The sequence below is a fragment of the Dromiciops gliroides genome, chromosome 3, assembly GCF_019393635.1.
Source record: "Dromiciops gliroides isolate mDroGli1 chromosome 3, mDroGli1.pri, whole genome shotgun sequence".
NCBI lineage: Eukaryota > Metazoa > Chordata > Mammalia > Microbiotheria > Microbiotheriidae > Dromiciops > Dromiciops gliroides.
In genome coordinates this window covers 50,987,611-51,131,789 of record NC_057863.1, presented here as the reverse complement: position 1 = coordinate 51,131,789, position 144,179 = coordinate 50,987,611, and the positions used below count along the sequence as shown (strand labels likewise).

The 144,179-nt window shown below is 37.0% G+C and overlaps 1 protein-coding gene across 1 annotated transcript; it reads right to left on the bottom strand.

Annotated features, from left to right (window-relative positions):
• Window positions 1-42,838: 42,838 nt before the first annotated feature.
• PLOD2 (procollagen-lysine,2-oxoglutarate 5-dioxygenase 2) lies at window positions 42,839-140,278 on the bottom strand. Its single transcript, XM_043994910.1, has 20 exons — window positions 140,117-140,278; window positions 111,365-111,456; window positions 107,980-108,116; window positions 89,327-89,490; window positions 85,425-85,537; window positions 83,220-83,283; window positions 82,518-82,615; window positions 73,560-73,661; window positions 69,008-69,133; window positions 67,389-67,510; window positions 67,024-67,128; window positions 62,417-62,542; window positions 55,296-55,437; window positions 52,383-52,445; window positions 49,554-49,667; window positions 46,118-46,183; window positions 44,726-44,830; window positions 43,508-43,654; window positions 43,279-43,404; window positions 42,839-43,101 (listed from the first exon to the last, which is right to left on the bottom strand). Exons 1-20 carry the CDS (start codon window positions 140,223-140,225, stop codon window positions 42,946-42,948), a joined length of 2,277 nt encoding a protein of 758 aa, XP_043850845.1. The 5' UTR covers window positions 140,226-140,278; the 3' UTR covers window positions 42,839-42,945.
• Between the last annotated feature and the right edge of the window lie 3,901 nt (window positions 140,279-144,179).

The following is a 144,179-nucleotide window of genomic DNA, read 5'->3' as shown; positions in this document are numbered from 1 at the left end:
TATTTCATCTTACAAAAGAAAAATATGAGCTTTAAAAGCAACACAGCATTGAGTGCTAGACTTTGAGTCCAACTCCCATTCTGAAACTTATTAGCTATGTGGCTCTGTGCAAATCACTTAACCTGAGCCTCAGTTTTCTTATCTGTAAAATGGAGACATTACCTCCTAACATATCTGCCTTATAGGGTTATTGTAAGGCTCAAAAGGAATAACATATGTAAAATTCTACATAAATGGCATAAAAGTCAAATGGCAAATTAGTTTAAGGGGAGGGATTAAAACCCAAGGTTTCCTTTATTCCATCTAAGAATTCTCTTCACAACACCATGCTAATGGAAGTACCTTTATTTCATCAACAAATTATATTATCAGTCTCCTTCAGGCTCTGTAACATCAACCACCTTTTACTTTGATATTATTAGGGCATCAGAAAGAGGAAATTAGACATGTTTCACATTTTATTTCATAGAACACAAAAGTGATATTGTTGCTCATAGACAGGGCTCAGTGAGATGTTTTTAGGCCAAAATAATCTATACTGACTATATACATGGCCTAATTTCCCCAGATAACTGCTCAACTCTTGCCTTTACTTAATATGTGTGGCCTAAATTCTGATTTAATTCAATAACATGTCCCAGGGGCCTGAAAGAATTATACCCACTGAACCAATTACTAATTCCAGGAGAATTCTTATGCCTATAATCTTTGAATAAGCAGATAAAACTAAGAACCATTGTGGTTTGTCTCTTATTTCATACATGAAGGTCACATGCTTAATTAAATTTCTACTCCTGAACTTGGTATGGAGGTAACTCTAGTTTCTCAAAGGCTTTGCCTAGGCAACACAAACTCAAAAAGGCCTTTTTAAGCTGACAAGGGTCCAATGGTAAAAACAAATGATAGGCCCAAAGATGTTTATACTAGAACAATCTTGGCTACGTTTGGTGAGTTTTATTACCAAAACGTTGACTATTGGGTAGTAAATCTTCCTTCTGTCCAGAGAAACTCATAAAGACGATCTACTAAGCTGGAGAAGGATAGAGATTCAAGTAAATATAAAGTGCATTTAACTTGAAGTTAAATATGTGAGTTATGTCACAGAACTGAAACTTTAGGGAGGTACTTAGTGGTCTGTTTTATTAGTGGTCGTTTCAGAAGCTGCTCTCGCTAACTTCTTAGGAATATTGAAAAAATTTACCAGAAAGAGTTGAAAGTCTTCTGCTTACTGAACACTGAGCCAAAACACACAGATAGCCATCTACTATATGAGTGCTAATTCAACTGGGCAGCACTCTCAAAATACGCCAATGCCATCAAAATAGGATGCAGTTAAATGCCTGAAATGTGTTTTTAAACATGAGCATTATCCATAATTACCCATATTAAAATGTCAACATGCTCTCTTCTAGCAGACTTAACATCATTCAATGCCATTCTGGTGTGAAATTGGCTTCTCTGATGGAAAACATCTCTGAATATGCTCCTTGCCTTAAGGATTGGTACAGAATTCTAAGAAATAAGAGTAAAAATGGCATAGAAATTGACAGTAATGTAGGTAAGGCCATGTGAATACATGATGTCTATATTGATATATACATATTAAGGTTGATAACCGCTATAAAATCCTCATGTGTTTAATATAGTTTATATCTACATTGGATTAAATAGGGTAAAATTATTCCTTCTAAAATTGTCAATCTATCAATAAGATTTTATTAAACGATTTACTTTGTGCCTGGCCCTGTACTAAGTAATGAAGATGCAAAGAAAAAGAAAAACACAAAATATATTACATTTGTAAAACATTATATATTTAGCCTGAAGGGTCCCTCAATGTGATCTCCTTTTTAGCTACATCCATGTCCATGGTACCGTTGGAGTAATTGCTTATATCAATCCATAGCTTAAATGTCCCTACTTCTTTTTCTTTACCAGACATGACTATAAATTCCAAGCAAACATTTCCAATGAAATGGAATGTGGGGGGGGGGGGAGGAATCAGGGAATGGAGTAATCTGTTTTAAAGGATCTTAGCAGCCATTCATCAATGAGGAATGCCACTTCCATTTGTGTCTCCCTCTGTATCCCCAACAGAAAACAGGCCACAATTTAGTGAACATTAGGCTTCTCAGCATATCTTGAAGACGATCACGTCAGTTTCCCCGGCACTAGAACTAGATGGTCATGTACATTAATTTTGCAAGGCAACCCTCCTCCAATGACTCATCATGTCACAGGAAGCTCTGGGCTCTCAGATGCTAGGACAGGGAAGCCAAAGCAATCATAGATCCTACATCCCCACTTGGAAAGTAAAAGGCCTGCAACAAACCATATGTTTCCTGTCTTCAGCTGAGCCTTGTTAAGTTTATAGAGGCACTTTACCAACTGGTCACTGGCTGACTGATCATTTTTGTAGTAATGGCAGGTCTTGCTGACCATCTCCCATGTTGTAAAAGGGCTGTAATCTACGTATGGAGAAAGAGGATCTACTCTTTGATTGCAGTATGATCTCAAAGCAGAATCATAGAATCCCGGAACTTGAGATTCAAAGAAACCTTAACCATCCAGTCCACACCATACACAAAAGCAATAAAAGGCTATTTTAAAGCTGTATTAGGCATTGATAGACATGACCACAGAATACAAGTTATAATACAGATCATAAATAGAATGTAAACCAACAGTCGGAACTATCATCTTTGGCCATACTGATCTCCAAGTATCTTTCTTTTCTTTTTTTTTTTCTTTTTTTTTTCTTTTTTTTTTAGTGAGGCAATTGGGGTTAAGTGACTTGCCCAGGGTCACACAGCTAGGAAGTATTAAGTGTCTGAGGTCAGATTTGAACTCAGGTACTCCTGACTCCAGGGCCGGTGCTCTATCCACTGCACCATCTAGCTGCCCCTCCAAGTATCTTTCAATGAGTCAAAAAGCATTTATTAAGTGCTCACCATATGCCAGTGGAAGATACAAAGAAAAGGAAAAAAATATTTTCTACTTTCAAGAATCTTCCCTTCTGTGGGAGAGACAACATGCTAATAACTATGTACATACAAGATAAATACAAAATAAATTGGGGATAATCTCAGAAGGAAGACGCTAAAGTTAAGGAGCACCGAGAAAGGCTTTTTGCAGAATTTGGGGATTTATCTGGAACTTGAAGGAACTCAGAGAAGCCAATAGATGCAGATAAGAAGGGATAGCATTCTCTATTGGATCTTAGAGTATGTTGAGGGAGTAAAGTAGCAGAAGACTAGAAAAGAGGAAAGAGACCAAGTTATGAAGAATTTTAAAGAACAAACAAGTTTTTATATTTGATTCTAGAGGTAAAAGAAGCCAATGTACTTTATTGGGTGGAGGTAGGGGGATGGTACAGAATGACATGGTCATACCTATGCTTTAGGAAGATGAATTTAATAACTGCTTGGAGAATAGACTGGAATCAGGAGATGCTTCAGTCTGAGAGACCCACCGGGAGACTATTGCAATAGTCTAGGTGTAAGGTGAAAGGCCTGCATCAGAGTGGTGGCAGTGTCTAAGCTGAGAACGAGTCATATACAAGATCTGCTATTAAGGTAGAAATTATAATAAGGCAACTTGTTGGATATGGGGGTGAAAGGTGAGGTTTCTGGTGAATTCAACACTTAGAGGGAAGTTAGGAAAATATAATGAGTTTCTTATGGACATGTTTAGGTTAACATTACTTCAGGATATCCAGTTCAAGAGGTCTAATTGGCAGTTAGAAATCGGAGACTTGTGGTAAGGAGAGAAGTTAGAACTAGAAAAATAAATCTGAGATTCATAACACATAGGGGACTTTGAAAATTTTAAAGCACTATGTAAAGGCTAGCTATTGCTATTGTTATCTGCATAGGAATCATAATTGAATCCATAAGAGCTGATGAGATCACCAAATGGGTCTAATTTGCCCTCTCCTTCAAAACTGCAAGAGCAATGATATGTCTATGCATATGTGTATATGTAAGTGTGGGTGTATTTTTTACTTCCCACACTGAACCCTATATCTGATATAATATATGCAATCCAAGCAAGTGGCAATGCAGTCAACTAGAACTTATCCCAGTCCTGATATCCTTCCCTGGTGAAAGCCAATACCTAATACAGTGCTTACATATAAAATGGGGACACAAGATTAAAAATGTCCAAGTCCTTCGGCAGTCTAAAAAAGACCATATTTTATAAATATTATGTAAAATAGTCACATTCACTGCATCTATATATTACATTTACAAACTTCAAATGTTCTGTTTCAGACCAGAAAATTAAGGGAAGTTTATTGTGCTTTAATATATTTATTTACACATTTTATCACTGCTTTGTATACATTTTCTCTTTGTGACCATTACAGAATGAAATGTTTAACCTCAAAAAGAGGTAAAGTTGATTGATGTTGGTTAAAGTGAGCTTCAGAAAAAAAAAATTAGTGATCCAATATCTCCATGAGAAAGAGCTAGATTCTTTTGAAAAGCTATGATCTACAAATTAGAAAAGAACCTGCAATATATAGCTGAGAAAGAAGAACTAGTTTCTTGACTTTACACAAATCATTTATTTTCTCTGGCCTCAGTATCTTTATCTATTTGTTTGTTTTGGGGGGTTTTTTGTTTGTTTGTTTGGCAGGGCAATGAGGGTTATGTGACTTACCCAGGGTCACACAAGCTAGTAAGTGTCAAGTCTCTGAGGCCAGATTTGAATTCGGGTCCTCCTGAATCCATGGCCAGTGCTTTATCCACTGTCCCACCTGGCTGCCCCCAGTATCTCTATCTATTAAGTGGAAGGTTAGAATAGAAGGTTTTTGAATTTCCTATCTAGCTCTAAGATTCTATAGTTCTTTGATTGTACATTGCCTTTTGATTAGAAGTGAGGGAAAATAGCAAAGAAAGGATGTGGGTTGGAGTATGGGAGGTGGTATGGGAGTGAAGGTGCAGTGAAATTAGTTCTCCTATTTTACTACTTGATCTAGTACCTGTTCAATAACACCAAGTCTCTTTTGTGCACTCAAGGTAGTAAAAAAATCATTGAAATGCTATTGTTATTGCAAAGAAGGAACTGGACAGTCCTCAGTACATGTGCAGCGGGATCTGTCAAACCACATTGGGCATCTGGTAAGACTGAGTCTAGAAATGCATGAGGAGGTGAAAGAGAGGAGCTGTGGACTAAAGTCAAAATGTAGTTATTCCCTGTTTCCTGATGATGAAGAAAAAAAGAAAGCTTTTTCAATTAGCTATTGAACTTTAACTGAGAACATTTGTAGGAGTTTCCAACAGAGAAACTTGACCTTTTTCGATGGAAAGCAAGGCAAAAAAAGCCTCAAGCTGGGAAAATGGAAGTGCCAGCAGCCAACCATTTTCCTGTCTCAGGCCAATATGCAGCCTTGAACACAAGGCACTGCTGTTTCTTCTGTCCCTATTTTTTCCCTTATTTCTTACTCTTTTTTGTGAGGCAATTGGGGACTTGCCCAGGGTCACACAGCTAGTAAGTGTTAAGTGTCTGAGGCTGGATTTGAACTCAGGTCCTCCTGAATCCAGGGCCAGTGCTCTCTCCACTGTGCCACCTAGCTGCCCCTATTTCTTACTCTCAGGTGAATAATTATTAGAGATCAAGTAGACCAGACTATAACCTTGTGGGCTATAGAAAGTTGGAAGAGCCACCAAAGGTCAAGCAGCTTTCTTGCAAGTCTTGGAAGGATCCATTCCTCAAAGACAATCTACTTGACCCAGCTTTATCAGTGAATCAACCAAGCAGTGAAGAAACCATGTTTTCCAAGCAAGGGAGCAATTTGAAAATCAATAGATATGTTACGTACAGCAATGAACTTAGTGGTTCTTAGTGTGAAGAATGTTTGTAGTACCCATATTAGGTTTGAGCCTACTCTCCCCAGGGACATAAGTGATAGAAAGGAGAATCTGCCTCCCAGTTTGGGGGGGGAGGCAGGAAATGTTTGTACTTCTGTTCTTGCAATATTGTCTAAGAAAATATGGTAAGTAAAAAAGCTAATTAATGTTAATTGTTTAATGAATTCAAAGAGATATCAACTGGTTAAATGATGCAGGGAAGATACTAACCAGCAGTGACAAATTATATTTGGGTAATACTCAATAGTAACTGATATTTGGTGGGACACCCTAGAAGGAGGCTTGAGCCAATACTATGAGTAGAACCCCATAGTCCTTCAAAAGAACCCCTATAATCCTAGAGGGGAAATGGAATAGTAGCCTTGCTCTAAACATCCATTCCACCGGTTCTAATATTGATTGGGAGAGTAGTTCCAGAGCTTTGCTATGCTATAATACACACAATTTTTTAACAGGCCCAGGGTGAATGAGGAAATCAGGAAATTTCAGTGAAAATAGTTTCCATCCATTGAATCTTCTCCTCTTTCATCTCAAATATAAATACCAAGTTCCTCCTCCTCTCTTTCATCTCTTTCCATCTTTATTCAAAAGCAGGCTCTCTTTCTTTTTCTTCCATTAACACTGTTCTCCTTTTGTTTCTATTTCCTTTGTCTTTTTTTTTTTACTTAAAAAAAACACCCTTAAATCAGAGCTGGCACTAAACCACTGAGTCCTCTCATTATGGGGTATCTTTAAAATGCTCATTTATGCAGTCTTTGGCTTTGTCTCTGTGTAGGAACATCATCAGCCTGTCCAAAATGAGCAGTCAGCATTCATCTGGCAGTTTTACTAGCATGATATGATGACAGTGAACCAGCCCCAGGCTGGAACTGGTGAATTAGAAACACTTAGTCAAATAAAGGTCTCCATAGACATGCCAACAATACCCATTAAAAAGATTAAATTAGGGGTCAAAATGACATATTTGCTGTGGTTTTAGGATTATCAAATAACTCCAAGACTCAGTATCTCAAGTTCTGGAGATTTTTAAGTAAACATCTAAAAAGCAAAATAAATAACAGAGTGGCTAGGAAGTAAAAATCATTTTTCATCTAAGGATAAAATTAATAATCAAAATAGACAAAATTATCCAAAAGAATTTGAGAGGAAAAAAACTCCCTCACCTTACAATTAAATTTATAGAGTGTTTATTTAATCTCTACTATGTGCCAGGTACTATACTTGGTACTAGAGACAAAAAACAAAAGGAAAGGAGGAAGGGGAGACATATTTTAAGTGCCTACTATGTGCCAAGCACTGGAATAGAAGCTTTACAAATAACCAACCAATAAATATTTCTTAAGCACCTACATGCAGGCACTATGCTAAGTCCTGAGGGATATTATCTTATTTGATGCTCACAACAATCCTAAAAGCCCATATGACTGGATTTTATAGTTGAGGAAACTGAAGCAGGCAGAGATTTAAGTGACTTGTCTAGGGTAACACAGCTAGGAGGTATCTGAGGCTCAAGCCTTTGAACTTTGAACTCAGAGCTTTTGTGCTCCAGGTCCAGCACTCTATCTACTGATCCACCTTACTGCTTCTCATGATGACAATAATAAAAATAAATAATAATGATAACTACCGTTTGTATGATAATACTTCAGGGTTTCAAAACTCTTTAGAAAGTGTTATCTCATTTGATCTTTGTCACTAGCCTGGGAGGTAGGTGCTTTTATTACCTTTGTGTTACAGATGAGCAAAATGAGGCACATAAAGAGATTACATTCTTGCCCTTAAAGACCACACAGGCACCATCATGTCATAGACAGGGGGCCAGTCCTTTTCAAAAGTAAAGGCCTCAGCTATCCAGGGAGTGGAGTGGGGCAATCTATCTATAGGTGGGAACTCACCACACTTGTGCAGCTCTCTCTACATATATTTACACTGTATTTTGTATGTACTTCTTATTTCCTCCAATAGCATATAAGATTCTTGAGGGAAAGGAAGTTTGCCTTTTTTCTTGTATTCTCAGTGCCTGACATCGACAAATATTCATTCAATATCTTCTACGGGCCAAGTTTGCCCTGGATGCTTGGAAAAGGAAATTAATTACAATCTATAAGGGAAATAACATGCAAACCTGAAAAGAGAACAATACAATACACATATGGCAGCATTTGTCTGTAATCCCTGTTACCAGGAAGGCTGAAGGTAGTGGACTGCTTAAGTTCAGGAGTTCTGTGTTAATAGGCTAAGCCAACTGAATGTCTATACAAAGTCTGCCACCAATATCATGAGTCCCCGGAAATATGGAGAGGGGGCACCAGGCTGCCTAAGGATGATTGAACTGACCCTGTGTAGAAACATAGCATGTCGGGGCAGCTAGGTGGTGCAGTGGATAGAGCACTGGCCCTGGAGTCAGAAGGACCTGAGTTCAAATCAGGCCTCAGACACTTAACATTTACTAGCTGTGTGACCTTAGGCAAGTCACTTAACCCCAACTGCCTCACTAAAAAAAAAAAAAAAAATTAAAAAAAAAAAAAAGAAGAAAGATAGCATGTCAAAACCCCTGTGATGATCATTAATGGGATTAGGCATACAGATGACCACTATACTTCTAGTCTAGGTGAGATAGGGAGACCCAGTCTCCAAAAAGAGAGAGGTAAAAGGGGAGAAATAGAGGGACAGATATAGCAAATTAAATGGTTCAAGACTCTTATTAGTCAGCTGGTTCCTTTTATGAAATGATCTCTGGAATATTATCTACTTGTCCCATCAAACATTCATTCTGACTTTGGTAACCTTGACCATTATGACCACCTTTGACACATATAATCATATATGTAAATATTGTAACCCATAAAACATATATGATTATATATAAATACCACAATGTACATATATAACATGTAATTATCTATCATAACACATACACACATATACAACATGCATACATATTTTCTCTTTTATGTGTAAGTCTGGCCTTCAGTCCCCAAATGATCAAGGTCCAACCACTGAGAAGGCTTCACCAAGGAGATGGGATTAAAACTATAACTCACAGTCATAAAAATGGACATAAAAAACCTGGAGAACACATTTGTGTCTTTTTTTTCCATTTGTCAAGAAACTGTGTGCACAGAATGAATAGCAACCTCTCCCTTTATTTTCAAGTATTCAAGTTAAGTATAAAAAAAAAAATAAGTGTAAGGGATAGGACCAGCAAGTTGAAGAGGAGCGGGAGGAAATTCAATTCATTGCTGAAATCACAACAGCTCCAACCATGGAGGACAAAAGAGATCCCTGATGCTTCACAAATTAAGCCTCCATGACCTAACGTGAAGTCATTTGGAATACAGACTGACGCGCAATTAAATAACTACAGTCCGTAATATGTTTTAATTAGTTCATTTGTTTCAATTCATTAATTGTTAAATTAATAAGTTCTATACTCTCTTTGGCAAAGCTGAGGGATTTACTCATAGCTCAAGATTGCCCTCCTATGGACTAAAAGGTAAGCAAGCCTATTAGAGGGATTTCGCTTGGCAAGAGGAATATCATAAGGTTCATGCTACCTGTACTGAAGGCAAAATCACCTTTTTCTAGGGTTTGTAACGTCTCTAAGGTTTACTTCCCCCTCCAACTTAGTGATTGACCTTGGACAGAGTTCTGGGAGCCTGCATAATATATTATGGGAAATCACTCTTTGGAATGGCAAGGGACAAATTATTAGAGACAAATGATAAGCTCCTTGCTAATTATCTTTGAGGTTGGTCAATAGTTATAGAAAAATCATTGAGTTATTCTTAAGGACAAGCCAGTGAGAGGGACAGTAGTGGCAAATAATAGGTCAAACATGAGTTTGGCTAATTAAAGACAAACTAAACACCTTATGGGAGAGAGAAACAGAGACCAAGAGAGACCAAGATACAAAGTAAGAGGAGAGAGAGAGAGAGAGAGAGAGAGAGAGAGAGAGAGAGAGAGAGAGAGAGAGAGAGAGAGAGAGAGAGAGAGAGCGAGCGCTTTATTTTGGCACCAATAATGTTAAAATTAAGATCAGGAAATTATTAAATCAGTATAGAAAAATGTTAGTTCCACTAAAATGAAAGTTCCTTAATGTCAAGGAACCTGGCCATTTCTTCAAAAGGCCTAACACTGTACCTCACAAATGATTAATGTATATACTCAAATACTTACATTGAACTATAATCCAGTCAATATGGTTATGACTTCTCATAATGCAGATCACAACTTGTTCACACTTTACTGTCCCATCCTGTCCTGTTCTGTGCTCTGCTTTACTGGGACTTCTCATAAATGTGACACAGGGAAACCACCCAACATACTATCAAAAAGACATCAGTGAGAGCAATGGTATTGTAAGACTGCTCACCATTTACTCCCCTCTCTCATCATGTGACCAACACATTTTATTTTTGCTGGAATATGCTAGACAAAAAGGCAAAGTAATTCAACTTAAACTTTAAATAGGATATACTACAAAACTAAGCGTGCTCAGTTTTTCCCCACAAAGCAGTGATTTGCTCCAGTATCTCTGACAAGAAAACCCCAAATGGGGTCATGAAGAGTTGAGTAGGACTGAAAAAGACTGAACAACAACAACATGTACTTACAAAGAAAACCCAACATAAAACAGATGCTCAATTAGTTAATATTTAAGACTGGTTTTAGGAAAGAAAGGGCAATAAGAGAAATATATTCATGAGCTACCACAAAGGAATATTCTATTTGGGTGGAGAATGTGTCACAGCCAGTCAGTCATAACAGTTGACATCATGACCCAAATATCTATCCCAAGTTTCCAAGTCCATTGTTGGGAAAAGGCCATTTTTTTTGTTGTTTTTCAAGCTTAAACTAAAATTGTATAAAAATAAGAGAAAGTTTCATATAGTGTGTGTGGCCCAGATATATAGTTGCCACCCAAGTAGCCCTCTAAGACTCAGTCAAGGTTTTAGGGACTGAATGCCTACTGAGAAAACAAGGGGAAAATCATAAGAATGGAGCTTCTAGTCAGGTTCTACCCATTCCTCAGTGTTTATTTGTAGAGTATTAATAGAAACCTGGAAACCTTCCAAGAATGCTATATCTATACATAAACATATTAACAGTTGTTTTGCTTGATGAGAGTTGATTATTCATGTAGTTCTAGTGTGCTTGGGAAATACAAAGAAGACAAAAGAAGACTTGTGGAAATCAGTTCTCTCTTCATAGGAAGAATATGAGTGACCTTCTGATATCAATATGGAGAAGAAGGGGTAGAGAAATAGCACAGACCAAGCTAGAAGACATTTTGTTTTGTGATTCTGGGATAGTTAATTTCTTTCTCTTGACTCCATTCTCCTACTCTGAGGGGAAAGTGCCACTTTCTTGACCCATGTTTTCCACCACCCCCCTACAACAACTTGATGTGGTAGTTCCTCCATAAGTATCGAATGAGATCACATATGGAAAGTTCTTTGTAAAACTTATGATACTTTGTAAATACTGTCAATTATTGTTAGTACTTTTTTGAGTAACTATAAAGTAGCTCCAAACAGATTCTCAGGAGCCTTAGAAACAAATGGGGAGGAACTGGGATATTTCCTCATGTTTCTTACACATAGTAGGTCTACTCATTTACTCTAGACTCCCAGGATACTAGGATTTGGAAGAACTTGACTGCATCCTGGTATTCATGATAGAGACACTAGGAGATGAGAGGGGCAAGTGCTATTCCTGCCCCTTGTGAGAAATTGCCACAGGCTGGCAAGAAGTAGAGGCCTTTTTGTCTGGCAGTAGAGCCGAATCTCCTGCCAAGAGAGGGTACTCAGGAGAATTCTCTCTGCTCCATGAAGACAAGGCCCATCACAGAAGCGCCCACTCTGACAAAGGAATCAGCATCTAAACTGCCTGCTAGGGACTGTGGAAAGCTATGGGAAGAGCAACAACAGGGAAAGATGCTGACTCTGCCTATGCAGACTGCCAAAAAAGCAACCACATGCCAAGGGAACTATGACAAGCAGTGCTTGCCAGAAGCCCTACCAGTTGCATTACTGTAAATGACTCAAACTATATAGATCTCTGGGAAGTGTTGCTTCTTGGTAAACTGTATGATTTTCCATAAGCTATCTTCAATTTGTTTTCTTCTACCTGTATTTTTTTCTGTTGTTCTTCTTATTTGAAGTGTGTGAAGTGTGTGAATTGTGTTCTTTGCAAGGAGAAGTGGCAACAACACAGAAATTCATTCATAGTATGAGGTTCCCAGATTATCTGCATGGGGGCAATGAGACAGAAAAGTGAGTAGTTCCTCCAAAGTGTAGTCATGCTCTTCACTGTCGCAGGAGAGCCTCTGTCATAAGGGTTATATCCTTATTGCATAGTCACGTGTAATTTATCAATCTGTGTTGATATGTTCCCACCTCCCCCTGCCTTAAAGCAAACTCTTTAAAAGAAAGAGCAAGGTCTAATATGAGTTTTTCAGGTGCTTTTCATGCAATTGGTGATCTTCCTTTGCTTTTGAAGAGGGCCAATAGCATCATGTGGTGATGCCTTGACTCCTGGGTTAATTGGTTTTAAGTGAGACAGTTGCACAAAGTCATCAGTCTCACTCTCTCTTTCAGAGCCATCGAAGTCCACTAGCAAATTCAGGGCAGTTAGAATAGGAAAGAAAAAAGTTAACCTGGTAAAAATAGTTGTACTCAATTTCTCTGAGAAGCATCTGACATCTAAAATATAAAAGGTTTTGATACAAGAATAAGAGTCATTCCTAAATGGACAAATGATTGAAGAACACCAAGTTTTTAAAAGAAGAAATACAGTCTATCAACAACTACATTTTTAATAAAATGCTCCAAATCACTAATACCAAAAATGCAAATAGAAAAAGAAAACTTTGAGTTTCTAGTTCACATCAATCAGATTTGCACAATAGAGGGAAAATGGTGATTGTTGTAAAGGCTTGGGGATGAGAAATGCAGTAACATAGTCTTAGTAAAACTATGAATTGATCCATGCATTCTAGATAGCAAATTAGAACTGTACTCAAAAAATTTACTCAACAGTCCACTCTGCTTGAAAGAAGTCAAGGAAAGAGAAGCTACATGTGCAAAAACATTTGTAGCAGCATTTTTTTGTAACAAAGAACTGGAATAAAGTAGATGGTCAACAATTAAGAAAATCCTTGTTATCCTGCCATAAAAATTATGAATATGATGGATTCAGAGACACCCAAGGACATTTGTTTGATGTAAAGGGAATTGAGCAGATCCAGGAGAATGATTGTATAGGAAAATTCTTCAGAGTTCTGATTATAGCGAAGGTCAACCATAATGTCAGTAGAACAATGAAGAAGCATTTCTTCCCACCTCTTGGCAGAGAACAGATGAGCTAGACATACTGAAAGACATGTGCATTGATGGAAATAGGCAAAGTGTTGAGTTTGCTTGGCTGTACTACTAGATAGAAGGGAATGCTTCTATTTGGGGAGTTGAGAAATGAGAATGATGGGGGGAAAGAGCATCAGAATTTTTACAAACACACAGAGAGAGAGCAGCAGGAAGTTCAGAAGGAGACAAATAGAAACAGTGAAATTTTAGAGATCAATGTATACTTTGAAATTATGTAACACAAGGTGAGGATTTTATATGAATTCCTCTTTTCTATTCTTTGTTTATTGAAATGTTCAATTAAAAAAAGACAATTTGAAAAAAAAATTAGATAGGGACCCTCAACTTGGAGAACATTTTGAAAAACATACTTGATGAGTTAGGATGACAGAATAATTATAAGAAAGAATCAGTGGGAAAAAATTAAATTAAATTTTATTTTAAAAAGAAAGAATCAGTAGGATCATTGAACAGACGCATGACCTAAGAGGTCTTTCAAGGCGAATATATTTGTTATTTTCTTAGTATCAAGGGACCCTTCTATCTTTTATTAAACTTTCACTTTCATTGTCCGCAGCAGCTGAAATTTAAACGATCACTAATCAAGATTCACACATCACCCTTTCATCTTATTTCTTTGACTAATTCACTTTGTTGTTTGTTGTTGTTGATGGTGGTGGTGGTGGTTTTATAAACACACACTGGAATTTATGAATTCCTTCACAGCCTGGTTCTATTTGTGTCCTTTTGTATATCTAATTCCCCTGTATAAGCAAAAGTATTTGAAATCTTCCATACCTCAATTACTCTTTTCCCCAACCAGGGACTTTTCCTGTCTCTTTCAGGTAGTCCCCACTCACTCACTGACACAGATATGCCTAATGGAGACATTGTTTTAACAGTATCGTCCCTACTTCCAGTAACTGGGCTTTGAGAAGGCCCAGCTAACAATGATAATGAGATCCTAGGCTGCATAATGACAGGTATAGTTTCCAGTAATAAGGACAAACAGCCTTAGTGTACCCTAACCCCATCAGACAGTAGCCTGGGCACTATGCTCTTATCTGGGCACCAGAGCTTAGGAAGAATGTTGATAAACTGGAAACCATTCAGAGAAGGGAAACCAGGTTGGAAAAGAGTATCACAACCATGCCATATTCTAATTGTCTGAAGGAATTGAGAGATTTATCCTGGAAAAAGGAAAGATGTAAGGGAAATAATACCTGCTTAAAGTCTGCAATGTACTCCATCTACATCTGCATGATTTAAATTAGGGTCTTTCTTCAAGTCATGGCTCAGATATGCCTCTTCCATGATGTTTTTCATATCCTCTCAGAAAAAAAAAAGAGTTCTTTCTCTTACTTCAAATTTCTAACCTCCTTCACATTTATAATACATATCCCTTCTGCATATACTTATCCCTTCTATTATATTGTAAATGTCATGAGAGAAGGGAATGTTTTGCTTTTTTACCTTTGTATTCTAAACCCATAGTGTAAGTCCTTTTCACAGAGTAAGTACTTAACTAATATTTGAGTAATTCAACTAGTTGATTTGGTGCTCTGATGGTTTGGGATTAGATCATTTCTAAGGTTCCTTTTAATTTTAACGTTCTACAATCCTATACACCTCTAAGGCTGGGGCATATTGTTGTATTCTGGTTTCTAATTCAGTCTACTATCTACTTTTGTTTTATGGGTGAGCTCAGCCTATTCAAATTCACAGTTATGATTACTGTGTTTCCCTTTACCCTACCCTATTCTCTTCTTCTTCTTCTTCTTCTTCTTCTTCTTCTTCTTCTTCTTCTTCTTCTTCTTCTTCTTCTTCTTCTTCTTCCTCCTCCTCCTCCTCCTCCTCCTCCTCCCTCTCCTTCCTCTTCCTCCTCCTCCTCTTCTTCTTCTTTTTTGTTTTGTTTTGGTTTTGTGGGGCAATGGGGGTCAAGTGACTTGCCCAGGGTCACACAGCTAGTAAATGTCAAGTGTCTGAGGCCAGATTTGAACTCAGGTACTCCTGAATCCAGGGCTGGTGCTTTATCCACTGCGCCATCTAGCTGCCCCCCCCCCTCCTCCTCCTCCTCCTCCTCCTCCTCTTCTTCTTCTTCTTCTTCTTCTTCTTCTTCTTCTTCTTCTTCTTCTTCTTCTTCTTCTCTCTTCCCGTCACCCATCTGACTGCTCCTCAGTTTCTTTTGCTATATTATCATCAATGGATCCCAAAAGCTGTATTCTGGGTCATCTTTTCTTTTTTCTCTGTAATTTTTCACTTGATAACCTCATCATTTTCTGTCTATTCAATTTTCACATCTATACAGATGATTTCAAAATCTATATATTCAGCTCCAGTCCCTCTCCTGAGTTTCAGTCCCACATCATCAATTGTCTATTGTAAATTTTGAGCTAGATGTTCAACCTCAATGTCCAAAATAGAACTCATCTCTCCCTCAAAACTCTCTCCTCTTCCAAAATTCCACATTACTGTTAAGGGTATCAGCATCCTCCCAGTCACCCAGATTCAATTACTCTTCTCTCCCCAACATTTCCAAAACCCTAATGCGAGCCCTCATTACTTCACATTTGTACTGCTTGAAATAGACTACTGGTTTGTATCCCCACCTCAACTGTCTCTCCCCCACCCCATTCCCCTGCAGGTGATCTTCAAAAGAGCTATTCATTGGGGACAGTTAGGTGGCAAAGTGGATAAAGCACTGGCCCTGGATTCAGGACCACCTGAGTTCAAATCCAGCCTCAGACACTTGACACTTATTAGCTGTGTGACCCTGGGCAAGTCCTCATTGACCCACAAAAAAGAGCTGTTAGTGATTTTTCTAAACCACAAGTCAACCCATATTTTGCCCTGTTCAACCAACATTAACACCACACTATTAATTCTAGGATCAAATATAAAGTCCTCTGTTTGACATCTAAAGCTCTCTATAACCTTGCTCTAACATACCCTTCTCTTCCAAAACTCACTTTTCTCTCTCCTCCCTTCCTTCCTCCCTTCCTTCCTTCCTTCCTTCCTTCCTTCCTTCCTTCCTTCCTTCCTTCCTTCCTTTCTTTCTATTATTCCTTCTTCCTATGTCCCTCTCTCTCTGTCTCTCCTCTCCCCCTCCATTTGTCTATCTATCATCTATCTACCTATCCATCCATCCATCCATCCATTTTTATTTTTTTATTAATGAGACCTGGGAAAGACCTTATCTCAAAAAGGCCAAGGTCTCCTATCGTATCCCTCCCATTTTCAGTCATGCTGTTGTACATCTTTACACTGGACCCAGATGGCTCTAGAGTAGACAGCAAGGCTGATGACTTTGCATAGCCATCCTTCACTTAAATATAATTCACTGAAAGTCATAATATCACTTCTTGATATCATAGCTGTCTTCAAGAATGAATGACAAATAACAACCAAGGGTCTATGAGTAATAGCTTCCCCACTGGGAACCTAACTGGCAAGCTCCAGTTGGGCAAAGCAGATCCCTCTCCCTTGTTTCTCTCTCTCTCCTCCACCCCCTTCCCCTATCCCTTTTCCTTTTCTCCTTCTTCTATCCATATAGGGAATTATACCCTTACCTGTGGGTGCTCTTCCCAAAGGAATATAAGTTTTGATTGCTTAAACTTCACAAGATGACTTGGGGTTTACAAAAGCACTCTCTCATAGATTTGGCTCACGATAAGTCCCAGCCCAAGCCTGATTGGACACTGTTTGGCCTCTTAAGAGCTCAGAGTAAATGCAAATAGCAATTACTTCTGGACAGAAGCCCTGAGTGCCTTCCCCTCCCAGACTTTTCCTTCTTCTCTTCATTTCTTTCTTTCTTTCTTTCTTTCTTTCTTTCTTTCTTTCTTTCTTTCTTTCTTTCTTTCTTTCTTTCTTTCTTTCTTTCTTTCTTTCTTTCTTTCTTTCTCTTTCTCTTTCTTTTTCCCCTCCTTCCTTCTTTCCTTCCTTTATTCCTTTATTACTGAGGCATGTGGAAGACCTTAGCTTGAAAAGACCAAGGTCTCCCACTTCATCAAGGGCCATTTCCAGTCTATCTGCTGCATATCCTGCCACTGGATCCAGATGGCTCTGGAGGTTGGTGACCTTACATAGCCCTCCCTCATTTAAATCCAATTCACTGCAAGTCATGATTATCACCTCCTGAGGTCATGTTCCTCTTCCAGAATGAAGGAAAAACAACAACATATCTTTCTGTTCTCCTTACCCATTACAATCCTCCACACTCTCTACAATCTAATAATAATATGAAGCACCCTGCCTTCCATGTCTTCACCCTCAAAATGGCTCTCCCCCAAGCCTGGAATTTTCTCCTTCCTTACCTCCACCTTCTGGAATTCCTGGTTTCCTTTAAGACTCATCTCATGCTTAAGTACCATAGCTTTCCCTCTCCTTGCTGTTCATATCTTCCCTGCCAAAGTAAGCCATCATTTTAATCTTTTCATATATTTTACATATATCTTCCTCCATTAAAATGCATACTCTTTAAGATGAGGGACAGTTTTGTTTTTTTGTCGTTTTATCTCCAGCAATTAGCATAGTGCCTATATTAGGTACTTAATAAATGTTTGTTGATTGATAGATTTTATGGTGAGCTTTCTGGGTACTAGAGTTTAAATCTGGATTCACTGAACTGTCTCCCACTCTCTGAAGATAGGAGAGTAAGTTAGATCTCTAGGGCCTTCACCTACTCTCAAATAGTTGAGTTTGTTATTGATTTTTAAGATCTATATCAGAGCTAGTTGATGAAAGCTTTAAAATTTTCTATGGTTTCTGGGAAATAAAAACATCCATGGAATATTGTTCTAAGTGAAGGGATTTAACCCCTCATTTTAAAATCGATTCTCCCTTTATTTCAAATCAGCAGTACAAGGAGAGGCAGCAGTGGGCAGATTGATGAATTTGTGGGCAGGAAGACCTAGCTCATATCCAGCCTCTGATACTAGCTCTGCAACCATGCCCCGTTGTTCAGTTGTTTCAGTAGTGTATGATTCCTCATAACCCCATTTGGGGTTTTCTTAACAAATATACTAAAATAGTTTGCCATTTCTGTCTCCATCTCATTTTATAAATGAGGAAATTGAGGCAAACAGGGTTAAGTGATGTTCCCAGGGTCACACAGGTAGTAAGAGTGTGAGGCCTAATTTGAGCTTGTGAAAATGAGTCGTCCTGATTCTAAGTCCAGTTCCCTATCCTCTGTGACACCTGGCTTCCCATAGCCAACTTATTTAATTTCTCTGAACTTTAGATAACTTTCTAAGACTTCTCATAAGTCATAGATGCACTGAGATCTGCATTGAAGGACTACAGATGATTAATGTTATTTCAAGTCACATCATGTTTATTTAACATGGAAAATATCAAGCTAAGTTGCAATTTTCCGCACCATTGGCAATTCATACAATTCTTGATTAGTATTATGATCTTTTTAAATATACATTATGAAAACCAGGTAACCTCAAGTAAGTCCTGTCATTTGAATGACCTCACTCTTCCAGGATCACATTTTCATATTTGAACAGGGAATCAAGAGATTTGAATTTTGATTCTGGCACTAATTAGCCACAGTTTGGCTATGTGAGCTTAGGGCAAGATATCTGACCTTTTTAGACCTTTTTCTCCTCAACTATAAAACAAACAGGTTAGATTCAATCATCCCTCTGGTACAGAATGTTAGAGGACCTACTTCAGATGGTTCTGGCTTAAACTAAAAGTAAATTTATATATTAAAAAAATCTTTTCCCACTGCTTTCCTTAGCAAAGACTTTAAGAATCTCTAACTTTTATTGCCTCTCTTAAAAAATTTTGCTTTCTGAGAAATTCTATATTACATTTTGAACCTTTTAAAATAGAAAACCTAACTTTTTCCAGAAGATTTAAAGTACTTTCAGACCAAACACATTATCACTCATGTCTATTCCCTGGAAAATAAAGGTTTCCAGACTCAGTAAAAAAAAAAAAAATTTAGCACAGAATAGGGTCTTTCAGAGACCACAGACATCTCCAGTAAATATCAACCTGAGGCATTTCAGTTGCTCAGTTATCTTTGAGTTTTACTCAAACTATGGTACTATTAACTGACATTTAGAAGACTTTCTATTATTGTGGGCAAGCTAGAATTACAGTGTGCATGCTAGATTTGGCCTGTTCGATAAATGGCTCCTTTGCCCCTACAAAAATGAACAGATTTTTTTAAAAAAAGACTTCTGTTATGGCCCAATTTCAAAGCACAACTTTCAGAAAATTTGGCCTTTTGTTTTTCTATGATAATCATTTACACATATACCCATTTCCCATTTACACATTCTATCTATGGAACCTTCCCTTATAACAAAGAAAATAACTAACACTAGTTAAGCAAAACAAATGAACACATGAATCATCCCTTTCTGTCTAACAGTATATGCAATATTCCACATCTGTCCAACAAGAGGAGGAAGGTGCATTTCTTCATCTCTTCTTTGGGGCCAAGCTTCTTCATTAAAATTACAAAGCTGAAGTTAGTTCAAGTCAGCAATCATTTATTAAGTAACTGCTACTTGCCAGGCACTGTTAGCCCAGTGCTGATAATACAAAGAAAAGGGGGTAATATTAGTTCTAGTCCTCAAGGGGCTCAACATTTCAATAGGGAGGGTACTATGAAAACAACTATGTGAACTGAACTATATACAGAATAAATAGGAAAGAACCAAAAATAAAGCACTAGAAATTAAGGGAAATGATGAAAAGCTTCTTGTATAAAGAGGAATTTTAGCTGATACTTTAAGGAGGGAAAGGGGTGGCAACGAAAAAGGAGAGTTTTCCAGGCATGGAGGACAGTCAATGAATATAAAGAGGAGATGGCATGTCTTATGCAGGGAAGAGTAAGGAGACCACAGTCAATGGTTCAAAAAAGTATGTAGTAGGAAGTGAGGGATAAGGAGACTGGAAAGATATGGTGAGTTGTGTTATATATGCCTTTAAATGACAGAGGATTTTATATTTGACCCTCAAGGTAATAGGGGGCCACGAGAGTTAATTGATATGGTCTCATTTGCCGATTTTCTGAATCAAGGATGGACTGGCATGGTAAGAGACTTGAGGAAGGGAGACCAACCAGTAATCTATCTCTAGTTCAGGCATGAGATGATAAAGGTGTTTATGAAGGTGATAGTAGGATGTGAGGAGAGAAAAGGGCACATACATGTGATGTTATGAGGGTAGATATGATAAGACTTGGAAACTAGCTGGATATGAGGGATAAGAAAGAGCGAGTCATTGAGGATGACACCTAAGTTGCAAAGCTGTGACTGAGACAATGATAGTGATCTCAACAGTAATAGGGAAGTAAAGAAAATGTGAGGACCCTAAGGAAATGATAATGAGTTCAGTTTTAGACTGAACATTGAGTTTAAGATGTCTATTGGCATCCAGTTTTATAGACAGTTGGGGATGGGGGACTGAAGGTCAGGAGAGGGCTTTGGGCTGGATAAATAGATCTGAGAACCATCTGCATAGAGATAATCATTGAACCCATGTGAGCTGATAACATCACCAAATGAAATAATACAGAGAGAGAAGAAAAGAAAGTCCAGGAGAATTAGGGGAAACTCATGCTTCGTGGAAATGGTTTGGATAAAGATTCCACAAAGGAAATGAAGGACTATTCAAATATATAACAGGAGACAACAAAAACCCTAGAGAGAATATCAAAGAGAAGAGAGTGATCTGCAGAGAGGTGAAGAAGGATGAGACTTGAGAAAGGGTCATTACATTTGACAAATAAGAGATCACAGTAACTTTAGCGGGATCAGTGTCAGTTGAATTATAAGGTCAGAAGTCAGTCAGCCTGCAGTGAGTTAAGAAGAGAGATGAACTTAAGATTTCTCAAGGACAATTTAATTATATGGAAGCATGTAAAAGGTTCTAGAATTACAACATACTGAATAGATTTCAATTTTGTTATCTCTTAGGGTCTCTCATTACTTTAAGAAAATTAGTTTCTTTTCAGATTTCTTATTTATTTTAAAACAAGTACATGGCTTTAAGGGTTTTTCAATCAATCTATAAACATTTATTAAGCACCACTATGTGCCAGCCACTGATACTATGGCTTACAATCCCTTTACATGTTGCCTTATTTGATCTTCACAACAACTTTGAGTAGATGCTATACTATCCCCATTTTATAGACTGGAAAACTGAGATTAAGAGAAAGTAAATTACTTGCCTAGAGACACAATGCAAGTAAGTATCTGAGGCAAGATTTAAACTCAGCTTTTTCTGACTGCAAGCCCTTCGTTCTATGAACTGTACCATCAAACTACGTAAGACAGGTTAACAATTTGTCATCAAAGCAAGGAAGGAACATCTAGTTCTTACATGATCTTCTCTAACCATGCAAATCAATTTTTATTAAAGAAAATTTATTGATAACTGCAAAGAAAAGGAAGGATGAAAGTATGAATTTTTTAAAGCTTCTATCACATTTTCCTCTTAGAAAACAGACATTTTTATCTGTAATATAACTAAAATAATAGTCCTACAATTTCTAGGATCATAGGTATAGAGCTGGAAACGACATTAAACTTCACATAGTCCATCACATTTGTTTAATAGATGACAAAATGGAGGGATAGGGTAAGTGGCTTTTTCAACATCATCCAGATATTTAATAGCAGAGCATAAATTTGAATCCAACTCTTCTGACTGCTGATCCAACAGTCTTACTATAGTAACATACTCAATTGAGAGGGAGGACTAAGAAGAATTCCCTGGACCTCAAGACTCATATTTCATTGCATTTCACTTGAAGCCTGGAAACTGAACCTCATGTGTATAAAAATATTTCACCCCTCTGGCATCAGAATAAATAGTTGTAGGCTTGTGTATAGCTGTCATTGTTGCACTGGTAATTAAAAAGGGAAATAAAGATTCAGTATGTTTTACTATCTGAGCTCTGGCACAACTTACAATACTGTTATTGTATATTAAAGATACCTTTGGGAAGCATTCCCTCAAAAGAACTTGTAAAGTACAGGACTGTTCTTCATTCAGCTTAAAGGGTTAGCACTGGAGAAAATCAATTGGCAGACCTATGAAAGACTCTTGTTTCCTCTTGAATCTAACTCAATACATTTGGCAAGAAGCCCTTTCGGAGATTAGCTCACAGTAACTTTAAGAAAACTAGTCCCTGTCATGAGGAAAAATGGTGGACCCAATCACCCCTTGAGGCACAAACAGTTGGAGAGACAGGAGACCCTTAAAGGACACAGCAGCTGAGTAAGGCTTGGCAAGTTTCCAAGAGGCACAGGCAACAAGGGAAAGTGATCCAGATTTTGGTAAAGCTTGTGCAAAGGCTCATAGGCAGGAGATATAGGGGAAAAAGCAGAAATCCAATTTGGTTGGAACCTAAAATACGTAAAAGGGAAGGTGGGGTGGTGCTTCTGTGCAATCATCCTGGATATATAGGCTGGAGCCAGGAGAATTGCTTTCAATGCCCAACCAAAGAGTTTGTAGTTTATCTTATAAGCATTGGGGTGCCACTGAAAGTCAATTAGAATAGTACAAGCTACTATTTTACATTATAAGTACTCGGTTTTTCAACAGAACAAATATTTGTTAAACTACATGCAAAGTATTGTGCTTGATACTGAAGCTCCAGAAATAATGAAATAGTCCTTGCTTTTCCATAACGCAAACCTAATTTTGCCTCTACATCTACCACTGTTCCTAGCCCTTTTTTTCTTACACTAAGCAGAATAAGTGGAATCTCTCTTTCACACACCAACCCTTGAAAGATTTGAAGACATCAATGATATCTTTGAGTTTGCTCCAGGATAAATCTCCAGTTCCTCAACTTGATCTTCATATGTCATACTCAGAATGATCATTCCAGTCCTGGAAAATCACTAGCTAATAAATATCCTCTCTAAAATTTAGGATTCCAAACTGAAGACAATACCTTATATGGAGTTTTCCTAGAGCAGTATACAGAAAACTCAGAAATTTATTATATTCTTAGTCCTGGATCCTATACTTCTTAGGGATCATTTTGATCATTGTATTTGGATGCCAAGTGCTATCACAGTGCCCAACACATAATAGATGTTTAATCAATTCTTGATGATTGATTGATTTTATTGTAGTCTGAGATTACATTAGCTGTCTCAGATGCTTTATTACACCATCCAGGCAGAAAAAAAATTCAGTAGATTGCTAGTAATGGGAGTTTTGATTTTAGGATCAAGATTAAAACCAAATACACTGGGGGCAGCTATGTGGCGCAGTGGATAAAGCACTGGTCCCTGGATTCAGGAGGACCTGAGTTCAAATCCGGCCTCAGACACTTGACACTTACTAGCTGTATGACCCTGGACAAGTCACCTAACCCCCATTGCCCCGCAAAAAAAAAAAAAATGAAAGAAAGAAAGAAAAGAAAACCAAATACTCAGGCTTTCAAACTCCAAACCATATCAAGCACCTGAAATTAGTAAACATAAATTGGATAATTTAAATTTTAAAATTTCTTTGAAATTGAGCTTATTCTATAAGTCTTTCCAAATGCAGATGTTTGGATCAGCTAGCAGAAGAAGAGGAAAAAAAGAAGAAAAATTGTAATATTAATATAATGATAATTTTAATCAGAATGTCACCTTATAATTTTAAAAGTATTTTCACAGCTTTTATATAATTTCATATCCAGAGATAACACTATGATTTTTCCCACAAAAAATTGACTAGTTTCACAATTCTTCAAGTAGCATAGCAAAGCAATGTTAAATGAACGTATTCGATGAAATTAGAAATACATCAGTTTTATCTACAAATATGGAGGATAATTAAATAAATCTATGTTGTCTAAATGCAATTATTCTAAAAAGAAAAATGTTAAATTCAATTCAAAACAACATTTTTTAACTCATTAGGTCTTTAGACTTCTCAGGAAGTTAGGTAGCATAGCAGGTAGGGTATCTGAGTGAGTCAGGAGAACCTGTATTGAAATTCTGCCTTAGCTACTTACTATTGTTGTAACCCTGGGCAAAAAGCTTAGCCTTTCTCAGCTTCAGTTTCTTCATTTATAAAAAAAAGTGATTATAATAGCACTTATCTCATAGGGTTGTTGAGAATAAAATGAAATAACACATAAAGCACTTTAAAAAAAATAAAAGCAGTGCTATGTAAATGCTAGCTTGTATAATTGTCTCTGTGCCAAAGATAATCATCACTTCGTTCTAAGTAAGGTATTAAAAACTTTTTACTGAATAATTCATGACTAATTGTGGAATTCATTGGTCACCACTAAATATTACTTGTATGGATCTATCATTAAACCTAAATTTTAAAGGAAGGTGATCAGTTCTTTAAGAGATGAAAAGGAAGCCTTCACACTAATAGATGCCATATAGGGAAATCATTTAGACCAATCTAAAAGCCTGAACACTAATCTCAGCTCTTCTTTTATATCATGATTGTGTAAAATTGAGAGATGCTTAGTGGATAGGTTGTGATGTGGGACTTGAATTACTCTGTTGAAAGGAAACCTAGTACCATGAAAAGAACAATGGGAAGCAGGAGACATGGGTTTTGGTCTCAATTCTGTCACTAATTAGGTGTGGGATTTGGAGCAGGGTATTTCATTTCTGGGCCTCCTTTTCCCTATCTTTAAAATGGGAGGAGGGAATTATTGATGTCTAGCTGGGCTAGGGGTGACTTCTAAATTTCTATAAATCCAGTTTTAAAGAGTTAGTTTCCTTTGTAGAAATCAGGAAATCATACTCATTTGACCTGTCTCAAAAGATGGAAGCCTCGAATTCTACCAATGCAAACAAATGATAATGAAAAAAGTCTAGGAAAAAATAAAGTGCTTACAGAAGGAGAAAGATCAATAATCATTGAAAAACAATGAAAAGTGAAACAAGTAGGAAACAGAAATAGAGAAAAAGGGCTAGGGGGAAAGAAAAGAGTTAGAGAATGAAAGAAGACGTAGCAAAATGATCGGAATAAAAAGGAAGTAATTACCCATATAAAGGGTGTCTCTAAAAAATGTCCCAAAAGAGAAGGAGCTCATCAATATAGGAGCTTAGATTGACATAAGAAGACTTTAAGAGAGGAAAAGAAATTTTGAGTGAAAATAGTTAATAAGAAGTGGTTTAAACAATTAAAAAGTTTTCTACATCAGAAAAGATCAAGTGACAATAGAAATGTAGTAGCTGATTAAAAGCATAGTAACAAAAGCACATAGTGGTCAGAAGACAGAAGTGGTTATGCTAAAGAAAGGAAGATAACTTGAATATTTGGGAATTGGGATCTTAGAAAATTCTGCAAAGGGAGAAGAACATTCCAAGTAGTTGTGCCTAAGGCAAGAAAATTTCATAAAAAGAAAGACTAATACTGGTCTCTGCTGGTTTGTTCATCATAATCAAAATGCCTTGGGTGAGAAGTAGGAGCTGTCCAAAGAGACCCTCTGTTGTCTTGATTGACAATGGAAAAGGCTCCTGGAAATGAAAGAAAAATTGTTTTTCAGTGCATCAGGACATCGATAATCACAGGTAATGTAGGAGTTGTAGGTCCTTAGGCTAGCAGTTGCATACATTACTATAACTCACTGAGTCCTATGGGATAATAAAATCAAAGTTTTACAGCTGAAAGGGCCCTTGAGTTCACCTAGTTCAGCATAGCTCATCTGCAAAATAAGTTAAATATAGTCCAAGAATCCCCTAAACTAAATGATTGAAACTGGTCAAAAATGTCTCCAAAATGAATCTTAACTTTCCAGTGTCCTAACTAGCTGTCATTTTTGTCGTTTTTTTTTTTTCCCAATTCAGCCATAGAAGCCATTAAAACATGTCTAAACTCTTTGTCAAAAGAGAGAGGGTGAGATAATGACTCTCTGGTGTTATTCCTAGTTATGTAGAAAATAGAGCCCAAGGCTAAAAAAAAAAGTAAAGCCTCTACCTTAACAATGAGCAGAGGGAAAAAACAAAGGATGATAGAAATTCTGGTGGCCATTTTTCAGGATAGGAGGAGATGGGGAATTTGCAGCAAAGTGGATCCCAGAATAATTCTCACTAAGTATCTTACCTTGACCCCTAATCAATTGATTACTGGATGGTAAGCAATAAAAGAGCTAATCAGGATGACTTATTTACAGCTATCCAAATGGTCAATATTTATGGTACCACAAAATTTATTCTATTCATTTCCTATTGCAAGATGACCAATCATTTGACCAAGATCTTGCATTTGGAATACCAATAGTTAAGTTACATGAGTCATTGACAAAAATGACGAAACCCCATGCTAAATGCAATACTCTTTACTAAAGACTTCACCATGGAGATTCCAGTGGAAATTCTGCAGTGTAGAACATGTCAGTGAGTGGCTCAATGAAATAACATCTTTACTTATGATACGATACAGCAGCATACTTAGTTTGCTTTTCTAGTATAACACAGCAGTGATTCATTTCAGATGTTTCATCTTGAAAACTGCATGGTTAAAACAATCTTTCCAGTACTTCTACCTCCAACAAATTAAAAAAAAACCTGAAAGTAGAATTTAAAACATAAAACTGCTTGTTCTTTGGTTTTTACTTAAAACCAAATGTTTCTTGGTCAATAAAACTGAGATCCAACTGGCAAAGAATTGATATATATTTGGAGAGATTACATCTGCAATTCCAACATGAGGAAGACACTTTCTTAAATTCCTTCCTCGAGCTCTATAATAAATTTTGTTATTAATTATCTCTTTTAGTTCCTAGAATACTTTCTTTTTCTTACATAGAAATTGATGAAAATTTACCATAAATCCAGGACAGCTAGTTAGATCAGTGGATAAAGCACTGGCCCTGGATTCAGGAGGACCTGAGTTCAAATCCAGGCTCAGACATTTCACACTTAATAGCTGTGTGACCCTGGACAAGTTACTTAGCCCTCACTGCCCCACAAAAAAATTACCATAAATAGTTCTGTAATAGAAATATTAAGATTCATTTATTTTTATCATTTTTTAACCTTCCAAATTTTACAAATGCTTCTCTAGAAAGTTGGACTATGAAAACTGTACCTATTATGACATTGTAGAGGATGATACTCTCCAAAGTCCATTTGGAATTTCTAGGATTTCTTTCAAAAATACTTTTTTGGGTCTTTGATCTATAGACAGCTACACACATATATGTGTATACACAAAAACACACAACATATATGTGTCTACACAAAACCACACAACATACGTGTATACACAAAAACACACAACATATATGTGTATACATTTCCTTGATTCCACTATACTTATCATGTTATATAGTAATTATTTATAATATAACATTTTAGTTTATTATATAACTATACATTATGTGAATATATAATATATATAAAATGAACATGTGAATGCACCTATAAATGTGCATGTATGTATGTACATGTGTTTATTTATTTGTATAAATATATACATGTGTATTATATATATGTATCCTTAAGCAACTATTTATATGGAGGTAGTTTTTAGTAATAGGAGGCAATCTACTTGTACTCATCCTTTTCTCATTGCTTTATACGTGAACAAAACTTTTGATTATTTGGAGATTATGGTACTCTTAGATCCACAACTGTACAATATCACCAAGAGAACTGTCCCTAGAATATTGTGTGTGTGTTTTGGGGAACAACTTGGGATCATAGAAAGTATTATAAAATGTCCCAAATGCATTCTCTCTTCTTCCTAATCAATTATGTCTCTATTTCAGTGTCTATTTTCAGTGTCATCCTAGATAGATTTGCTGACTACTAATTCAATAAACTGTTCATCAATTTTCATATCCAAAGATTAGGCATGCCTCATCTGTTTAGTTTTTCCTGTGTGAACAGCTTAATTGATTTCTTTTTATTTATAATGGATATCTTTTGGGAATCCTTCTGTTGTCCTGTGGAATCAAACCAATGTTGGCCACAAAAGAGTACCACCTGGAGCACTTCAAAATCCTGAGAAAGGCCTTCAACCATTTTGGACCTACTCTGAGATATCCTTCATGACTGTGACAAGCATATTTTGCAAACATACATCTCCCTTTTTAATTCCTTGTTTGATCTTAATAGTAAAAGTGTTGCAAAGAAAATGGTCATCAAAGAGACACAAAATTCCAATGTAGAATCAAATCCTTCATTTAGCTTTTTTTTAAAAAAAATGCAGAAATATAGGCTGAGGGAGAACTGACATAATGCCGTATTTTATGGGCAAACAAAAGTTGGTATTTGCCATCGAATTATGTGGCTCAAACAGACATAGCGGTCTAAGCAGATGAGTCATCCTCATGCTCAGAAGGTAGCACATTTGTGGGATAAAATATAGACCATCAAATCTACCCATACAAAAATATTATCATTATGTATTTTATTTAGGCTTATAACCAGAAAATAGCAACCTATCTTTCATGGAACGGGAATGTTTCCTTCATCCAATAAGTGTATTGATCCACCAAAGAACAATAAGCTTTGTGGTATAATGGATAGAGGACTAACTTTGAAGTCAGAAATCTTAAAGTTCAATTTTTCCTCTAGCACATACTAGTTGTATAGCCTTAGGCAAGACATTTAAACTCTCAATGCCTTTATGATGTTCTCTGGGAGTTACATATAAATTATTGACCTACATCAGTGGAGGGCTTCTGCTCTGCAGCCTCCATACATGGAAAAAATCACACTCCCAAACAAATTAAAAAGAAAAAAACAAAGACATGTTCTATCTCTTTGTTGAGTATATGGTCTGGTAAAAATGGCTTTATATGATTTGCTGAAAATCTTTATATCAGAGGAGTGTAAAGCCCTCAAAACTAAATGCTGAAAAGTTAGACCAAGTTTGGCCACAAAGAAGAGCTTTGGGAAGATATTTCTCCTGACTTCTTTGCAGAGGTGGGAATCAGGTGAATAGAGTTCAGGAAAAAGAAAAAAAAAACTAAAGTAAAAAGAATACTTTCCTGAAACATCTATTCAACTGACTTCTAACACTGTATAAAAAGAGACTTTTAAAAAATATGTGGGTTAGTTTTGCTGAACTTATTATTGTCCTCTTTTTTTATTTTTTATGATAAAGGAAAGCTCTTTGGAAGGTAAAGATCAGGAAGGATACATCAGGAAAGGCAGGTTATGTAAAATTTATTTTATATTTTCTATGTAAAATTAATATTTTGAAAAAGAAAGTCTTCTTGTAATTTTTCAAACAGAGAAGTTAGAACTATTGAATGACTGGGCAAGTCATATTACTTCTTTAGAATTTTGTCCATTTCTTAAGTTGTAAAATGAATTGAACTCAGTGAACATTAAGATGCCTCTGACACACCAGTATTCCTTAACCATGAGATAAAAGTATGTGTAAAAAAAATTTGGGGCAGCTAGGTGGCACAGTGGATAGAGCACCAGCCCTGGATTCAGAAGGACCTGAGTTAAAATCCGGCCTCAGATACTTACTAGCTGTGTGACCCTGGGCAAGTCACTTAAGCCCAATTGCCTCACCACAAAAAAAAAAACAAGAAACAAAAAACAAAAAACAAAACCAAAAAAAAATTCTTGAAATGTGAAAACATTGAGATTTGATTCAATTTAAATACTGAAGGTGTAGCTCTACTCCATTATAGTCAAACCACAGAACTGTAGATACTATTCCACTTTGTTTCAGATATAAACTGCCTCATTCCACTTAAGTCCATTTTATGGATTCATAATCTCCAGATAAGAATGCATCTAAATTCATTTTATCTCAAAATAGCATGCTATTATTTTAAATCAAACATGATCAACAATGAAATTATTTCAACCTCTTGTAGATGAGGGTAGGCAAAATTATCCTACAGATGGTAGAGTTCTGAAGCCAATGTATTACACCATGCAAGAAGTCACATTTAGCTATTTTGTTCTAAGCCTATATGGGAATAAAAATTTAGGGGAATGGTAGAGTAAATATTTGTGGGACACAAAATGTTGAAGGAAAATCATCTCAAATATTGTGCTAACCCCAAAGTTCAAAATCCTAACAACTAAAATTTCTCCAAATCGGTATCCACAACCTTTTCCAGAAATAGCAATTGGGGGAGGGGATAGCTGTGTCCTATATGTAAATTCAATCTTCATAGGTAACTGAAGAATGTCAGGTCAGCATGGCACTGAACTTGAAATCAAGAAGACCTGAGTTCAAGTACAGTCCACTGCCAAAGAAATGCTAGGATAGAACACTTCCTAGCGAGCTTGTAATTATAGAAAGCTCTAAGTGTGTGCAGAAGAACATTTACTAGCCATATGACCCTGTGTTACCTTTGGAACCTCTCTGAGCCCCAGTTTCCCCATCTTAAAGATGGGTGTAATAATAGGACCCATCTAACAAGGTTGATCAAATGAGATAATGTTTGTAAAGTGTTTCACACACTCTCAAGTTATGTAAATATATCATGTTGCTATGTAAATGTGTGCATTCTTATTATTGTTATGGAATATAGCCAGTTAGTTACAACTCCTGAATCTTATTACTCTGCCATTTGCATGGCTTTTACTTCAACAATGTGGACTGACTCCATCATTACAAAAATTAAGGTTCTACCCTGTCCAATAATATCTTAAACTTTCTTTCCTCTCCAAGTAGGAAGGGAAGGGGTTGGCAATAAAGATTAATTGCTTACTATATGTCAGGCACTGAGCTGGGCACTTAACAATATCATCACATTTGATCCTCACAACAAGCTTGTGATGACATTTATGATTTGGGAAGCTGAGGAGCCAGAGATTAAATGATCCACCTTGGTCACACAGCTTGTGTCTGATGCTGGATTTAAACTTGGGCCTTCCTGACTCCAGGCCCAGAATTCTACTTACTGTGCCATCTAGCTGTTTCAGATTAAATGAGACCCTTCTCTTTTACAATTAAAAGCTATTTCCTGGTATTTTGAGTTTTCTGAAGTCCATTCATGCCAATTTCAGATTAACTTTTCTTCTTGACTTCTTCATAATAAGGTACCTTCCACACACAGTTGGGGTCATGCATAATTAAAAACTCTAAGTCAGATGCTCCAGCTGAGGGTTTCTCCGACACTTGACAATGGAACCCAGTATCTGGTTCCCGGCTTACTCAAATATCAGTGAGGGAGCCAGGAAGCTTGCACACCATAGTCATGGAAACATTCAGGGAAAAAAACACAACCCAAAAACAAGAAATTTGATGTTTTCAAATGTATCATTGTCTCATGTTTCCTTTTCAACCTGATGCATGATAACTGCTTGAAGCAAGTAGGGGTTGGGGGACAGAGAGAAAATAAATTGGAAATATTCTTGTAGGGAAAAGACATCAAACAATCGGTATGCACTTTATTAAGGTTCTTTTTAAAGCCAAGCAATGCCAGATTCAGTGAGGGACTGGAAGGTTAAATAACGAAGTCTAGACCATAAGAGCAACTGGTGATGATTCTGGTAACTCTTAATGTTAGCCCACTGCCCCAGATGGCTGGGCTCCTTGCTGGTGTCTTGGAATCGCACCACATAGCTCTGGGCCTCCTTTTTTCAGGTTATAGTCCCATAATTTATATATAAACACTATACTTTTCCCATAGTACCCCCCACTCCCTCAACTAATTGTGTCCACAGTATAGATGCTTTACTTTTTTGCTTCTCCTTAGGAAAGACTTTGCTTTGAAAATTACCAAAAAACAACTTGAACTTATAATCGTATACAATAGTCCATCCTAATGGGGATGAGCATGGGCCTGGACATTCCTCTCATTTATACCAGTACTCAGATGTTAACTCTCATATCCTTCTAACCCAGACTCAAGTTGGACACCATAGTAGAAAAAGCAGAGGACTTGGAATCAGGAATGATAATACCTAGCATTTTTATGGTGCTGGACAAATAAAACAAAAACAAAAACAAAAACAAAACAAAACAAAACAAAAGAATCAAGTCCTAGATGCCAGACATTGCATTAAATACTGAATATGTGTGTGTGTGTGTGTGTGTGTGTGTGTGTGTGTGTGTATGTATTCTTTCCCTCAAGGAGTTTAAATTCTAGTGAGAGAGACAGCATAAATTTAGAGCAAATAGGTATCTGCAAGATATCTACAGAATACACAGGAGTTGTTAGAGATGACACAAGCATCTAGGTTCCTTTTGAAAAGCCTCTTCCACAATTGAAGGAAGCCAGAAATTACAAGAGACATAGGTGAGGAAGTGCATTCCAGGCAAAGGGGATAGATAGCTAGTGCAAAGGCATGTAGGTAACAGATGGACTATTATGGGAATCTGCCCCAGAACCATCTAGGAATCAGGGAAGCCAGTTGCAGAACAAAGATTGCTCCCAGAAAATAGACAGCCCATATATGACTCACATTTCCATAGTACTTTAAATTGTACAAACTACTTTTTTGACAACAACCTCATGAGTTAGACAGTGATACCATCATTAATTCTTACCAATCAGGAAACTGAGGCCCAGAGAGATAAAGCCTTGCTCACAATCATATAGATAATAAGAATCAGAGCCAGGAATCAAATCTTGGTATGAGAATCTTTACAATAAAGAGAAAACACTGCACGTGGAGTCAGGAGAGTTAAGTTTTAAGCTTGATTTTGACACTTCTTAGCCATGCACCCTTGGCCAAGCCCCTTAATTTCTCTAGCACCCTCATGCCTGGGGTTATTATGGGCAAAGTGCTTTGTAAACCATCAATTATTATTGTGATTGTTATCTGTTTTCATTCATGACTTCCAGATACTTTGACAGAACCAGCCTTGTTATTGTGGCCCCAATATACATATCTCAATATCTCTCTCTCTCTCTCTCTCACACACACACACACACACACACACACACACACATTGTAAAGAATTAATTGTTATTTGAGGTTTTTATGCCTCTGCGCGTCCTTGCCTAAGGCTCTGCAAACTGCACGGTGCTCCACCCACTGGTTGTAGCCATTGCCAGAGCTCTGGCACCTCACGTCATCACCACTCACAGAAGCCTACATGGCCTGGCAAAATTATAATGATTGTAAGCCTAGTGAGGGCACTCATGTGACTGTCAGAACGGCCATCCCATTGGCTGGGGCTGTGTGGGGTGTTTCTAGGTTTGTGGGAGGAGAATTGGGCATTCTAGGTGGAAGCTGGAAAGCCACAGGCGTTCTGCTGTGTATTCTCAGCTGATTCCTGGGCGGTGGTATTTTTTCAGGTATTATAATTTCCCTTTCCCCGTTTTATTTCCTTTCCCTTGATCCTACTGATCCTGTTTGTGTTTGTTTTTTTTTTTTTTAAGTTCGTTCTTGTTAAAATAAATCTTGTTCTGTGTTGAGAGAGGCTGCCCGTCTCCTTCCTTGCCCCAATATTGCGGCGAGCCGTTTAGCTAGCACTCCCCAATTAAAAATTGGTCCCCACAACACACACATACACATTCTAAATCCCTAGAATCCATGACTGAGATCTCTTCATTTCCCTCTCTCACATTAAATTAAATCAGTGAGGATTTTCGCTGATATGAAGGATGAATACGAAAAGCATGGCCTGGTCTTGTATGAAACATGAAAGGAAGGCTAAAGTTCAAAAAGATAGATGGAAAGCTAAGCTGTATTTTACGGAAAAGAGAATGATCCAAGAAAGGAGACAACCGAACAGGGCGAATGAGATGCTTGGTGTGACGGGGGAGGTTGGCAGGCTTAACGCATGTGAACAGCTTGATTCAGGCAGCCAGATTAAGTTAACATATGCATCGCTGGGTTCTGCCTCTTGGGAAAGCCCTTGATAAACTGGGTGAGGGGAGGTTATTCAGGAGATGGTAAGAAGCCTGGAGTTCATGCCATCCTAATTAGCCTGGAGAAGACTAGGAAACTGGGGTTAGAACAGCAGTAATCATATACTTGAGAGGTTTCATGGAAGAAGGATCAGACTTACTCTGTTTGATCACAGGGATGGAACCAAGACAGGAATGGAAATCACAGAAGCAAATTTAGATATAACACATGCATAATTAAGGTCATCTCAAAGTAGAATGGGCTGCCTCAAGAAGCAGTAGATTCTCCCTCACCGGAGGTCTTTAGAACAAAGGCTGCATGACTACTGGGCAAATGGGGGTCAATGGAATTCTTCTCCCCATTATAGGTTGACTTGGATCATTTCTAAATCCCCTTACAACTCATATTCTTTCTAGAATTCTCCAAATTTAAAAAAATGTGAATGGTTTACCCAGCTTCAAGCTAATATACAGGGAAGCTAGGTGGCACAGTAGATAGAGAGCAGGGCTTAGAGTCAGGAAGACCTAAACTCTAATCTGGCCTCAGATATTTATTAGTTGTATGATTTGGGGCGATTCACTTTAACCCTGTTTGCCTCAGTTTCCTCATCTGTAAAAATGAACTGGATAAGGAAATGACAAACCACTAAAGTATCTTTGTCAAGAAAACCCCAAGTGGGGGCAGCTAGGTGGTGCAGTGGATAGAGACTGGCCCTGGATTCAGGAGGACCTGAGTTCAAATCCAGTCTCAGACACTTGACACTTACTAGCTGTGTGACCCTGGGCAAGTCACTTAATCTTCATTGCCCTGCAAAAACAAACAACCATGTATGCATATATATGTACAATGCATATACAACACAGAGAAACAAAATATTTGGGGGGGGCAGTTAAGTGGCACAGTGGATAAAGAACTGGCATTGGATTCAGGAGGACCTGAGTTCAAATCCAGCCCCAGACACTTGACAATTACTAGCTGTGTGACCCTGGGCAAGTCACTTAACCCTCGGGGAGGGGAGGGGAGGGGAGGGAGGGAAGAAGGGAGGAAGGGAGGAAGGGAGGAAGGAAGGAAGGAAGGAAGGAAGGAAGGAAGGAAGGAAGGAAGGAAGGAAGGAAGGAAGGAAGGAAGAAAGAAAGAAAGAAAGAAAGAAAGAAAGAAAGAAAGAAAGAAAGAAAGAAAGAAAGAAAGAAAGAAAGAAAGAAAGAAAGAAAGAAAGGAACAAGAAAAAAACCAACAAAACCCCAAGTGGGATCACAGTGTCAGACATGACTAAACAATAAGCTACTATACATAGAACTCCAAAACCCGCACTGATGGAGTAAGCAGTTTCCTTTTTGGACTTTAATCATATCAGGAGTACTTTTATTATCCCTTCAATATTATGGTACAGAGAGTAGTTCATTTCTTAAAATCTTAAAATGTAATCCACAGACCACTGTAGTCCCTAGATCCTTTCAGGGGGAACCTAAGTCAAAAGTAGTTTTATAATAATACTAAGACATTGTTTGCCTATTTAAATAACTCTCCTTTTTCCAGTTTCATTTCTGTGTGAGGCTGGATTTGTTTTTCATATACTTCTACCAAAGCAATATATCTCAATAAATTGAATGCAGAAGCAGATAAGAGAATCCAATTGCCTTAAATTAAGCCAGGCAAAAAACTTGAAAAAATATGTAAAATAATGCCATTCTTCTCACTGATTTGTTTTAGAAAAGTTATTTTTCACAAAATGTTATTTATGTTAATATGTAATAGATTTGTTAAAATTTTAGTTTTAATTCTATTAAATGTCAATAGAGCTATTAAATGTTGATAGAGATAACCCACGGATATATTGATAGATAACCCACAGAAACAAAAGTTCTTTGGGGCAGGTGGAGTCCTCAATGATTTTTAAGCATGTAAAGAGGTCTACAAAATTTGAAAATCACTATTGCAATAGAAAGAACATGGGAAAACTGGGCCAAAGACCTTGGTTTTGAATGCTAGCTCTGCTACTTACAATTAGTATGAGCTTGGACACACACACACACACACACACACACACACACACACACACACACACACACACAGGTTATTTCACCTCTGGGGCTCAGTTTCCTTGTATGTAAAATTTCTAAACTGTCTCCCCAGCTCTAAAATCTCTGAAATCCTTTTAGACAAATTAATCACTGTATTAACTGTAACAGGACCCTATTCCTTGTGCCATTATCTTGTATGCATATATTTATTTGCATGTTGACCATCTCATTTGTGGGGACCAATTTTTAATTGGGGAGTGCTAGCTAAGAGGCTCGCTGCAATATTGGGGCAAGGAAGGAGACCGGCAGCCTCCTTCAAAACATAACAGGATTTATTTTAACAAGAACAAACTTAAAAACACACACACACACACACAAACAGGATCAGTAGGATCAAGGGAAAGGAAATAAAATGGGGAAAGGGAAATGATACAACCTGAGAAAATACCATCGCCCAGGAATCAGATGAGAATATGCAGCAGAACGCCTGTCCCTTCCAGCTTCCACCTAGAATGCCCAATTCTCCTCCCCCAATCCCAGAAAACCCCACACTGCCCCAGCCAATGGTATGGCTGCTCTGACAGTCACATGACTGCCCTCACTAGGCTTCCAATTATTATAATTTTGCCAGGCCCATGTAGGCTTCTGTGAGTGGTGATGATTTGAGGTGCCAGAGCCCTGGCAACTGCTACAACCAGTGGGTGGAGCACTGTGGGGTTTGCGGAGCCCCAGGCCAGTGCACATGCACCAAGGCATAAAAACCTCAATTAACAATTAATTCTTTACACATTAGAATGTGAGCTTCTCGAGGACAGCATCTGTGGATTTGCCTATTTCCCTAAAGTTTAACACACTCCTTGACACAGAGCAGTAATAAATACTTGACATACTACTTCCTTGAAAACAGATTTTCAGCTGTTTTTATCTATTCATAATCAAGATTAAAAGGACAGGGGCAGCTAGGTGGCTCAGTGGATAAAGCATCAGCCCTGAATTCAAGAGGACCTGAGTTCAAATCTGGCCTCAGACAACTGACATTTACTAGCTCTGTGACCCTGGGCAAGTCATTTAACCCTCATTGCCAAAACAAAAGAAAAAAAAAGATTAAAAGGACAACGTTATTAAACTATTAATATTTTATTGTTAATAAAAGATCCAATGGTAAATCAAGTTTTCTCTTCCATGTCTCATTAGAGTACTACTTGATTGCTTAAAATTCAGATATGCCTGCCTAATAACAAGAAGGGTCATGGGGTTAAAAATGTCAGCACAATTTTAATACACACACACACACACACACACACACGAATGCTACATAAGCCACTTGATGCCATAGGAAGGAAAAATAATTTATTTAAAATCCAGTTTGTGTAATCACCAAGTTCTATTTTTTATGTTTGCAAACAGAAAGCACTTTATAAACATTAAAGCACTACATACATATATTTATTATTTTTCTTAACCTATATAGTTCTTAATTCAGAGCAAGTTAAGTTTATTATAACTCAGACTTTCTTTATCTAATTTAGAGCCTTCTTACAGCCTCATATGTAGGGGGGAAAAAGTCCTAGACTACCTCAGAGCATTGTGATGCACCTATAATGCTATTTCTTTAGTAATGCTCCAACTGTATTATCTTAAATTCCTGAGTTCCTAAAATATCACCATCTCAAGTTTCTACAAATCACTGTTAGTTTTTAAAAGGTAGCTTAAAATAGGCATCATTGAATATTGTGGGGTCAAATGGGGATCTCTGTAACCTACAGCTTGTGTTTTTTTTCTTTATTTATTCTTCTGCTCTTAAATATATATTATATATATGTGTGTGTGTATATATATATATGCATATATATATATATATATTTAATTTGAGTAATACTTGGGAGTTACAGCATTAATTTCCAAATTTCACTTGGAAAATTTATTCTTCAAAAAGTCAAATATTTGTAAATCTGGATTTTTGAAACACCATTAGCTCTTTCACACTGATCTACCATGCAGATTCAAAAGATAAATATGGATTTTCATGCTTTTCATCCAAAGCAGATTACTACATCAAAGTGATAATCTTTCAAAAGGAACACACACACACACACACACACACACACACACACACACACACACACACACCAAAAGACTTGCATCCGCTATGCAAAGAACAACAAAAACAACAAAAATCTCTTGAAAAAAAGTTTACCACTAATTCATTTGAATAAATCATATTTGATATGCAAATTAAATTTAATACTTTAAATCTTCAAAAATTCACCAAGGAACATTTTCTAAATGTATAAAGCAATAAAAAGATTCAAAGGAGACAATCTGATACAGTGGATGGACATTGAATTTGAATCAGATTTAGACAGAATAGACCTTAGAGGTAATCTAGTCTAACACACTCAACCCCTTTTATATATGGGGAAACTGAGGCCCAGAGACGTTAAGTTGCTTGCCCAATATTACAAAACTAGTATTTTAAACAGGATTTGTATCCAGATCTTCTTTACTCCAAGTCCAGCACTGTACAGCAATATTAATAGACATCAAAGGATGTACCAATATTTTTTTTGCAAACAATAGTGTTACTTTAATATGTTTTAAGAAAAGCAATTTCCCCACCATTTCTGCCCTTCTTTTTTTTCTTTTTTTTAAATTAATAAAGTATTTTATTTTTTTCCGTTACATGTAAAGATAGTTCTCAACTTTTGTTTATACAAGCTTTACAATTTCAGATTTTTCTCCCTCCCTCCCCTCCCTTCCCCCTCCCCTAGACAGCAGGTAATCTGATATAGGTTTTATATATATATATATATATATACACACATACATATAATAACATTAATCCTATTTCTGCATTAGTCATGTTATAAGAGAAAAAATCAGAGCAATGATGAAAAACCTCAAAATAGAAAAAAACAATAGCATCAAAAACAAAAGAAATAGTATGGTTCATTCAGCATCTATACTCCGCAGTTCTTTTTTTTTTTTTCCCCTTGGATTTGGAGATCCTCTTCCATCACGAGTTCCCTGGAACTCTTCTGTGCCATTGCATTGGTGAGAAGAATATAGTCCATCACAGTAGATCAACACTCAATGTTGATGATACTGTGTACAATGTTCTTCTGGTTCTGCTCATCTCACTCATCATCAGCTCACACAAGACCCTACAGGTTTCTCTGAACTCCTCCTGCTCATCATTTCTTACAGCACAATAGTATTCCATTGTATTCATATACCACAACTTGTCCAGCCATTCCCCAGTTGATGGGCACCCCCTCAACTTCCAATTCCTTGCCACCACGTAAAGAGCAGCTATAAATTTTTTTGTACATGTGGGTCCCTTTCCCCTTTCCATGATTTCTTTGGGAAAAAGACCCAAAAGTGATATTGCTGGGTCAACGGGTATGCACAGCTTTATCACCCTTTGGGCATAATTCCAAATTGCTCTCCAGAATGGTTGGATCAGTTCACAGCTCCACCAACAATGGATTAGTGTTCCAATTTTCCCACAGCTTCTCCAACATTTATTATTTTCCTTTTTTGTCATTTTAGCCAATCTGATAAGTGTCAGGTGGTACCTCAGAGTTGTTTTTATTTGCATCTCTTTAACGTACCAATATTTTTAACTGTGTGATGCTGTTTCAGATTAAATCCTAGTTCTGCCACTTATGAGTTATATGATCTTGAGCAACTCAACCTCTATAGGTCTTCATGTAGTCATTTTTAAAATAAAGGGATTACACTAGATGGCCTCTAAGATCCCTTTTCAAATCTATATCTATGACACAAACATGTACGATGGATTTTGTTGTTTTGAAATTAAATTAATGATATGCTCTCCTCATAATGGCTATTTGTGACCATAGTTTTTCTTCAGATTTTAGTCCATCAATATTTATCTGTCCTGAATACCTCATTTTTTTTCTCCCTTCCCCAACTTTGCAATGACTATTTCCTTTAAGAAAAAAAATAATTTGTCTAGAAGCAGACATGTGTACCATGTTACCCTAATGGACCACAGTGAGAAGGAAACACACACACACACACACACACACACACACACACACCGCTCTGAACTGGTTAACAAAGGCTGCTTTCATAAAGTCTTTAAGGCTTTCTTAACTTTCCAACCTGGCCAACATCCTTTCAAAAGGAGTCATTAGCTGACTGAATCTTAAGTGTGTTGAGAATGTCTCTGTGAATAGACTTTCCTTCAGCTTGGAGAATCCTGACTAAACCAAGCTTCTTACAAAACTTTCAACAGGTTCCAGAAATTTCATACAAAGAGGAGCTTCATAGCTTAAAAGAAAGAAAAAGAAAATGGACTTCTACATGAGGTAGGCAGGAAGCCAGGACTAATGGTAACAGCTTATATTTACCTGATGCCTTACAGTTAGACATTTTCACATATTTCATCTGACAGGTTATATGGTATAGTATCCACATAGTGTCCTGAAAAAGATACAGGATTTGCGACTCAAGAAACCTGGGTTCAAATCCTGACTCTTCAATTCCTGAGTTATATGACTTTGAGCAGGGTATTTCCCTCTAATCTGCATTTTCTTCGTGTATAAAGACGATGTGGCGGGACTAGATGACCCCTAACATCCCTTCCAATTCTAAATCCTATGATATTCCAAGAAATTTATGAACTAGTACAGATATTTATTTTTTAAACATATGATAAAACAGATTGGGCCAAAGCCAGGAATAGAACTTGGTTCTTCTGACAAGTCTACAGCTGAAAGAGAGAAACAGAGACAGAGACACAGAGAGAAAGAAATATGTTTTGTGGCCAATCCAAGGCAGAGTTTTGGAAAAGGGATTATAGCACAGGGCATAGTACATGTTTAATAAATTCTAGTTGATTTATTGATTGATCTAAAGTTGCTACACATCTGCTCCAAAGTGTTCATTTTTCTTCCTGGTAAAGTATCATTGCCACCATGGCTAGATAGAATGTTCACAGATGAAAATGAATGTAGGAATGGAGCAATGGAGGGGCAGGGGAGGAAAAGAAACTCTTACTACTTGATCTACAATGTACAATCATATATATGCTTTGGGTGAAGCAATGTGTCTTCAATAATGTCAAGAAGTACAAATTTCAGTATTTCACTATAATGACTTTTAAAAGTGAATATGAAAATGACAAAAAAAGATATACATGTAAGAATGACTACTTCCAAATGACCCAATGATATCATGCTCATTCATAAAATGGATAGGATTCAATTATGAATTAGACTTGGGAATTCAAGTCTCATCTCTCCTATTTACTTCTTACAAAAATGGCTGGGCAAGTTACCAATTCCCATCTTGCCTTCAATTTTGTCATTGGTAAAATGGGTAGGATTATGCTGGGTGATCATGAAGGTTCCATATGAATTAAACTCTCTAGAAATTATATGAACATTTTTTTTCTCCTGATGAACATATTTGCTTGTGTTTTAATAGCACTAAATAGAAAATAAAATATAATAATATAAAATAAAAAGTTGTAAATATGCTGAATGAAAAACTTAAAAATCATGAAGAAGTAATACACTTACCTTTCTGTGCCACTGTGCATAAGTAACAGTAGATTTTCTTTCTTCTTTCATTCTTTTCTTTGATTACTGTGTGTCTGTGTATGTGTATATATGTATGTATGAAACATACAAACAAATTCAGAAGGGAAAAACTTTAATAGCATAATTTTTTTAAAAGCACCCACATTTTTCTCTTTATTTGTCACAATTTTCTAACACACGGTGTTAGAAGAATGGTCTTTGGCACCACGACTTAAAAGTTCTTTTTTGTTGTTGTTTTTCAAGTTTAACCTTTAAATTACAAACAGTAGCTACAGTAAGAATTCTTAAACCTCATTCATGAAACTAGATGGAAAAAAATTAAGACAACACACTCATTTTGAAGAACCCAACACCTTCTCCCACCCAAAATAAAGAGGGGTAAGGAGAAAGTAGAAAAGAGAGAATAGAGGAATGGAAAATAGAGGCAAAAAAAAAAAAAACCCTAAGGAACCAAGTGCGGGAGGGGTAGAAAGACACACACACAAAAGATAAGGATAAAGGGAAAGAAGGTGGACTCAAGGACTTCATTTTCCTGATATAAAATTCAAGTACTTGAAACAAGAAATGTTATTTACAAACTTTACCTATAGTCTGAATGAAATTTTTCTACTTTTTATTATTATTATTATCGTTATTACTATTTTCTGGCTTTTCAAAAATAACATTTGGACTGAAGGGCACTTGGTGATCATAAGAAACTCAGTTCAATTTCAAGAGGACACACACTCAATGATCTAAACTTGAGGTAACAGGAATGCTTTGTACTTCTCTTCTTCAGGTCATTTAAACAGTAATCTTCTAAGAGCTTAATTAGAAAGAAGACGGCTTCTGAATTTTAAGGCATCTGGTAAAGATAGGTCTACCAGAATTCAGCACCACAGTGGGTTCCTGGACCTCTTGGGCTTTAAATATTGCTTGCCTATTATATGCACTTAGACTGTTTCCCCCAAACAGAATTAAATAATTCTTCTGGAACTGTTTTTCTAAATAAGAAAACAAACATTTTAAACTTCAAATTTCACTTGTACAATGGTATCAAAATAATTTAGTATTAAAATGACCAATTCAAAGTTAATTATTTCATCCTCTCCAACAGCAGCATAGGAACGTTTTTTTTTTTCCTTTTTTCTCTTTCAACCTGTGACCCACGGCTCAAAGCAGACATCTGAATGTAAGTATGGATAATTAAAAGAAAAGCATTTTTTTCCAAATGTTTTGTCCCAAGTGAAGCTGCTTTGCTTATTTAAATAATTCTCTTTTCTTCTCACTTAAAACTTGAAACGAAACCTTTTTTCTTTTCTTTCTTTTTTTTTTTTTTGTAGAACATCCATCCAAAAATAAAAGGTAACTTGATTTGATGGGAGCAAAATAATTTATGGATCAATAAACGAAACTGCAATATATCTTGTTCCATTTACAACAGGAAGTCCTTCGTGCAAATGAGTAAGTCTTCCAGGATGCATGAAGCTCCAGCCTTTTCTGGGTGACTCAATAGAGCAATTGTACCTTAGAAATTTGCAACCACCTCCCTAAGAAGAAAAAAACAGGGAGCTATTTCAGTGAATTCATTTTATGTTTTAAGGAGTACTATAATTTCGATCATGTTGTCTGAGTAAGAAAACTATTTTGGAAAATGAAGGGAAAGGTTTTGGGGAAGGCGGGCATTTTTCTATTTTAAAAATAAAATAACTAAGTTTCTAAATTACCTGAAAGTCTTCTCCCACATTGTTGAGAGCAATATTGATTGTAAAAGTAGAGGAATCATGATGGGGCCTGAGGGATCGCTGTCGGTCGGGAGAATATTTAACGACAAAATTCAGCAATGCAAATCCCTGAAACAACCGAATAAGCCCGAAAAATCTATGTCAATATCTGTGTTAACTCATGTCCACTATAGAAAAGTCAGTATCAGGGCTGGAAGAGGGACTTAAATACCTTTGTATAGTAGCCAGCAAAGACTTTCAGTGTAACAGGCGCAATAAATTCTCTGATAAAATGAAGCCATTCATTCTCCAATCCAATTTGCTTCATGTGGATATCATCAGTTGGGACATTTTCATAACCACCTGATATACGGCTATCCTAATAACAACACCATCACCATCAACATAAAGTTTGGCCTCTGTACCACTCACATTTCAATTTTCTTCTGAGTTTCCCAACAACAAAATTGTAAGGGGTAGTGAAAGAACCAGCTGTTCAGTAATGACCTGCCATCTGCCCTGAAATTACAACCTCAAAATAGGTTAGCTAACAAGTGGATTCCATAGTTACCCAAATGATCTAGCCCAAATAACATAGAATAATCTACAATTTCTTTAAAAATCTACATGAGGGGGGGTCATTAAAAAGTAATGAGAAGCATTTTGTTTCAGATGGCTTTTCTAGTTTGTTACTGCAAAGTTACTTTCTATATAGCTTGCCTTGCATTATTTATGGAGAAAGCATCAGTATTTTGGATTATCTGCCATAGGTAGACTTTCCCTACAGTCTCCGTCAAGGCCAATAATCTATCCCACTGAGTTCTTTTAAAAACTTGGAATTACAGAGAGCAAAGAAATGCCTGAATTGATGGGCTCTACCTCTTCTTTGCAGTCAGTGCTGGTGAAGACTCTGGAGCCCAAAGAATAATTATGATGTCTCATATTTATAATGTACTCTAAAGTTTCTAAGGCCCTTTAAATGCATCATCCTCTTCTATCATCATAAACAACCCCATGAGTTAGGTGTTTTTTTTTTTGAATCACCATATTACAGAGAAGGAAACTGAGATAGAGAGAAATTAAGTTCCTTGCTCATGATCACATAGCTAATAACATGCCTGAGATGGGATTCAAACTCAGGTCTTAATGACACCAAGTCTAGTACTCTCTCCACTACTCCAAGCTGCCTTTCATTAAAAAAAAAAAAAAGTAATTTGCCAAAATCACATAGCTAGTTAGTGATAGAGTGAGCCTAGATCTTCTGGCTGACTTCTAGTGAAATACTTTTCTCTTTATACTATGAAATAACTGAAATATTCAATATCTTTGATCTGGCCTTACACAAATTGAGACTCATATCTGACTTCCTCATCTGCTACTGCTTGTAACAACTGGTTCCTTTATTCACATGCATCAGATGATGTATTTTATATTAAAAGTTGCAACATACATGGTGCTTTCCCCCAGACCATTTTCCATAGTGTTCCATTTCTTCCACCAATTCATCACAGGCTTTTTCAGAAAATATGGGGAACCAAAAGACATCTGGGCAAGGCTATCAATGGAAAATAATCATCGACATTAGTGGAGTTTTCATATGGTTAGAAGGTTTTTAACTATTAATTGAAAATTCAAAAGTTAAAAGGATATGAGAATATATAAGCATCTACTTCTACTGTAATACAAAACACATTAAAATCCTTTTTTCCCAAAAAAATTATTGATAGTGTTAAAGGTGAGTAAAGTATACAATGTTTAACAGTGGAGTTTATTTGTTTGGTTGGTTTTTGCTTGGAGAGAGAATAAACAGCTCTACTCTAAAAGGGCATGAAACAATGACTTTAAACAAAACTTTGGATAGTTGAGCTACATCAGGGGCACTCATAAAGGTGGCCATAGCAGATGTCAACAGAATGCTTTTCCTCAATGGGAAAGATTTGCAGTGAGGCACTCGGCTTGTGATGGACATCTGCTCTTGTGTGAGACTCAGATGTCAATCTGGTCTATAAATGTGCAGATAAAGGTCAAGGGGACAGCAACTCTGTCTTTTAGAAACTAGGGGATGGCTCACATGTATAGAAAAAAAGGAAAGAAGTTTAAAAACAAAACAAAACTAAACTAAACACAAACAGCAAGGGCCTGGAGGATATGAGAAGATTACAAAAACAGGGCCATGGAGAGGGTCTAGAAAAAACTGTCACAGCCAGAGGAATTCGTGCAAGATCTTGCCAGAATACAATTTGGCCAAGCTGACTGTACAGAGCTGGCCCAGGCCTCCTGGCCCAAGGTGAGAAATAAAACAGTTAAGAGTCTCCTTTTCTGTCTTTGAGCAACCAGAGCTACTCTGAGATGTGGTAAAGAAAGGTCGTGGTGGTATCACAGAATCAAGCTATAACAGGCTCCTTAGTCCTAAGATGTACCTTTAAACAAAGTGGTTGCAGATGGACTTTTAAAAAAGGTGTAAGATTATTAAATGCCATGTGATATAATAAAAGCTAATATCGATATATCAGTTTAAAGCTGGCAAAGCGCTTTATATTATGACTGCAATATGTTCTTAAATTATTTCCAGTTGTAATGTTCTTTAAAAAAATATAGAAATTAGAATCCAGTATTTTTTAAAACATCCATTTCATTTCTCTTCACTATGAGCTATAGTCACTCTCTTACTCATGTTTGTAATTAACTATTACCAGCAGATTTTACCAAAAGAATATACTCGATTTCTATAAGCAATCTCCCCAATCCTACAAACACCATTTAAGGTAAATTAATACCCCTCCCTAAAAATAGCAAAGCCCCTACATTGTTCTGCAGTTGCACACTAATCACGACCACAAACCTGTTCCACTAAATTTTCCGTGAAGATCTTGGAGTAGTTATGGTTTATATATTTTTCCTTCCAGTCCTGCAAAGAACCAAATGAACAGATTAAATCAGGTAAATTTGAAATAAGCATATCACCAGCCAAATATGAAGTACAAGAATTTTACACAATGGTGATGCTTTTTATCCAGTGACTACTTGTCATGAGTACAATCAAAATTTATGGAAGTAGTGGAGCTCATCTGGCATTTTGACTTGAATATTGGCTGTTTCATTCTATAAGATAACAACTATTTAAGTAGGTCTCCTAGCGTTTCATACTCATGCAATCCTCCAAGGATAAATGTTTCTGACAATTCTCTCTATATAATAATAGATAGCCTACAAACAAATGCTGATGAATAGATAGGAAGATGAGGGCGAGTGTATGTACACGCATGTATACATTTGATGTCTAAGGCTAAATGAACAGGTTGTTGGATCAAAAGTCATACTTCTGGGGACCACTTACCTAATTCTTTATCTAAAGTTTTGTTTACATTTCTATTGTCAGATCTAATAATTTCTTTTTTTCTCAGTTTTGTTTACTACAAATATTATAAATACTAGTTCCTATAAGTGGATCATTCATTTAATCAAGAATAACTTATTAAGCATTCTATCTCGTCATCCTTGCCACTTTGCAAGGTGTGAGGTGAAACCTGATTTGCTAATTCTGATACATATTTCTGTTATTGTCAGCATTCTTTCATATTTGGTTGTTAATTGTTTGTTCCAGACATCGTCATAAGTACTAGAGATACAAAGACAAAAAAAAAAAAGTTGTGTCTGATATATTCTATCTGGGGAGGCAATAAGAACATCACTGGATCTGGAATGAAGAGAACCTGAGTTCAAATCTATCAGAGATACATACTATTATGTGACCCTGAGCATTTAAGTTAACCTCTGTGCCTCATTTAATTCATGTGTAAATGAAAATAATAATAGCACCTCCTCCCAGGCATGCTGTGAAGATGGAATGAGATAATATTTGTAAAAAGCTTGGCTAAACATAAAGTTCTATATAAATGCTACCTCTAATTATTACATATATATGGAAATGTACAAAATAAACATAACTATTAACTTGGTCCAACCAATATTTCCATATGTTGATACCCATAATTATAGCTTACTGATTTAAAGATGAAAAATGTGCATCCTAATTCATGTCTGTTTTATATTTAGTCATAATAGCTACATCCATCCATCCCAAACATTTTATTTTGAGGAAAAGGCCCTTTTTAATCTAAATACTGGGTCATTTGAAAATATAAAAGTAGTAGTCATTAAAAGGGGATCAAAACAACAGAATTCAATGTATCTCTTTTCTTATGACCCTTTGATCCATTTAATCATTTTTCTAGCTATGAAGAAGTAAAATGTGGCTACACGAGAATTAGGTATCATCGTGTACACATGTCAAATGAAGTAGCGAGGACATATCCTAATAACCTAAAACAAAACCAAACCAAACAACTTCATCTGAAATATATAGATATTTGATGCCCAAGTTTTTGAGAACTTTCCACTTAGAGCCACCTTTGAGGTGGCACAGTAGATAGAGAGATTGCCCTAGAATCAGGAAGACCTGAGTTCAAATCTGGACCCAGACAATACATGATCCCGTGCAAGTTACTTAATGTTTCTCCATCAGTTTCCTTAACTGCAAAATGGAGATCATAATAAAACTTACTTCACAGGGTTGCTGTGAAGATCAAATGAAAAAAGATCTGCAAAGTGCTTAGCACATTACCTGGCACATGATAGGTGTTTAATAAATGCTTATTCCCTTCCCATTCCCTCCTCCAACTTTAAATAATTCACCCATCTGCTTCAGTCCTTCACCTTATTTCCCCCAAGTGGATATAATGTATAGGTAGTGAAGGCTTCATTTACACAGGGACAAAAACTTTCCTTATCTTCTTATTTGATGGTCATGGAAAGTATAAATGAAAACATGTGGATAGCCTTCATAACTTTTTCTCCTATGAAGAATGAATCTTAACATTTATCTCAAACTGATTGTTGAATTTTCAACAAGACCTTATATTGATGCATTAATTCTATCTAGCATAATTTAGGAAGAACCATTTTAGAATTTGTCTTCAATGGTTTTCTATCTAGTCATTCTGGGAAACCAAAACATTATTTCATTTGGAAGTTTTTCAACCAGGATAATCTTACCACAGACAAATAAAAGCCCCTAAAGGAGGAAGGAGGAAAAGAGTAGTTCCTGCCTATTTTCTATGCCTCCTACTCGATATCTCCTCTAGTGATTTGGATGGTAACCTGAAATTTTACAGCCCTCATGTACTTTGGGCACTATAAAAATATCCCCCAAGGGTCCTGATAATCCAACCCTCCAGAATAACAAACCATTTAAAACTAAAGTAAAATGGGTAATTCTACTTCCTCTGGGGAAAAGCTCCCTTTCAGTCCTGCTCTTTTTATGATGAGAGATAGACAACAAAAGTGAACAAACAGCATTTGAATGTCCCGAGACTTCAAAGGAAATCCCTGCTCTATTCAACAGAATATATGAGTATCATCAGATATTATTATTCCCTTGATGCTGAATGCCCCCATAAAAACTTAAAATAAAAAGCAGTCTTCATCAGACAGATTGAAATTGAGTTAAGATGATTATAAGGAGAAACAAACTATAAAGGCTAACGTTTCATGGATGCTATAAGTCAAGTCTTTCTCTTGTACAAGTGTGCCAAGTTGCCTAATGGGGAAAAAAAACTTGTTATGTAGTCATTGAGACAGTAGAAGGCTTTTCCTAATAGGAAGGAAGGAAGGAAGGGAAAGAGGGAGAGAAAGAAAGAAACCTTGTGAAAGGGGAAAAAGGAGTTCAAGTAGTATTATCTTGTCTAAACCTAGACTTTGCTCATATTCTGAATGAGACAGCTCTCTGTCCATGAAATGGTTTTTGGCGATTCTTCACCCAACTTCATAAGCACTATGACATATGTTTTGGAAGAGCAAGATTAAGTATGTGTTTTCCAAACCAGCATCTGGAGTTTTACTCATGTGCATCAAAGTACAATCTGTCATGTCGCGCTTGCTCAAACAAGCTTCCTCTGAGTGCTGGAGATGAAAAATGGGAGGATGCTCTTTAGAGAACAAAGTATTGATGCCTTCCAGATTGGTGGAAACCATCTAGTCTAAAGGAAAGGTTAATCCCACTTAAGTTTAATTTTCACATGCAGTGAGAATTCAGGGTCAGATCCAGGCTAGTTCTGAATGGCATTAAATATCCAGTCTGGACCACTATCTGAACAGTACATACATGCAAAGGAACATGTACTTCAGCTTGTATCGATTATTCATCAATTATCCAAGTGTGTTATACCCATTCAACATTACAGGTAAAATCAAGTCACTGTTGACTCTGAGATACATACCACAGGATTTTCGAAAATCTGCCACAGGTCATTATTATAATGGGAAGTATTGTAATTAGCAGTGGATAATAGCCTTCCAAACTCATGTCTGTTAGAAATGTACATGAACACACCCTATATAGCAAAGAGAAGAGTATTAGCAATTTTTAGATGACAACTACAAGCTAGGAATAAAAGCATTTTAAGTAAGAATATTTTCCTTTTTAACATTTCACACATGAGTATACATCTTTATTTCCACAGCAATGCACACATGATTTAAAATAAACAAAATAATCTTATTATTTTGCTGGTTTTCTTTTTAATCAAACACACATACAGTCAGCATCATTTACATGCAATGTAAAAAAATAGAGCTATAATGGAATGTTTTTACTCCTCTCTCATTGATTTCTAAAAGCAGACATCAAAAAGAAGCTTCCTGTTTTAATGAATAGGGGCAGTCTGGTAAAGCAGATAGAGAACAGGCTTTGAAACAGAAAGATCTGAATTCAAGACCTGATCCATCCTGGCTTTGAGTGAGTCACATAAACTCTCTAAGATTATAAAGTACATAAAAAGGTGCTGACCTGCATTGGTAGAGAAAGTTTCCTTACTTAGGAATTCCCTCTACCAATGAAATCACAGGTTCAGTCCCTATTGCTTTAAAAAATTACATATTAAAAAATCAAAGGTAAATCCAGTTCCTGTCTTTTTTTTTCTCCTCTCTCTTTCAAACAAATTCTGCGAAAAAGAAAAATCATTAAAATAACATGTTATAACACAACATTTTGTTGTTAAATACCTAAAAAATTACAGATGATGAGTAAGCAGGCTACCACTACTACTAGTTAAAGAGAGAGTCATACCCTCAAATTAAACAGAGAATAATCAATAGTCAACTCTTGAGTATCTGTTTAATGGAGCGTAGCTAGAATATCAACAAATGGAATTCATGCATGAAGTTCCTCCAACCTCATTTTAGTCAGTTCTCTGATCTATCATAGTCATTCCCTAACTCTTTTAGGTCCAAAGAATATTGAAACGGAATGATTTAAATTTAGCTTTCTCTTTCTCTCTTCCTCCTCCTCCTTCTTTTTTAAAACCAATAATAAACATGATATTGAGTAGAGAACACAAAGTTGCCCATCAAACTCTGAATAATCAAGAGTTGACTGTTTCACCAACACATACATAGAGATAATTATGTTAGAGGAAGGCCACCAAAGAGAATATCAAGTATAAAGCAAATGTGTTTCTAAAATAATTTTTTAAATAACTGCATTTTTTCAGCCTCTTAAGGAAATTTGGAAAAAAAGAATTCTCTCACTATTTGTTGGTACTGCATCTCTTCCACATCTCTATCCCCGCTGCCACCTGCCCCAGAATCATAGTTGGGTTTTTTTTTTTGTCTGTTTGTTTGTTTTCGTTATTTTTTTTACCCACGCTAAGGAAAACTAAGATTTTCAAAGATAATTTTAAGGCTGAAAAAATGTTAAAATAACATCATTGTGGCAAATATGTTAAACTGTGTTCAATTCTGAATCCTTTCTATCAATATTAGTTGGTGCAATGTGGACACATTATAGAAATCGAACTACTAAAATTGCATTGTAATAAAAAAAATTCCCCTCACAAACCAATACAATCTTCATGCTTTTCTGCCACGTATGTGTTTCCTTTAACTACTCCCAAGCAATCACGCAACTATTATACTTATTTCATGCAGTTCTTCCAGGACTTAAGATTCACTGGTGTAGATACTCCCTTTTCCAAAGCAGACAGCAGATCACCCATGACTTAGTAGACCATCATATGAGATACTGTAGTCAACAAAATTTCAAAATCCTGGGGGCACCTACTGGTAATGAGCCTCTTTGAACATAGCTGGGCTGATCCTTTGGACAGGCAAATGTAGGCCTATACAAAAAGCCTTTCCAGCTTTCTAGAACTTGCCAAAACATTTGCTAAGGACTAAGGGTCACCTTAGTGAGCTAGCAAAATAGGACTCTATGGGCACATAGTTGTTCAGTCATGTCTGACTCTTTGTGACCTCATGGATTATAGCATTCCAGGCCCTTCTAACTTGACTCTCTCCCAAAGTCAGTCCACGCTCAGGTTTGTTGCTTTTATCAGTTGGGCAACCCTCACAAGAAATATTAACCCAAACTCAACTAAGAAACAGAACACCAATAAAACAATCTCCAGCCTGCCTAACTCTTTGTAAATAATACTTTTACTGTTTTATTCCATCATTTCTCAATCACTAAAATAACAGACTTTCATAAAATTACAATCCTCAACAACAATAAAACAAACAAACAAACGAACCAGATCCATATGTTGACTTAATCCATATAGGCAATCCTGATGTCTCCATAACCATATTAGCAAATGATGGGCACCATGTCTGACTGTGGAGCTTTCAATAACTAAACCAGACTGTATAAAATGAAACCATATCATATCCAGCTCCAAGTACAATTGGTTATAATAGCAATGCCCTAGAAAAGCTATTGGCAAGCACATCAGTAACACGAATTACAGAATGGGAAAATGTGAGAGCAAAGTCATTTGAATTTCAAAACCATAAATAACAAATCAATGTAGGATCACTACTAGAAACCCAGTATCCTTGACAACCAGTTCCACACTCCATCAACTTTCTGGACTTTCATAACAGTTCATTGCAAAAAGCAAGGTCCCTCCCCCCATCCAAATAAACAGTCGAAAACCACAATTCAAAAAATATGCATATACTAAACTAAGAAGACAGAAGGAAAGAATTTTACTCAAAGACAATATGCTATATCTGTCATTAACTAAAGATATAATAAAATAAAATGACACCTTTGGGGGGCTGAGCATTTGGAATGTTTCCGGAGTAGGGGAGTCTTTTTCCCTTTGTATAGTCTAAAATGAAGGAGAAGCATCACGTAAGTTGACCTGTCATCCTCTCTCTCAGGTATTCTTAGATAAACAGAAAATAACAGCCTTTGATCAAAAGCTGACATTCTCAAAAGTCCCACATGGACAACATGCAGCCACAAGCCAAGCTCACAACAAGACAGACACAACTCCAGCCCCCGTTTCTGTTCGTATATGATAACAAAGCTCGTGCTGTAGTAGGGCTTGTTTTGGTTTTGAGGCGTGGGGTTAAGAAACAAACGGAAGATGAAAGAGAAGGCCATTCTGTGAGGCGCTGTGAAGTCAGATTAGCTGAATATGAGCACATGTCGTGCAAAGATTGTAACTGCTAGAGCTAAGGATATAAAATGAATATCACAGTGAATTTGACTTTGTATGAAAAACAAACATGGTAGAGAACATCACATGCCTTTGTTAAATTAAAAAAAAATACTTGCCAACTTTTTTGAACATTTAAAAATTATCACTGTATATGCTAAGATAAAGCTAAATGGCTCCCAAACTGTCCAACTCAAATGCCACCTGCTGCACAAAGCTTTCCTTGGTGTCCTGCCACTTCTTGCCACCTAGTTAGATACTTAGTAAAGGACTGTACTCACATGGTAACTATCTTCGGAGTTCTGAGGTGAAGTGAGTTTAGCCAATTAGGTATCCACGCTAAATTACGAATTAATATGGTGTGCCCTGAAGAGAAGGGAGACCACCAGGTTGCCTAAGAAGAAGTGAATTGGCCCAGGTTGAAAATGAAACCGGTTAAATTTCAGGTCAATTAGAGTGTTATCCAATCAGGAATAGCTCTTGTATTTCCCAGCTGGGTGTGCCAGGGAGACCCAATCTTGGGGGAAGGGGACTAAGTAAACAATAGAAGTAAATATTAATAAGTGATATAAAAAGAAATGCTGTTTCATAGAAACTGCAATGAAATATGCTGATATGGAAATAGGAGACTACAGATCTGGGCCAATTAACTATGTTAGTCCCCAATTTATAAATGAATTGTGTTCTAAAAGTTTCAATTGCTAATCATTGGTTTGGACCTTGAAACATGTCTTTCTACAGGAAGATAATGTTCTAAGTGATGGCCAGGTACTTGGGCTAGACAATAAAAGTATGCATCATATTGTTTCTATGGGGAAATGTGTTCTGAATTTAGAAAAAAAAGGAAAAAGAAAACTTTGCAGATGAACTGTAACAACATAAGCAAGTCTTTTGGGTTCTGCCTGTTCAGTAACACCCCTACTGTCCATTATATCTATAGACTGACAATTCATAAGGAAACATCTATTCCGGCACAGTAAAATTGCAGGGGAGAGTCATAACTATTTCTAGCTAGACCAACTATAAATTTTAATATCTTTTATACCAGACATAACACAATTTTTCATATTTTATTTGTGAGCTAGCTACTAGGATATTCAAAAGTTTCTTTTTTTCCTCTTGCCAAAAATTCTCCAAATTCAGAGCTGGGGCTGTTAAGAATTTATTTACTCCAAGTAAGTGGCCAATACAGTAGCCAACTCATGGCCACTGTTCAATAAATATTTGTTGAGGAAGGCAAGTCCATTCTGCCAAAGAAAGGCAATGAAATGCTTAGAGGATCCAGCCAAGGAGATTGCTCGTCACTAAAAGGCTGAAGGATTCCTCCCACAGCTAGACATTCTGATGTACAGCAGCGGTGTCAAAACGAAAAAGAAATGGATCCTGGCAGGCCACAGATAGATTTAAAAAGCACGCACAAATAAACATCTATCTAATATTCATATTTGTTTGTTTAAACATTCTCCAATTACATTTTAATCTGGCTCAATAGCAATGGTGAGTTTTATAGACTGGACACAAATTTGACACCTCTGGGTAAAAAGAATAATGGCTTCATAATCAGGACCAACCTAGATTTGAAACCTACTTCTTGTTGTGTGGCAAATGGAAAAATCACTCAACTCCTTTTGACCCATCTGCATCTCTAGAAATTTGTATAACGATCCTACTATAGATATACTGTAATACTTATTTATTTTGCATGGCTATTAGAAGGACCAAATAAGATGATGTTTTTAAAGAGCTGTGCAAACTCTGAATTGTAAAACTGAAAACTGTCAGTGAAGATGATTATGCCATCAACTACTTCACCAAAAAAAGGCAAGACTCACTCATTCCTTATTGGGGCCACTGGCTACTAGTAACAGGATCTTGGCCATCCATTCAGATATAGGACATTTGTGAAGTCAATTCAAGAAGTATTTGTTACATACCTACTATGCACAAGAGCCCTGTGATAGGTAGCAGTGATACAAAGACAAACAAAAAACACTCTCTACTCTAAAAAATAAAAATGACATTCTTCTTGGGGACACAGTTTCTGCACACTTTCATTACTTGCAGGATAATTTGAAGAGGCAGAAGCCACTAGCAAGCCAAAAGGATGAGGTAAGACTTGCAGTAGGGAGTGGCACCTGAGATGAATCTCGAGGAAAACTGAGGATTCAAAGGGGCAGAGATGAGGGAAGACACTCCAATGTTACAGAACAATCTGTTCAAAGGCACACAGGAAGGAGATATAATGGCAAGTTCAAGAAATTAGATAATCTGTTAACTGACTATCCTATAACTATCAGTGATGAATTATTCCAACCCATTTCTATTCTTTTTTCTCTTTGGGCTTAAAAGAGAAAAACTTTATTCTTAAAAATAATTTCCCCAAATCACTCTAGAAAGATATTTCAAAAAAATTGGCCAGTACTCACAAGTAAAAAAGACATACACACAATTCAAACATGATGACAACAAACCAGAAGAACAAGAGACAAGAAAGCTGAGTGCGACTGTGCACCTTACCATTTCCCTTGCATTTCGGCAAAGGGCCATATCAGGGTCCAATTTATCACGGACAAAATAGTTCCTTTCATTCATCTCGGAGCGGAGAGTCTGCCCTTTAATCAAGTACACATTAGCCATGTATGGGATATTCCATACCCCTCTATGAAAGTAAACAGGAGACATTCTTTAAGATCACAAATGTAAAACATTCCAGGATGTATTTCATCTATTTGTACTGATGATTTCAAAACTTTCATGTTCAAATGAGATCATTAGAATTCCTGATTCAGAGCAAAGCCTTTAGAAGCCATCATCTTCAATCCCTTCAATTTATAGATTAATAGTTTAAAGCACAGAGAAGTTATGACTTGCTTTCTAGGTCATTTAGGTAACAAGTTTGGGAAGTTAAGATTTGAATCCAGTTCTTGGGATTCCAAAATCAATCCTCACTTCCACCATATCACCCAAAGGATCCAATGAAATACTCACTGATATTTTACAATAAGTTAAAAGCAAAAGACAAAAAAAACATCACTCTCAGGCCTCCTGGAGAAGTTCCAGTTTGGAATTCCTGTCTGACAGCTTGAATAAATAACATACCTCACTTATCCCTTAAAGTATGCACACTGAGGCATTCTATGGAAGAGAGCATGTTTTTCGGCAAGTATGTGAAGCACTTTATAAGCAGAAGGAATAATCTGTGTCACATAGCAGGCTCAGTCCAACCCCAGGTTAGAATTTGTAATGACAGAGAACTTAATTTGTATTGTCTTCTGCTCTCCTTTCTATCTCCCTCCATGTTTAGACCTTTTGAATGAAGAACACGGATAGGGAAGTCTGTTTCTAAATGGTTGGAAATCAAGAATGGAAGGGTTCCACTTTCCTGAGGCTTATTTCTGATGTCATTTCCTCCATGGAGTTTTCTCTGACTTCTCCCAGATGGAAGTAAATCCACCTTCCTGGAGTCTTTCATGCCTTTCTGTCTGACCTCTCCTGTGCACTTAACATTTTCATTGTAGTTATTTGTGTGCATGTGTATAAATGGAAAAGCAATTCAGCAAAGTGGATAAAAGGCAGGCCTCAGAGCCAGGACAACCTAGATTACTGTCTCACCTCTGTCATATACTGGCTATGTGACCCTGGGCAAACCAAGGCTTTCTAAGAATATAAGTTACTGGACAACTCCATTATCTAAAAAGCACACTCAACATTTTATAGTCCAAATATAGGCTGCTAAATTTGCATCTTTTAATGATAATATTGTTGCATTGGACTGCATCCCTACAATTATTATATATATGTGTGTGTGTGTGTGTGTATGAATGTATGTATATGTGTGTATATGCATGTATATTTGTATATGTGTATGTGTGTATATATATATATATATATATACATACATATATCTATAGATAGATCTAGATCTAGATCTAGATCTAGATCTAGATATAGATAGCAGGGCAATGAGGGTTAAGTGACTTGCCCAGGGTCACACAACTAATAAGTGTCAAGTGTCTGGGGCCAGATTTGAACTCAGGTCCTCCTGAATCCAGAACCAGTGCTTTATTCACTGCTCCACCTAGCTGACCCAATATTTTTTAATCTATTACTGAATCTATCAACTGGCTTAACCTACGTTAAAATGTTCTTACAGAATAAAGGAAACTGGCTCAAAGAAATAAGTCCTTGATATTTTAATGGATAGGAGCTCACAAAGGACTAGGGATGACCTTCCCTACCTTCTGCCAGAGAGGAGATGAATTTATGACCATTTGGGACGTGACTGATGTGGGAATTTGTTTTCCTTGTCTATGTACATTTGTTATGGGGGAAGGGGCCTTTTTTGTTTCTTCTGTTCACTTGGGGAAGGGAGGTAGAAAAGAGACAGAAAATAAATGTTTATTAATAATAAAAATAATTTAGAAGGAAAAAACATAAGTTGTAAACTAATAGTCAATTGGCATTAGTGGGAGGGGATAGTTTCCCCATTAGGAGTTTTTTATACCAAAGAAATTACGTATCCACTTTTACACAAATCCATCTATAGCCATCTAGCTCTAGCTCTGTTGCTATCCTTACACATATACACATAAACATATATATGTACAATACACATATGCATTTATATATGTATATATACACACACACACACCTCTCTCTCTCTCTCTCTCTCTCTCTCTCTCTCTCTATATATATATATATATATATATATATATAATATTCATATAATGTTAAGTTTTTCAGCCATCTCCAACTCTCGGTGATCCCATATGAGGTTTTCTTGGCAAAGATACTCGAGTAGTTTGTCATTTCCTTCTCTAACTATTTTGACAGATGAGGAAACTGAGGCAGAGGTCAAGTGATTTGCCCAGGATGACATAGCCAGTGTGTCTGATGCCAGATTTGAACTTAGATCTTCTCGATTCCAGGGCTGGAATTCTATCCACTGAGCTACCTAGCTGCCTCTCTCTATATAAACATTGACATATTATAAAATATATAAACATATATGTAGTCATGTGTGTGTATAAATCCCCACTCCTTAAAATAATCAAGTGACTTAAACATCTTGAGGGCAAGGACTATATACTTTTTTTCACTTTTATATCTACAACATCTAGAACAGTATCTTACAATAAGCATTTAATATATATTTGATTTTTCCCCAATTATATGTTAAAGCAATTTTTAAAGTTTTTAGTTTCAATATCTTTCCCTCCCTTTTCCCCTCCCTGAGGTGGTAAGCAATCAGCTATGGGTTATATATGTTCAAGCAATCATTTCCATATTAATCATTTTGTACAAAAAGACTCAAATAAAAAAATAATTAAAGAAAGATAGTAAAAAATAACAGGCTTCAGTCTGTACTCAAACAATATCAGCTATTTCTCTGGAGGCAGATAATATGTTTCGTCATTAGTCCTTTGGGATTGTCTTGGATATAAATTTTTGTTGAATCTAACTGAAGTGAAGAAATATAATTAGCTCTAAGTATACCCAACTAAAGTCATTTTCCAATAAGATCATTAGTATGTATAAACAAGGAGAAATCTAAAGCCAGACTCTGTTGAATGGTATCCTGGTTCAGTGTATCCTTTCCTGGGGTAGTTATATATCAGAGAAAGAAAACTTCTGATGAAAAGAACCAGGGCCTGTCACAAGTCAGCCTTATTTGCAAAATAGGGGGTAAGCAGTTAACTGTTGTAATACTTCTACAATACAAAGAAAATCACAAAACAAAATATCAACAAAAGTTTTAGCCCAGCTTCTTCAAGTTCAAAGTCACCATACTATTGGACACCCCATCCTTCCAGCTTTTAGAAAGAGGAGGAGTTAGGGGTCCAGGGGTTGGTTCCCAAATCCCAAAGCTCTAGCTGTATCCCCTCACACTCTGCCTTCTGCAACTTGCCATAAAGCTCTCTGTTGTTTTATTTTTTTCCTTCACTTTCTGTTCTTTTGAGATGGAGTGTACTTTCCCTACTGTTGACAATAGATCTTGTTTTCAAATTGTCTATAAACTCGTGAAAATTGTCTCCTGCTAGATCAGAAATTAGAGATTAGAGAATTACTACAGAGGGAAAGGTTACTCTCCTTTCCCACTCTTTTTTTTTTCAGGATATTCCTGCATTCTTTGCTTCTTGTCCCAAGTATCTTCTTCAGTATACTTATGTGCTCTCTCTCTCTCTCTCTCTCTCTCTCTCTCTCTCTCTCTCTCTCTCTCTCTCTCTCTCTCTGTCTCTCTCTGTCTCTCTCTGTCTCTGTCTCTCTCACACACACACACACCCCTACACCTCATAGCTTCCACAAATATGCAGGATCACAACAATGACTTCAGGTATCAGCTCACCAATCTTCAGGTCTGTTAAGAGTATCAAAGAAGTCTTTACTAATCTACAAGGGACCATTCTCAGGTCTTCAGAAAGGTCCATTTTAAGATTTTATAGTCTAAATGCTGGTTGTGAAAGAATGGATTTGCCAATTATAACAATATTGTAATGATCTGCCTCTTTGTCCAACATTGTTTTATATACTCTAGCCCTATTAGCTAAACCTATAGGTATATACTGGTTTTGAAAAGAAATAAATAAATGTTATTACTGAATAAAGGGACCAGGTTCAAAGAAACAGTGCCTTGATACTTCAGGGGACCTTTGATTTCAATCACACTGAGGTGGACATCTTTCCAACTATACTGATCCTAATCTATTTAGACTTTCTTGTTCTTTACAGCTGTTCCTCCCTACTCTACCAACATCCGTGAAGAACTAGAAATGAGACACACAGAGTAGAAGGTCAATGGAAATGAGCCCTATAGAAAGGAAGACCAATGGAAATGGGCCACAAGGGGTGGAGGGTCAGTGGAAACAGGTCACACGGGCTGAAGAATCATATTGGTTTTAATCATTTTTTCAGGGTTGTCATGGTCAGTAACCATCTCCAAGGGTCAGTCTTCTGGTGGTCAGACTTTCCATACTTATCTAGAAAGCAGAAATAATCTGTTACCTAGATTGTAGTCATGGCATTTCCAACATGGCTGAACCCAGGCAGAGTATACCCTCCTTGAGAGTGAAATCAGTCAATTTCATGACAGGAGAAATCATCAGATTAGAGCTTTCTGGTGGTCAATGGATTGTACATTTTTAAAAAATCTTTAAAAATCTAATGACTGGATTCAGAAAAATTAATCATTGTAAGAATATATAATAATTCAATTTTAATAAAACTGATGGCTTGACAGTATGTTATCTTTGCCCTACTAAGACTATTATTATTCAATGTGGATTTTGGATATGAAATATCATTTTTATTAATTATATCAAGGTCATTCATCATAAACTTTTTATGTCAGGCATCAAAGAACAAAGACAAAATAAAACAAACAAGTCCAGAGCCCAGAACCATTTAAATGCAAATCTGAACTCTCTGCTCAGGGTTCCTATGGCTATGACCTTCTAACTCTGCTACTCCCCACTGCTCACATCTGAATGCAGTTTATATAAGCAATGCCAATGTCAACAAAAAATGACTTAATATTATAATGAAGTGGAATCTTCATGATATACTGGTGACACCAGACTTTTCCAGGGACAGCTTTCAAAAGTATTTTTTATAATACTCAGATTTATTTCAGAGTAAACCTTTAATACTAAATGATACTTTTCTACACTGAGAGAAAGCAAAACACATAAAAAGAGAAGCAATATGGCAGAATAGGAAGAACTCTGCATTCAAAGTCAAAAGACCTGGGTTTAAATCCTGGCATTGCCCCTTACTACCTGTGTGAACTTGGGCAAGTCCTTTAACTTCCTGAGATTTTCATAATCACTTCCTTAGTTTGCTCATCTATAAAATGAAAGCCGTGGACAAGATGACCTCTATCTTTAAACCTTTTGCAGTTGAGTCATTTTTAGTCATGTGAAAACTTTGTAAGCCCATTTGGGGTTTTCTTGGCAACAACACTAGAGTGATATGCCATTTCCTTCTCCAGCTCATTTGAAATATGGGGAAACTGAGGCAAGCAGGGTTAAATGACTTGCTCAGGGTCATACAGCTAGTAAGTACCCGAGACCAGATTTTAACTCAGGATTGTCTTCCTGACTACAGGCTGGGCACTCTATCCACTGAACCACCTAGCTGCCCCCCTTTAAACCTAGGACCCTACGATCTTGACTATCCCACTGTACTGGAAAAACAAAATATGAATTTACTTCTATTTGTGAAATTTTGTAATTTTCTCTGTAAGCAGGGCTGAAATGCTAGTGAAAATTCATGTAGCTGATGTAATGTTATCCATTTCCTTATCTGCAAATGGATATGTTCACACTAAATAAAAGTTTTAAAAGTAAAAAAAAAAAAAGAGGTTAGCACATACATTTTTCTGAGAAGGAAAAACACATAGGAAATTAATTTTCTACACTGTTTTAATGTATTATCACTCAAATGTACATTGTAAGGATCAAATTTCTTACACGGAGAAATTCAGATAGTAAAACACTCTACAAATGTGAGTTACTATTATTATAATATTATTATTCCTTATACATATAATGAGCAGCCTGGCAAGGTGGATAGAGAAGTGACTCTGGAGACAGGAAGCCCTTCCTTCAGGCTCTGCCTGTTACACTTATGGGCTGTGTCACTTTGGGAGTCACTGAATGTCTCCATGTACTAGGCAATTCTCTAAGAATATAAACTGTAGAAAATCTGTCAATCTGCACTGGCAGAGAGAATTCCCTCCCGTGGGAGTTCCCTTTAAACCAATGAAGTCACAGTTTACATCCCTATCCTTATTAAACTTTGAGGAATTTAGCTATTTAAGCAAACTATTTTACATATTTACAATAAGACTATAAATATATACATATATACATAATATGTATGATATATAATACATATATGTATAAAATATATGTGTGTGTATATATGTTTGTGTGTGTGTTATTTTTTAATGAGCTGGCATAGGGGATAGTGTACTGGATTGGGAGTCAGGAAAGAGCTGAGTTGAATTTCTGTCTTCACCACTTAGGAATTGTATGACCCTGAGCAGATCACCTAATTTTTCTGTACCTCTATTTCCTCATATGAAAAAGAGTACTAATATAAGCCCCTCTTTTATAGAACTGTCATGAGGATCAAAGAGTTAGTAAATGTAAAGTCCTTTGCAAAACTTAAAGCAACATATGTATGTTAGCTATGATTCTTACTATCTCCTATCAGAAACCCTAATCAACCTTAGATCCCTCGTCTAAATCTCAGAAAATAAACCAAGTCATTCTATTTATATAGCATTTTATAGTTATAAAGTACTTGCCATGTATTATCTAAAACAAAACAAAAAAACAAGCATCAGTGTTTGAGTTCTACAATGTCTGTTTAAAGGATATGTATTCAAAGTCTATTCAAATGATATCTATTTATTGTTATTTTTCTCAACAAAATTCTGTACATGAATAATTTAGAAAAGCATAAGAAGATCAATGAAAAGTTATATTAAGCACCAGTGGATCAGAGCTCCCAGAAGGTCAGAAGTTGTCCATATATCCATAAGATATGAAAACCTTTTCTCATTAATAACAATTCTTATATATAGAGCCTGTGATATTGGTATTTAACGTTAATAATTAAATGATTCTACTTACACTCTGCTGCCTTGGACAATGTCTACATAATCTTCTGATCGAGCATAATATCCATCAGGACTTAACGCTCCCCAGAAGTTGGACCATAGTTTTCCATGCCGAGTTACAAGAGGGGCAATGATTTTTCTGGAGAGAGGGGAAAACAAAAGTTAATGTAACAGGTAATTTCTTTACAACTACAATATTTAAAATTAGCTTGCATATATTTTGAATATGTAATTCCGTACAGGGAACATTTCTTAAAGTAGAAAGGTATTTCCCTTGAGGATTTGGCAGTCATTGTTGATTTAAAGATAGAAGGAAGCTTGCAGGTCATTCAGTTTAACCCATTCATTTTTCAAAGAGGAAAACCGAGGACCAAAGAAGTTAAGAGATTTGCCTAAGGTTATACATGTAGTAGTCAATGGCAGAGGCATGATTTGAACCAAGATTCTTTGGTTCTCCATCCAACACTTTTTTCATTATCTGTTTTTACTTCAATATGACAAAAGACCAATTATTTCATGAGAATAAATGCCTTCTATCAGTATAATTACAAACCATCTCTGCTTTCATGAAATTTCCTCAGAAGCTTTTAGGGAAAATGATTGCAAGAAAATGTCAGTTCTATATCATGTTCATAGAATATCCACATGAAAAAGAAGCTTTTCCCATTACTATGGGAGCCCAGAAACCTGTCTGAGAAAGGAGAAACCTCAACTTGCTTTAGAAAGTTGTTGACTATACAAGAGGAGAAATCCCCCAACCTTGGAAATCCAGTTTCTGAAGGAGGGCTCTATTGTGAGGGTGTATGTATTTTTTTCTCAAATTGATTCGCACCTTCCCAACCTGAGCCCATGTTGCTCTCTGCCTTGGTTGAGCAGAGGATATTCCTTTATGCAAGTTCATTTGACACAAAGCTCTATTTCCAGGCTTCCTCAGTCATGCCTATAAGTGGCTAAGGCCAGAGGTACAAGAATCCTTTGTTAAGGAAATACTATACCTATTTCTTTTCCATGTAGCAAAGTTAGCAAGAAATAACAGCAACCTACACTACACACACAAACACACACACTCACACACATACACACAGCCTATATATATAGCATATATATGTAGTGTGTATATGCATATAAACACATATGTATATATAACAGATTAATTAAAAGGGAATAATCACGAATTAGTCAAATTTTTGGTTAGGGAACAGAGTCTAAATTGCAGTATTCCCTAGCTTTCAAAAACCATACCTGACTCTTAAAGAGATTTTTAAAATATTAAGCATCTTAGTAAATCTCTTTGAAAGATTCTCAATTTTTAAAAAAAGGCAGTTAGCTGAAGAGCAGAATAAAACTCCTTGAAATTCAAAACTCATTTTTGCAAAGGATCATTAAACTTCCCAATTCTTAGACAAACCAGCTTTTCATCAAATAAAAAGACTACACAAACTGTAAAAATAAATATCTGGAGGCATTTCAATAAAACTTTTCTGTTGGCCAGCAACCTGTTTTTTCTTCCCCCCAAAGTTGTTAAGACAATAAACATTAGAACAATTAGGTCGGGAAGATGTGGAGAAATCTTCACATCCTAATTTATTTTATTTAACAATAAAGTCAAGTTAAAATCATGGGGTTTTGTAGATCAAAAACTATATATGCAAACATAATTACATTAATTTAAAATATAACTATTACCAATAAATTAAAGAATAACTTGTAAACTGGGAGTTAAAATAAAGCTATTTTTATTAATTTAATTATCTTATTCAGGTTTCCTAAGTTAGTAACAGTGTGCTTTTACCAATGGCCATCATTAAATAAAATCAGAAACAAACTACATATAATTTTGGGCATGACTGATGTATGGATTAGTTTCATTGGATTGATGAGATCAGATATCCATTTAAGTATTTTATTTTTTTTACCTGTCCCTCTTCTTCCTCCAAGCAGCTGCTGCCAAATCCTGTCAATTCATCCTCTTTCACATATGCTCCTTTCTTTTACTGATATCACTACAGCTTAAATTCTCATGTTGGGCCTATTATTTTGGTTTTATTTTGGGTGGCCTGAATCATTGCAATGGTCTAACTAACTGATTTCTACCTAGAATAATTTCTTTATCCAACAAAGATCCTAAATACCCAATTACAAATCTGCCAACCCCCATGTTCTTACACCATATGTGATTCCCATACTGCCTGTTACATTAGGGCCATGTCCCTTAGCATGACAGTGAAGGCTTTCCACAATCTTTTTCCTCTTTGACTCACAATCCCTTATCTTCTCTATCTCATGCTCCAGCCCAACTGGTCCACACTGTTGAATAAATCCTGTACTATGACTTTGTTCACGTATTCCCTTCAACTAGAATGTAATTCTTCCTCCGGTACCAACACACCCTGTTTTCTACTATTGCAACCCTATCCATCCTTCAAGACACACTCAACTGCCAACTACTCATGAATTCTATGAAGTGTCCTCTGATGTTTTTAGCCAGAAGTGATTTCATCCTCACTAAACTCTCACAGTATTCTCCTTGTACCTCTCTAAGGCTATTATCAAGTGGTGCTTTGTATTATATTTATCACTATAAATGCCTCATAATGGGGCACCTAGGTGGCACAGTGGATTCAAGAGGACCCGAGTTCAAATCTGGCTTCAGACACTTGACATTTACTAGCTGTGTGACCCTGGGCAAGTCACTTAACTCTCATTGCCCCACCCAAAATTAAATAAATATATATATATATATATAAATGAATGAATGAATGAATAAATGAATAAATAAACAAATGAATGAATGAATGAATGAATAAATAAATGAATTCATAAATAAATAAATGCCTCATAATTCCTATTTGTAAAACTGTTCATCTTTGTAGCTCCTCTACTACCATCTCTTCCTCCTCCCCACTGCAACCCTTCAGTTTTATCCTTGTGTTCCCTGAATCTTATAGGTTAGTTCTGGACTTATCCTGCTGGGGCCAAGATTACCACAATACTCCATGGCCACCTCTAAAGCATGCCATTCATAGTGTATGTTCCCATTTCCAGATCCCCTTTATGTGTTGTCTTCCACTACCCTTATGCATTAGAATCTTTACTCCTTAGGGGCAAAGGTTGACCTGTCTGCCTGTTGGACAATGTTTTGTACATTGTGTTTAATAAATTATCTATCTCCATCTATCTATCTAATCTATCTATCCATCCATCTATTATTTATCTATCTATCTATCTTAGGTGCCTAACACAATATCTTATACCTAATGGGTACTAATTAAATGTTTATTGTATGAATGATTCAAGACAGGGAAGGAGTAACTAGATAGAAAACTTTTCATCTGAAAAAGGGATCTGGTGTCATTGAGGACAGGGGCCATGTCATATTTGCCTTTGCATCTCCTTCAGGACCTAACACAATGCTTCACACATACTAAGTACTAATTTTTTTCTTTGAGTAAGTGATCAATTAACGGTGACAACCTGCCTTCTAAAGATGCATTCACCCAAAAGCTTTATTTGCAAAATTACAGAATTTCAGATTTGGAAGAAATCAGAGTAAAAATCTACACCCAATCATTCACTTGAAGATTTAGTGTAAAAAGAAAATGACTACCTCCTGAGGCAGCACATTCCTTCTGCAGAACTCTAATTACAGACAGGGCAAGAAGGTTCTCTTGACATCAAACCTAAAACTGTCTCTCTCTAACTTCTATCCAACAGCCCTCTGAGGCCAAGCAAAACAAATTTAATTTGTCTTCCACATGACAGCCTTCAAATAATTAAAGATAACTGTCACATCCCACATGATTATCTTTCCTCCATACTGTAAATTCTGTGTGCTCCAATTCACCATATCCTGGTTGGCCTTCCTATGGGTGCTGTTTATATTATCAATGTCCTGCATAAAATTGAATTAAATATAATATTACCAAAGTAGTTGAGCCATGGTAGTCTACTTCTCTCAATCTGGACATTGTATTTCTCTTAATATGTTTGAACATGCCATTAGCTTTTTCTGACTGTTCAGTCATTACTTATTCATTGAGCTTGCAGTCCACTAAATCCCCAGATTTTTTTTTCATATAAATTGCTCTGAAGATATTCTTTCTGCATCTAGTGTTTGTGAAGTTGAGTTTTTGAACCTTGTAAGACCTTAAATTTACTCCCATCACATTCCACTGTATTTTGCTACCCTGTATCTTCAAGCTTATAAAAAAGTCTTCTGGGAACCAGAATTAATCACCTAATGTGTTAGCTATTCTTTTCAGCTTTGTGGGCCCTGACATATTTGAATGGCCTTTCCTCCATGAAGCTTCCCCTGATATCATAACCCTTTTCACAAGTTGAGTAAGTTCATTTTTCTTCAAATTTATTACACTTACATCTTAATTATTTATATACATATCCCCCATTAGATTTAAAGTTCTCTGTGAAGACTGTCAATACTATATCAAACTCTGCAGCACCTGGCATGGTGCCTTGCAAGTAATTAGCATTTGAAAAAAATATCCATTGAACTGAATACCCTGATTAAGCACATGGTATGTGGTGGTTTCAGATCTCAAAGAGAATTGTACATGAGGAAGATCTTTTTAATAGGGGTTCCCACCAAATTTTGCTGAGTACCTGTTCTGCTCTATCAGTATCTTCAAAGTCTTAGGATTCGTCAAAACAACATCTGCATCAAGACTAAAATAATAATCACACTTGTCATCTTGACGACAGAGATCCCTGAAACAAAAAAAAATATTTCAGTCAATTGGAACTGCTATAGGACAGTTAACCATTGTTAAATATTAAAGCTTTAGTGTAAATGCTCATAAGAATAATCAGCTAGGGGCAACTAGGTGACACTGGATAAAGCACCGGCCTTAGATTCAGGAAGACCCGAGTTCAAATCTGGATACAGAAACTCGACACTTCCTAGCTGTGTAACCCTGAGCAAGTCACTTAACCCTCATTGGCCCACAAAAAAATTATTAAAAACATACATCCCCATATTTCTGGCTTCTGCTTGACTTAGACTTTCCTCTGGACCAACAATTTTGATATTCTTGATCATATCTTTAGCCTTTTCCCAAAATTCTTTGATGTGCTTTTCATGATAGACCTCCTGTAACAAATTAATAAAATTTATAATTAGAGAAAATAACACCAAAGAAGAGAGGTGAGGGGCAATCAATGTGTTTTAAAATGCTGTTTAGACATCATGCTGCTTTGTAAAGGATTCTTATAACAAAGTAAGATTCATTTACTAAGTACTGCATTTTACCATTGTTCGAATGAAACAGGTGTTTATCGTGAAGTATGTATTTGAGCATCATTTTAAAAAGAGACCATTTCAAAACTTTCAATTATATATGCAGAAATTGCCCTTGATATAAGGATTTGGAATCACGAGCTTAATAAGTCAAAAGAAAGGAAAAATACCCTCAAAGTGTGTTCTAGAATAAAGCTTCTAAAAACTTCAGGTCGTGACCCCATATGGGGTTGGATAAGTGAATGTGCGACTCATGATAAATTTGGCAACAGTTAAAGGTTATGTATACCTCTTTTATAATACACATATACTTGGGGTAGCATAAAAATTTCTTGGGAGAAAAGGGATCACAAATGGAAAAAGTTTAAGAAGCCCTGTTCTAGATCATGTTCTGGGATTCTAGAAACATATAAAATATCCAAAAAGTTGAATATATAAAACACACATATTATCATTATCATCCTCATACTCTGAGGCAATAATATTGGCTTTTTTCTATTAGTTACCCCCATGAAAATAAACATTTTATCACCAATATTTTGAGGACAAGCGCAAAGAATCTTTGCAACATTTGATATACTGGCAAATGTGTTAGTGGGCAGTTGCTACCAGTTTCAGTTCATCATGGGAGCTGTTAATGTGTCATTAAAAAAAAAAATCTCTGAACCAACTCATGATTTGAATGCTGTTTGACAAATGAGCATGTCTTTTATAATGAGGATATCCCAGATCTTTAACAAAATGTTTTATAGTGCATTTCCCTTGCAATTCCTGAAGAGGTGGGATCACACATTGTATTTTTATCCACAGTTAGCAGACAAAGGAAAATAAATTTTATGAATATAATAAATGATATATTAATGAACCCTTCCACCAAGTATCCTGTCTCTGACAAGGGCACTGAGGAACTTTCTGGATAGAGCATGTTTTCCTTCAGCGATGTCACCATGAATGTTAGCCCTAATATCCCAAGACTTTTAAACTCATGAGTTGCTGTATTACTCGTTAAAATATACTAACTAATTAATGCTTTTCCAGGCTATACTACAATCTGGACATAATGAGTTTCAGAAATTTGCTAGACTTTGCATCTTGAAATTGTTTTTAAACTTCAGGAGTCTTCCTTTGCTCTGATTCTTCAGGATTCTATGGACTTATCCAATATCACCCTATGCATGTTCATCACAGATTTACAAATGTTGATTATGTTCTTAGTCAAAATCCCATTTCCCCCCTGAACATCTCAGTGCTTTTAAGGCATCATTTTTTGTGTTTAAACCATTACTGACTGTCCATATTTCTAAGAACTGCACACCCCCTCCCCAAAGAACTCACCATCAAAATACTTACACTGTTATGAATAAAGAATTTAAGAGCTTCTTTGGGGTAATCCAGTGTCAACAACAGGTCTAGAAATCGAGGTAGGAAAGGTGTTGGCTGCTCAATGAAGACACCAACTGTTACTCTTGGATATTCCTAGGAAAAGGCAGTAAAATGTACTTTTATTCAAGTAGGCCGCAATTTAGGCTAAATTCAAGTGTTGATTGAAAGGGAAAGGCTGGTCTGCAGCCTATAAGAACAAATAAGAAAGGGAGTTGACAATATGTGAATAAAAATTGGGAATATATGTATAAATCTGTGTGCATTTCATATATACATATATGTGTATATGGTTATGCATATATATGTGTGTGTTTATGTGTATGTATACACACACATATATATCTTCACTATAGCATGATCTCCAAAGTGTGGAAATCAGTATATGGTAATTCAGTCTTGGAATTTGTTCAGAAAGGCTTTCTAGCTATTCTAACTAATTAAATCTAATATTAGATGTTCAAATTAACCCTTGACTCTCCTCTTTATGCAGTAAACAGTATCAATAAAAGGATGGAGGTGGGGTTTGAGGAGAAATTACATTATTTGTGCAGTATAGAACTTATTTCTTTAAAGTAAAATAAAACATATATTTTAACATGAGAAACTTAGATCAAAAAATGTTAAAAAGTAAAGAAATCAGAGACCATTCAATTTTAGTCCCTCATTTTAAAGGTGATGAAACTGAAGCCTAAGGCAGGTAAGTGGCTTACCCAAGATCACACAGATATAAAGTAGGAGCAATGGGATCAGAACCAAGGTTTTTGAACATTATGCTGCTTCCTGTTGCTAACAGAAGAAAATTGTTGCAGTTATTAAGCTCCTTTCAAAGTAAATGAATGCACCTAACATCATTGTGTGCCTAACACATTTAGGTTGTCAGCACAATTTTTTTAAATTAAACTGGCCACATTAATTAAAGGTAACTAAAATACTCCAATTCATAAGTATATATATATATATATATATGTGTGTGTGTGTGTGTGTGTGTATATATATATATATGTGTGTATGTGTATATATATACATATAAACACACATATATACACAAAAATATAAACACACTGATGTGTATATATACATATAGAAACACACTGAGAGAAAGAGACAAAAACAGAGACAGAGAGATGGATCCTTATCTCTAATAACTTAAAATCTGAAACAGATTACATGGACATAAAACAATCCCCAAGAATAATCTTAAAACTAGACTACAATGCTGATCACATATTATTAGCCGAGTTATTTAAAATATTGAATTTAGTTGAAAATGACATTATTAAAATATGATAATAACAATAATAACCATAATATAATTAGTTAGTATTTATATGACATTTTAAGATTTGCAAAGAGCTTTACAAATATTATTTTATCCTCATGATAATTCTGGGAGGCAGAGATGCTATTATAATCCTCATTTTAAAGATGAGGAAAGAGGGGCAGACAGGTTAAGTGATTTGCTCACAGAGTTGCATAGCTAGGAAATGTCTGAAGCTGGATTGGAATTCAGGTCTTCTTCACTTCAGACCTAAGACTCTTTATGTTATACCAAATAGATATATTAACTTTAAGGTGATGATTTTAATGATTTAATATTGTTTGTAACTTTGATTTTCTAGTGATATTTTTAAACTTCTCTGAGATCACAGTTCTTTTTAAGAATTAAGGGATTTTCACATCTTTACAGTAGAAAGTGTCACATGGGAAATTGGTGATGGTGGGGGTCCTTACATATTCCTCTTTAAAGAATTACACCCCCTTGGGGCGGCTAGGTGGCACAGTGGATAAAGCACCGGCCCTGGATTCAGGAGTACCTGAGTTCAAATCCGGCCTCAGACACTTGACACTTACTAGCTGTGTGACCCTGGGCAAGTCACTTAACCCCCATTGCCCCGCAAAAAAAAAATTAAATTAAATTAAAAAAACATTACACCCCCTTGCACACAAATCCAATTAGAATAAAAGTCCTTTATTTGGGCACTAGAGAAAGAAACCAAGAGAGAAAGACTTCTCTAAAGGGGAGATGGTTCAGAGACATGATTATCTGAGATACCTATCTCCTTGAACAGAAGAAAGGGAAAAGCTTTTAAAGCTGGTAGATGGGGTGGATGGATGAAGTGACCACCTGACAAAGGAAAGTTCCCTTTGGGAGTGGTGAAAGTTTGAGTGAGGGTTGGTGGTCCTGACGTCTGGAGTTATCTCTGTCCCCTGGTGTAGATCAGGCAGCAGCCATGCCTAATGGGCTTATCTCCCTTACTTGTTAGGTGTGTCCATCCTGATAGCTTAGCTTCACAAGAAGAGTTTCCCCAGACCCAAGTCCTTTAGTTTAGCTGGCCAGTTTAAACGTTAATAGTCCCAAATTCCATGATATGTCCCAACTCCATATCAAAAAGAAACAAGCTTTTTTTAAAAACAATTCCTATATCAGTTCAAATAAATGAGAATGAAACAAGAAGGAGCAGTAGCTCTATTTTATAAGTTTTGCAAAAAATGTCATTTTAAACATCTCTTCATTATATCTTTATTCAGAAATATTTTGGCATTTTTTATGAGTAGGAAATATTGTTTGTTAAGAAGTTGGGCAAAATGTCTTATTTTCAGGGGCAGCTAGGTGGCGCAGTGGATAAAGCACTGGCCCTGGATTCAGTAGGACCTGAGTTCAAATCCAACCTCAGACACTTGACAATAACTGTGTGACCCTAGGCAAGTCACTTAACACTCACTGCTCAGCAAAAAAGCAAACAAACAAACAAAAAAGGTCTTATTTTCAAATAAAACGTGGTCCTGTTCAGTAGCTCTCAAAAGTGGACAACTTATTTTTCATCCACCTTTAGACACTGGTAAGAATATAAATTATTTACTCCTGAAATCCTGAACTTTATTAGAGTTAAATTTTGTTCTCTTGAATTATTCCTTACTTATGAGGCCAGCAGTTTGTAGAACTGCATTCCTGTAAATTTCCATGACTTCATATTCTCTCTACCATATACTCCTCATGGCAGTTTGTACTCCTTCAGGTTATCAAAGAGATTTGCTTGAAGCAAAATGTTGCTTTATCATATCTTGAAAGCTCTTCACTCCCCTAGATCACAACAGTATTAGGTCTGAAGGTTGCCTATTCATTTGAAATATTGGCTGCCAAAAAATAAATGTAAATAAATATCCTTAGGGAAAATCTTTCTAAAAATCTACAAATAACATTAGATTTTTTTAAATGGTCCTAAGTGGTTATGACACATTTTTTCCCTTAAAACTATGAACAACCTGACAACTAACTTCGTATTAACTCTAAGGAAAAAGCCAAGCCCATGGTGGAGCTTGGGTATTTCACCAAATTTGTGAAGTAGCTCAGATGGAAAGAATAGTTAGAGTCATAAGCAACTGACATCTTTAAAGACTAGAAAACTCATGTGAGAAATTAATTATTTCTTTCATATTTAATAACTATTTATTGAATCAGGACCAAATTTTTCCCTCTCTCTACTTCTTCATCCAGAAATCAACCAGTGTGGGAAATCTCTCTTAAAGATTTACCCAGAAGGTTTTGTATTGGGGCATCTAAGTGGCACAGTGGATAAAGCACCAGCCTAGGATTCAGGAGGACCTGAGTTCAAATCCGACCTCAGACACTTGACACTTAATAGCTGTGTGACCCTGGGCAAGTCACTTAACCCTTATTGCACCGCCAAAAAACAAAAGGGAAAAAAAAGATTTACCCAGGCCATAACCTAATGAGACTGTAAAATAAATTCTAATTCTAGGATAATGGGTATATTCCTGCTCATTGTGTTTGCTCAGACAGGTCTGGGAAATGTTGATTCTCCCTTTTATCAGACAGATGATATGGAAATTAATAAATCTCCTTAATTCAAGATTTGGGTAATCCAAGTCACCTACACCAAGACCCTCATATAGCCCACCTCCCATTATAATATTCATTGTCTTGTTGAACAATCAGAGTTGATTTTCACCTTCATATTATTTCCACCCCTTTTTCAAAAGACTTTATAAATACTGAAGCTTCAAGAGATCTTCTCTTTGGCTACTGAGGGAACAATGAGCCTGTTTTCGTTGACTGCCTTCTAGATGTCATCAAAAAAACTGATTTCAATTTACCCAGAAACTCAGTCTCTCAGATTTTTTTTTTAATTGTCACACCTATCAGATCTATTTAAAAGACTACCTTTGGTGTTTTGACATCCACCTTATTAGAGAGGTAGACCATCACAGAGGATAGAGGGCTGACCTTAGAGTTTAGGAAGACTTGGGTCCAAGCTCCATATTTGACACATACTGCATCTGTGTGCAAATCATGTAACCTCTTAGGACCACAAGCAACTCTCTAAAATTATAAGTTCAGTAACTCACAGGTCTGTAGGAACAACAGTAGCAAGAGAACAAACAACCACATAAGCAAAGAAGAATAAAAATAATTTAACTGATGATTTTCCTCCAAATATATCAGTAAGCAATGACAATTCATAGTCTGTAAGCACACTGAATGTACCATTATACTTACTTCTAAAGTTGATAGGTCAATTACATCCAAATCACAAACAGTACATCCATTTTCCTGGGTCCAAGCATTAGGGATATAATTTCCAAAATAGTTCAGTTGAATCTAGTAAACAAAAGGAAAAGTCCCTTTAATAATGGAAAGTCTTTCTCAACTATTTTCTCTTAACCCAAGATAACTTATTTTTAAAGTCAGTTTTAGACCTTTTAAGGGTTTCTTTAAAAGTCAACTAATATTCATGTCATCTAGAGTTTCACTTTCAGCACAAAATAAAACAAATGTAGGTGGATGAGCCAAAAAAAAAAGTCATCATGAATGGGAATGTGTTCCCTCTTCATTTAAGAAACAATAAAATAATTTACTGGAACACAGTAGTAAGATAAAAGAGAGAAATGTAGGAGTGAGAAAGAGATGACATACAATGTTCCTAATTCAGTTAATGATTCCCAAAAGTCCAATAAATGACTACTTAAAACAACCAGGTTTTCACTATCAAGCTTAGGGGCAAATACAATCTAAAAGAACACCATATGACTAATGTTCTTCAGCCATGGGTTAGAACTCTTTGAAGGCAGATGAACCTTTTTAGAGGTATGACTGAGACACCAATTTCATGAGTTTCCATCTTTTAGAGAAAACTGGGTGATTATTCTATTGAGGACTGTCCAATTCATCACACCTTTAGCCCACTGTAAACTGACACCACCTGTCCAAGTACACCCTTTTTTCACCAGGTTGTTGGGGAGTGACTCAGCCAGAGAGTCTGCAGGAGTAAAAGATGTCATTTACAATCCCTAGTTTTTCTTAAGTCTCAGTTCAGGCACTACCAATTTGAGGCCTTTCTTGATATCTCTAATGGCAAGAACCTCCTCCCTGACAGCATCTTATGTTTACATTGAATGCATTTTGTACATAGTTGTGTGTGTTCATGTTGTTTCCCCAGAAAGAAAAAAGCTGTTTGAGGGGAAGAGGCAATTCATTTTTGTCTTTAATCCTCAGTACAGTACCTGGTATATATAGTAGGTGCTAAATAAATGTTGGTTGATGGTTGGATCACTAAAAATATTAAAAAACACTTCCACCCCAAAATAAATTCCCTTAAGCACCTTAAGCTTAGTTGGGTTCTTTCTTTGTTCTGTCTCCTGATAACTTCTTTTCTTCCACATGGGATTACAGGATTTGGAGACAGAAGAACCCGTGGAACTCTGCTCCCTCATTTGACAGATGTGGAAACTGAGGGCCAGGGAAGAAAAAGAAATCACCCATGGTCACTTAGACAGCAGGGAGAGGATATAAGCTCTTTATGATCTGGGGTACTGTTTCTTTTTTGTTGTTGTTTCTGCCTTATGGAATATCTGGTACCCAGCCAACGCTTACATGCTTGGTGATTAAAGTAGGAGTGCTGGGATTTTAACTCAGATCCTCTAACTTTAAAACCACTCCTCCTGCCAGTATCTGACACTGCCACTAGTGGCTTATTTTATTATAAGATCATAGATTTAAGACTGAAAAAAACCTGAGCTCCTCTAGTCCAATGGCACACTCTGCCATTTTACAGATGAAAATCTGGAGGCTCAGATGACCTAAATTACTTTCCCAAGGTTTCATATCTAATATCAGAACGTAGATGCGAAAGGATCCTCACAGGCTAGGACACTGGGCTGAGTCTCAGAAGAAAAAAATCCAGTGAGGAAAAATATTGTCTTGTCCTTTGGTACAAAAAAAGGTCAACTTCCCAGGTATTAGATGGAGAAACAGCAGTTATTCTGAAAAGCATTTGGAGATTTAAGTGGACAATGAGTCAGCAGAGTGATATGTTAGCCAGAAAAGGCTCGTGAATTCCTGTGCCACATTAGGAGGAGGGTCAGTTTCAGGAACAGGGAGATGTTTAGTCTGTATCCTGCCATGGATTCTGCCCTTGTCAGACCTCATTTGCAGTACTGTGCTTAATTCCAGGCACCTTGGTTTAAAAAAAAAAAAAAGGCATTGATGAGCAGGGGGTATCCAGGAAAGGGTCACCAGGATGAGAAAGAGCCTTGCATTCTTTCCATACTAGGATCCAATGAAGAACTAGGTCTGTTTATCCCACTGAGGCTTGATGACAGGAAAAACAAAAGAACAAGAACTGTACCAAGGTGGACCTGGCTCATGTGGTCTTTGCTTTAATTTCTTTAGATGTAAAATGGGAATAATAATAAATGTCAAAACCATCTCTCAAGGTCAATATGAGGCTTAAAAGGAGATAATGTACTTTATAAACTTGAAACCACAACATAAATGTCAATCATTACTCTTAGGTATAGGTAAAGATGTATGCACGCACAGAAGAACACATTCTTTATAGCTATATATCCATATATAGGCATATTCATACATATGAACATCCTTGTACATAACTGGCTATTATTTTTTTGGAAAGAAGCATGCCAGAGATAATGCATTCCTCATTTCTGCAAGAACAAGGGGAATTCAAGAATTAGGCTCCTATGACAGATAAGCAATAAGCAGCCATGACAAGCTTTTAAAAAATTCTCTATTTACAGAACCACTCTAATGTCCTTTAAGTGAAACACTGCAACAAAAAAACAAGATAATTTTCACTGCCAGATGTCAAAGTGAACTTGACACCCACCACCCATTCATTAAATCACATTTTTTCCACAGTTCAGGAAAAACTTATCCTACAAAGAAAAGCAGTATTTTTTTCAAATCATGTTCTCTTGATAAATGCTATTTAGCAATGATTGAAACATGGCCCCTGAAAAACTTATAAATATCCTTCATTAATCTTCTTTTTTTGAAAAATAATTTAGATAAGAATTAAATGAAGTTTTAACAAAACAAACCTAAATACCAGCAATAATGCAAAAATTTGCTTCAAACTTCCAAATATAAATTTTGAGGATTTTTTTTTTACCTTAAACTCATCATGGGTCAATCCTTAATTCATATATTAAATTATTTTTTTTTAATTTAAAAATTTCTTTTTGGTGAGGCAATTGGGGTTAAGTGACTTGCCCAGGGTCACACAGCTAGTAAGTGTTAAGTGTCTGAGGTCGGATTTGAACTCAGGTCCTCCTGACTCCAGGGCCGGTGCTCTATCCCCTACGCCATCTAGCTGCTCCGCATATATTAAATTATTAAGAGCATCAGAACACCTGTGATAATTTAATTTTTTTCAAGAAAATATTAGAATTGGGGCCAGCTAGATGGCATAGTGGATAGAGCACTGGCCCTGGAGTCAGGAGGACCTGAGTTCAAATCCAGCCACACATATTTGACACTTACTAGCCATGTGACCCTGGGCAAGTCTCTTAACCCTCATTGCCCCACAAAAAACAAACAAAATAGGAATTAAAGACATTCACTTTATTTTTTTTAAAAATTAATATTTCATCTTGTAATAATCTACTTTCCACCTTAATTAAATCATCAAATAGTACTTAGAAGGAAAATAATCTACAGCCTGGAACACTCCTTTTCCTGGGTCTTTGATGTAATTAAAACAGTAGGATTTTTTCCCCCGTGCTACAACATCTGTTTCCTCTATAAAAGTTTCAGACAGTTATTCTGGCAGCTATTGAAATGACTAAAAACTAATTATGCAGTTAAATAGTGGATCTGGGCAATCCCATTCTACTCAGCAATGATGTATTCACCCTTCTTTCACAATCCCAAAGAACCTTCCAAATGTGATGTCACTTTCTTTTTTGTTTCTTTGGTTTTTGGGGGTTTTTTGGGGGGGGGTTGCAGGGCAATGGGGGTTAAGTGACTTGCCAAGGGTCACACAGCTAGTAAGTGTCAAGTGTCTAAGACCGGTTTTGAACTCAGGTCCTCCTGAATCCAGGGCTGGTGCTTTATCCACTGTGCCACCTAGCTGCCCCTTGTGATGTCACTTTCAATGGCAATCAAACTTGGTCTACTCTATTAACTTGTTTAAGTGCCTTGCAAAACAAAGTATGGAATCCACATTCAAATTTCCAAGGTCACTATGACCGGAATATTTTGCATTATTTGATGACATATATATTAAATTAAAGTGTTTCTCCATCTTAGTGAAAGTCAAATTGATTTTAGAAAAAAAAGTCTCATGAAAACATACCTCTCCCTTCTTTGGCTAAGTGGGAGAAGACACTAAAGAGTGTCTTAGTTGAGGTGTTTTTTATTTTCCTGAATTCCCCCCTGACCTCCCCCCACACACACACACACACACACACACTTGTAAAAAACTATTTGTGGGGCAGCTAGGTGGCACAGTGGGTAGAGCACTGGCCCTGGAGTCAGGAGGACCTGAATTCAAAATCCAGCCTCAGACATTTAACACTTACTAGCTGTGTGACCCTGGGCAAGTCACTTAACCCCAATTGCCTCATCAAAAAATAAAAACAATAAAATAAAAATTATTTGTTAATAGGGATAATTCTCTGGGTGGGGGAATTGAATACAATATGAAAAGATATCAATAAAATATTTTAAATATAAAATATGAATTAAATTTTAAAATAAATTATTTCATTAAAATTATTTTTAAAAATACTTCTATGGCACTTTATTTATTCAATTAGATTATTCACTCCACCTTCCTATGGCTCATGTTCTGTATATGTCTGATGAAAATATTAACTGTCCCTATAAATATCTCAAAAAGATGCTGTTAAAATATGTGTCCTCTAACGTTGTCGGAAGAAAAATAACAGTAAAATCTGAGGCATCAGAATTACTAACAAATCATCCCACTGAGAGAGACAAATGTTTTATTTTAATTCAGGACTACACTTTTTCAAATACATAAGAACCTAAATCAGCTCTTAATGACCAGCATATTTCATCTTGTTATCATAAACAGAAAATAGCTTCTCTTTAGTCATGATTTACTTCTAGCTCAAGGATCCAAGACTTCATTTATAAAGTTCTTCCTTCACATTAGAGGTCACAACCCTTCCATATCTAGGTCATCTATTTACATAAATTGCTGCAACTGGGAAAAAACAAATATTCTTTCCCTGCTAATCAATCTTCCATTGATGAGTCTTTCCAAACATAATCTGTCCTGAAAATCTTTCTAGTTTAGGACAAGTTTGCCACAGTCTGGGGTTCATGAAGCAAGACTCTTAGAATACAGGGCTCCTCCCTCACATAATCACTGGAGTAGGACGTTAGTGCAGCAGAGAACTTTCACTTTTTTGTTTGTTTGTTTGTTTTGCGGGGCAATGGGGGTTAAGTGACTTGCCCAGGGTCACACAGCTAGTAAGTGTCAAGTGTCCGAGGTCAGATTTGAACTCAGCTACTCCTGAATCCAGGGCTGGTTCTTTATTCCACTGTGCTATCTAGCTGCCCCCCCGAACTTTCACTTTTAATACAATAATATATCCACTAAGAGTAATCCGGTTTACCATAGAGGAAGAAAACAATTTGCATGTTGCCATTCCCTTTCAAACTAAAACAAGTATTGTCTTCTTTAGTAAAAATAGAGTATTAAATTTCACAGGAATATTTTTTTTTCTTCTCATGTAAAATATCATTTCTATCTTCATCCAAACAGAAAACAATTCATTTCCCTCTTCATTAACCTGGGATAAAGAGATATGGAGTATCCTTCTAGGAATTCTATCATTAAGCTTCAAAAAAAGTTGTAGTCAAAATTAATAGATAACCCAGGAGAAGACATATAAGAAAATGCACCTCTGTTCTTGAATTGCAGAGGTGAGGAACTATAACATACACAAGTTATATGGTCAATGTAGTATTTACTTTTGCTGGATTTTTGAGCATGTGAGAAAATAATGGGGTTTTGGGGACTCAGACCCCCCCCACTTACACACACACACACACACACACACACACACACAGAGCAGAGCCAGCCCAGAGGCAGGAGAATTTCAAAGGAAATGTAGATCAACTTTCCTAACTAGAGGAAGTTAAGTAACTTAAGACCACCTTCAAATCAATCATGTTAATCAATGGACTTGAATGCTACTAGCCAATTAATTTGGAGAGGTGTGTAGGGACCGCCTCTCTTCCAGACCCACAGCTAGAATGTGAAAGAAGTAACCCAGGTCTCCCTGGTCCTAAAGGTTGCTTTTCTATCATGACAACACTGACTCTAGCAGGAAAAATCGCAAAGAGGGAGTAAAGGGTTCAGAGGACAAAGAAAAAGAAGTAAAACAGTAAAACAACCTAAATTACCATTTTGTCCAGGGGACACCTTGTTCCAGTCAATGGACTTGGAACTTTAGAAAACTTCCTTCCCCTTCTAACTATTTTAACTCCAAAGATAAATTCAGTCAGTCTGCCTTCCTTTATGTTTTATTCACAATGGCTGACCTCTATGGAACAAATGGACTACTCACTCCACTTGATGGAGATACAACCACTCACACCCAATTTGGAAGGCAGGAAAAGAAGAGATGATCAGAAGCCCAACTTCAGGTAAGGGGTGTTGATTAGTAAGAGGAGTATAAAGGATTATGGAGTAAACAGAAGCTCAATTTAAGAGACAAACAAATGAGTTCTGATTTCTGGTTCTAAGCCTGCTTTGGCATTTCTTGGCACTCATGAGAAACTAACAATTTCCAGAACCTTGGAAAAATACAGTGGCACTACACCAAACATGAGTAACTCCTATTTCACTGCAAAGGGAAACAGAGCTGGATTTAATTTTCCCTTGGCACCCAAATTTTGATTCTATTTCTGAATCCCTGTGGTTTGATAATGACATCATAAAATCTTTTTCTTCCCTTTATTCTTTTCTTTTAAGCTAGCAGTCAATAATATTTTCAGCAGTTGTTAATGGCATCTATGGGCATGAGGGGAAGACAACTTGTCAAGAGTCAGATGCCACCCAGCTATCACCCACAACCAGCCACCTCCACTTACAGTGAGGCACTTTGGAAAGCTGCATCAAGACTTTCAAATCACCTGCTAAACTTGAGCTTTCTTGTCATATTAATTTAGGAAACTTGTTTCAATTAATTAATGGATCCATTAATGTTCTGAATACACTGATACAGTTGGTCTCCCCCTACATCTGGTATGTATGTCCTTCTCACCACTACCTCTTAGAATCCTTGCTTCCTTCTGAAGATCCTACATAAAGCTTTTACTGATCTCTTATTATTAGTACTCTCCCTCCCCACTTTTGAAATTGAAATTACCCACTAGTTCATCTTCCTGACACAAGTCTCTCCCCACTCCCATCCTCCACTCAGGTATCAGTGGAATGTTTCTAATGTGCACAACTTTTAATGTGTCTCCCCCTTACTGGATAAACTTTAATGGTTCCTTATCACCTCCAGATCAAATACAAAATCCTCTGTTTAGCATTCAAAGGCCTTCACAACCTGCCCCCCTCTCTTTTCCAGTCTTTTTATACCTTATTACTTCCCCCATACACACACACACACACACACACACACACACACACACACATTCTGATCTGGTCATACTGGACTCCTGGCTCTTACTCCCAGGTATAAGTCCCACAGGCAGCTGTGGAATCAGCTCATAGTACTGTACACCAGATATCCATACACCAGAGTTTCACAGGTTGCCAGAGCCAAAATATTTCATCACCTATTGGCAGTGAGTTTCTCCGTACTTAGCTAGGCCAGTCTCAGCGGACTCCATCTGTTGCCAGGACCATGGCTGGTGACTTTCCAGTCTGATAGAATCTGCCAGAGCCTGTGCTCCACTGGCATAACCCTTGACAAGAATGGGCCAGGGCCACCTCCACACATGCCATGAGGAGGTGCTGAAATCGGACTTAGGTAAAGCTACTGTAATCATTTAATTGGAGTTGATTGTAAGATTACAGAGCAAGAGCTGAAAGAGACCTTGCAAATCTTCTAGTCCAACCCAACCTTCTCATATAACAGCTCTCTTGTAACAGGAAGGACGGATCTTAAGTGACTTACCCAAGGTGGCAGAGGTCCTCTGTAATATGATGTCTTCCAGTAGGAGATTAGTTAAAAATATAACATTTACTTATCTTCATAGGTCTTCATTATATACAAGGGATTGCAAAAATCTTAGTGTGTTTTTAAGCATTAAAAAAACCAACAACACACTAAGACTTTTGGGACACTGTTGTTCCCACCATTAAAATCTAAGTACTTTGAGGGTCAGAGTCTTTTTGCTTTAGCTTTGCATGTCTATCACTTAGTACAGTTGTATGAGCTGATTCCACAGCTGCCTGTGCCCTTGTCATCTCTAAGATTATTGTGACCCAGTCTCTATGAAATTTAGTAGAGGAGGAAGCCAAACAGGAGCAAATCCTGGAGCCAACTCTGATATTTGTAAACTTTTAATATACCATGTTTTGGAAGTAAAATTTTTGTTGGGGACAGGAGCACGGGGGAGAGAGTGGTGTGCAATGCTGTAGATCTGTATTGGAATCAGTGTAAACTCCCAGTATGGAAACCTCCTCCACCAATGCAGACCAGCCTCTCATTTGTAATTTTAGAGACTTCCTGAGGCACTTAAAGATGAAGTCATTTACTCATGGGCCCAAAGCTACCATAAGTCAAAGGTAGAACTTGAACCAAGGGCTTTCTGGATACAAAGTTAGCCCTAATAGCTACTATATCATACTGCCTCTTACTATAAAATTAGTATTACTAATTAATCATTTTCAAAATATAATTCAAAATAAAGGCTAAGGATAGACTCATTGACTTTTTAAATATTGACATTTCTTAAAATGGGAGTACTTAAAGCCAAAGTGATAATAATTTAGTCATTATTTGGGAAAATACTAAAACACAGTTTGACATCAAGAAGCTAAAACTAGAAGCCCCACATGGATGTGAACTCAAGAAGGATCACTGTGGTGAACACAAATAGGGTCCAAATAATTCTGTACCAGTAAAACTCAAGCCAGTTGACTCTGAATCATCCATAAACACAGGCTTTATTCAATGATACTGCATCGATCATCAATTTACCAACCAGTCAAATACTCACTTTAGTTGGGCCGTTTCCGTTAATTACCACTGGTAATGTTTCATAAAAAGTATTTTTTGCTCTAGCTTTTCCATTTTCAAATTTCAAAAGAACTTCATCTGAGGGGAGGAAGAAAGGTTTGAATGTAAGGGAAACCATATGTATTAATACATACAGACTAGGTTGAGCCTCGTCCACTTATGCATTATCCCCCTCTGCTTAATTCTGTAAGTCACTAGGACAGGAATTTTTAAGCTTTCTGGTTTCCTTTGTCCATCTGGTGAATTCATTTTCATAATGCCTTTAAGTGCACACAATAAAACACATGAGATTCCAAAGAAGATCAATATACTGAAATATACTTTTCAAAATATTTTAAAAAGCTAAGTTCAAGGATCCCAGGCTAACAATTCTTTTGACTTAACAATTTTTTTGCCCCCTTTCCCATTTGGCACTCTGATGAAGTCTACAATCCGCATTTTAGAGTAATGTTTTTAAATAATACATAAGATAAAATGGATAGGATTACAAAAGAAACCAATTATACCAAAATATGGTAATCAAAATATTTTCTCAATCAAGTTTATAAATCACAGGTTAAGAACCTGGTTCTTAACTAAAACCAAACACCAGCCACTTTCCCAAAAATAATGAAGAAAGCAATAAGGCAATGGAAAGACCTAATGTGTTTACAGTAATTCAAGAGTTAATTCACAAGCATACCGATAGCTCCATTGAGGGTCTGGAAAATCCGGCACTTGTGATCCAATGTAATATTAAGAGCTTCCTAAAAATTGGAAATAATAAACAGATTTAAAAAATAATATTATTACTGATGCTATCACATCAGCTTTATAGAATGCATTTCTTTAAAGGAACAAATCAGATAGATTCAGCTTAACAAGGTCAATATAATACTTGGCAAAACTTGAATAAAGAAGCCAGTCATTTATTCAAAGCCAGTGATTCAAGTTAATAAGTAGCAGATTTTTCCTGATCTCCACCTATTCTACCAGTTTTTGAGCAAAATTCTGTTTCTTTAACAATTTTCTTTTGGGGGAAAGAGAAATCCCAGATATTTGATTTCAGTAGTGTAAGGAATTCTAGGATCAAAACTCCTTCTCCCAGTATAAAGAAACAAATCAAACTCTTCTCTAAGCTACTGTCTCCATGCTGCCTAGGACACCATGAGGCTAAGTGACGTATCTATGGCCATAGAGTTAGTCTGAAAGGGACATAGTCATATGTCCCATCAACGGAAATAAAATGTATAAAACATTTGGCAAAACCTTAAAACACTATATAAATCCTAGCTATTATTGTGGTCAGTGAAATTTCCTATCTAACTTTCTATTCACTATACTGTCCTGTCTCTTGCAGTATACAAATACACAGGTAGGTATGTGTTTTAGCAAAACATCCAAATTTTGATTCAAAATTTAACAGTGATTTATACTAATCACAAATTACAGTGATCTACATAATGCAAGTATTATTTTACACACTTCCTTCTTTAAGAGGTGGAGTATTGGGGGCAAAAAAGAGGTAAGAAAACCCTTAAATCAACTGTGCAAATATAGGATGGGAGAGATATAGCTAGTTACCAATTCATGTGAAAAAGGCCATTAAGATTTTAGTGGGTCACATGCTCAAACTGTCAAAAGACGAAAAGGATATGGGCTACGGTAATCAAGGAACTGAATCTGGAATGAGATATTTCTGATCCCCCTGGTGTCTGCCCTAGTTCAATCAAATATAGTGTTCACTTATAGGTGCCATGATTTCAGAAAAGCACTGATAAAGGAAGTCATCTCTAGAGATGGGTACTAACGGTAGTGAGGGTGCTGGAAACCCTTGTGTACAAGCTCATAGAAATGAAGATTAGCCTGGGCCTAGAAGTCTTCTAGGGATAGGATGACAATCTTGAACTGTGTTAAGGGCTACCATATGACAGAACAATTAGACTTGTTTCGCTTGGCCCAGAGAATAGAACTAGGAGCTATGAGAGAGAATTACAGGGACACATATTTTGGCCGTATATTAGGAAAAATTGTCCTAACTTTTAGAACTGTCCAGAAGTAGAAGAGCACCATTTGGCTGCCTTTGAAGATGACACGATGGAGAACTATTTGTGGAAGATGTTGCAAAGAGGATATCTCCTTGAATAAATACAGATTGAACTTGAGGTGCCTGCCAGCTTTGGGCTTTTTTTTTTTTTTTTTTTTTTTTTTTTAGTGAGGCAATTGGGGTTAAGTGACTTGCCCAGGGTCACACAGCTAGTAAGTGTTAAGTGTCTGAGGCTGGATTTGAACTCAGGTACTCCTGACTCCAAGGCCAGTGCTCTATCCACTGCACCACCTAGCTGCCCAGCTTTGGGCTTTTAAGACATTCAAAGGTATTGAATAACATTGCTAGAATCACACAGCTAGTAAATGGCAGGCCTAGCACCTAGACCTCTTGCCACTAGATCATGCAGCTTTTCACGAAAACAGCTTCATAGACTATAAACCATTTGCCTTCTCACTAATCCATACCTTATTTCTTATTAAATACACTTTCAATGAGAGAACATTTTTTGAATTATTTCCTGAGGAGGGTTAGTCACCCCGGTATCAAAAGACTTTCAAACTATTAAAATAATAAGGGTGCTGTCTTTCCAACTACTAAAGAAAATACCTTGTAAAGGGGATAAGGGGCGTGAGGGGCGTGAGAGGAAAAAACTACATTATTTGTAACTGACAGAAAAGCATAGGACCAGGTGGCGCAGTGGATAGAGCACCGACCCTGGAGTCAGGAGTACCTGAGTTCAAATCCGGCCTCGGACACTTAACACTTACTAGCTGTGTGACCCTGGGCAAGTCACTTAACCCCAATTGCCTCACTAAAAAAAAAAAAAAAAAAAAAAAAAAAGCATAGGACCTTACTTACCCTTTTCAATGGGTCAATATAAATTTTAGTGTAAAAGAGTTGGTCATCATCATTATCTTGAAGATTCCATTGCTGAACAATACGGTTTATATAGGGTGCGTATCCAATGAATCCTGCAATGGGAGAGAGCAGAAGGTCCTAAAACAAGTGTAAGCTTCCAACTCTGAAAGCCCTGTCTTGGGGTCGACACTGTCCTCACGGGCAAATGACTAAGGCCACCGTGATATCTGGTACGCCCCAAACAGCTTCTCACTGTCCGTCCTGATGGCACGACCCCTTTGAATACACATTTTCAAATATGGAAATAGAACAAAATCCATGCTGCTACTGACATGAGAAAGGGTGTATCCGTGTCATCCGCTGTGGATTCAGTAACCATCCCTGTGACTTTTCAAATGAAGATACCATCCTGGACACCATTTCCCATTAGAATGAAAAATGCTTTGAGCATATGTGCTAAATAGGGTGATTAGTATGAATAGTAGCATTTATAGTATGATAGGACAAATATCTACCAGGGTCACTCTTTTCCTACAGTAGAAGTCAGGCCGGTTTTTCCCTAAAAGGCTACAAAGCTGTCCCTGGCATTTTATTGACTGGGTCCCCTTGGCTGTCTCTGGTTATTTTGATGGTACTCCCTGGTCACCCAAGAGCATGAAAAAGGCCAAATTAAATAAAGTCAGGGTTCTTCAAATTTGTCAAATGTCCCAAAACCCCATGATTCACTGTTCCCTGCCCCATAGACTAGTCTCACTTTTAAAGGGAGGTGATTGAATATATTTTCTATGTTTCTATGCTATACTAAGCAAACCTCCTTTAGTTAACTGTTAAAGGACCTCCCTATGCCAGCATCAAACCTGAACAGAGTACTGAACTGAGTCAGGCCAGCCCATTACACATGGTAAGCCAAATGATTCCAAAATACAGTATTAAGACTCAAGGTTGGGGCAGCTAGGTGGAACAGTGAATAAAGCACTGACCCCGGATTCAGGAGGACCTGGGTTCAAATCTGGCCTCAGACACTTGACACTTACTAGCTGCTTAACTCTGGGCAAGTCACTTAAGGCTCAATGCCCTGCAAAAAAACAAAAAACAAAAACAAAAACAAAAAAACACCTCAAGGTGCAATAATGGATCAGGCAAACAGGAAACAGGATAAGCCTAAAGTCTGTTTTAAATCATTTCTATTCTTTTGTACATCAATTACTGGAGGAAATTTTTGTGGAAGGGAGGGAGAGGAAAGGGAATGTTCAATTATGAATCTGTAACTTCATCTGTTTAGGGTAGTGCTTCCCAAGACACTCTCTCTGCCATTTATATAATCTTAGACAGTCACCTGGAGCCCTGAGAAGTCAAGTAACATGTCCAGGATCACAGAGTCAGTATATGACATGAGTCAAGACCTGAACCTATGTTATTATGTTGTTCTGAGTCTAGAGTCTAAAAACATCTCTCTATATACAAGGCGAGCTCATGCTCTCTCTCTCTCTCTCTCTCTCTCTCTCTCTCTCTCTCTCTCTCTCTCTCTCTCTCTTTCTCTCTTTACCTGTCATAGAATCATAGATTTGGGTTGGAAGTGACCTCACATATAGTACACAGCTTTCCTCCCCACCCTGCCTCATTTTACAGAACAGAAGATTGAGATAAAGTGATTTGTTCATATCACAGAGCTAGTGCCAGGGGCAGGATTTGAATTCAAATCCTCTGATTCAAGGGCCAGTATCTTTCTAATATAAAACAATATTGGATAAGCATATTCCCAGAATTAATACAGGTGGCTGAAATCTGATAGAACCAGACTAAAACCAAATAAGCTTGGGCTTTTTCCTAAAAAGTTTTTATTTTGTTTAAGAAAAAAAATAGGCTTCCCCTATTTTCCTTTCTGCAAGGGACTCAATGTTTCTGAAAGGAAGAAACACTAGCAGGTTGATGCCAAAGATGTTCACATCAGTAAAAGGAATGTTGGATCAGTGACTGACTTTGAACATCCTGCCGGAGGTTTATGTCTGAGACATTGGCCTTTTTTTTTTCCCTATACTTGATCTCACTATTCCTGTGTCTGCTAACTCCTGCTTTGGCTCCATTTATCGCATCCAGACTCAAAAAGAGAAGTCTGAAGTTGGCCTGCTCTCCTTGTCCTTAATGGCAAAAGCACAGAACCTACCAGTAACATTTGTCTATAAAAGAAACCAATGCTAGAATCGTTTCTCCCCCTGTTTCAAATCCTCTTCTGAGGCTATGAAACAAAGCCCCAGTTATAAATAAGACTAGGTTTACTTCTATGAAGTAAGATACTGAGGTTCCCCTTATTTTTCCTCAATAGGAAAATGTCTCCATCAAAATGCAAGAAAGCAGAGAGACGAATTCTAAGACAGACATTTTCCCTTCTTTTGAGAAAAAACACAACTAAAAGGAAAAGGAAGAAAAAGAAGAACCAGGTGTGCCTCTTACCAGACGGATGATCTTATAAACTTGACACAGCTCATGGAACAACAGCTACTTTCTGTTCCTCTGACCAGTCATTGCAATAACAGGGCAGAAAGTCTTTTTTCCAAATTGTTTCCAGTATTTATGGGTGAGGCCAACATTCCTTTGGCTTTTTTGCCTTGGAGCATATTACCAAGTTGATGGCTTCAGAAAATGCCTCTTACATCCTTTTCCTGATAACCTTTTGTCCTTATTTGCTATTTCAAAAAATGTATCTCTTTTCCACTGAACTGCAGTTACAGTTATTTTGAATGACAATTAGTTTGAGAGCTGAAAGGGACTTAGCACCTATCTGGTCCAGTGTAAGAAATCCCTACTATCACATAACAGTGTCCTCTGTCTAAAGATTTCCAAGTTGGGTGATCCCTATCAGCTCTTTCTGCCATCCATTCAACATTTACTTGGAGCATTGGTGTCTATTTCTAAAGCAATGGGAGAGATTCCTAAAATTCCTGCCAACAAATCATCTATATTCCTAACTGCCAAACAAGGTATCCATTAAAGCAATGGAGATGTCATCCTGCAATCCCTCTATATAAAAGACCATCTATTGAACTGTTACCATACTTTTCAATTTATGTCTACAACATTCCCTCACTTCTACTTAAATGTATCAAATATCCTCAAATTATCAAATGTTGAAACCAACTCCATCCAAAAAGGGACTAGTTTACCCTTAGCCTATTTCTCACATATAAACCAGCTTCCTAGCCATGACCAAAACTTTCATGTAGCAATATCACAAAAATAAAAATGTCTGGAAGGAAAACTGAGAAGCAAAGAGGAGAAATTAAAAAAAATAATAAGGAAGGGGATTGAATAATCTTGGTTAATTTCTAAAGGCAAATGTTTTATAAAAAAGGAAATAAGGAAGAAAGGGAATAATAGAAGGAATAATGGAGGAGGGGGAGGGAAAGAATAAGGTAATCATAAAACCTGAGGACAAAGATAAAAATATCCTCACTAAAACTAATCTTTTATGAAATAAATGATAACTAATAGTATTTCTATATTACCTTCTAATATAGAATGATAAAACAGTGCTTACACAATTTATTTACTCAAAAGAATTCTATTTAATTTTTAGGGACCTTTGAGATCTTCCACTCAAATGGCTTCCTTTTACATATGGGAGAACTGAGGCCCCAAGATCAAGTGGCTTCCCCTTTATCCCATTGCTAATTATTGCCAGAAAAAGACTGAAATACAGATCTTCATCTGCACAGTTCATGTTCTCTATATTACAAAATGTACTTCAAATTGTCTTTTTTTTTCTTCTAACAGAGAAAAATATTTCAACCTAGTTTTTCATACTCCCCTTATTCTCATATATAGAATCAAGTTACATGCTACTATACCTGAATTTGGTATGCTTCATGACTCTTTATGATTGAAATTCAATTAGTGCCACCCACCTCCTGAGTTTAGGAAACGTTTTCCAATGTGGACAATGGGATACTTGTCTGCCAGCCTTTTATCTGGCCATAATATTCCATCTGCTGAAAATACTACTTTGTGGTTGATCTTTTGGAACTTCTTCAGTAGCTCTTCAGGGCCCCCAGCAAAGATGACATCATAGCTAAGGAAAAGGGGAAAGAAAAAAAAAGTCAATACCCCTCATCATTAGCTTTAGGAATTGACTGAGGATCACCTTAAGTAAGTTCACATTTTGGAAGCTGAATATTCTATCGGAAAAGTTGCTTTAAGCTTTAACAGCATTAAGACTATTGGGACACCCTGTATGAAGGCAAGGACACAGAACAAATTTTGTATCACACAAATTCTGTGGAGTAGTCCTGTATTCTTTCACACATGAAATCAAGGATTACTTCAAAGGTCCATGATCCTATCAGTGTACATATTACTCCCTCCCACAATGCAGGTTACAAACCCTTGTGGTTCTTAGTAGAAGAAGGTTTTCCTAAAATACTGTGGATGAAGGAATTCATCACCTGATATAGAAGGGAAGAGCTTAAGCACCTTTAGCTAGGCTGATCCTTGAAAGACAGTGCTTGAGTCACATTCAAAGCCTTTTAGGCTTAAGTGGATCTGCCAAGAAAGAAAGAAAGGAAGAAAGAAAGAAAGAAAGAAAGAAAGAAAGAAAGAAAGAAAGAAAGAAAGAAAGAAAGAAAGAAAGAAAGAAAGAAAGAAAGAAAGAAAGAAAGAAAGAAAGAAAGAAAGAAAGAAAGAAAGAAAGAAAGAAACAAAGAAACAAAGAAACAAAGAAACAAAGAAAGAAAGAAAGAAACAAAGAAAGAAAGAAACAAAGAAAGAAAGAAACAAAGAAACAAAGAAAGAAACAAACAAACAAAGAAACAAAGAAACAAAGAAAGAAACAAACAAACAAAGAAACAAAGAAACAAAGAAACAAACAAAGAAACAAACAAAGAAACAAAGAAACAAACAAAGAAACAAAGAAACAAACAAAGAAACAAAGAAACAAACAAAGAAACAAAGAAACAAACAAAGAAACAAAGAAACAAAGAAAGAAACAAAGGAAGGAAGAAAGAAATTAAGTCTGGAATAGTCACTGTGGAAAGCAAGATCCTCCATCAGAGATGAATCAATGGATTACCATGCAATGGTGAGAGCTCAGATGAGGTTAGATAGATTGTATTTGTGATATTCCTGGTGTTATGAGCTCCTCAGGTTAAATATTCAGCATCTCACAGGTAGCAAAGTTTATGGGGTATGAACAGTTGAAGGACAAAAGATTGAAGTGTAGAAAACTGTACCTTGTGGAACTGGCTAACTGCCTAATCTGGTTAACTAAAGACTGTGAATGGAGGAATGTGGCCAGAATAGAGTTAGCAGAATAAGAGAATAGGGAGGGTTTAAGAGAACAACATTCATAGAGAGAAAGAAGCAAGAGGTTTAGGTAGAATAAAGGAGCCAGAGAGACAGAACCGATTTCATCAAAAATCGAAGACATAGGGGAAAAGATACAAAATTGAGATATTAAGTTGTTGTACTGATGCACCAATTTGACACAATAGATAGAGCACTGGACCTGGAGTCGTGAAGATCTGAGTTCAAATTCATCCTCACTTACTAGCGCTATGATCCCAAGGAAGTCACTTAACCTCTGTCTGCCTCAGTTTCCTCAATTGTCAATGGGGATAATGACTGTATCTAATTCACAGGATTGTTGTGAGGATCAAATGAGAAAATATTTTTAAATGCTTAAGCACAGTGCCTTTTTTCACTCTATTCAAGCAATAACTTCTCTCTCTCCCTCTCTCTCTGTCTCACACACACACGCACACACACTTACTCACATGACAGCCATAATGGTATAGTAGATAGAGATCTGGACTCATAATTGTAAAGACCTAGTCATATCCTATCTCTTAAACGTATTGACTGTGAGAATCTGGGTAAGTTATTTAACTTTTTAATGCTCCCCCCCCCCCCACCAGCCCCAGGGAACTAAGAGAGTAAATGATAAGGCCAATACCAATCTGTACTGGGAAAGTCAGTGTCTTATCCGAAGCTTCTCTCAGAGACAAAAACAGAGATCTTGTTTTTTTTGAAAAATAGAACAGAAAACAACCAATCAAAAATGAATTTTTAAAAATAGGCCCTACTCTCAAGAAGTTTACACTCTACTATGTGGATAAAGTATCAACAAAGTATAGAATGAGCTGGGCTCTGGAGGATACTATAATGCAGTCATTGGTAAGAAATGAATCTTAATCAACAGAAGTTAAATTTTTAAGTAATTAAAGAATATGGGGAGGAGAATTGATGATAGGAGAGCTGAAGAGAGGAGAGGATGGGAAGAAAAAGACAGAGGGAATGGAAAAAGGAGGGAGGGAGAGAGCTGAGAGACAGACAGAGAGAGACAGAAAGACACACAGAGAGAGAGAGAGAGAGAAAGAGAGAGAGAGAGAGAGAGAGAGAGAGAGAGAGAGAGAGAGAGAGAGAGAAAATGAAGATAATCTTGGAGGGAAAGGATTGGCAGCTGGTGAAGCGCTGGGAAGGCCTCCTTCACAAAGAAATGGAATTTGATCTGAGTTTTGAAGGATGCCAAAAAGGACAGGAAGAAGAGGTGCGGAGGACAGGAACTCCAGGAATGGGAGACAGCCAGGGCACAAGCACTGAAACAAAAGACGGAGTGTCTTGTTTGAGGAACAGTAAGTCAGAGCTGCTGAATTGTGCCTTGTCATAGATTTTGTTTTTAAGAGTTCATCTAATATCTATGTCCTTGCACATGGCATTTGTCTCTATTTAAGTTGTTTTAAAAAAACACAAAACTTTTATTGCTATTTTAAAAATCAGTCTGTGCATGTTTAAACCAAAAGATATAGTACAGAAAATCTGTTTGGTTAATAGGATAAGATAAATAGATCATACAATATTATATAATATATGCATATCAAGTCCAATCATGTGTACATATATATACATATATACATATACATATGCATGCATATATATCCCAAGTAATAAGTCTTCTAAAACAAATGATTCTCATTTTAAACATTAAAGTCTAAGATAGCTGGAGCACAAAGCTATCAAAGTAGCAGCAACATTTCGTTTATATTTTGCTTGGTATTTTAATCTAAAATGGAAAACGCATCATATATACCAACCTCACCTCCAAATCTGACCACAAAAATGCCATAAGAGTCACTATTTAAACTTTTCTTAATTCTTGAAAAATTGTGTTGGGAATTCTCTCAAGCATTCCAGACCAAACAAAACTCCTTGCTAGGAATACACACTTAGAAATAACAGGGTTCATCAAACTTCCAGGAAGGGGGGAAGGGAAATGACCATGTTGCTCAAAGCTCCTTCCAGGTGTAAACCTATAAGCCTATGATCCATTGTTTATACCATTGGCTTAGAGATAAAACACTCTGAAACCTGAATCCAAAATGGAAAATGATGGAAGAATTGACTAGGAATGGCTTTACAAACTTATCCTATTTCTCTTTTCTTATTCTAGCTGTTCTCTTTCAAGAAATAAAAGCATACTTGGCAATCCTACTCAAGGTTTGTGCATTCTAAGATCTCCCCATTCCTTCCAACTACAACCTCATTCTCAATACAAGTTGTTTATTGGAATATTGCAGCTGAAAATCCCACATTTCTAGCAATATTGGAGAACATGACACTAACCTGGAATAGATATGCAAAAGGAGAGAGTAGAGGAACAAGAATAATAATGAAAAACCACTAAGACAGAAGTGGTTTACAAGCACCAGATTTCTAAAGCAAATGCTTCTAATCTCAAGCATTAAAGTCTAAAATAGCTGGAGCATAAAAAAATCTAAGTAGCAGCAAAATTTCATTCCTATTTCTTTGGTTTTCTAATTTAAAACAGAAAATGCATCACTATAGTACTCTTCCCTCAATATCTGAATATAAAATGGCTCATGATACCATTTTTGTCCAGTATGTTCTGGTACAGGATGTGAGGTGCTATTTAGACTATAGAAATTTTGGTTAAAAATTTGGGAGTAGACAGCAGAAAATTGTCAAGTCTGAGGAAAATATTACTTAGAATATAAATTATGATCATTACCTGTGCTTTCTTGAAAATTAAAATATTAAAGTTTTTTTTAATCCTGTGAATTTAGTAGCATTTTTGGTATCCCCTTATTTTTAAAACCTTATAAAGTATAGGGGTGAGATTTGTGCCAATTGACCTAATTAATCTCGGGAGAATCACCTAAAATCCTTTTAGTGATGTTAAACTTTGACAAAGTCTGTTTTTCTACTTAGAGCAATTCTGGCCACTCCGAGTTACAAATAGTCAATTTCAAAAATTAGAAATGCACAAACTTCATTCCCAAAAGAATCAAGTCTGTTTAAATATAGGAGGAAAAAGTTCCACTTCCTTGGATCCTGGGTTGCGATACCCTGTGGAAATATCAGATTGCCAAGTTATGTGGCAAAGCTGAGGCCTCCAGCAGGCATATCACAGTTTCATCTCTAAAAAGCCTGCTAGTCCTTCTCACTAACCGAAAGTCACAAGATCACTAGGCTAGTCGAGGTGAAAACATACCAGACTCAATTTCTCCCTCTTCCACCGATCCAATTGTCCTCCAGCACTTTGAGGATGAGGTCAATTAAAATAGTTATGTTATCAGCTAAAATTTAAAGCATTCATATCTAAGGAAACTGAGGATCCAAAGAATTGCTGATGCAGACACAGTGCTTTAAAGTTTGCCAATACATTACTTTTGACATCAGGCCTCTGAGGTAGATGAGGGGGAGAAGAAAAGGAGAAGAGAAAAAAAAAAGGAAGCACCTACTATGTGCCAGAAACTGTGCTAAGTGCTTTACAAAAACTGTATTGCCATTTGATCCTCACAACAACACCAGGGGGTGGGGGCTGTTATGATCCCATTTTTCCAGTTAAGGGAACTGAGACAGAGGTTAAGTGGCTTGTCCGGGGTCACACAGCTAGTGTCTGAGGCCTGATTTTGAACTCAGTTCTTCTTGATTCCTAAGCCCAGCACTCTAACCACTGTGCTACCTAAGTACATTATTATCTCCCATTTTACAGATAAGGAAACTGATACTGAAAGAAATTGTCTTGCCCATGATCACACATTTAGGAAATACCCCAGGCAGGCTTTCAACTGAGATCTTCCTGATTTCAAGTCCCACCTTCCATCTACCATACCAGAGATATTCAAATAACAGCAAAATTGGCAAAGAACTGGAAATTGACAGGATGCCCATTAATTGGGGAATGGCTGAACAAATTGTGGTATATGAATGTGATATATGTGGCATATGACCTAGAAAGTCATATAGAAACTGATGCTGAGTGAAGTGAGCAGAACCAGGAGAACATTGTACACAGTAACAGCAACATTATGTGATGATCAACTGTGACAGACTTAGCTCTTGTCAGCAATACAATGATCTAAGACAACTCATGATGGAAAATTCTCTCCATGTCCAGGAAAAAAAAAAAATCTTTGGAATCTGAATGCAGATCAAGGCATACTATTTTCACTTTTGTTGTCATTGAGTTTGTGTATATGTTTGTTCTTTCTTGTTATTTTTTTTCCCTTTTGTTCAGATTCTTCTTTCACAATATGACTAAAGTGGAAATGTTTTTAACATGATTGTACTGTATAACCTATATCAGATTGCTTCCTGTCTTGGGGAGAGGAAAGGGAGGGAGGGAGAAAAATTTGGAACTCAAAATCTTACTAAAATGAATGTGGAAAACAACCTTTACACGTAATTAGAAAAAAATAAAATACTATTTTTTTAAATAGCAGCAAAACTATTAAATCATTCCTTTAATTATTTATAAGACAGCTGCTGAAGTTGGCATTTGAGGTGGACAACATATTCATGTCATAAAATATATAAAAATAATCACTTAATTCAGTTCATTCGCAGTCTAGTTATCACTTGAAACTATCAGCTACAAAATGAGGTCTTTGGCTTTAAATTCTAAAAGTCCTTTCTAATTCTAAGTCCATGACACTACAGGCCCATAATAAATGCTTATTGTCTATAAATCCACATACAACTGCTCTAATAACCTTCCTCAAGAATAAAGAACTCTGATCGTGTCATTTTCCATGCTCAGAAACTTTTAATTACATCCCATCACTTAGTAATTACATCCCATCACTTAAGGACAATCATCCCTCATACTTAGCAAGTGCCTAATAATTGGAGAAAATTGATATGTGTGTGTATATACATATATACACATATGTACATGTGTATATGTGTGTATATATATAGGGGTATATATTGTGTTTATGTGCATGTATATGTGTGCGACTGTTCTAAGGGACATGAAATATCATATAGCTCAGCCTATGTGCAAACAGGGAACCTCTTTAAAATATTTCCAATAATCATTTTCCCAAGTTCCACTTGAAGGCTTCCAGTGACTCGCAAACTATGAGCTCTGAAGTGAACACATTTCATTTTTAAACTGCTTTGGATTTTAGGAAGCTTTCATTTTATACCAAGTTGGAATGTGCCTCTCTACAACTTCCCTTCATTGGTCACTATTATCCTTATTTTTTAATTGGTAAAAACATGATGCTAAAGGACCTATCATATTGGAGATAGGCCTTGAAGGATAGAAAGAATGTCGACAGATGGAAGTGAGGAGGAACTTGTGGATAGGGCATTCCAAGCATGGGAAGACTGTGAGGAAAAGCACAGCACAGGGATAGTAAAGAATGAGAAATGTCTGAGGGGATGGTGAAGGCAGCTTGAAAAGAGATAGCAGAGAAACTCTAAAGGAAGGACAAGGAATCTGGACCTAATTCAATCAAAGAGGTCACCAATGGATTTTTGTAAAAGAATGGAATAATGTGATCAGATCGATCATATATTAGAAAGTTTAATACGATAGTTGTATGTTGGATGCAATGAAGCGTTGAAGACTTGTCATTGTTAATACAATATTCTGGATAAGGAGTAACAAGAAAGGGAGCTGTAAAAGAAAAACAAAGGAAAGAAACATCTGACACAAAATCAATTAGCTGCTTTCTAACTGGATTAATTGGTAAGAGAGAAGACAAAGATGCCTGAGGTAAGAATGGGAGAAGATTGATGATATAAAGGAATGGAGAATTAAAGAGGAAAAGCTTGGGAGAATGATGATAAATATTCATTGAATGGAGAAAACCTTTTAAAACTTTAATAAAAATTGAGGGGGGAAATAAAATCCATAAAAGTGGATTAAATAATTTTCTAAGAATTTGAAGATATATAATATGATAACAATTTTTAAGAGCATAGGTTATACTGAATTTCTTGAGATCAAGTCTGATTTTCGCTCCTTGCCTGACTTTGATGACTAGATTCCTCCCAACCAAATTCATGCTGCCAGGTGAGGTGGTAAACATGGGAGTGGAGGAAGAAGAAAGAATTACCTTTACAACCAAAAACCATACTGGTCTGATCTGGTCCATTTTAGCTGACCTCCCATCCAGGGAGTGATGTGAAGAGCATAAGATTGAGTGAAAAAAGTCTTGTTTTCTATATTCTCAAGATTCATTTTTATGTCCATCATGAGTAAAAGCTACAGGCTAAAGATATTGGATTATCTGCTTTAACTTGCAAAATATAAAATAGATAAGCAGTATTTAGGAATAATCAGAAAATGGTTAGTTCTTACATTTGCATTCTGGTAATGTAAGTGCTATTAGCTGGGTTTGCCCCATGTGTGTTTGGCAAATGTGGGGAGTGTGTGTGTCTGTGTATCTGTGTGTCTAATATAAATTCCATATAGTATAATTTTCTATGTTCCTCAATTGTAACTGGATGAATTAGATGATCCCTAACCCATTCCAACACTAAAAATTCCATGATCTTTTTTACCATCTAAAGCACTTAATTGCTTTCCCAATTCACTTGGCACTTAGGTTATCTTGAACTATTAATAGTTTTGTGTATACTTCTGACCAGTCCAACTAGATTTTAAGTTAGTTCCTTGAGGATGGGGACCATGTCTTATACAGGCAAAACTTGCCCAAGACCAACTGGTTCTTTGGTAACATTGTTAGGTAGGAGCGATATGAGAAGTGGACAAGAGAATGACTTAACTATTCTCAGCAATACAACGATCCAAGAAAATTCCAAAAGATTAATGAGAAAGCATAAACCTCCAAAGAAAGAACTACTATTGATTGAACACAGAATGAAGCATGTTATTTTTCATTTTCTTTTTTCCTTTTATTCCAGTTTTCTTATACAAAATGGCTAATAGGGTAATGTTTTACATAATTGCATATGTATAACCTATATCTGATTGCTTCCCACCTGAGGGAGGGGAAAGGGAAGGGAGGGAAGAAGGGATAAAATTTGGAACTCAAAACTTTAAATAAAAATATTTATTATTTTTAAAATGCAATGTAAGGGTACCCAAATGAGGAGTGAGATCTGGAGCCATTAAATCTCCATGGACAAACAAAAAGAGAAACTGAAGAATAAAAAAAGCATGTGATTTCTTTTTTTAAAAAATGAACAAGAAACTATTTTTGTTTTGTTTTGTTTTTGTTTTGCAGGGCAATGAGGGTTAAGTGACTTGCCCAGGGTCACACAGCTAGTAAGTATCAAGTGTCTGAGGCTGGATTTGAACTCAGGTCCTCCTGAATCCAGGGCTGGTACTCTATCTATGGCACCACCTAGGTGCCCCCAAGAAACTATTTTTACAGGAAGTTTTCATGACTTGATTAAAAAGTGTTAATGATATTGTCAAGTGGTCCAGTACATCTTAGTTGAAGGAAATAAGCAGTTTAGGGAACAACTGGATTCAGACTCATGTTTTGGTAATATCCCTTTGTCAGCTGTGTGGATTACTGATAGGTGAAACAAAAGGTTTAAGGCAGGGAGCCCAATTAGGAGGTTATTGCAATAGTCCAGAGACATGATGTCCTGGTTAAGTACAGTGAAGAGGATGGTCTACCTCCAATCTTTGCCCCAACTTCTGGCAAGTGATTGATAACTTTGCCCCTTCTTTTAAAAAAGTTTATCATAAATTTTTAGAGTTGGAAGAAACTAGTGGATAGAGCACCGGCCCTGGATTCAGGAGGACCTGAGTTCAAATCCGGACTCAGACACTTAACACTTGCTAGCTGTGTGACCCTGGGCAAGTCACTTAACCCCAATTGCCTCACAAAAAAAGAAAAGAAAAAAAATAAAAGAGTTGGAAGAAACCTTAGAGATCATCTAATACAAATAGTCACAATCAATTCACATATACAAGATTGCATTACAATGTATTCATTTTGCATATGAACAAAGTGCCTTAAGTACATGGAGCAGAAGGTCCACCCACAAGAACTATTAGTGTTCTGCTTATTCTTAAACATGGCATATTTTTATACTTCACAAAATAAAGTAGATAGCAGAACAATGTGCCTAAAATACAATCAATTGTTAACTATAACTTGAATAGAAGAGTCCATACCCCCCAAATAATAACAGATATCAGGGGCTAGGATGTGTTTTGTCTTGCCTTCATACTAATGTAATGAAATGTTGCCCATAACTAATGACTAGGTTCTTTGTGTATGCATGCTTAATCTTCTGTCTTTGTCAGTAAGAAAAAGTCTACTTTCCTTAGTTAAAATTATAGACATTTCGCCAGAAAATTATTGCTTTCAGAATTCTTTCACTCTATCACCCATTTAACCTTTAAAAAGGCAGATACCCCAGTGACAATGTGAATTATCCTAGACAAAATCTACTTTTATAGGTGGACGTTTTATAGGTGAGAAGTTAGCAGGATGGGAGCAATTGTGAAATTCTTCTTACCTGTAGGGTTAGGTTTTTTTTTTATTGTTTCTGTTTTTCCATCTTTTTTTTTTTCTAATTTTGGTCCAGACCTGTGATTTCATCAGTTTAAGAAATTCCCAGTAAGAGGGGGCAGCTAGGTGGCACAGTGTATAAAACACTGGCCATAGATTCAGGAGGATCTGGGTTCAAATTCTACCTCAGACACTTGACACTTACTAGTTGTTTGACCCTGGGCAAGTTGCTTAACCCTCATTGCCCTACCAAAAAAAAGTAAATAAAATTCTAAATAAATTATGAATGAATGAAGAAAGAAAGAGAAGGAAGTCCCAGTGAGAAATCTTTCTCTACTGATGCTAATTAACAATTTATCTACAAGTTGTGGTCTTAACATGTTAATAACATCACAGTTCCAGAACAAGAAGAGACCTCTGTGGTCATCTGGCCCAACACCCTCATTTCTAAATTGAGCCAAGGCCCAGAAGGGTAAAAGATCTCCTCAAAGTCACAAAGCTGAGCTGGGATTTGAATTTCCATCATAATCCTCTTAGTTCAATACTTCTTCCATGGCCTAATACTGCTTAAGTTGCCTAGGGCACTTGGAAATTAAAGTGACTGGCTTAGGATCACATAGCCAGTAAGTGTCAACAACTGGATTTGAATGAAAGTCTTCCTGACTCCAAGGCCAACTCTCCATTCGCCATGCCACACTGGCTCTTATCTGTACAGTACTGCAAATAAATAGCATTGCTTTTCACCACTACTGCCAAAAGAGATAAAACCCATATACTATATAATGTCATTACTAGGCATCCAGAAACATTAAACAACATGTTTACTTTCTATTAAAAGAAAGGCTAAATGACTCTGTGTTAAGAATGACCTAAATTCTCAAAGTGAATGTATTCATCTTCAAGAGAGATTAGTATTTTTAAAAATCTTTAACTTTTTAGAATTTACAGAATTTATGCACTGAAAATGTGATTCACTAACCTAGCCATTTTAGCTCAACAGCAGTTTGTGAGAGATGCCCAGAGAGAGAACATTGGCTGGCATAACTGAAAAGCCAGAGAGGATGCCATCAAGACACCTCCCAAAGCAAGAAGTACTTTATTACTCTAAATGATGTAGCTTTGGAAAATTTCAATACTTTCCTACCTTTAAAATTCCTTTTTACATCTTCCAAGGAAAAATAAAATTAAAACCATCATAGTGATTTCTGACATCTACCAAGTAGTCATAGAAATGCCAGTGTGTTTCTTTTTTCTTTTGCACTCACTGCTCTGTTTTATATGATCTCATAAATTAAGCAATGTGTGGCAACTACTGTAGGAATTTATTTGAGATTCTCAGATTATCTATCCCTCCATTTCTCAGCCAAAAATGTTTCAGACTAATTCTGGGAGTCCAGAAAGACTGCATATTTAGAAGATTCTTTACTATTGTAAATATATACTGAAATATACCCAAAGTCCTATGATTTAATCATAGCAAGTATTTCCACTACTACTGATGTGGGCTGGAATTTCAGTCAAATTGATTGCATCGTCCCAAAAGAATTATAAGACTCAGTGACTCAGTTTCCCAGGTTTTATTGCAATACTGTGAGTGACCACAAGGAGAGAAGCAGAATAGCGGGAAGGTGTCTCTCAAATAGTGAAAGAAAAGACAGTCATATTTATAGTATGGATAAATTGATTTTCAGTCTCATTATAATAATCTCCACCTTAGGGAGGTACAGGGGAGGCCTGTCTTAATTTGGAGTTCCTGGGGTCCTAAGCCAACCCCCGAGGTAGGTACCTTTTTCAGTAGAGGTATGTTTTGGGGGTTTACATCTCATAAGGTGAATCTGGGGACAAATTTAGCCTTTCCTGCACATGTCTCTTTCTGATTCCCATGCTGAATTTCAAAACATCTTCATTTATCATTTATTTCTAGTCTAAGTTTCTATAGCCTGTCATTTAGTCTAAGGTCTTCATGGTCTTGCTCCCTCTTTTTCCGTTATGGGTACTGATTACTGTGGTTGAGAACTTAGCATCCTGACTTGTAAGTTATCCATTAATTGGGGTCTGAATCCCTTTTAGAGCTCATATCTGAATTAGAGCTTGGGTGTTAGGTTTTTCTGTTAACCCCTTCTTGCCTCCTCCATCATTACTACTAAGGTAAAATAAAATTCAGTCATCATGAGTTGGCATGGAAAAAAATTCTATCACCTGGTGGCTAGCCTTCTGATGCTGAGTCTCTTCAAATTTAGTTAAATTGGTACAATGCCAGGTCTACAAAACCAAAAATACAGGTGTTCTTTGCTTTAATATTTCCTTCAAAAGACATATTTAAAGCTAAATCATAGTTTCTCATCAAATTGTAGATTTATTTTATCTCCATTTCTTAGAGCTTTTCAATTCCCAATAGTTTCTAATTTTCAGTTTAAAATTTCTTTGCCCCCAGGTATCACTATCAAGTAGATAATGATCTGTCACAAATTCACAGATTCTTAAGAGCTGGAAGGGTCCCTAGAGATCAGACTTAGCTAAATGTTTATTTTACAGATAAAGAATCTGAGACCCAGAGAGGATAAGTAACTTCCCCAAGCTTGCACAGCTAATTAATTAATGACAGAGCTGGGCTTTCAACCCAGGTCTCCTGATTCCACATTCAGAGATCTTCTGACTATTGCTGGTTGCCCCATGTGTGTGTGTGTGTGTGTGTGTGTGTGTATATACAACATATACATAATGCACATATGTTACACATACATATGTTTATATACATATATGCATGCACAGCTTCCACATGCGCTGTCTTCAGCGCATGCTTGGCATATCTTGGTCAAATAGGATCATCAACACAGAAGTGCTCCAACGAGCACAACTTCCGAGCATCTACACGCTACCGAAACAAAGACAGCTGAGCTGGCTTGGTCATGTGCACCGCATGCAAGACAGGTACATTCCTAAAGACCTACTCTATGGCAAGTTAGCCTCAGGCCAAAGACCTGCTGGATACCCCCAGCTTCACTACAGAGATGTATGCAAGTGAGACTTGAGGGCTCTGGGAATAGACATCAGCAGCTGGGAGGAGATGGCCAAGGACCGCGCCCGATGGAGTTCAGTACTCAGGAGCAGCTTGTGGGCAGCTGAGATGGGCCTTCAAGCTCAGGAGGAAGAAAAACAAATGAGATGCAGGAACCGACTGGTAACAGCGCAGTTTTCTGATGTTCTCGTTGTGACGGGAGCTGCAGCTCCCTTATTGGACTGCACAGCCACACTGTGGCCTGTGGCTCTTCAAGGCACTGATCCATGGTTGTCAGCAACTGGTGGAAGCCTACTACTATTACTACTACTATGCACGCACATAGATTGTGTATTTATGTTCATGGATCACTCAACAAGCATTTCTAAGGACATACGATGTGCCAGGTACTGTGCTAAGCACTGAGACACACATATAAAGGTAAAAATTATAAGTTTTATATATATATATATATATATATATATATATATATATATATATATATATATATATATATATACTGTAAAGAAATCGATCAGAGATAATTTTATAGATAGAACTTTTTTTTTGGTGAATCATCTCCATTTTTTCTATTACATAAATTCCAATTATTTATCTTAGTTTCTTTGTAATACATCAGTATTTGAACAAAAGGAATTATTTTCAGTATTCTATTTAAATTGACTGCCTATATTCTGGCTCAATTTAAATCCTAATACATATTCCTATACTTTATAATTTTTTGGAGTTTATTTTTTAAGCTCAAAAATTAATCTACTTAAGAAAACATACAGTGTGAGAATGTAATGAAACTGTTTTTAATTGCTACATAAAATTGGTTTGGGGAAAAACCACATTTCTATATCTAATTGTAGAATCCACACTCCTAAGAAAAAGAATGCCCTTAATACATCAAATATATGTAGGCATTCTGGAAAAGTTGTTTTACTAACAGGATGAATTAAAAATATCATTTATTACCTCTCATATACAATATATATAATCATCATTTTTAAAAACTGCCTAATATATATATATATGTGTGTGTGTGTGTGTGTGTGTGTGTGTGTGTGTGTGTGTGTGTGTGTGTGTATACACACACACACCAGTCTCTGAAAGAAGGCACAGGTAGAATCTTAGATACAGTCTTTAGCTGAATCAAACCAGTACATCAGTAAGGAGAACTGTTGCATCATAATTCATGCAATAACCTGAAAAATGAACATCTCATTTACCTTGATTGTCCCACTGATTCTGTGCCTTCTCTAGACAAATACCAATTACCAGTGTATGGTCACCAACACACACACACTTTTTTTTTAAGTCTATAATATTTATTTATTTATTTATTTATTTATTTATTTAAAGTTGAGTTCCAAATTGTATCCCTCTTTCATTCTCTCCCTTCCTCCCCTCCCCCCTCCCCAAGGTTGCAAGCAATCAGTATAGCTTATACATGTGCAATTATGTAAAACATTGCCATATTAGTCATTTTACATAAAAAGACTCAAGTTAAAAAAAAAGAGAAAGTACAAAATAGCCTGCTTAAGTCTGTGTTCAATCAATATCAATTCTTTCTCTGGTGGTGGATAGCATGCTTCATCTTTAGTCCTTTGGGATTGTCTTAGATCATTGCATTTCTGAGAGTAGTTGTCATTCACAAATGCTCATAGAGTGATAATTCTGTCACTGTGCACAATGTTTTCCTGGTTCTGCTCACTTCACTATACATCAGTTCATATGAGTCTTTCCAGGTTTTTCTGAAATCATCTTGCTTATAGAACAGTAATATTCCATTATAATCATATACCACAGCTTGTTCAGTCATTCCCCAATTGATGGATATTCCTTTGATTTCCAATTCTTAGCCACCACAAAGAGTTGCTATAAATATATTTTGTACATTTTTTCACCTTTTCTCTTGTTCAGTTCCTATTGTTAACTGTTTCCCTCCATCCTATTCCCTTTCCCATGATACTTATTCTATTTTCTATCTTCTTTCACCCCATCCCTCCTCAAAAGTGTTTTGCTTCTGACTGCCCCCTCCTGCAATCTGCCCTCCCTTCTTTTACCCCTCCCTCCTAATCACCTTCCCCTCCTATTTTCCCCCAGGCTTAGATAGATTACTCCACCCAATTGAGTGTGCATGTTATTCCCTCACTGAGCCAACTCTGATGAGATTAAGGTCTTTGAGCCAATTCTGGTGAGTGTAAGGCTCATTCACTTCCCTGGTCCTCCCCTATCTCTCCCCCCACTCCATAAGCCCTTTCCTGTTTCTTTCATGTGGGATTTCAACCCCATTCTACCTCTCCCCTTCCCTCTACCACTGTTCATTTCTCTCACCCCTCAATTTTACCTTAAAGATGCCATCATGGGACAGCTATGTGACACAGTGGAAAAAGCACCCACCCAGGAACCAGGAGGACCCAAGCCCAAATTCAGCCTCAGACACAAGACACTCACCTGCTACACTACCCAAGACATGTCACCTACCTCCAACCACCCCCCCCACACAAAAAAAGATAAACAAAAAATAAATATTTTGCAGATATCATCCCTTCATAATAAATTCCCACCTGTGCCCTCTGTCTAAATTTATTTCTATAATTTGCCCTAATTCTGAGAAAGTTCTTATGAGTTAGACATATCATCTCCCATGTAGGAATGTTAACAGTTTAACCTTTTAACATCCCTCTTAATTTCTTTTTCCTGTTTATCTTTTTATGCTTCTCCAGGGTCATGTATTTGAAAGTCAATTTTTCTATTCAGTTCAGGTCTTTTCATCACAAATACTTGAAAGTCCTCTTTTTCATTGAAGTCCCATTTTTTCCCATGAAAGATTATACTCAGTTTTGATGGATAGGTGATTCTTGGTTGTAATCCCAATTCCTTTGCCCTCTGGAATATCATATTCCATGCCCTCTTTATAGAAGCTGCTAGATCTTGTGCTATCCTGACTGTGGCTCCACAGTACTTTAATTCTTTCTTTTTGGCAGCTTGCAATATTTTTTTCCTTAACCTGGGAGCTCTGGAATTTGGCTATAATATTCCTGGGAGTTTTCATTTTGGGATCTCTTTCAGGAGGTGATCAGTCAATTCTTTCAATTTCATTTTACCTTCTGCTTCTAGAATATCAGAGCAATTTTCCCTGACAATTTCCTGGAATATGATGTCTAATCTCTTTCCTTGATCATGTTTTTCAGGTAGTCCAATAATTTTCAAATTATCTCTCTTGGATCTGTTTTCCAGGTCAGTTGTTTTCCCAAGGAGATATTTCACATTGCCCTCTATTTTGTCTTCATTTGGATTTTCTATATTGTGTCTTGGTTTCTCATAAAATCACTAGTTTCCATTTGTTCACTCCTAATTCTTAGGCGATTATTTTCTTCAGACAACTTTTGTATACCAACAGACACTTCTTGAGCAGATCTTCCATTCTATGAGTTCTCAGGTGGTAGCTATATCATGTGATTTCAGAATTCCTCTAAGTCAAAAAATACTTGATGCTAACTATTCTCCTACCTGTATGAGTCTGGGCCAGTCATGTAACCTCCCAATACCATGAGTAGCAATCTAAAACCCTATGTTACAGCTACAGTGAAGTGACAGAGGAAGTTTTGACATCTGATGTTTCCTAGATGGATAAAAGCAGAGCCAGACCAAAATAAAATGTGTATTGCACATGTTGTTATATGTTGCTTATTTGCAATACATATTCACCCTAGAAGAGAAGAAAGATTTGACTAATTCTGAGACTTAAAATCCAAACTTAGAGACTTCATATTTCTGTCCAGATTTGGACCCTGAGGAAATCCCAGAACTTTGAAGTATGTATATGAATATAGTCCAGAACGTTCTAATAGCCAGGGTTTCCAGCTTTCCAGGATTTGACTGAAACATTTCCAACAGAGAAATGGAGCAATTCACTTAGTTACTCACATAAATTACTATTTCAGTTCAGTCTTGATAACATTATTTAATTTTTGTGCTCATTATACAAAGGAGTGGTTGCAAGAGGAAAAAAAAATATTTCTGGGGATTTAGTAAAATATATTTAGTGTAGTCTACAACAAGCATTTGACCAAAGTTTGAGGGCACTCTTGAAACAAACTGTATGTCTCCAAACTTACAAGATTCATGCTATGGTGGAATAATGGCCACTTTTTTTTTTCTCTTTTTAAAAAATTAACTTTAGGCCAAATATATTTTACAAGTAAGTTAACAGCATATGGGTGATCTACATTTTGAGGGATTTGGATCAACCAATTATTAATCAGTTAGCTTTATTTTGCATCTAATATGTGCCAGGTGCTGTCCTAGGTACTAGTGATACAAATATACAGAATGAAACCATCCCTACTCTTACTGGCAGTTTACAATCTAACAGGCAGCTGTGTGCACGTGTGTGTGTGTGCATGTATATGTGTGTGTATGTGTATGCATATGCACATGAATTTTAATACCATAACATGTATGTAGTCTTTTAAGGTTGTCAAAGCACTGTATATGTTATCTCTTTTGATATTTACAATAACCCTGTGAGATAAATGCTATTGTGATTCTCATTTTACACATGAGGAAACTGAGACTGAAGAGAAGTTAAGAGATTTGTCCAGAATCACAGAACTACTAAGTGACCAAGACAGATTTGAACTCAGGTTTTCCTGACTCCAAGTCCAACACTCTTTCCACCATACTACTGAACCGCCTACACACACACACACAGAGAGAGAGAGAGAGAGAGAGAGAGAGAGAGAATAAATACAAGACAGTTTGGGAAAGAGAATGCTAGCAGTTAGGGAAAGAATCAAGAAAGGTTCCCCATAGAAAATGGTGTTAAGCAGCATCTTGAAAGAAGAAAAGTAGAGTAAGAGGCTGAGACCAGGTGAGAGTACATTCCATACATAGCAGACAGCTAATGAAAAGTCTCAAAGATGGGTGATGGAGTATCAAGTGAGAAACAGAAAGAAGGTCATTCTAGCTGCATCACAGAGAGCTAGAGGGTGAGCAATATGTAGTACTGAATCTCTGATTTCATTATTTCAAATATGGAAACTCCCTCCAACAATTCAGATCAGCAATCTATCTGTTTACTTGCTATCCATCTTAAGAAGGCTGCCTATAGCACTAAAAAGAAATGTGGCTCAAAGCCACACAGATAATATATGTCAGGGCTAGACTTGAACACAGTTTGTCATATCTCCGAGAGTCAACTTACAGCTTACAGAGTACCATTTCTTTTCTCTCATATGTACACAGATATGTTCCCCTGTGTTACAGTTTGTATTTTTAATTTTCATTTAATAAGACATGGGGGTTTTTTGAGTTGTGAATGGCATAGATCAGGGCTCCTTAAACTTTTTCCACTCATGACCCCTTTTCATCCAAGAAATTTTTACACAACCCCAGGGTATATAGACATATAATAATAAATAACCTTTTACTGTTGCTAAATTTTTCACAACCCCCACATTCAGTTACACAACGCTTTAGGGGGTTGCAACCCACAGTTTAAGGAGCTTTGCCATAGAATATCAGTTACATATATTGAAGAAGCCTCCAGAGACCTTTGCTACATCTCTGAAGCAAAATGAGAAAAGGCACTTCAAACAGAATCAATTCATACAATGTTTCATAGGGGAAGCTCCTGTCACACTTTATCTCCATGATGGGTCATGGTTTTTATAGCTGAGTGAATGTTTTATTTTATACTACTAACAATTCAAAACAAATACCACCAAAATGTAAACTATCAAAATCTTGGAACATCCTTATATCATTACAAAATAGAAAAGTTGAAAATAACGTATTTTCCTACCATTGAGTAAAAAAAACAATCAAATCTTCTTGGTCAGCGTGACTTCCCATTGCTTCTTTCAGTAATCTTACTTTTTGGCCCCCACCAATAGTGTTTGCCTTGTCTCCACCTTTCCATTCTTCTCCTTTACCAAGAACCTGTGAAGAAAATGAACACGACTGCTGAACTACAAGAAAAAAATGAAAGATATTTGTAAAAGAACCCCAAATTATGCATAATCATTCTAGTAAAAAGAAATAAAAAGACTTTAAATTTCTTGACATCGATCTTTGAAATCTTGCTACAAAAGACATTTCCATTTAATGAATGACATTTCCATTAATGGAATAGAATTCTACAATGTAATACTACATACTTACGTATCACAAAAAAGAATAATGAAGACAAAAATGAGGGATACAGAGACACCTGGGATTGCAGTCAGGATTTTTAAATGGGGTTATAGGATGGGGGGAAATAGAAACAAAAGCCTGGAACACACATACTATGACAGTCTAACAAGAAAAGTGAATGCGTGAATAAGGTGTGTGTTTTAGGCCTGTGCTTTAAGCATGTGTTTTACGTATGTGTTTTAGGTGTGTCTTTAAGGCATGTCCTTAAGGTGTGTGTTTTAGACAATCTAAGAAGAAAAGTGTATGAGTGCTTTAGGCATATGTTGTAGGCTTGTGTTTTGAATGGGAAAAAAAAGAAGAATCTTGGTAAGAATGCAGAGAAAATAACTGAAAAAATTGCTGATCTTTTGGCCAAATGTATTTTACTATGCTAATTTTAAAATAAAACATGTAATTTCTAAAGACCATTCCCAAAATCATTTGAGGGAAAAAAATAGAACTTTTAAAAGTGTAAAGAAATAAAGGTTATTTTCTAACATAGGTGGACATTGATATAAATAAAGAAAATGTAAAAAACTTTGACCATAATTTTCAGTTAGATAAAGAATCTGGATAAAAGCAAAGTAACTTTTAGACCTTAAGCTATTTTCCTGCTGACCTAAAATGGATTGTTCAGGTTATAACTGAGGCCATCAAACAAAATTCCACCCTTCTCTCCTTATAAATCGTAACCACAGCCTTCTAAAACCTTCAAAAGCTTAGTGAGATTTTATTGTCTCAAAGGAATTGCTCGGTCAAGAGGAATCTACGCTTGCTGCTAATTCTGTTTGTCCCCAGCTTCATCAACTCCCCAGGTTTCTGCTCTAGAAGGGCAAGTTTAGCTGCCAGAAAGAGAAGGAATGTGCCCTTATCTGACAAAGGGGATAAAGGGAGGAAAAATCCCGAAATTCAACCTAAACTGGCTGATATTTTTTTTTCCAAATGGAAAATAGGACCAAAAACTTGTCATATGTCAATTTCCCTTTCCTAGCACAATATTTTCTATAATGGATGATTGATAAATATTTGACAAGTGAATGGTGGATGGATCCTAGTAAATAATGGGGACATCAACAAAATCACCATAACAGAAGCAGCAATAGGACCAAAGCTTTTCATAAGACATAGACTCTGAATCTATCTTCAGTGAATTTCAGGCCAGGACCTAAGAAGCAGTTAACCCACAGGGTTCCTTTCCCCCACCCACCCTTCAATAATGCTTACAGTATGTGCTGCTGGATAAATCCTCAATTTATAGTCCATGGTGAAGATGAGCAACACTGCCAAGTCTGGTGGGATCCTCAGGCCACAAAGCCCCTTTCTTTCTTTTTGTTTTTTTTTGTTTTTTACAAAGCCCTTTCTTTAAGGACTTATTCCCTTGTACTTACCTATTGCCCCACCCAATAATCCCTTTTAATTTGGGAAAGCAACATAACATAATGGAAAAAAGTGCCACATGTGGAGTCAGAAGACCCGAGCTCAATTGCCAATTTGCTAACTATATGAAATGGAGCAAGTCCCTCGTCTTTTCTGGACTTCTGGTGGTTCAATGGATACAGCATTAGGCCTGGAGTCAGGAAGACCTAAGTTCAAATCCAGGCTCAGGAACTTACCAGCTAGGAAGTCACTTGAACCTGTTTGCCTCAGTTTCCTCATCTATAAAATGAGTTGGCAAAGGAAATAGCAAACTACTCCTCTATCTTTGCCAAAAAAAAACCCAAATAGGGTTGTGAAGAAGTTGGACAAAATGACACAACAACAAAAATAAAGGCACTGATAAAAAAATTTTTAAATAAAAATAATAAATAAATGAATGAATGAATGAATGAATGAATGAATGAAGGCACTGAGTTAGAAGACCTCCAAGGTCCTTTGTATCTCTTATATATATTTCTAAGTTAATGGAATAAGGAGAACTAGAATCAAAGTTTCCTGATTCCTAGGAATCAGTGTCAGTGTCTCAGTGTCTGAGACAAAATCATAATAAGACCCTAAATATACGATAATATCAAAATGAAAATTTCCCTTGCAATTATGTTCTCAATTCTAAACTAAAGTCAATAGCCAATAAACATCTTAGCTACATGACACAGTAGATAAAGCTTCCAATCTGGAGGTAGAACTTGAATTCAAATCTGGCCTCAGCCATTTCCTAGCTAGATGACCCTGGGCAAATCACTTAACCCTATTTGCAGTCAGTTTCCTCATCTGTAAAATGTTCTGGAGAAGGAAATGGCAAACCATTCCAGTATCTCTGCCAAGAAAACCCCAAATGGGGTCACGGAGAGTCAGACATGCCTGAAACTACTGAATGAAAATGTGCCAAATGCTATGCTGAATTTTGGGGATACAAAAAAAAAAAAAACCCAGTCCCAGTCCTCAAGGAACTTACAATCCAATGGGGGAAAACAACACACAAATGAAAGCTGAAAAAGAGAAGGGAGTCACTGGGCACTGGGGAAGGTTGATAGCAAAGAAACTCAAACTGAGTAAAGCAACATCCAAGAAAGGCACTCTTGAACAAAGAAAGAAATGGAAATCATTATAGTTATGAGAAATGATTTTAAATAAAAACCCCAAATGGCAAAGCCCTAATCTCTGATTTTAAACTGAAATATCAAAATTAGTGACTGATTACTAAGATGCTATTGTACATAAGACTTTCTACTAGGCGCTTCAAGATTATTTGGGGAGGGGGGGCAGCTAGGTGTCAAGTGGATAAAGCACTGGCCTTGGATTCAGGAGGACCCAAGTTCAAATCTGGCCTCACACACTTGACACTTACTAGCTGTGTGACACTGGGCAAGTCACTTTATCCTTATTGCCCCACAAAAAAGAAAAAACAAAACAAGCAAAAAAAAACCAAGATTATTTTTTAAGATTATATGTTAACCAATAACAACTCATGTTTGATTTTGTTTTCTTTGGTTCCCAGTTATTTTTATCTTACAGAAATATTTATACAAGGCATAGTTTTCCAACATTTTCCATAAATTTAAAGGATGATACATTACCTTCACAGTATAATTGAAGTACTTGGCTGATTGCATAAATCGATGGTATCCATCAGTTTCTTTGGTTGCTACCGTTATGACTAATAACTTATCTGCAAATATAGAAGAAAACATCATCAGAATGGGTGCTGAACTGATAAATTAAATGCTTTTATTTCACTGTTTTTTACAAATGACTATAGATCACATTGGAGTCATCCAAGTGCCATGAATTATTAATCAGACCAGGACAATGATCAGTGTGAAACTAGAAAATGTGCTGTGAACAAAATGTTAATTGTAAATAACAGTATAATTTAATTTGGCTCCTTTGTAACAGATTGTTTTTTTTGCAGGGCAATGAGCATTAAGTGACTTGCCCAGGGTCACACAGCTAGTAAGTGTTGAGTGTCTGAGGCCAGATTTGAACTCAGGTCCTCCTGAATTCAGGGCCAGTGTTGTATCCATTGCACCACCTAACTGCCCCTAATTTGGCTACTTTGGCAAAATACTTTTATTTTAATAGAAGAAGATAAGATTGACATCAGTGAACTTCACATGAAGTCTTCTGAGGCACAGTGTAGTTCACACACCAATCACTCTAAGAACTGAACCTAGATAAAACACTAGATAGCAACTAAGCAACCAAGTGCTTGCCTGCCTATGCATGAGACCCAAAATGTATATCAGTGAGTAAGTCTTAGAACCCAGTATTTGCTCAATGCAAATTCCCTATGCTAAGGCAGACATGCTCTGAAAATATTTAAGTACTATAAATGAACTATATTCCCATTATGTAACTATTACATACTATACCTTCTTCCCCAATCTTATGTTGCCTGCCTCCTCTTAACTCTGTGCCTTTTTGTACACTGTCCAATGCCAAAAACAAAATTCCATCTGTTATCTCTACCTATTGACATTCTTCTATTCTTTCAAATTCTGCCTTCTTCCAGCCAGTCTTATTTACTTATTGTTACTGAAATTAGCAATGGCCCTAGTCTCCATGCTTTGGGTTGGCGCTCTTTGATACCTAGAATGTCCTTCCTCTTACATCATCCTCTTAGGATCCCAAGTGTCTTTCCAGGTTCAACTCCCTTTCCACCTATTAAAGGAACCCTTTCAGGACCCCTCTATTTATTGGTGCTCTCACCCTCCTCAAATTACATTGGATTTACTCACCTAGGTACTGGTTATATCCTCTACAATGTAAGAGTCCTGAGGAAATGGATTGTTTCTAGCGAAGTGTCATGCATACAGTAGCTGCTCAACAAATAGTATGTGAAGTAAGTGAATGAAACTAAGGACAAGAACGTCCTTAGGAGCTTGAGGCCAAAGGAATTGAGAAGTGACCCATATGTCCATGCCCAGATCCATATTTTCCACGAAGGTATGTATGTATGTGTGTATGTATGTATGTATGTATGGTATTGTATGCATGCTTGCATGCATGTGTGTATGTATTTTGTATGGAAAGACTACAACTTGTAGTTGCAAGCCACCTAACTTTCATCGGTCTCAGGCTACTAATACCATAGTAGTTAAGTATTAAGTCATTAGTGGGTTAAGATCTAAATTGGTAAAGGGGGTTTCCTTACCTAAAATCACAGATCCATATAATCCCCCAAACCACATGTATCCACACAGAACCATAAAGAATTGTAATTAAATCATGTCCCTTGGCCCACTAGCACCAGGAGAAACAACCCAATAATACTACCTCCACTCTCCCTTATCTGAATTTGCCCCAGCTTCAAGAATTCCTAGTTATCACATACATAAATATACACACAAACCTGAACACACAAAAGATCTGTGATTTTGTCAGTATAAAGAAATCCCTTACAAGAATCATCTTCACCTCTTCACCAAGGAGTATCCAAAGTGCATATCAATGAATGATTTGAAGGGTGAATACCAGGAAGTTTTCGGAGACACAGAAGTTCAGTGAATTTCCCAGTATACACACCCATGGTAAGTGTGACAGGAAGGATATGACCCATATCTTCTTGGTTTCAGTTCCAACAGTCTATCTATCCATTAAAATATATTGTCTTTATCTGTATACACATATATTTTTAAAATGATACTGAATCCAGTTTAAAACAAATTCACAATTTGTTATTTGTTCTCTTATATATACTGAAAATATATGAAAATAGAAGTGACTCAGACTTTCAATCTATACTAATAGAATATGACAAAAAGGGGCAGCTAGGTGGCACAGTGGATAAAGCGCTGGCCCTGGAGTCAGGAGTACCTGAGTTCAAATCTGACCTCAGACACTTGACACTTACTAGCTGTGTGACCCTGGGCAAGTCACTTAAGCCCAATTGCCTCACCAAAAACAAAAACAAAAACAAAACAAAACAAAACAAAAAACATATGACAAGAAGAGTTTTCCAAAATATAAATGGCTATATTTTCCACTGAAATTTTCAGTGGAAATTATTTTTCCACTGAACCTCTTCTGAGAACTACAAATTTAAAAAAAAGAAACTCTCAAAAGAAAATTTCTGTTGTCTTCAAATATTCATGATCAAGCTCAGAGGAAATATTCTGGAGTGATATTTTAATATGATTACTACTACTCTAAAATAATGCAATTCATAACTTTTTAATTCAATGAGTAATAATTGATTTTTCTTCATAAATTTTAAAATTAGCAAAACTATATTTTCTCTAGTAAAAGTAGCATGTTGTTTTGATTGGAAAGTCTGGCACTGAAAATTTCCACCCTGTAAATGTAGACTATATTTCAGAGCTAGAAGAATCTCTTATTGAAAATTTCCTACATCTTGGGAATTAGTTGCAACCACAGACATTGAGGCGACACATTTTTACGCCTACCATTTGCATTATAAGGCTGACATTAAAAATGTCATCATAACTAAGAGATATAGCTATGTTGGCTAGACAGTGTTACCCAATCAAGTGACTCAGAAGGTAAAGAACAAACTAAGTTACTCTTACAGAATGTCTAGAATTCTACTGCAATTAGGGGTCTTGTTCTTTTTTTTAAAAAACCAATAGACATGATTCTTAGGGGAAAAACCCAGCATTTTTATAAAGGTTATTATTATACTATACACTGCCATCTGCTTTCATTTATGTAGCTATTTAGCCTCATTATCATAACATGAAATGAAACTTCCAATTTTGCATATTATCTGAAGGAAAAACCCGGTTGACATGTAATACTTATTAAGAAATCTAGTCCATAACCTGTTGTCACCCAAAGCAGGAGTTCAAATTAGTAAGTCTCTGACCCTATCCTTAGATAATACCTACATCGGTCTAATTAGTTGAAGAAAACAGAAATCATTTCCAGGAGCTATAATTTCATATAATCTTAATGTTTAGATAGAAAGAAAACAAATAATTCAAAAACATAGCTCCATGCAATGATAGGGATGTTTTTCCCCTTCCAAATAGTTGTATGTCGCTGGGCTTAGCTCTTTTCTTGGCAAAGATACTAGAGTGATTTACCATTTCATTCTCCAGCTCATGTTATAGATGAGGAAACAAAGGCAAATAGGATGAAGTGACTTGCCCAGGGTCATACAGCTAGTAAGTGTCTGAGGCCAGATTTAAACTTAGGTCCTCCTGACTCCAGGTCATGTGCCCTATGCACAGCTCTCCTTCACTTAAATCCAATTCAGTGCAAGTCATGACGTCACCCAATGTCATGGACCTCTTTGGAAACAAAGAACAATCTAGTGTGCCAGCTAAGGCCCATTTTTGTAGCATAACAAATCTAATAAAACGCAGGGTTTTCAAAAACAAAACAACTTCTGGCATGTATACGACATTCAGCAGTAAGTCTGGTTTTATTGTCAAAATCAAATCATAACAAAGAAATGAGATTTTTTTTTTGCCAATCCTATTTTGTCTTTGAAAGCCACAGTGTTATGGGATGACCCATGTTAAATCTATTAAGAATTTTAATGAACCTCTTCTCTAAGCATTTGCCTGCTAATACAGCTGTCCTCTGTTCTGCCACACAGAAATAGATAGCAGTCCTAAAAATAAAATAAAATAAAGTGCTAAATCTGTTTTTTTAATATAATTTTGAGTAATTCAGGTAAAAGAAGAAATCTGAATGATCTAGAAGACTAGTTCAATGAATCTAATCTGTCTCCCAAATCATAATTCTACATATATTTGAAGACAATTATGTCTCTGCTAAATCATCTCTTCTTGGGGCTAAACATCCCCAATTAGTTTAACTGTTCTTTACATGACAATTTCCACGCTCTTCAGCCTCTTCCCCCCAGACTCACAGGAAGCCCAGATCTTTAATATTGCTCTTAGGAATGAATATGGTACTACAAATACTGCCTCAAGAGGAATGGGTAAAGTAGGATTATCACCTCCCTTCTTCTGTACACTGATTTTCTGTTAGGGCAGCTGTTCTAACACTTCCAATTCCTGAGTATATTAGGGAAGCCTGTTCAGACTCCCAGACTCAGACTCTTTAGTATGATGATGCTCATGAGAGAAGCACTAAATAAACTTCAGTGGCTCCCTATCGGATAAAAAACAAAACATTCTGTTTCACATTCAAAACCCTTCATAACCTGGCACCCTCCTACCTTTCCCATATTCGTTTTTTTTTTTTTTGGTAGGGCAATGAGGGTTAAGTGACTTGCCCAGGGTCACACAGCTAGTAAGTGTGTCAAGTGTCTGAGGCCGGATTTGAACTCGGGTCCTACTGAATCTAAGGCTGGTACTTTATCCACTATGCCACCTAGCTGCTCCTAACTTTCCCATATTCTTACACCTACTTCCCCAACCTGTATTCTTTGATCCAGTCACACTGGCCTCCTGGCTGTTCTGTGAACAAGACAATTCATCTTGCAGCTCTAGGCATTTTTTTTCTGGCTGTCCTCCATGACTGCAATTCTTTCCCTCCTCAACTCCACCTAATGACTTTCCAGGCTTCTTTTAAACTAAAGTCCCAACTTTTACAAGAAGCCATTCACAACCCCTTAATTCTGATTCTTAATTCTATTGCCTTCCCTCCATTAATCACGTGCTATTTTTTCCCTACATATAGCTTGCTTTGTACATATTTGTGTACATGTTGTCTCCCCCATTACACTGTAAGCCCCTTAAGGACAGAAATTATCTTTTGCTTCCTTTTGTATCCCTGGTGCTTATTGATTGACCCAACTCATCACCAAGCCATCTAGAACAAAGATGCTTCATAGAAAACAAAAAACACAGCCATTCTCGACCATATGAGTTTCTACACTTGTCTTTAACGGGAAATCCTTACAATATGACCACATTACAAATTTTTAAAAAGAACATCTATGAAGCACACAGAATGTACAGACTATGTAATATGTACTATGCTGAGAGATACAACATTGAACTAAAACAAAGACTTTATAGTTTAACAATGCAGGCAACATTCAACACCTCTTTCTTTTACTGGATTGTCCCACTTCCCATATATCTTGATACAACTCTACAGAACAAGAAAACCTGTCAGGGCAGGGGACAGGACTATCACCAAACATTTGAAAGGCTCTCATGGGGAAGAAGGCTTATATTTTTTGGCTTATCCCCAAAGCACAGAAAAAGACCACAAAACACTATAACTGGGAGGATAAACCAGAACTTATCTCAAGGTGAGATGATGTATCTCACACCCTATATTTTCTTTCTGGCTGATGACTTTCCCACCCTTTTCCCACTTTACATATTTTTCTGCGTGACCAGGAAGCATCCTATCAATGGACGATCTTCATACCCTCCTCATCAGCTTTATAACTTCCCAGGAATAACTGCATTCTTTGGCTACCACTGTCTTGTATGTCTTCCCCACTATAATAAAAGGTTTGTAAGGACAGAAAATGTGCTTTGCACATTCATTGAACTTTAATAATCTCTTAATAAATGCAGTTCATTCATTTATTTATTCCATTAGGCACAAACAGAGGAAATTAAGAGATGTAAATTTAGGCTTGTTATAAAAATGGTGAGAGGCAGCATCACAGCTGACACAGCATCCAGGATTACCTGGGTTCCAGTTGCACCTCCGACATATACTTAATATGTGACGTTAAACTAGACTCCTAGCATCCCATATATTCTAAGAAACTCTCATCCTAGAAGTTGCTGAGAAGGACCAGACATACCCAGGTAGAAATAACAGTCCTTATCCCTATGTAGTTGATAGATGTTTTCTGTATTTGTAGTGTGGTCATATTCTATAGAGGTAGGGGTGTGGGTAGGGGAAATTAGGTGGTACAGTAGGTAGAGCACTGAGCTGGGAATCAGGAAGACTCATCTTCTGAGTTCAGATCTAGCCTTGGCTACTTAGTAGCTGTGTGACCCTGTGCAAGTCCCTTCACCCTGTTTGCCTTAGTTTCTCATCTGAAAAAAAAGAGTTGGAGAAGTAAATGGCAAACCACTCAAATATCTTTGCCAAGAAAACCCCAAATGGGGTCACAAAGAATCAGACATAACTGAACCAACCAAACAACAACAACAACATATTCTATGGATTTCCTGTTAAAGACAATAGAACAAATCTAGAAACCCAGTGGACTATAGGTCTAGAATGCCTGTGATTCTATGTCTCCTATGAAGCAGCTTTGTCTTAGATGGCTTGGTGATAGCTTGGGTGAACCAATTAATCAATTTCAGTGAAAAGGCACTGTGGAATTGTGACCTTCAAGTCAAGAATACCTGGGTTTGGGCAGCTAGGTGGCACAGTGGATAAAGCACCGGCCCTGGATTCAGGACTACCTGAGTTCAAATCCAGCCTCAGACACTTAACACTTACTAGCTGTGTGACCCTGGGCAAGTCACTTAACCCCAATTGCCTTACCAAAAACAAACAAAAAAGAATACTGGGTTCAAATCCTGCCTTTGCCATATTATTTTTCCTATGACTCTTGGCAAGTCACTTTTTTAAAAAACCTCTGAGATCCCAGGCAACAATCTAAGGACACAAGTTGCAGAAAAGGTATAAATTTGCACTGATAAAGAATATACCTTATTGGGGGCCATCTCCACCAATAAAATGAGATAAAAAGAAAGGAAGGAGGGGAAATGAGGAAAACTTTCTAACAACTAACACCTACCCAAAACTAGAGGGAATTACCTTGAAAGGATGCACTCCCTCCCTTTAAAAAATGTATACAGGGACAGCTAGGTGGTGCAGTGGATAGAGCACCGGCCCGGCAGTCAGGAGGACCTGAGTTCAAATCCGGCCTCAGACACTTAACACTTACTAGCTATGTGACCCTGGGCAAGTCACTTAACCCCAATTGCCTCATCAAAAGAATAAAAATGTGTACAGAGAGTGAGAGAGAGGGAGACAGAGACAGAGAGACAGAGAGAAAAAGAGAGACAGAGACAGAGACAGAGTCTTCAAGCAAAAACCTGGAAAATCTCTAAGTATGTGATAGAAAGTATGTTTTTTCAGGTATAGATTAGAATTTATGGACTTGACTATTCCTCCCAACTCTGAGATTCTGAGAGGGCTTAGGGCTAGGACCAGGCAGCAGTTTTACCTGTGGTTCTAGCAACAAAGAAGATATGAGAATATTCTGACAAATGTAGTAAGAAAGGAAAACCAATAAAACAAGGAGCTGATATGGGAGACTCCAGAGAAAGGTATGTGGTGCTCTATGGAAGCCAAGTGATATGCATATCCTCTGACAGACTGATTTCTTTTTTTTGGAGGGGTGGGGCGGGGGTGGGGGTGGGGAGCTGGAGGGGCAGGCAAATCTGTGATTTTACCAATCCATACTAGTAAAGGGAGTTTCTTCATTGGAAGCTTCCCAACCCAGATTTAGAAAAATAAGTTGAATTTAAAAGCTATCAGTAACCTTAGAGATAATCTATTTCAATCCCCACATTTAAAAGAAAAGAAAATTGAAGACCAGAAAGGGGAAGATAGAACCAAGATTAAAACCCAGACCTTTTAAGGATTTATTCATTCTTCCTGCTGCTTACCTAAGTAATGAGTCACTCAAACACTGAAGCAAATGAATCAGTGCCATGTAATGTGGATGGCAAAAGAATAAATTTTATGTCGTAAAATGACTGAGGGCAATTCAAGACACGAATTACTGAAAAGCAATCTAGATTGAAACTCAGACAAGGAGAGAGGCTAGCAAAGAGATGGGCGAGAGACAGCAGAGGATTCATGAGAAAGTTCACGGAAAGGAAAAAGCGAAAGAGAAACTACAGAAAGGTTTCAAAATACAGGAATGCCTCCAACCGCTAATGTTTCCAGAAAACCTTCATCCATGTTAGCAGGGAAACCTGAAACCTTTGAATTCTGGACCAAGGAAGGCCATAAAAAACTATGAACTGCAGGGTCCTGGAGTGAAGAAACAGGGCAAGGGAGTGATCAATTTTGCCTAAGGGGCAGCATCCAGAAGGCTACTACTCAGTAGATAAAAATGGAAAGAATATTGGCTGATGGCCAACTGTCTGGAAGCACTTCAGTGTTCTAATCCTCTCTCCCAAAAAGCTAACAAGATGAACTTTAATGAGAATAAATGTAAAGTTTTTAAACAGTTTCAAAAAGTCAACTGCATGTGAACAGCATAAGAAATACAAGACTTAAAAATAGCATATAGGAAAAAAACAACCTATAAATATTAAATGAATTTAATTTCAACATCCAAAAATATAAGGCAGCTATCCAAAATAAAACAACAATGTATTCATAAAAATACTGTTTCTTGACTAAAGAACATAAAAGTACCACTGTCCTCCAAACTGACCAGACCAGATATATGATACTCTGTTAATTTATGGATGTTATGATTTAAGGGTGAATCTATCCAAAAGAGAATGACCAGCTTGGTAAGGGAATTCTATTATTCAGCAAACAATCATTGAAAATAACTCTTTAGGCTGGACATGACTGGAAGAAGTAGGTTGTGTAACAGTGGTCTTCATATTTGAAGAGCTATCATATTGATGAAAAATTAAATTTGTGTTAAGCAATTCCTTTCAGAGGGTGGTAGCAACACAGTAACAAGAGTAACCAGAATAATACCTGGCATTTATGTGGTACTTAAAAGTTTATAAAATGCCTAGCATACATTATTTTATTTGATCCTCAGAATAACCCCATAAGGTAGATGCTACTTGTGTCATTCCCCTTTTGCATTTAGGGAAATAGGCTCTGCAAAGGTTAAATGACTTACTAGCCATCTCTGGACTTTAATTTGTACTGTTCTTTATCAGAAGAACAAAACCTAAGATGAAATGGAATGGTTTGATTTGTGAGATGGTAGAATCAGTCATGTACAAGCTATATGACAAGCTATCAGGGATCATACGAAGCTTGTTTCTACACTGGATGGAAGGTTCCATCTATAAGGTCCTATTCAACCTGATTCTCATGAGGCTCCATGACCAAGCATTTCATTTTAATAGCAAAGGGAAGACGTTCTTCTGTTAATAGGCAAAGGGATTTAACATGATGGATTCCAAGTGATTAGAGACAGAAACTTTTAGAAAGAAAAGGGAAACAGTGATGATGAACAATTCTCTGAGTGGGCCACAGTAATCCAGCTGCTGCCCAGATGTTGTGTCAGGGAACACGCGCTCTATGCCAGAAATCTGTATTCAAGATGTAATTGAGAATTTGTTGAGCTTAATCTGACCCAGTGACTATAGTTTCATGGCTCTCATCCAAGTGGGCACAAAAATAATATTGCTTATTCTCACACCCAAAAAGCATCCATGATTTGAAGACTCAAATGATATTATTTCCAATCCCCCCACTTGAAGGAAAGAACTTCTGCAAAGAAACCTGCATCCTGAAGACAAATATCTGGCTGAGATGGTTTCAAAAGAGGTGGGTTGGCATCAAATCCTCGACATGGCAAAGAGTTGGTGGTTCAAGACCTCCAAAGGAGTAGAGCAGTTATATAGCCCGCAGTGGGTCAGAAAGGATTGGCCTAGCATTTAAGTGCAGTTGTCCGAAAATTTGTAGCAGGTTATTGGAATCTAAGTATGCTTGCTTCCCAGATTTCTATTGGCTTAACACCCAGACATGATGGTGGCCAAGTCTTGTTTTGGATCACTATGCTTGATTTTGTTTACCTTGACTTGGCTGATTTCAAGCCTCCTGACTATTATCTGGATTACAGTACTATGTAGCCAAACTTCAGACTGTTCTTCTCAATCTCCTACTTTACTGACTTCTTTCAAACTAGTAACTGTTATATGAACCACATCCCCATAATGCTCTTCACCCTGGTCTTCTCAATATCCTACAGTTTTCCTACTTTATTCTTCATATTTATAATCATCACCACACCATACTGCACATTTACTCTGTGGAACTCCAAAGCAAATCCCCTTTAAGAAATCTAAGAGGATGGGATGTTAATCCAGTTTATACTTGGATGATTCCTCAGAAATTATCTAGTTCAACCTATACAAGAGGAAACTGAGACCCAAAAAGTTGAAGGGACTTGACCAAGACAAATCAACCATTAAGTATCAAAGCTGCGAAAAGAACATATATCACAGAATCTCAGAATTATAAGGAATATTAGTCCAAACTTTACCTTCATAAACTCATCTTAGTCCAACCTTTACTCTCCATAATACACATGACAAGTAAACATCCAGACTTTATTTGAATATTTCCTTGGAGACTATTCAACCTCTACTACCTAAGGGGGCTCATTTGACTTCTGAATAGCTCTAATTATTAGAAAGGGTTTTATTGTTAGTTTTTGTTTGCTGGTAAATGGGGATGGGAGTTTGTTGTTACCTTAAGCCTAAATTTCTGTCATTTAAACTTCTATCCAGCGCTCCAAGTTTCTGCCTTCTGGGGGAAAGGAAGGAAGGAAGGAAAGAAAAAGAAAAAAAAAAACTAATCCATCTTCCACATGACAGAATAGCCAATACTTGAAAAAAACTGTCATATCACTCCTAACATCATTATCTTATAAGGATAAAAATCTCCAATTTTTTAAAATACCCTCCCTGAGTGGTACCAAGAACTGAATACAAAGATCTAGACACAATCTGGCAGTGCATAAAGGAGTAGGATTTTCTTCTACTTAGTCCTGTAAGATGGAGCAGCTATGTGGCACAGTGGATAAAGTACTAGCTCTGGAGTCAGGAGGACCTGAGCACTCCGGAGTACTGAGCCACAATGCTTACTGAGTATTTGACACTTCTTGTATTACCCAGCATCTATTTTCTGCAAGTGAGAAAACAATGGCCTACAAAAGTGAAAGTGGATAATTTGGGAGAATTCACATCCAGGACTTTTGATTACAAATTCAGAGCTCTTTCCGGGTAGTTCAGCCTGCCTCTGTCAGAGCACTAGATAAATAACAGCCCCTAGGGTGTATTGAGGCATTTACAGAGAATAATCCAAACCACTCTTTTTTTTATTAAACTTCTTATACCAATTTAAATAGTTTTTTGTATCTTCCCATATTATCAACTGGCTGGTTTTCTCACTTGCTACCATCAAGGTTTCTACTTTGTCTTCTCTTCTAATTTATTGCTTTTAACTATTGAAAGCAAATAGGTTAAAATAGTACCCCAAACCAAGGGTTAATAAAGAGGTTAATAATAATGAGGATAGTTTGATAAGCTTTCCCTTGGATTTCATGATATCCAAAGTGAAAGCATAAAAGTTTCAGGTTTTAACTTATTTTCTAGTTCTCAGTTAATTATGCTTGAACTGGTTGAGGTGGCTAGATATGTAACCTTGAGATACCAGTCGGGTGTGCTGAGGATCTATTAGTTCTGAGGCCGCCTGGGAATAAACAAGAAACTACAAGATGAGTCTTGACACTTCATTTCAGTTTAATTGATCTGTTATGGAAATATTCCTTTATAGAAGTAGCTACTTGCAATGCTGTTTTCTCTGATGCAAAAAAAAAAAAAAAAAAGCATGCATCCTTGGGTTAACTTCATGTAATCTATAGAACAGATGACCTTTTTTCTCTGGAGTATATCCTGGAAAATGTATTCTCCAGCATTTTCTGAACCAAGTGAAGAAAGAGAAACATATGGTTGATTTAAAATGTAATGAAATCTTGAACTGGCAAGCAGCTGTAGTATATAAAAGCCTATACAGTAAAAATAAACTAAAGTCAGATTGGATAACTAAACCTGTAATTAATTAAAATAGTTTGGAAAAAAATGTACTTGGTACAATCATTATTAGAAAAAAAAACTTTCTAAAGGTTTCCTTAAGATGTTGGTCTGCTTATGGGGAAGGGAAAGGTTAGAATAGGGAAGAGATTATATTTTTTCCTAAAAAAAAATAAAGCTATAATTATTCTGGAAAAAAAATTTTATATATCCCTGGGAATGAAAATTCTTTTTTTTTCAGGGCAATGAGGGTTAAATGATTTGCCCAGGGGCACACAGCTAGTTAAGTATCAAGTGTCTGAGGTCAGATTTGAACTCAGGCCCTCCTGAATACAGGGCCGGTGCTTTATCCACTATGCCACCTAGCTGCCCCCGAATAAAAATTCTAAAAGAGCTGATGGGAGGTCAAAGAAGGTATAGCTTTGATTTATGAATTGTTTATCTAAGCCTGTGGTTCTTAAACTCTAAGGGACTTTTAACTTTATCATATATATTTGCAGGGCAATAAGGGTTAAGTGACTTGCCCAAGGTCACACAGCTAGTAAGTGTCAAGTGTCTGAGGCTGGATTTGAAGTCAGTTCCTCCTGAATCCAGGGCCAGTGTTTTTTCCACTATACCACCTAGCTGCCCCCAAAAATATTTTAAATAATATAAGATAGAAATTGTGATAAAATAAGTTATGTCAACAACTTCTAAACTAGATGATCTCTAAGGTCCCTGCTATTTCTAAATCTATAATGCTATGAATATAAAAATATCACCTCTAAACTAAAATTAGGGAATAGCTAAAAGGGTTAAATGTTTACCCTATAGAAGAGAATTGGTAAAAGAGCGTTACCTGATGACATCGTTTAAGCACTTGCCCAAGTGGATTGCCTTATGATATGATAGCCCCTTTAAGAGTTACAGAGAGTCAGAAATTTAAAGATACTATCTTTTTTAAATAATTTATTTCCCTATGAACTAATCTCCAAGTTTCCGATTTACCCTAATCTGTGTGTCTATCCATAGATTAACTGAACTCTGCCTTTTTTTCTTGTGTACACCCCCAGTTTCTGTCAGACTCTAGAAATGAGCTGGGCTTCCAATCCCACTGAATAGTTTGAGGCCATGAAAGTAGTATTTATTTTTCCCAGTGTCAGCAAAACTACTTACACAGGACTCTATCACTGCTTCACAAAAAGGGGTGGAAGGGATTGGGACTGAGTGACTATAAACAAAATCTATTTAAACCAAATGTTCATAATCTACCATTGTCATTCCTTTGGCTGATTTACAGTAATGTAAATCTACACTGGTGTCAGTGTGTTCTTGACAATTGGGTCACCCCTAATCTGGAAGAAGAGTCAGCAGCTGATTTGTAAAAAATATTGTTGCAAGAAATACAGATAAACTAATTGGAAAACTGGGCTTGTATTGTCTGTACCCAGCTGCTCCATCAGATTTGCAGAGTTTAAATCCTCAGGGATACAACAGAGTGAAAAGAAAAGGAAAAAAAAACCATACTCCTCCTGAAAGATTTAAGATATTACTGTTCATCTAGAGTTGGAATGGTTGAGTTTGATTTGCACAGAGCTTAATGAATTCTGTGGTCTGTTAGGGTTAATGAATTCCAGCTTAATTTCCAACTCTCTCTCTAGCCAAGAATGATTCCATCCCTCAAATCTCATGGCAATGTGTAGCTCTTATGGAATTCATATACTACTACTTTGTATTGTAAATACTGGTATATCTGTATTGACTGCTGTATTAGACTGAAGGGGCTTGAGTGCTGGCCTTGGAGCCTATAAAACCTGTGTTCAAATTCCGACTCTTCATTTTCCCCTATACATCCTTGTACAGAATTTGTCAGAACTAGATAGAGAAAATCTTACGATTGTAATTGTACTAGGTACTTAATAAGTGTTTAAATTACAGAAATGCATGGGCCTAAGAAGATTTACAACTCCTTACTTTTTTTAAAGTGTCAATCAGAAGGTTTCTGTGCTGAAGCGAGTTGTCCTGTCAGGCCATGAGGACCAGGCTGGTTTTTAATCTTTATACTAAATACAACTTTGATTCATTTACATCTGGTATCTACAGCTTGCCTAGCATCAATGGCAGACGGCAGTTGCTTAACCAATGACAACAGACATACTATGGCTACTTGCTAGAAGTTTGCAAATTGACTGAAATCCATTCTAGCACCTGCCAGAAACCAGGTTAAAAATACGTGACCTTGGTGCAGCTAGGTGGCACAGTGGATAAAGCACTGGCCCTGGATTCAAGAGGACCTGAGTTCAAATCCAGCCTCAAACACTTGGCACTTAATAGTTGTTTGACCCTGGGCAAGTCACAACCTTTATTGCCCTAGAAAGAAAGAAAGAAAGAAAGAGAGAGAGAGAGAGAGAGAGAGAGAGAGAGAGAGAGAGAGAGAATCCATCCCTATTTGTATTTTTGTTTTTGGTTTCATTTTTTTTTTGGTTTTTTGGGTGGTTGGGTTTTTTGAGGCAATTGGGGTTAAGTGACTTGCCCAGGGTCAAGGGACTTGCCCCATCCCTATTTTATTAGAAAACAAAATATAAGAGCCAAATTCTCAGCACTTCTCAGAAAAATCTTTACTGAATTATAGTTCAATAACATCCACTTTATTTTTAATAGAATTTATTATTCTTTTGTAAAAATCATCAATGAAGTCATTAATACAAGGTATTATCTTCTGTACAAGGTCCCATGTCCTGGGAGAAATAAGTTCACAGTATCCTAGGGCAAAGGTGTCAAACTCTACAGGCTACATATTGACTTGGAGAATCAAAAATTAACATTATCTATGTTGTATTTTTACTTATTTTGCTAAACATTTCCCAATTGCATTTTAATCTAGTTGGAGCTGCATTAGGGAGCTTTGCAGGCTCAGTGGGAGTTTGACACCTCTGCCCTAAACTACTCTTAATAACTTTCAAGTTCAAACAATGACTGTCTACACTGGTAAAATTAATCTCTTTATCTAGCAGTTCCCTATAACATGCTATCACAGGCCCAATTTTTTATAATTTTATTAATAGATATATACCTCAGCATAATAAAATGGAGATTAGCATCATAATATCCAACAACAGTTAGTGTTGAGCTCCAAAAAGACTGGGATCCTCCCAGGCATATCATGGGGTAAGACTTTGTTACTGAGTCTTTTCAGTCTTGTTCTACTTTTCCCCACCCCATTTTGGCATTCACTTGGCAAATACACAAGAGTGGTTTGCCATTTCCTTCTCTGGCTCATTTTACAGATAAGAAAACTGAGGAAACAGGGTTAATTGATTTGTAAATTTCCACACCAAGAAATAAATTCAGGCACAAGCTACCATAGTAATTCTGGTTGGAATAAACAGATATTATATGTAGATATTATATGAAGTGACATAATATTCTTAACTTCTTTAAAATACAATTCATTATTTAATAAGAGAGGACAGTGACTTGTCACCTACTACATTGTTGACAGAGCTTTTCAGAAGGCTTAGGCAACCAATCTATCCCAAGTCCTCCCTTAACTGGGTTGGATCCTTTTAACTATCTCTGACCTCCATAAATACCAGAAATAGTAGAAAAACCTCAATTACTTCATCTCTCAAGGGTGGTTTTAGCCCTTCATTTAACAAATGGTTGGGGATTTAGGATCTTTTCTTACATAAACAATGAGTTCTAAGGAAATTAAGAAAATGAAAAATCCTGTATTTAGTGAAAAGAGGCAGAGGAACTGCAGCCTCACTTGAGGCTCACTTGATTGAACCTTTGGGGAAAGTATTTACAAGGATAAGTTCTCTATTAAATTACCTGTATTACTCAAGATTTCAGGCATTTTTGCTTAATTTTATGCTTTCCTAATTCATTTTTGGGAGTTTTGTTTTGAGGATTCTTTTCAGTGCTATCAGAACCTTACTGTAAACACCTTAAGTATAGAGAATTTTTTTAATGCATCTTTTTTTATTCATCTTATTTTATTCCTGGAGTCTAGTATAGTGTCTATAGTAGTATACCTTAAGGAAATCAATCAGTAAGCATCTGCTGAGCTCTTTCTCTTTGTTTTTAGCCTTATACTGATGCAGAATATTCCTGCACATAGTAGGTATTAATAATTTTTGAGTAATTAAGTTAAATAATACAGTACTTAATTATGTAATCCAAAGGACACCCACCAGCTATAGATCCAAGGAAGGTATGAACAATGAGGGATGAAGTAGTAAGAACAGAAGGCAGTGTAGAATTAGAGTAGAGTAAAGAGAAAGAAAAAACATACCAAGTAAGCAGAAGGTATGAATAATTCAGTTCAACAAATGTATTTAGTGTCTAATCTGCTCAGGGTATTGAGTCAGAGGTTGATGATGCAAATGAAAAAACATACTAGCTGCTCTCAAGGAACTTACAGTGTGATCTTGGAGATAGTGGAGAAAGCAATCAGGGCAAAAGGGAAGACAGGGATGGGATGATGGTGGAAATGCAAATAACTAGAATAGAAATTACAATATGAAATTTAGATAGAAGAGGTTGAATAGAGATCAAAGAAATGAAGTATTACTTCCATCTTGGGAATGGGGAGGATGTAAATCAAGCAGGTGTCACAAAGGAAAGTTAGTTGAGAGGGTTTTTAAAAGAAGAGAAGGATTTCAATAGGTGAAGAAGGAGGAAGAAGTCTATTCTAGACATGTAAAACAGCACCTGCAAACATATGGAGATGAGAGAATACAGAATTCAAGATTCTCTGATTTACAACAAGCGTGCTTCCTCTTCCTCCATTAGGAACAGAAATACTTGTCTTTTTTAGAGGCCAACCAGTAGGTTAACTGATGATACCTTCCACTTTGTCAAGCCAAGTCTGACCTTGTGCTCTACGGGCATAAAACTAAAGAATTCAGAATCAGCCTCGTCCTGATTAGGCTTCAAAGGAAGCCTTGAGTGAAGGTTCCTGTACCTTGGGGTGTAGACAAACCATGCATCTATCAACAAGTATTTATTAAACACTCTAAGCCAGGCACTGGGGATACTAATGACCTTAAAGATACCTAGACTGTTTTTCATTTAATGCCACAATGCTAGTTCAAAAGACTTCCACTGAAGTACAAGGCAATTGATGTATAAACATAGTATAGGAATGTTGGTACTTAAAGAAAACTGTCCCTTTAGTAAAAAAGACAAGAATATAAACATTCTTGATTCTTGGCTAAGCAGGCGAAACCTTCATGCTTCTAAGATGGTGAACCTTTCCAGTTTGTACCCTCTTCTACATTGAGATAAAAGGCCCCGCTTGGTATCATTTGTAAATGGTAAAGGCTGCCAAATCTACAAATGCCCTATGCATTCAATTAGAGGCAAAGTTATGCTAAGGCAAGGACCCAGCTGCCAAGATAATTAAGTCATTTGCTGAGATTTAACACGAAACTCTGGCTGATGGTTCTCCCCTCCATCTTCTCTTTTCCCTGCCTCTCCTCTCTAATGGTTGCATCTTTCTACAGATAGTTAACAAGGAATGACAAAAATGAACTTATATCAAAACTGCCCGTCTTCACAAGGTATGGCAGCAAGGAAATGCAGGGATTAGAAGGCAGGGCCTGGAGTCAGACATGAGTTCAAATCCTTACTCAGACACTTAATTTCTAGCTGTGTGATTCTGGGCAAGTTATTTAACTCACAGCGTGTCAGTTTCCTTATCTAATTATAACACTTATCTCTCAGGGTTGCTGTGAGGATCAAATGAGTTAATATGTGAAAAGTGCTTTGTGAACATTAAAACGCTATTAAAAATGCTCACTTGTAATCATTATCATTATTGTATGGCCTGCCATGATGTTTATCAGTCATACTAACCTATATTAATGCTAGTACCTTCCTTCTGTTGATTTCCAATTTATCCTGCATTTAGCTTGTTTGTACATAGCTGTTTGCATAATAATAGCTAATAGTAATAAACATGTATATTAATGCCTACTGAATACCAGGCACTGTGCTAAAAGCCTTACAATTATTATCCCATTTGATCCTCACAACAATCTGGGGAGGTAGGTACTATCATGATCCCCATTTGTGAGATATGGAAACTGAGGCAGAAGTTAAATAACTTGCCCCAAGTCAAACAGCTACTAAGGTGCTGAGGATGGATTTGAACTCAGGTCTTCCTGACTTCAGGCCCAGTACTGCATTCACTCTGTCACCCAGTTTGCATGTTGTCTCAGCTCCTTCAGGGCAAGGGACTGTCTTGTACCTTTCTTTGTATGCTTAGTGCTTAGCACAGCGCCTGGAATATAAGTCTTTAATGTTTATTGAGTGACACAACAAACTGTCCATAACAATAAATCTGACAGTATCCAACTGTATGAACCATGTCAGTCCCACCCAGGCAGTTTCCTCTGCATAAGACATAAAGATGGCCAGCTTTTCAAAGAATCCCATCTGACCTCACTAGTGGGACAGATGTTGGTTAGATGATTATAACTCAACTTTCCTTGGGTTGATACATAAGCACAACTAGTCATTTTCTTCCAGACTGCCTGAAAACTCTGACCTCTTCCTCTCCCCTACAAACATCGCTGGTTTTCATAAGGGACTCCCACTTCTAAGACATTCTTCAAACTGTTCTTCAAACATTTTTCACAAGCCTGGAACTTAATTTTTTTAAATAAGTATACATCAAATATATCTAAAGTTTTAAATCTAAATGGAAAGAAGAAAATAATGACTAACTCCATTATACTGTAGGAATGAATAAAATAAAAAAAAACCTCACTTTTTTCACTTCAATCAATTCTTTAATGTCAAATTGAAAATCTTGCATCTACTTAATCACTAGTGAACAGACTAGTGAAACCCAAACTACGAGTTAACTATGTATAGAAGTTGAAAACTCTCTCCATGGCATCAAAATTGGAATGGCAAGCCTTTATGGGAAGATAGAGTTGGGGAGAGAAGAGAGGATCATATGCCATCTTTGCTGCTTCATTTGAAGAATGAGAAAGGCTGTTCCCATATTTGGAGAACTTAAAATAAATGAACATAAAGATATAAATCAATTTTAATACTAACCACAGTGCATCAAATAGGGAGGCAGCAGAAGACAGTAAGCATACAACTAGACTTGCAATCACGCCATCAGGAAAATCTGGCTTCAAATCCTTTCTCTGATACATGCCGCTTGTATGACCACAAGTCAAAGAGCAATAATATAATCGTTTTCAATTTGCCAATCCAAACAATAACATATTTTATGCTTGTTTTTGAGGTTTGACTGTGTCTATGGCCAAATTCCTGCAAGTAGCTAACTTCTGATATTAGCAGCATACTTTCAGATTTCCAACTGAGCTGTTCTGCTGTGCTCACACTAACATGTCAATTTGTTCATGACATGAAAAGTAAATATTACAGAGAACCTTTGCATGTTCAAGGGTTTTTATTCATCATGCCCTATGAGATAAGGCATTTTATATATATACATATATATATGTATGTATGTATATGTGTGTATATATATGTATATATATATATGTGTATATATATATATATATATATATAAAATTTTATCTCTATTTTACTGATAAGGGAACAAAGGCTATGAGTTTAAATAAGTTGCCCAAAGGTAGCATAAGAACCCAGATTTCTCTAAGTTGAAATTTCCCTTCAAGTTCAGAAAACAATGGTATCTTAACATTCCTTAATAAACACTAACCACCCATAAATTTTTACTTAATAAAGAATCAGATACAAGGAACAAAATTTACCCCATATAAAATAACAAATATTTTCTTATATTTGTGTCTATGTATATATATATATTTTTTCCATGCATCTACCCTCTTAAAAATTAATTACAGTAAATGTATTTTAAAACAAGCCTTCTCCTCCTTCCCCCAAACCACCTCATGTAAATTTTATTGTTCTGCACAGAGAACCGTTTCTGTCTGGATAATGTGAGCTGCCCTCTGAAAAATCTTGATGCTATTTCATTAGTGTTTGACAATTGACAGCACAAAGACCTTTAACAACTTCCACCTTCTGTAACAGGTAGGGCTCTGACACTCACATCTGTCAAAGTCAGTTACCTACAAAGAATCAGCATAAATACAAAGCCTAGGAGGTGATGGAAATCTGGAAAGCAAGAAGCTGTCAAAGAAGAGAGCATCACTCTCAATCTCCCTTTTGTTCTACACTCCCTCATGGGCCTGACTTGGTTTCTGTTGGGTTTCACAAAGTTAATTTTAAAAGCTTCTTTTTTCATTCTAAATAATTAATACAGTCAATAACCTAATATATTTGGAAACAAAAGCGCCATTAGCAACAAAAGTCTATTCTCAAATAGGGTCTTTATTTTTTAATATAGCACAATAATTTTCAATAGAACTTTTTTTTTGGTAAAGCTAATGATCATAATTATTATCTAATGACAAAAGAACCAAGCAAATGAATTAAATTCTATGGTAGTATATAATGTTTTATTGTAATGCACCACTTATCCATCTTCAAAATTTAGCAATAGATAACATATAACAATCAGTAACATATAACCAGATAACAATCCCAAGACTGGCTTTTCCAAATATATTAAAATGTTTGGCTTTTTTTGAGGGCAGGAGAATAAGGATTATTATCTGAATTTTACTGAATTCCTTTCTGACTCTACATTCTTAACATCTAAATCACAGGTTAATTAGAAATAAATGAGTGTTTGTATCAACATAGGTAATGCCAAGAAAAGAAATCTGAATTTCTTATGACATGTTTCCCTGGTTTTTGGTCCTCTGCCTTCAGCTGCGCTCGCTTGCTCTCTCTCTCTCTCTCTCTCTCTCTCTAACACACACACACACACACACACACACACACACACACACACACTCTTGAACACATGTTATGTGATTTACAACCAGTGTCTGTTCAGGAGTGACAAAGCCAAATCTTCTAAGTTCTGATAGTACGTCAATTAAGGTATGTGTGTGTGCATGCATGTGTGTGTGTATGTGTATACCGATAACCCAAACATACCCTCTCCACAGGGAGGGCTCCCCCTAATAATCCAACTGAAAGGTCTCCTTTCTCTGAAGTATTCACGCATTCACTCATGCTGACTGGTGTACTTTGTTTATGTTTGTTTACCTACTAAAAACCAATGTTAATTCCTCATCAAGTTATGGAGGAAACCCTATATTTCTTTAAAGCTATGTTAGGGAAATACATGTTTGGAATATATAAATATGCAGGTATATATACATAGTTATGCATGTATACACACATTCATGTGGTTATATGTATGTGATTATTATGGATTGTGTGGTTTTTGTATATACATGTGTACATCATGTATACAGTGTGTCCCGTGTGTTTTAGAACGTGTGTGTGTGTTTATTTCCTCTGACTGTCCAGCCTTTGCTACTCTACCTCAGCTGCTTTCTTCCCCCGGAAATTCCCTCAGACCCCATAGGATTCTAGCCTTCTTAACCTGGAAAACCCCTCCATCCTTCATTCCCCTTCTCCCCCATCATGAACTCCTCCCAGAACCTTGATTCTGAGGAAGGGCCTAGGCCATGAATCGTTCATTACTCTCCTGGTTCTGCTTGTGACTTGCTGGTCAATAACAACCTAGCCCACCCCTCCACTTTTCAGTTCCCTTTTTTGTATGGTTTTCCCTCAGTGGAATGTAAGTTCTAGGAGAGCAGGGTTTGTCTTCTTTACCATTTGCATGGACACACGCAGTACAAAGCCTAGCACAAAGCAAACATTTAATAAATGCTCATTGACTTAATCAAAGGCTTTGCAAATTAAAATTTTCCAGTAATATTTTATTCAATCATTATAAGTAAGATCCTAAATCAATGAATTAAAGCTAGAATAGAAACTGGAGGTAGAAGGGGAGAGGGAGGTATCCAAGCCAACCGCCTCATTTTTTTGTTGTTGTTTTATTGTTTTTGTTTTTTTAGTGAGGCAATGGGGGTTAAGTGACTTGCCCAGGGTCACACAGCTAGTAAGTGTTAAGTGTCTGAGGCTGGATTTGAACTCAGATATTCCTGACTCCAGGGCTGGTGCTCTATCCATTGCGCCACCTAGCTGCCCCTCCCCTCATTTATTTTTACAGAAGAGGAAACTAAGATCCAGAAGAACAGTGGGGTGATTTGCCCAAGGTCACTGTTAAAGGCCAACTTGACTGGTTCAGGTTGACAAGAGAAAGGAGGTACTTGTCAGGTCATTCAATAGTTAACAAAGGCAGGTTTATTTAGCCATAACACAGAAAAGATATTCAACAAAGTTAGTCCAGCACATAGCTTGAGTAGATGCTGTCCTCGCCCCCCTCTTTCAATCTCCATATGGAACAAATAAGTATCCATATAGAATATCTCCATTTGGAACAAAAGAGTATCTGGTCAGCAAGGCAGAACCTCAACTCCAGGTATGTGGGTCTTTTAATGCCAGTAGGTGACCAGCCCGACACCAATGTGAACAGGGGCTCCCAGGAAAGAACAGCTTTATCATTTTTCAGGAAAACAACAATAACAACAACAACAAAACTATACTAACTCATGGCAGTGGGAGCATCTCCTGGCAAATAAATAGTGGTCTTGTCACAGTAGTAAGGATTAGCCCCTAGGCACTGTATTATTCTGCTTCCATGTTTTGATTTCAGTGAAAAAAATACATGAATGGTCCGACAAACACACATAAATACAACGTAATTCAGGAAAAGGGCTAGATGTGTCTTAGTTTGTATTTCAAGTATAAATAGGAAGAAAAAACCATCAACTATTCCTTGCCTAGAACAATTATAGTAATCTGCTGAAATGTCACTAACTGAAAAACCCTTTGTTATTGTAATAACAATGATCACTAATACTTATATAAAGCTGTATTTGACCTATGAAAAGCACTTTACATACCTGATCTCATTTAAACTTCCCAACAAGGGTGACTTAGATTCTATAGTTATCACTGCCAATTTACTAATAAGGAAATGGAGAGTCATAATGGTTTATCCGTTTGCTCAGGTTAAATGTAGTAAGCAACAGAGATGGAATTCAATCCAGGTCTCCCTAAATCCAAACTCAAAGTTCTTATCTAATGTTGCAAGTTCTCTCACTAGATGAAGTCTATAAATTCTTTAGTTTGAATTACTTGAAACATGTAATACATGAATCTGAATGGAATATAATACAAAAGTTAGTCTAAAATACCTATAGCAACACATGGGAAGGACTTTTGGAAATGGAAATTGCTTAGCCTTTTGAAAATGGTTAAATATGTTTTAAATGTTTAAAAAGGGCAAGGAAATGTCTAAAACATTAAAGCTACAGAAGGGGGGCATATTCTACAACTACAAATAGATCATTTGAATTGCAAACATCATTAATGCAATGATCTTCCTTCCACCATACAATTCGTCAAGTGTATTATTATCAAATACCAAGGACAGTGATGCTGGATATCATGAATAATGGCAGAACAAGGACTAATACTGGATAAAATGAAAAACAATTAACATGTTCATTAAGCAGGGTGCTGTCTGCAGCTTTCTGGCTAAGGATAGCTAACTTAGCTTAAGCAAGACCCTGTGCTTTGATCATCACTGTTCTCATTAACCCAGATCATACTGACTGAATCTATTTCCTTGCAATAAATGCAAGCTTATAAGATTTAAATAACAGGTGAAATTCAGAAATATTTTTTACTAAAAGGCACTTCTGACTCCTAAAGACCCAAAAGAATTCAGTTGATACTAATTATGAGGGTGATAATAAAGACTCTAACTGAAAAAAAATAAATGAACTAATTGGTATTTCCTGATATGGAGAACACTGGACCCTATTAAACCAGTTGTTATTAGACAATCACTTTGAGGCTCCTTTTACCCAGAGATCAAGGTGATTTACAAGCTTTTAATCATGAGAAGACTGGTAGAGATAGCTGAGTAAAAAGAAAATTCGAGTCAAATCTCCCTTTCAGAAGATGAAACAGAGACACTATCGTTGAATGCAGAAAGTCATCAGAAGCACTAGAAAAACCCAAAATGAAAAACAGGCCTTCTAATTGCCCAGAGCCAGAATGCTACCGTCTAAATCAGTACTACTCAACTTTTCCCCAAAAAATAACAACAGACATTGAAGTTTAGGAATAGCAACTCAAGGCAAGTTATTTTTCTAAGTGCCAATATTCCTTCCAATAGGTTCTCTTTTCCTTCCATTTGCTGATTTTTTTTTTTCCGAAGTTTAACTTGGCACCATTTGGTCTTTGATTTGCCCTCTATGTTCTTCATTTCCATATCCCCACAAAAACAATTTAATTATCCAGAGTCCTAAGAAAAGACTAAGGGAGGAGTTTAAACTTCAGAAAGGAACTACTGTAGCAATTACAATTCAGAAAAGCTTTCCTATAGCCACATTTCTTATTTAGGTTGTCAGAATACCTTGATATATAGCGTTGTTCCACATAGAGAAAAAAGGGCAAGGATAAATCATGGTGACGTGGACAAAGTCTGGGCCAGTAAAATAGGACTCTCTGTTCCTCCCATTGGCCGAATGCCATCAGCCCAAATGGTGGGTGGGCATTGAAACATCAAATTCTCTCCAGATCCCCTCTCATCTCATTGGTACCCCTCAAATCTTAATTGCCAGTTTTCATTAGTGGGTATGGGCAAGACTTTCTTTTCTTCCCTCTCAAAGGGGTAGATTCAATCATCTTTAAAATTTCTCCTAGCTATAAATATCTATTATTCTATGATTCTATGCCTACTATATCATATTTCAAAGTTTATAGATGAACTTAATTCGACACAAATGTCTGAAACTCTCTTCCAATTTTGTTCTAATCATTCCAAACATCTACCCAAATCTTATGAGACATGGTCAAGATGCTTGAGCTAGTGAATATACATGGTGACTCAGGACATAGGAGACAGATATGTTTCAAATGCTTTGTTTGAAAGAAACAAGTCTGTACCCTCCTGCTCTCTTCCAGAAAAGTCTAGAGAGCGTAAAAAGAAACAAAACCTGACCCACTGAGAGTCAGTTTGGAAGACAGGAAAAATACTCTATAAAAAAAGATACCAAACTTCATTTTTTTATATATCATGCTTATAAAATATCTGGAAGAAAATATCATCAATAACATTCATAATAACCAATATTCACATGGTATTACAGTTTGTAAAGCATCTTATATGTATTACTTCATTTATCCTTGAAGACAGCCCACTGAAGTGATATGATTGTTATCAACAATATTTTACAAGTGAGTAAGCTGAGACTGGGAAAAATTTAGTGGTTTTCCCAGGGTCACGCTACTAGTAATGGTCTGACATAGGACTGGAACCAAAATCTTAATGACTTCAAATCCAACAGTCTGACTCCTTAAGGATGATTTAAACTGTTAGCCTGTTTAGACTGTTTTCTATTCTAATAGAGAATATACAAAAGAATTGGAAAGAACAGGAAAAATACTAAATCTTTCAGTAAATAACAAAACCCTTAGTAAATACAACATAAAACTATTCATACCATTAGTCAGCAGCTCACAGCACTGAAATCAGTACAATGGAATAAATGTAAAAGAACAGAACATATTCTAATATGGGGGGTTGGTGGTGGATAATATATGCTTAAGATATTGTTGCTATCTTTCCCATGATGCTATAGCACCATAGAATATTATATTTGAAAGTGAACATCTAACCCAATCCCTACATATTACAAGTAAGAATTGTCCAAAGTAAGTTTAAGAGTGCCTTCTGGGGTCAGAAAAGGGAAAATAACAAAATCATACTAATTCAGGGACCATTCTATATTCAAGACCCAGGGTTAATCTCATTTTGAGAATAGGAAAACAGATAGTTTTGAAATCTCATAACCACTTAGCTCTCATCCAATAATGTATACTAAATTTATGCCTGGGAAAGAATGGAAAACAATGCACCTAATACGGGTTGTATTGGTGTGCTTTTTTTTTTTTATAATTCATTAGTTTGTCCAACTATTTACTAACATCATGCTAGATTATATATGTGTATGTATGTATGTATATATATAATGTGTTTAAATAAGACATCCACTTTTCTTATCATTTGGCTATTACAAATTGTGTTATATGGAATTAATCATTTTTTCCTGGATACTGAACCGCAATTTATTTTTCTCAGTAAATTGTTACCAATTAGGAGGCTTCTAGCATACATTTCTAATCTTTGGAAAGTTCTCATTTCTTAAATACCTTTGTTCTGGGTATTCTAACATCATGCAATTTAATTATGTATCTCAGTAAGATCCGGGTGTCTCTGTGGAGTTCATTAAGTGAATTGACTGGGCCATCCAAATCAAGCTAGGAAGACTTGAGTTCAAAACTGACCTCTTATGACTTTGAGAGAGTCACTTAACTCTTCTTTGCCTCAGTTTCTTCATCTGTAAAATGGGGATAATAACAGCATCTACCTCCCAGGGTTGTTGTGATGATAAAATGAGATAATATTTGTAAAGTGTTTAGCATAGTGCCTAGTCCATAGCAAGCTCTTTATAAATGTAAGTTATAATTCTTATATACAAGGGGAAGGAGGGGGAAAAAGGAAAAAATACAGGATAAGATCAGGGGAAAGTTGATTAATTCTTACCATACCTATGAATCCAGAAACTGCAGCAAAGGGATGCATTTATCATACATATACACACAAATATACATATACACATACTTGTGTATGTATGAAGCTTTTATATGTATATGTGTGTGTATTGTGTTTCTATGTAATATATAGATAGATATGCATATATACACTATAGAACCAGAGAACATTATATTTGGAAGTTAGCATCTAACCCAACTTTATTTACAAATATTTACAACATATGTATATACAGGTAAAGAGACAACGAAAAGGGGAATAAAACATACACAACAGGTTGTATTGGAAAAAAATTTGCGTTGTAAATTTGAGATTCCGTAAAGTGGTTTATTCTTTCTCAAACTACTTGCAACATAACAATTCAGCACCTGAACTTCTGAAGGTATTTACCTGTAAATCTTTTAGATTGAACACCGATGTATTTTCACATGAAAACTCGATTTAGATTTGTGGGAGCCAAGTTCAGAAACCTAATTAGCAACTGCCACATACAACTGCGGGGAAGGCTGGGAGGGGGGAGGGGGAAGGGGGGAATTTTAACCCTAGGAGCTCTCAGAGGAGAGTTAGAGTCCCCTCGGGGCAAACAAAGCTGGCACTGTGGGTCAGGAATGTAGAAAAATGAACAGTTCAGTTCATTCATGTCCTCCCGATCCTTTGCAAATGTATAAAAAGTGACTGCAACGTGAATTAGCCCCAGATACTACCTACTACCCAATAAAGCCAACCCTGAAATTGCCATTTCCTTCCTTGTGTTTAAAGACTGCTTCAGCAGACAAGAGCCCTTATTAACTTCCATAAAAGAGTAGGCCAAAAATTATTACCAGATTAAAAAAAAAAAAACAGTGCAGCTGAGGAGTATTTTAAAATGAGATCTCATTTCAGAAATGGATCAGAGTTCAAAGTTGGAGTTTGGAGGCATAGCGGAAAAGTCAGGGAACTCCGCCGATTTCACACTGCCAGCAAATGGCACAGGACGTGTTTTGACAAACATGTGTTGGGCGCTTCCCTTTAAACTGGATGAATGCAAAAAGTTTTGTTTTACATGCACTGGACTGTATTCCTCGCTTGTAATCCAGCTTCTGTGAACAAGGATAGCAGCAGGGAGAGAGGGAAAGAGGGAGAGAAGAGGGAGAAGGAGGGGAGGAGAAAGGGGAGAAGGAGAGGGGGGAGGAGGAGGGAGGGAGGAGGAGGGGGAGGAGGGGGAGAGAAGGAGGAGGAGGGGAGGAGTGGGGAGGGGGGAAGGAGGAGGAGGAGGAGGAGGAGGAGGAGGAGGAGGAGGAGGAGGAGGAGGAGGAGGAGGAGGAGGAGGAAGACAGAAAAAGAGGAGAGTAGAAGGCAAGCTACAAGACTAGGAGAAAGAAAGAAAATAAAATAAAGGTAGAAGGGAGGAAGGAGAGACAGTCTGCACTCCAGCCAGCTGGGTCCCCAAGGAAAGAAACCGCGGCGGCTAGGTGGTGGGAAGTGAGGCAGCCTAACAGAAAACAAGTACTGTGGTGAGGGTTGTTCTTGGCTAGAGGTAAGTGTTACAGGCTGCTTCCTGGGGCTCGGGGAGGAATGTGTCACCATCAATCAGCCCATTGATCTCCAAGTTTAAATCCTCCGGGCAGGGCGAGGCACACTGAGTAAGAAGAAAGGGGGTTTTGCTGCACGTTGCCCCAGGACCAAGGTAAAACAAACAAACAAAAAAAGCAGGAGGAGACAGAGGCGGACGGGACCAAAAGAGGCATGTGCGTCCTGGGGACAGGAAGACTGATGGAAAGCCTCCCAGCTCTGGTTCATATGGAACCCTCGAGGCAAAGCTAGGCATCACTTAAGTATTTTACTTACAGCTGCAAGATCTGGAATCGGCCAGGTTTCCCAAGAGTAAAGAGAAACTCGAGGGGGCCGATGTATACATCACCTGGGTGGCAAAACGCATCCCACCCACCTTCAGAAGAGTTGTCCCAGCTAAACAGTCCTGCAGCAGCAGCCGGGGCAGATCCCGAGGCTGGGGAGACCAGGGAGTTGTATGCATGAGCTCCCCCCTCCCCGGGAAGGTGGGGAGCGCTCACCTGTGGGGATGATGGGCGGCTTCTGGTTTTCCGCTGCCTCGCAGGGCTTCACGAGGTGTAAGGAGAGCGCCAAGAGGAGGATGGGGGTCTTGAGCTTGTCTCTGGCCATCTTCGCCCCTCGGGAGAGAAAGGTCCGACTCAGGTCTGCGAGGAGCAGCCGGAGCAGCCCGGGAGCTCTCCTACGCCCCCCTACTCCCTTAATCTGGGTACTTCTCGCGAGACAAGGTCCCCCCACCCCACCCCACCCCCGGGTCCGCCCGCCGGCCGGTCTGACAGCTGTGGGAGTCCAGCTGTTCAGCCTCTGGGTGGGGCGCTGGAGGCGGACTGCAAGCGTTGCCCACCACACCGATCAGGAGGGAGAGTGAGAAGCAGCAAAGTTGGAAGGGGGAGTGAAGGCGATGGGGACTGGGCGGGTAGAGACGGATGAGATGACTCAGTCCTTTCTGCAAAAGGTAGCAATATAGCTCCCAGACTTGCCGGGTGCAGTAAGCAAAGGATAACTTCCAATCTCTCAGTTCACTCCCGGAGGGTGATTTATAACTTTCCCGGGCCGGGGTGGGAGGGGTCAGAGCCTGGGCTGCCCATCCTCTCCCCTTCCCCTCCCTGTCCCGTTCCACCTCCTCCCTCCCGGCCATTGGCCGCCGGACTGACACTGAAGAGTCTGTGTTAAGTTTCTCCGGGTGCGCGCCTGGGCGGTCGGTGGGTGGGTGGGTGTGGGGAATCTGTCTGTCTCCCTCCCATTCACTTTCCATTCCCCATGTCTGGGTTGTGTTTGCTCACTGTGGACACTGTTTAAAGAGCTGGCGGCAGCTACGTGTAGCGGAGCACGCGGATCTGCCTGGACCTAGGGAAGCAATTCTGAATGCCTGGGGAGGGGAGTGTTAACGGGAGCGGGTCGGGGGTTTGGGGGGGAGGGCAAGTAGGGACTGGCTTTTCTCTAGCTCCGTGCGAGTGGAATCAGAGGGGAACTTAGAATAGCAGGCCCATAGGAAACGAGAATTCGGGCGATCTGAGTGGGTCATTTTTTTTAACCTAACTCCCTCCTTTTACAAATGAAGAAAGTGAGACCCAGAGAAGTGAAGTAACCTGCTCAAGGCAAAGTCAGAATTTGAACTCAGGCTCTCTTAACTCCAAATCCGGGACTTTTTGCACACTGCCCAACAAGTGTCCATTCCGGTCCCTAGTCCTAGAAACCTTGACTGAATTGGGGCCCAGATAGTTTCCATGCTCTGAGAAAGGTTCTCATTCATCCAGGGGCCAAAGTTTCATTACCCTATAAAAGAAAATGTTTGACTTTTATTTAAATCCGTGTAAAACGAAAGTGTTATCGTCTCAGGAACGTTTCTTCTTCCCCACTCTCTGCCCTCAATAAGAAGACATAAATTCAGAAGGATTTGAATACTGTGGAATCTCTTAAACTTTTTCAGTTCTTTGTGGAAAATTTCTCCGAAAGGGAAAAAAAAAAAGTCACCTGGAGCCAAACTTCCTTTCTATGGTGCTTCTTATAATCATCCCTTTTTAAATAAAGTTGGGACTGCCTGTCACTTAGCTTATTCTAGCCTACTCTCGCATTTTATAAGCATGAGCACATGCCGATAGAATGATCTATGAAGGTAAAACATAGACGTTTTCCAAGAGAAGAGCAAAAGTGCTTAGAAAAAAGCCAATCTTATTTTCACATTTTAGTAAAACAAAAAAACAAATATCAGCAAGGCCAAAAATAAAAAAAAATATTAAATTGAAATGTGATTAATAACTAAGAAACTGTCCAGGGAGAGGCAAACAGCAACAAGACATAAGAGAAAATCTATAAGAATCCCTTTATTGGGATACTGATAATGATCATTATTAACAGTGTTAATGCCCCTGTTTGGTCCAGGTATCTTAAAATGGATAAGGAAAATCTAAAGAAGATTCAGAGAACTATAAAAGAGAAAAGAACTTAAGGGGGAGGGGTCTATGAAATGAACACGCACACACACACACACAAGAATGGATAACCTCATAACATGTTCCAAGTAGACAGTCAGCAGAGTGTCCCCAACCTGCTCAGGAGGACAGCTCCTAAAGACTTTTCATGCCCCTTGACCTCTGGACCCATTTCTCCCTGCTTCATCTTGCCTTAGTGACCTCCCTGGACTTCAAGTAAGAACAATTGGCTTTGGGTTCTAGCCCTCTATTTTATTTTCAGTTTGGCCTTGACCAAATCATGACCTCATCTGAAAAATGAGTATTTTCACTGTTTACAATACCTTTTTCACAGGGTAGTTGTGAAGACCAAATTCTCAAAATGCTCTATAAATGCAAGCTGTTATTATTAGCCCTCCTCTGCCTGGGCCTTTAGGATCTGCCAGGCAGGTTGGTGTAATATACAAAGAGTTCTGGGTTTGGAGTTGGAAGATGTGGGGTTTTATTCCAATCTTGGCTCTGCTATTTATAGTGAGTTTGGTTTGGAGCAAGACACTTTAATTCTCTGAACCTCACCTATAATACGAAGTGATAGATTCAGACCATCTCTCAGGTCCTACCAAGCTCTAAATTAAATATGCTTAACTCGGGGTACATTAAAAGGGTTTTTTTAGTGGGGTGTTAAAATATTTTATTTTTCCCCAGTTACATATAAAGAAAATTTTAACGTTCATTTTTTTAAATTTTTGAGCTTGTTTTTTAATTTGAGGAATGCATGTCAGTATAATTGGTTTCCTTTATAATCAGAGGCATTTGGTTTCATGCATTTAAATTCTGAGAAGGGGTCCCATAAACCTGACCAAATTACCAAAGTGGTCCATGAAACGAAAAAAGCTTATAAGCCCCTATATCTGAATCCAATGCTCCTGACATTTCCTGGAAGCTAGATTTCTGGTCCCAAGCCTCCTGGCCAGCCTTGGCCCAGTGCCATATATACTCCACTGTTTAAAATTCTCAGCTGCCTATTCTGTTGTTTTTCAAATCCCAATCTCATGCAGAATTCCAGGTGATCATTGTTTTATTTTGTTTTGTTTCTTTTCTACTCATTATTTGTGTTAAAAACCACAATGTCAGGAATGCCCTAGTCATCTGCTAGTCTCCTCTCTCAAAAAGGCTTCACTCAACCTCCATTTGCAAGCAAAATATTCCCCTGGGGAGTCCTCTGTCTCTGCCTGCCTAGTGGACATTCTATTCTCATGACATTTTTTGCATGTCCCCTCTCTCCTTTCACACTTCTTCCACTCTGGGTTCAGGCCCTTTTCACCCTCATCAGGCTTGGACTATTGCAATAGCCTGCTGCTTGGTTTCCATGCTTCAAGTCTCTCCCGACTCCTGTCCATCCTCTACATGGCTATCAAGTTGATCTTCCTAAAGCACAGATGTGACAATGTCACATCTTATCCCACATAGTAGACCTTTCATAAATATTTTATGAATGAATACATAATCCCCATATAGCATAGTATAACTTTCTTTTAACCCAATGAGGGTTAAGTGACTTACCCAGGGTCACACAGCTAGTGTCAAGGGTCTGAAGCTAGATTTGAACTCAGGTCCTCCTGAATACAGGACCTATGCTTTATCCACTGCACCACCTAGCTTGCCCCAAATAGTATAACTTTTGATCTTCATAGACATGTGAGGCAGACAGGACACAATTATTCTCCACATTTTATAGATGAGCAAATTTGCCCAAGGGCACATGACTAATAGTAGGCAGAATCATAAATGGAACTCAGGCTTTCTAGTTCATGATGGAGAAGGCTTTTCTGACTCCAAATCCCTTTCCATTCTTTCTCTAGTATTTCAGAGGAAGATAGATATTTTGAATGGAATGTCTAAGCAAATATTCATAGAATAGATCTGATTCAATCTGGGCCTTGAAAAAAGAAGTCATTATGACAGAGGAAAAGGGAGACCATGCAAGTCTGGGAGAATAGGAGACATCTAGTTAGAAAAGATTCAAGGTGTGTTTTAAGGAACCATGAGTAACAGATTGGCTCTTTCATGTAGGATTTATCAGTAGATAAGGCTGGACAGAAAAATTGGAACCTGGATATGCAGAGGCTTGAAATTCCAGGTTCAAGTGTTTGAA

Excerpts from the sequence above, each read along its gene's own strand:
- PLOD2 (XM_043994910.1), bottom strand. The coding sequence starts at position 140,225 with ATGGCCAGAGACAAGCTCAAGACCCCCATCCTCCTCTTGGCGCTCTCC. Across the intron at positions 55,438-62,416 it reads ATTGTCCAAGGCAGCAGAGT|AGGGGTATGGAATATCCCAT; the intron begins GTAAGTAGAATC and ends TTACTTTCATAG. Across the intron at positions 44,831-46,117 it reads CGGAAAATTTAGTGGAACAG|CCTTGCCCAGATGTCTTTTG; the intron begins GTTTGTGGTCGT and ends TTCCATTGATAG.